Consider the following 144,179-nt stretch of genomic DNA (forward strand, 5'->3'; position numbering starts at 1 on the left):
ATTTAACAACTGTCTGAACTCTCTGGCTGGCAGAATACTCAGTGATGAAAGGCACAAGAAAAGGCACTTGTTCAACTGTTGTTACTGTTTCATTCTCTTGCTTTCTTCCATGTACCTACTGAGAAAGACTGAGTGATGCACTGAGTGAGGCTAAGGGAAAAATAGGGTGTCTTTTGTTATTTTTATGCATTCAGAGGCATGTATTTGTTGTTTGGAATAATGACCAACAATAATAATTACTGAATCTCACATGTCATGTTGATGGGCTTCTTGGTTAGGGGATCTTTCCCTTCCATTGATTTAATGAGCTCCTGCATGACTGTCTTAGTTTTCTAGTGCTGCTGTAACAAAGCACAGCAAACTGGTCACTTAAAACAACACTAGTTTACTGTCTCATAGTGAGGAATAGGTGTTAGCAGGGTGATGCTCCCTCTAAAACCTATAGGGGAGATTCTTTCATTGACTCTTCTGCTTATGGAGTTTGTTAGCTATCCTTGGAGTCCCTAGTTTACAAGGGCACCCCTCAATCTCTACATTTGTCCTCCAGTGGCTGTCTTCTCCCTGTGTGTTTCTGTTTCTATGTCTGTTCTCATAAAAACAGCAGTTAAACTGGGCAAGGGTCATCCTGCTCCAGCATAACCTTGTCTCAGCTAACTACATCTGCAATAATCTCATTTCCTAATATGGTCACATCCTGAGATTCAGGAAAATCTAAAAGTTGGGAAGACACTACTCCACACAGTAGCATGTCCATAAGCAGTTTCCTCAAAGGCTGTCTCCTTTGTGGAGTACATGTGTGTTTGTGTGTTTTCAATCAGCAGTCTGGACAGTCTTTCATCATCACACTTAGGTAGTTATAAGCTGCTGTTTTACTCTCTTGTTCTTTTACTTACTAGGCTAAGACTCTAAAGGAGAGGAAACATTTCTATTCATATTTGTCTTAACCATCTGTAACATGTGTGTTTTAATGTTTGTGAAATGAAATGAATGGATTAAATTTTACCTACATTCTCAGAACTGTACAGAAATAAACACAAATGGAGACATCTTCCCTCAAACTCCAGCTGAAGAAAAGAAGGATAGGATATTAGAACACAAAGCTTTCAACAAAGAACGGGCTGAAGAACTCTTGAAAATCATATAAATAAAGTGAAACTTTATTTATCTGTTACTAAATTTGCAAAAAAGCAACATAATAGAGCCCCACCAGATTCAAACATTAAGTTTTAGAGTGCCTACCTTACAACATGACTTTGACAACATAAGAAACATCTGCTTTGTGAAGCTCTGGGAAATGCTTTCCATAGGTTGTCAGGCATCCTTCCCAGCAGGAAAAGCTGATGTATCCTGAGAGGCGGTGACTAACTAGGAGAAGCATTCCATACGTTAATGGGACACTGTTGTACAGAAAAACAGTGGTTCCAAATATGAATTCAGTTGTGCAGGGGATCTGCTTCTTATCTGGGCAGTTCATAGAATGTCTTTTAGGATGAAAGAGACAGATATTTAATTACTGAAGCAGTTTAGGAGCATCTGGTTGATTCACTTAACTGGTGAAAGATGGCTGGATCAGATAGGTGTTCTAGACATCATTTAGACCAACTTCAGAAAAACATAAAATATCCAGTGAAAAGAAATAATAGCAGATATAAATATGGATGGTGAATGTCTAATTTACATTTTCAGAAATGTCTTATTTCCTATAAATATATATGAACTTTCTCTGGTTGTTCCCAGTGCTAGGCTTCCTAAGCTAGTTTGCTTATTTTCTCCTTACCTTCCCATCCCTTTGATCCCAACCCAAAACTGAAGGCACTTCCTGGGAACCCTAGTTTTCCATGAAGTCGGTAAAGTTTTAAAGTAATTGGGGTAAATATTAAATAATAAATAATTTCCCTCCAAAATCCAGCAACTATAGTACCAATTGAATTAGACTTACATAATCTTTTTCTATAGCTTGACTACTTCCTTTAACTTAAATATATTATAATGAAATTTTACATCACTATTATTGATCTATTGATTGAATTACCCATGTCACTTACTATAAAAGTAAATTCAATAGAAAAATGTAAACAAAAAACACTAGCTGAATGTCCTCATCTGCTGATGGCTGTAAGACTGAGGACTGCTTTTTCTTTGCTGAGAAGTGCCACACAAACATGACTTCCAACTGGAGTCATTTTTATTAACATAACTAGATGAACATAAAGAAGTCAAAACAGAAATACTATCTCATAATTTGATTTATCCTTGTTTAATACCTATATATACCACCTACCACTAGCAGAACCCATAAAGTATTTTAGAATTGAATGACATAGAAATTCTAGGGGAACTATGAGTGATAGGGTAGAATATTTAAGTTGGACATATATAATGCACATTCTAAGTATAGGCAATGTTAAATAAAGGTAGACTTTCACAGATTCTCCTAGAGAATTTATTTCTGGCCATTATTTCAACAACTATTTTGGAGAAAACACAATCATTAGTGGGAAGAAAACTCTCAGTCAAAAGACAAAATAGAGAGTTTTGTAATGTATTTTAAAATATAAAAGCTTTTATAATTTGTTTTCCTTTTGAAATCCTTTTTGAGCACTTTACCAGACTATTTAGATAACAGGGACATAATAAGACTCTCAACTTAGGGAGGCACGGAACTCGGAAGCGCTCGCCCGAAGCGCGGGCTCTGCGCGAGGAAAGGAGGACCTCGGGTTTCCTTCTGCTGGGAGCTCAGGGGCTGGGCAGTCGGGCTTGGGGCCCCCTGGTGAAGGGCAGCGGGGCTTCTCTGAGACTGAGGAGGAGGCAGCGTCCAATAATCACCAGAATGGGAGTGAATGACTTGTGGTAAATTTTGGAGCCTGTGAAGCAACATGTCCACCTCCGGAGTCTTAGTGGGAAAACCATTGTGGTTGACCTGAGTATCTGGGTGTGTGAGGCGCAGTCTGTTAGAAAAATGGTGGGGACTGTTACGAAGCCCCACCTCAGGAACTTATTTTTTCATGTCTCCCATTTAATGCAAATGGATATAAGACTGGTGTTTGTTATGGAGGGGGAACCAGCAAAGCTGAAAGCTGGTGTCATGAGCAAGAGGAATCAGATGCGGTACGGGCCTTCTGGGAAAACATGGTCTCAGAGAATAGGAAGGTCACGTTTTAAGTTGGTCTTATGAGAGTGCCTTGAAATGCTGGAGTGCTTAGGCGTGCCCTGGGTGCAAGCAGCAGGGGAAGCTGAGGCCATGTGTGCTCACCTCAGTTTCGCTGGCCATTTTGACCGCTGCCTCGCGAATGACGGAGATGCTTTCCTCTATGGGGCCCAGACAGTGTATAGGAATTTCACCATGAATGCAAAGGACCCACATGTTGACTGTTATACCATGTCATCTATCAAGAATAAACTAGGCTTGGACAGAGATGCTCTGGTTGGATTAGCCATACTTCTTGGATGTGATTACCTTCCAAAGGTGTTCTGGCTTGTATCTAGATGTCCCCCAAGTGTGTAATGCTGGGATTAAGGATGCCCCACCCTGGGTGTGTGTGGCTCAATCAATAGGCCTATAGCCTGGATGGAGTATAGAGGGACAGAAAAAAGGTGTTTCTGCTGCTTCTTCGCTGCTGCCTGCTACTCCCTGCTTGCTGCTTTGCTGCCTTCTGCCCACTATAAACTGTTTCTCCTCTGCCATGCTGACTATGGAATGAGACTTTTACAAACTGAGCTGAAGTAAACTTTTCATTTTTACCTTTGGGTGTCAGGTATTTTATCTCAGCAATGAGAAAAGTAACTAAGAAAAAATTTGATACAGAAATGAGGTTGCTGTAAGTGTACCTGACCACGTGGTTCAGGAGCCTTTGGAATTGGCTTGTGGGAAGAATTTGGAAAGGTTTGGAGATACCACCTGAAGAAACAGCCCTAGAATGCTTTAAACTGTACTTGATGAGAGATTCTAGTCAGCTCAGAAGACCAGAATGCTGAGAGATATGCTGCCAATAAAGACCAATCTTAGAAGGTTTCTGCTGGGAATGAGGACTGCATTGGCTGTTGGACTCCACATCATGTATGTCATGCTTTGGCAGAAAATTCGTCTGCATTTTGCTCATGTCCAGAGACTTTGCCTGGAACTGAGACTAAAGCCAGCAGACTAGTTAATCTGCCAGAAGAAATTTCAAGGCAGTCTAATGTTGAGGTGGTGGCATGGCCACTACTGGGGGCTTTTAATCAGATTTATGTTGAGAATCAAGAGCAAAGAGCCCAGCAGAATGATTTAAGATGTTGTGAGTTTTGCCAGAAAGGAAGTTCTGGTAAAGCTGCAGATTGCAAAGATGGAGAAGAGAAGAACTTGATTGCTGAGAAGGAATGGGAATAGAAAGGGTAGCCTGAAGACATCACAAGAACCAGCAGGACTCTGGCTTTTGCAACCTCAAAATTACAAATGTGAAAGACTTTGCTTTGAGAAGAAAGCCCCAGAGCACCATGTTCCAGAATGGCAGTGGCCTAGGGAAGTTCTTTCTCAGGATTTGGTTCCTAGTGCTCAGTAATCCAAGCACTCATTTCTACAGCCAAGAAAGAAGGAAACTTGGCTACTGCTTCAGCTGGCAGGAGACTTTGGCATCGACCACTTGGTGCTGCTTTTAGGTGCATGCAGAATGTAAGAGTTGTGGGATGAGGTAGGCTTCCCCTCAGATTTCAGAAGAAGACCTTGGAGGCCGGTGTGTGAAACTGAGTGTGAAGCTGAAGGTATAGTGGAAACTTCAACAGGTGGGAGAAGCCAGAGACATAGATCATTGAGGAAATCTGTAAGGAATGAGCAAAGCTGGCCAAAGAGACTAGTCATGGTAGCTACAACCACCAGAAGGGCTGTAGGGGGCGGAGCCACTCAAGCCCTTCGGAGTTCACAACTTCCCACAGATTGCATGGGATACTGGACAATGGAACTACAGGATTTAAGGTTTGCTGGATTAATCCTTGCTGGATTTTGGTCTTGCTTTGTTCCCATTCCTTTTTATCCCCCTCTTTGTACCTTTTGGAATAGAAATGTCTATCCTGCGCCATTGTATGTTGAAGTGTTAACTTTCTTTTCATTTATGTGGGGTGTGCAGCTAAGAGTTTGCCTTCACGACCTCGGGACCCTGTCTGCAGACCTGCCTGTCTGCAGTGGGCTGATTCAGTGTTTTCAGCGTGACTCAAGTTGACTTTCTTTGACTTGGTTGTCTTTCTTATCATTCCATAACATATTTATGAAATAGGAAGAAAAGGCCTAAAGGAGTAGGGGAAGTGGGAGGGGTAGGGGAAAGGAAAGAAGGGAAAAGAAAAAAATATGAGAAAAGAAAAAAATGGAAACAAGGTCTTTGCAAATATTAAAGGGTGGAGGGGGTGAAGGGAGGGCAGGGGAAGGGGAAAAATAAGAACCAAGATACATCATGTACAGGTACAAGATCCCAATGATGAATGTAACTGTATTGTATACCTAAAATGTACCAATAAACTTAATGGGGAAAAAAAAGAGTTTGCCTTCAATCTCAGAGGAGACTTTGGACTTGGACTTTTCAGCAATGCTGAAACCATTAGGACTTGGGCAACTCTTGGAGATGGACTAAAGGCCTTTTGCATAAAGGATGTGCATGCATCTTTGGGGAGCCAGGGGCAGAATGTTATGGCTGTGTCTAGATGTCCCCCAGAGCCTCATGCAGCCATCAGTGGGGCTTTTCAGAGGTAGCTGGATCGAGGGTGCATGAGGGGATTAAAGGTCCCCCACCCTAGGTGTGGGTGGCTCAGTCAATAGGGTTACAGCCTGGATGAAATATAAAGGGAAAAAAGAAGGCTTCTGCTGCTCACTGCTTGCTGCTTTGCTGCCTGCTATGGACTGTTTCTCCTCTGCAAGGGCTGTCTGTCATGCCACCCTGCCTTGGAGCCATCAAACTATGGACTGAAACCTCTACAAACTGAGCTGTACCTTTCCCCCTTTAACTTTAGTGTTGGGTATTTTGTCTGTGCAACAAGAAAAGTAATCAAGACACTTAGGCCTAGGAAAAAGGGAAAAAATAGCAGGATAGTAAAATTAATAGCCCTGTTTTCTAATATATGTCTAGTGGCAAAATATAGAAATCAATAATTTTTTAAACTGTTAAGAAAAAGAAAGTGGGAGGAAAGAAAACTTTAAATATCACAAACTATTATTTTATTGTAATTCTCCTTGTGAAATAAAAGACTTTATTTCCCATATGTAAAAAAAAAAAAAGACTCAACTTCATTAGTCATTAAGAAAACACAAATTAAACTTCAGTGAGCTAACACATTCATTACAATAGCTAAATTCAAAAAGTGACCATACCAAGTATCAACAATGATACAGCTCTCTTACAATGCTGTTGAGAGTATAAAATGATACAACCACTTTGGAAAATAGTCTGGCAGTTTGTCAAAAGATTGAACATTACTTTCCTATGGTCTAGCCATTGTACTCCTATTTACTCAGGAGAAATGGTAGCATATGCTGATGTAAGTATTGGAATGCAGATATTCACAGCTGCTTTATCTGTAATAGTTCCAAACTGAAAACTCAACAAATATCCATCAACAGGTGGGTAATAAACAAATTATGGGGCACTCATACAATGAAAAGCTACTTAATGGTAAAAAGAATGAACTGTTACTACTATGAGGATGAATATCAAAATTATACTGAGTGAAAAAATCCAGGCCTCAAAAAATATATACATATGTTATGTGATTGCAGCTTTGTAAAATGCTAGCAAATACAAACTAATGTATAGTGGCAGACAGAAGAGTAGGGAAGGACAAGACGGAGAGATCGCTAAGTGGGCAGGAGGTTCTTTTGCAAGGTGATGGATAAATTTGTTACCTGTTTTTGTTTTTTTGTGTGTGGGCTTTTGGGGGGGGTGTTCTAGGAATCACTCACCTATGTTTCCAGTTCTTTTTGCTTTGAGATAGGATTTCACTAACTTCCCCAGGTAACTAAAATGTGTGATCCTCCTGCTTCACCCTTCCTCAGTGCTCTGATTATAGGTGTGTACCACCATGCTTGACTAAATTTATCTTAGGATAATTTTTATGGGTATATACATATGTCAAAATTTATCAAATGGTACACTTGACTGCAGTTTTGTACATCATCTGTACATTAATAAAGCTGTAAAAGCCAAAGTACCCCTCCCAAATGACTTGGATAGTATAGGGTGGTCTGACACAATGTCATTGGTGTTATTAATCAGTTATACTTCCATTCAACTAGAATCATTTGGTAAATTTGGTTTAGTGTGAGTGAAATTTCACAACACAATTTTGAATTAGTAGGGAGTTATTAAAAGTTTTTGAACATTTGAGTAAGTGACAGAATCTGAATTTCTGTCTGAGACAATCCACTAGGAGGTAAAGCGAACCATGACTCTAGACAAGGAAAAGATGACATAGTGCTTGTAAGAAATAGACGTTAGTATAACCATTCAGGAAAAAAAGGGAATAGAGTTCATTATGAGAATGAGTAGAAACAATCCAGGAAGAAAGGGTGGAAAAAGAAATGAAAGAAGAGATTGCTTTGTTTATAGACAAATGGAGGGAAAAGAGAAAAGAACAGTGTTAGCATATTTTTATGAGAAGCTGAGAGAACTGAAAGTTCAAGAATATATGTATTATAGATCAAGAAAAGTACAGGGTTAGAAATAACAGAGGAAGTTGCAGAATGCTTTCAGTAAGATGGGTAAGAGAATTGCTGAGTGGGACAAGAAAAGTTAGGAAAGGTTTGGCCAAGCCTAGAACAAGGCTGAGCCCACAGCTGATGGATTTGGAGGGGTGAAGAGCATCCCAGTAATTGGTGAGTAGCAAACTGATCTGTTTTTCTTTGAAAAATCTCAAATAATATTAATCATTTCCTGCTGTGAAATTGTCCCTTAGTCATTTATTTGTGATATTACAAGGGGAAATTGTACTTTATGGAGAAATCTTTTTTAAAATTTTTATTAATTCCTACTTCAAAGAGTTACTGGAGAAATTAATATAACTTGAGTTTCTCAGCAGAATTAAACTCATTGAGTTTCAGGTGGATAAAAGGTATTACCATCAGACTAACAGACTAGGAATAGAGTTCACTACCTTCTGCTATTTTACTACCCTGGTATTTAGTCAGTTGAACCAGAGTATGAGTGAACCTATCCCTTATTTTTGTGGTATCCATCAAGTTTAGCAGAAAGGCCTTCCTGAGAACCACCTCCCTTCCCAATTCCATAAAAAGCAGGAAATGGGAATGGGGGAGCAGGAACAGATTGTTTTCTCTTAGGACTGTCATTCCTGCTGTACCAATAGTCATTAGATGTCACAGGTGGACAAAGGGAACAGACAGAAACCCTTCTCCCATATCACAGTTAATTTGATAGGGGCAGAAACAAGACAACTCACACTGTCTAATATTTTTGTAGCTGTGTTTTGATTATATACAATTATGGACTAATCAAGTGGATCCTATTAATATTTTCTTTAATTTTGGGGGTCTGCTTAGTTTTTAAATTTACAGATATATTAATATGTATTGAATACATTTGCAAAATAACATCACTATACTTGAAAAGACTATATTTGAATAGACTTTACTTTAGAAGGTGTCTTGTACAATAAGCAATTATTTTTCTTAATGTTTCACATTCAGATGTTTTAAATATTACATAAAAATATGGACAGCCCTCAATACCCTTAGGTTCCACACTCATGGATTCAATGAACTGAGTATTAAATACACTTAAAAGAGTAAGAATAAAAACACTATAGCAATAAAGAATGATACAAATAAAATACAATGTAACAACTATTTACATATAATTTACATTGTATTTGTTGTTATAAGTAAATTAGAGATGATTTAAAGTATGCAGAGAAGGGCTGGGGATTTAGCTCAGTGGTTCCACCACCTGCCTTGCAAGGGCAAGGTCCCGAATTTGATCCCTAGTACCAAAAACAAAACAAAAACAAAAAGTATGCAAAGAATTGTGCATATGTTTTATGCAAATATTATGTCATTTTATATAGGGGATTTGTGCATCCTTAGATTTGGTATGTGCTGGGAGAGCTGGAACAAATTCCTGTGGATACCGAGGGACAAGTGAATACACCAGAAGCCACTAGGAACATACTCCTGTATGTACAAATTAGGTTGACCTTTTAAGGGTGTTTGTTCTACCAGGTCTTAAACAATGAAGTTAAACGCAATAATCTGAACCAATAAGAATGCTGGCTGCAAGAATGATTGCCTGATGGAAGGGATTAAAAATGACAAAATCAATGATAGGCTTCCCCTGTACAAAAGTTTTGGTATGACATAAAGCATACAAACGTTAGCCCTGAATCCAGATATTTCTACTTCACTTGGCACTTTCCCTGGAAAGTTATGTATCCAAGAAGCTGAAAATTAATTAAATATAGAATATGATTATTTCAAGGTAAGATATAAGCTTTCCAACTCAAGGATTTCTTAGAAGCCACACTGCTTGTCCTAATTATGCCTCTTTGCAATCAGCACAAAGTCAGAAAGAACCCGAAATTTAAAGGTTAACCATGCCAAAACTATACAGCTCTTTCCCATGGCAAAAATCTAGGTGTTTGTGTTCTTCTTTTGGGTGCTATTCTGTAATATTCAACTCCTTGTTCTTACCTCCAGAGTCAGGGCCCCAGACACTCACAGGAAATGTGCCAGAGGGGTCTAATGGGAGTAAATCAGATGCACATGTGCCTTGGTATGTGGCGCTGGCTAGACCAAGGACTGCAATTCAGCCCTCCCTCTGGGCTAGAATTGGTTCCAGGTTTGCAAATGCCATGGGTCCACACAAGTTGCACTGTGAAATCACCTTCTTTCCTCTTTCTCTACACATTTCTAGTTAGAGGAGTTTGAGTGTGTTGCCGGGATGAGTCAGTCAGCTTGGGGACCTGAGGGGTGATGTGTTTCTATAATGGAACTTAGTCATGTCCCCCTGTGAGGGGAAAATTTAGCCTGTCCCGTAGGAACTTTCCTGTCTGGTAGTATCAGAGCACATGGAAAAGTTTACCCAGAGAACAAGCTCAATTCCGTTTTTTTTGCAATTTAATTTTCAGTCACTTAGTTCTGGTCAATTGAAAAGCAAACCTGTGAGTGACTGTTTTCAAAATAATCATTTGGTGATTATTGGTTAGTTTTTCTTGAATGGTACTTATGATATTTTAGAGTCTGTTTGTTCCATCATCACAGTTAATTATTGCACTTGGTATATAGCAAATATTTGTATGTTTTCTCAGATTATTAGAAATTTCAAACCTCCGTTACTATATTTTATCATATGACAGAAATACTACAATGTCAAAAAAAGTCCAACATCTTATCCATACCTTCACTATTACCTTCACCAAATATTCCCTATCTTAGTTAAATGACAGAATTACCCAGTCACTCAAAACTGTAGGAATATTTCTAGATTCTTTTTCTTTATCCACAACATAAAAATCATAAAATACTGTAAATTCAACCCCAAAAATTTCTTTTCTACTTGTTTTAGATGACTTGTTTTTAAACAGCTTTCGTAAGAATTATTGTACTAGCTTTCTAACAGATTTCCTCACCTCCAAACTTTCCCCCTTCATCTGTTCTTCCTATTCCCATCAATGGAACATAGGCATTTGGAAGACTAGTTCTGACATTTTGCTCCTTTGGAAAAAATTCTAGCATGGCTTTCAGATGCATGAAATAAATGTAAGCACAAACAAATGCCTTCATGGTCTGTACTGCATTTCAGCCTTCTCTCAAGAAACTGCTTCCCATTTCTCCTCTCTCCTCATACATTCTATATTAAAATAAAACTTTCTGTTCAGTAGTTTGCTTCAAGTCATCAAAATATTTTTCTCTATGCTGTACAGTATTCAAAATGCAGAAAGTTCTTGCTATCTTCTGTTTTGATAGAGATGCCCTTACAATGTCCTTTATCTGGCAAATTCCTACTCATTCTTTAAATCGAATAACTAGTGTGGTATCTGATGAAGCATTCTTATTAACCCAATAAGAAGTTTCCCTGGTGTGTATTTCAAGTGAACTTTACATGTAACTTAGTGATGAATATTAGCATATTCTGTAGTAAATGCTGTTTTGCATTTCTCTTCCCCATTAAACTATGGATTCCTTGATTACATAATCATTATATGTTTCATTTTATTTGCATCTAAAATAATAGGAATAGGATTTACTTGCTTTTTCATATAACACTCTTTTTCTGAGTGTTACCCTTATTAATTTATTTAGCTGTAGTTGGTTATTTTGTATTCTGTAGGTATCCTGTTTTATGAATGTATTACATTTTATTCTTTATTCCATCAATGGATGTTTATGTTTATAGTTATTAAAAATTACTGTAGGCAGTGTTGTTATGAAGTCTTGAGCATATCTCCAGGGGCATGTTTTTTTTTTCTAGTGTGCATACTCAAAGGTAGAATTGTTGGTCTGTAAGTTGAGTGCTTCTTCTGCATTTCTAGATAATGTGAATGTTTCCCAAAATTGTTTGCTGAAATGTAGTTTTTGTCTTTGGTGCTAAGCATTGGCCTAAGTACTTTCACCTGCTAAGCACATTTCCTACAAATGAAGTATACCTCAACCTGTTTTACATATAGTTCTGTCTCTTTTAAAATTTTCAAAATTTTTAATTTTTTAAAATAAAGTTTTGCTTATTGCACTGAAATCTATAATTTGTGTCTAAATTTTTTGTGTGGTGTAGGAATATCTTTTCTATCTGCAGGCTCAGCCCTGTTTAAAGAATTTTAAATCCTTTTCTAAGAGGTGCTTATTTATTGTGCCAGATTGTCAGAAATAACAAACTTTTTTGCAACAACAACAAAAAATTGATCTGTAATACCAACTCTTCATATATGAAGTAAAGCTCCAAAGTGAAGGCCTCAGGAACAGCCTAAGGAGCAAATTTTCTCTGCCTTTCTATCTCTTACTCATCACTCTTTCTTGAGGCAAGCCATACAAACTGGAATTCCTCTTCCCTCCAGCCAGCCAGAGGGGTATGAAGAGTTCAATTCCACCTTGTTGTAAAAAAGTCTTACCCCATGGCAAGGCACTGTGGGAAGGAACGAATGCTATATTTGAGGAGCCAAAGACAGTCTGAACTGACTAAACTTACTGGGTGTAGGTTTGTTCACATCGTCCATTAGTTATCAGATCACATCTTTTTATTCAGTCATATTCTTCAAGACTGTCCACGAATCATCAAAATTAGGCATAAAAATAACTGCAGATCTTTGGATGTACATTCTAAAGAATCTCACATCAGGTAAAACTATGATCAAGTAAATTTGTTATGCTTTTTTGTCTACCTCTCCTTTATGGTAGATATGTCTACCATGACCCTTTTCAAAGGATGGGAAAAAAATCAACCTCTTTTCTACATCTATCCAAGTTTTCTTGAGGGCTTGGATCTACTTTTTGAATCTCTAAAATGTTTCATTGATCTATTTTCCCTGAACCAATTATATGTTAGTCATTGCTGAATTACTATTAATATTACTTTATATATCTTCTTACCTTGTAGGTTAGATCCATTCTGCCTTCTCCCCCCATCAACCCAAGGGTTATTCTGGCTATAATTTTCTCTTTATTTATTTATAAATACTTTATAACTCACCATATTTTTAAAAATTCTATTGAGCATTTTATTGATATAAAATTTATAGATAAATTTGAAGAGAATGTATATTTTTATTATATTGTTACTTCTGTTACATTGAATATTCAATTCTAGGCATCTGATTTGTCCCTCAATTGCCTGGTCTTCAGTATTTTTCAGAGAAGGCTTACTACTTGTAGATCTTTTTGGGGATTTATTTCTGGAAAAAATATCTGTATTTATATTCTGGAAAATATCTATATTTCTGGAAATATCTATATTTATATTAAAATAGCTATATTTATATTTTTTATATAATTATCTATACATATATTTGTTACTGTGGATGGGTATTTTTAAGATTACATTTTCTAATATTTACTGTTATGTAAAAATATTACCATAATGTAGATTTTTTTTCATAGTGTAGATTTTTAATCAAAAAATCATATTACTCTTATAAATATGAATAATTTAGGGGCCAGGGATGTAGCTCCATGGCACTGCACCTGCCTGGCAAGCACAAGGTCCTGAGTTTGATTCCTAGTACAGGAAAAGAAAATATGAATAATTTTGTGCATATTGCTTTAGTTTTTGAGTATTAGTGATCATACTACAGTGGATCCTCAAGTTATGACCAGCCTCACATATGAACTTCTTGGGTTAATTAGGTTAGTGGAAGATTCATCTGCCTCTTGTTATATATAGCATGTGCCCAGATAAACATCCAGATCTCAGCTGTACTGACTTAGTTACAATCGGCCCTCCAGAACTGATTGAGTTCTTAAGTCAAGGGCCTACTGTAATTTTAGACAATGACAGCTTGTCATTTATTTAGTATTCATTCTTTTTATTCTCCTCCCTTCATCATTACCTCTATCTCTTTCTTTTCTAACTGCAACATCTAGGCCCTCTAATACAAAACCTAGTGTAAATCAATTTATATTTCTAGGGTGTGTTTCAGTCCATTTTAACGTACTTTTACATTCATTTATTCTCTTAGGGTTTATTCTGTTCTTTTTATTGCTTAAGTTAGAAACTCATTTCAATAAATTCCAGGTTTTTTCTCCAAAGTAAAATCATTTAAATCTACAAACTTTTGTAGACACATCAATTGACATTTATTGATATGTAGTATTTTCATTGATGTTCAGTTATAAGATTTTTAAACTTCTGTTGTGATTTTAGCTTTGATTTGTAGGTTATTTTGAGTTATTTATGTGTATTCTTTAACAATTTCTAAGTGTACATTGGTTTTAAATTGTCTTTCTTAAGTTGTATTAAGGTCCAAGAATGTGTTATTTATAATGAAAGTCTTAGAAATTCAGTTGGTGCCCCATAGTTTAACATATAATCAATGTTTATAAATAGTCCTGGGATACCTGAAAAAAAAAAAAGTGTATTCTCCAATTCTTGGATGAAATCTTCTATAGATTTCCATAGACAATCTTTTGATATTGTTATTCAGATCTTCTATACCATTAGTGATTTTTGCACTTGATTTATCAAACACCAAAAAATAAGACAAATTGAAATCACCAATCAGCATATTGAACTATCAATTTCCCCTATTTAGTTCTTATGTCATTTTTGAAGTACATACCTAAAATTTTGCTACTGGGTGTAATCAAATTTAAAATTGTACAACCCTGATGAATTGTTTCAGGGAAGCAAAATTTTAGTCTATTTCATCTTATTGTAATATTGCTACACCAATAGTTCTTTGGTTATATATATATATATATTTTCATCATTTAGCCTTGTTTTTAAGTTCTGTTTCTTTTAAACAGAGATAACTAATTATTTTTGTTTATTACAGTCTTTGTCTTCTAAGTGGAAAGTTTGACCCAATTATATTTATTGTGATTAATATTTTGATTTTTCATACCATTTTGTTTTGTACTTTCTACATTTCCTTTCTTAAAATATTATTTTTCTCTTTATCTTCTTTTTGATTTTTATTTAATTATAGTATTTTTATTTCTGCAAGATTTGTCCTTATGAATTCTATTTTTATGCTTTTAGTGGTTACATTAGTAATCTTTACTTATGTAACTAATTTTAGTAAAACCTAGGACCTAAAATTAGTGTTATTATTTTCCTTTCTAACAAATAAGGACTATAGAGTGCTATAATTTTAATTAAAAATTTCCAAATTTACACACTGTCACTCTGCAGTATGTTACTCAGTCTTTATCACCATACTTTTTCTTGGTCAGTGTTCACTTAGATTTACAGTATTTATGATGTATAATAAAAATATATAGTGAATGTTTAAATAAAACAATTTATTTCAATAAAAGACACATTGCCATTAACTCTCCTCAGAATGCTTTCCCTTACTTCAAACACACTTATTTCAGTGTTCTTGCCACTTTTTGAAGTTGTTCTAGAAGTCCTCTTTTATGACTGTCATTTCATGTTTGCCATGAAATCAATTAAAACATCTTACAGCAATTTCTAAATAAAAACATTATGGTGTGTCCTCATCCATCTTATTAACCAGATCTGGCACCATGGGAGTTTTTGCTCGTCCCCAAATCAAAAGGCACATGAAAGGTAAATGTTTTTAATCTATTCAAAATATAGAGGCAACCAGGACAGTGCAACTAAAAACACTCACTAAAGGAAACTTCCAGAACCGCTTCAGAAAGTAGCAAGAATGATGATACAAATGTATGAGAAGTGAGGAGGAGTATTTTAAGGGGGATTGATGGCAATACATCTTTTACTCTTATAATTTTTAATATTTAAACACTGTATTTTTCAGTCATATTGTTATTATATTGTTTGCCATTCTTTTTTTTTTTTTTGGTACCGGGGATCGAACTCCAGACCTTGTGCTTGCAAGGCAGGCACAGCACCACTGAGCTAAATCCCTGGCCCCTGCCATTCTTTTTTGCATATCAAATTTTTCATCAATTATTATTTTGTTTCATCGATTTATTCTCAAGAAGTCCCTTTAATAAGTTTCTGTGGTAATTCTATTTTCATTTGATACAGTCTAGCTAGGATTACTTTACTATAAATTTTAACTGGCAAACATTCAGGCTACACAATTAGTTTAAATTCTACCCCTACATTTATCTGATATCTGAGCTGATAGAGTTTTCACAGAAAATATTAGTTGTAAATTTACTAGCATGAATCAAGCCCCCCCCCCAAGGAAAAGTATAGTTTTGACTAAAAAAACAAACAAACAACACAAACCTATGCTTTGGCAACCATTTTGGAAAATGTTTACATTCTCTAGGAATATTAAAGCATGTAGCTTAACCCAACAATTCTACTCCTAGTTAAAGAGTGAAGGGCATAGTAGGAATGGGATTTGAATAGTATTATTTTGGATTGCCTTTGACTGAAAATATTTCTTTTCCATGTCCCAGTTTTATGTAAGATTCTCTGAACTGATTTTCCACCTTTCACTGATCTATATTTCATCTGAAGTCCCTGAGACTTACAAGCCTTGTGAAATTGAAGCATCGTGTCACTTATGTTTGGTGTGGCATCTTAGGAAGAACCATTTTCAGCAGTTGCACACCTTTTTCTTGATTCTTGGTTATCTTTGTGTTTGGCTATTGAAGTTTTCCTTTACTTTCTTACTAGCTAATTTAAAATTTCAAAAGTTGCTTATCAAGCATTTGTGAGTGTTATACACAGGGACAGTTTTGAAGGCTCTATTCAAACTGTGGCCAGAACCAAGGCATTTTATTACTAGTAAGTTATGCGAGGGCACCAGAAATTTTACCTTCTCATTCCTATAACTGACCAAACTGAGTGATCTTGGAAAAACCTCAGTAAGCCTCAGTTTTCTGATTTTACTGACTAGAAGCACATGAGGACTCTTTATCAGACCCCTTTAAAGACAAATTATCTCGAAGTTGCATAACCTCCTTAAGGAAAAGATTTAGCCTTCTTGATAAAACCTTTGTACCTCTAATGAACTTTAGTGAGATTAAGACTTGTAAACAAGAGAGTTATCCACTCATACTATTCACTATCAGCCGAAAGTCAAAATCTAAAAATAACTTTAGGCTTTTTTCTTTTGATGTACACTCTAAATTTTCCTATAACTGGCCCCACCAAGATTTTCTTCTTCTTGAAACAAGGCTGAAATAAAACTACCATGTATGTTCATAACTAATTTGAAAAGTTTTGTTAATGACTCTTTTAATAAAAAAGAAAGCATTACATTTCCAATGTTCTGATACAAATTTATCACAGAAATAAATGAGACCTTCTGATGATATTTCTGAGTGCTGGGGGTAGAGTTCAGTGGCAGAGCAAATGCTTAGCCTGCTTGAGATCCTGGGTTTGAGCCCAGCACAAAAAGAAAAAAAAAAAAAAGTATTACTAAAGTGCTATGCTATACTATTATGTTTCAAAGGAACTTTTATCTGTTTAATACTTTTGTGCAAATTAGAAAACAGAATTTAACTTAAAAAGTTCAAATAAGAAGGATAAGACCAGGGATATGATCTCAATTTGTATTTCCAGTTCCTTTAGAAATTTTTAGATTATTCTGTTTAAGCCACCTCCTCCACCAAAATTCATTATTATGTTAATCAGAGATACATTCAACTTTTAGTGCACATGACTCCAATGAAGAAACTATATCAAAAGAAGAAACAATTATTTATTTATTTATTTATTTATTTATTTGTTGGTACCGGGGATCAAACTCGGGACCTTGTGCTTGTGTGGTAGGCAGCGGAACCACTAAGCTAAATCCCTGGCCCCAAGAAAAGGTTTTTTAAATCATTTCACTTCATTGTTGATTATATAAAACTAAGTAACATTTTGGTAACTTAACGGAAAAGTAATAAAAATTAAGTACCGCAGTGTTAGAAGATCTAGATTTCTGACCAAATAAATTTGAGTGACTCACTTTTCTATGCATCATTACACTGTAAAATGAGAATTTTAGTAACTCAGCACTTGAGTACAAATGAACTGGGTTCAAGTCCCTGTTGAGACGCTTCAAAGGGTTTTAGCCAAGTTCCATATGCTTATGTGAAGAAATTACATCCATATTTTGGCTTGCTGTGCGGACTAAGCAGTGTCTGCAACATGCCCAGAGACAGAGTGCAACACAGATGTTAATCATCTAAAGACTGGTTAACTTTTTCCTGAAATGTCTTTTCATTGTATTTTACCTTTTCATTAGCATATATTACCTTTTCTTAGGAAAAAGACATAAAATTTGTTAGTATGAGGGACTCCTCTAAAGCAGTAAGTCATTTTGATGTTAAAAGATAATTTCAACTTCAGGAAAACCCAGTTTTAGAGTATTGATTCCCTAGGGTGCACGAGTGTGAGGGGTGTGTGTTTGCAATCTGTGATTCAAAGGAGAAGAGGGGTCAGTGTTAGAGCTACTTATGTATTGAGCATTGGATAACTGAATTGAAAGATCCTGAGGGAAAAAAGCAAAAATAGGGGAAATTCAGTTCTACTAAGCTGCTTGACAATTATAGTTCCAGAAGGCAGTGTTTTGTGCAAAAATATATACATTTTCTTGGGCTTTTTTCACTCCTTAAGAATCTCAGTGTCTTAAGTCAAAATAGTGTGCCGCTTGGCTGCATGGACAGTACCAAGGGTCCAGCCACTGTATAACTAATTTTTAATCACGTTTTAGTTGATTTTGCTTGTTCTCCCTTGCTCCCCATCCTCTCCTCCCCAACACACACACACACACACACACACACACACACACACACACACACACGCACTGTACTCATAAGAGTCCCTAGAGTCAGGAGATCAGTTTCACTACAGATCTTCACATCATATTGCTCTGACCAAGAAGAAAGGAAACAATGAAAAAGTAAAGAGGAAAATGAAAGAGGGAGACAAAAAGGAAACGGAGGAAATGAAAAAAAGGAGAAGGGCAAGAAAAGAACAATAAAGGAGAAAAGAAAAAAATTAATAATTGAGAAAGGAAGGAAGCTTGGATGCAGGAGGAAAGAAGCGAGAAGAGGCGAAGAAAGTGTGAGAGAGAAGCGTTATTGTAGAGGTCCGCTAGGGCGACAGACAGAATCTTTACTAACCCGCGCGACCGAATCCCGAGGATATAATGCAGTTTTCTGGAAACCCCAGCAGCTAAGCAATTCCAAGAATGTTTGGCAAAGCCCTTTTGGGAATGTTGAGGTGGGGGACTGGGAGGGGGACTTTCTCGCCGCCCCCTCACATGATGTGACAGGATTGGGAGACCTAGAGGAAGCCTTCAGGTCACCCGGGGAACTGCTCCTCGCAGGTCCTGCGGCGGCGAGGGGTGGGGGAGCGCGAGGCGCGGGGCGCGGAGATGTGCAAGTGGCGAGGCCGGACCGAGCGCAGGCGGGAGCACCCGCCCAAGTCCCCGCGCGGGATCTGCTGAGAGGCCACGGTGAGTCTCTCCGGTGAGGGTCCGAGGGATGCCCCGCTTCCCCGGTGCCCTCCCGCCCGGGCCGAGGCGGGCCGGGAAGCTCCCAGAGTCCGGCGGGCTCCGTCTGGAGCGCGCGCTGCTTGGGGCTCGCCTTGGGGACGCACAGCCCGCGGGCGCTCGGCGAGGCCCCCTGGCCGCCCTCCAGCCTGCCGCCATCGGCCCCGCGCGCTCATTGGTCGGGAAGTGTTTGCTCCGCAGCCTCCAACTTCTCCCGAATCCCACTGGTGAGTCCCGGGCGAGCAAGCCGGCACCTGGGAGCTGGGGCGCTCGGGTCTAAAGGGCGCAGGGAGCACGCAGGACGCGCGGGGCAGGGTCCGAGGGTCGGGTCCGGAGCGGCGCCGGCGCCCAGCCTCGCGGCCACGGGCGAAGGAGGCGTGCCCGGGGCGGGAGCCGCCCAGCGACCCAGGGAGTGCGGGTTGGGCTGGGGCCGCGGGGCGACTTGGAGGAGGGCTCTGCTGGTGAGGTCGGGTCGCCTCTCGTGGCTCATTTCCATAGCTCCCTGAAGCCTCAGCCTCCGGGAGTTATGCTCGGTTATCAAGATCTGCGCTACCAAATTGCACCGGGGTTGATTTGGGGGCTGGGAATTTGCCATTCCGCTGTACAGACACTGGGTGCTTTTAAAGCAAGGTTTGTTTTCATTTTGATTTCTGTCTGGGTTTTTTTTTTCCTCGTTTAACTCACTTTTCTATTTTTACTTTTCTTAACCCGAAGACCTTTTCATGATCCTGCCTCTTCCTTGTGCTTTGAACCTTGATTTCCTATTATATAATTTATGCTGAAATCGCACTAGGGTTGGTTGGCGCGGGTTGGAGGTGTTCTTGTGTAAATGGAAGTTTTTTTGTGTGTGTGCTTTTAAAAACCCTTTCCTTGCTTAACCGGTGTCAGTCTATTTGTACAATTTAAAAAGAAGGGCACTTGCACCTGAGCATCCCTCTCCAGCCTCGCGATCAAATCTATTCCTCTTCCATGAATGATTCAAATGGCAATTTTAGTAAACGGAAAACTAGTACCTGACTTGCAGCGTCAGCGTTTGGAAGCTGCTAATCGGCAAATAGGCTCTGAGGGAGTGTGTGTAGCTTCACTCCCCTGCATTTTTGCTGGATTCTAGCTCTTAGAAAAATTATTCGGGAGTTTCCTGGACTCAGCTGGGACTCTGTGGCCAGAGCTCCATACTTCCTTCAGGCCGGGGAAACATGTACAAAGTAAGGTCCAGGAAACAAGAGGATTTCTCCTGAGTCCCTTCCTCCCCAGTTTTTGCAGATACAATCTCATAGGTAGCCTGCTTTGCCTTCCTGTGCCTCAGTTTCCATTATGCACACTGTAATTACATAGCACAGTCTGATAGACTTGTACAAATAACTTCATGTTGTAATATGCTGAGAAGATGAAAAATGCTTAGGCTCAAATTTCCCTGTAACAAATCATGTACCCTTCTGGTTTCATGATTTGACAATCTGATACAGTGATAAAGTTTATGCTCAACTGATAGAAGAATTGCTGCTTCACGTGACTTTTAAATTCAGCTTATACTCAAACAAGATAATAATTTAATCTTCTGATGATGTTGGCAAGTTGAAGTTCACAGAGGTTTTGTTAAATTAGGCCCCCTAATTCTTCCTTTCTGTGGTGGTATCTACTTTTTGGAATAAGCTTTTTAACATATCCCCAGTTGAGGTTGAGGTTAACTATTTTAAGAATGTGGGGATGTTTTTCAATATACTGCTTTATGTGAAACTTAAAAGTATGAACCTTAAATTTTTTTGTATTCTTTATTCTATTGTTTTCTTGTCCCCTTCTTCTCCTGCCCCCTCCTAAAGCTGGATGTGTGTGGTTAAATTGGATATGTAAGTAACAGGGTGAGTGAGAGCTATGTTCCATCTTCAAGTTCAATATTCTGACCCCTCCGTTCTCCTTTTCTTTTCTTCCTTCCCTCCTTCCTTCTGCTTCCTCCCTCCTCTTCTCTTTCCTTCTCCTTTCCCTTTCCCTTCCCCTCCCTCCCTCCTCTCTCCCTCACTTTCTTTCTCCTCTCTCTCTCTCTCTCTCTCTCTCTCTCTCTCTCCCTCCCTCCCCTCTCTCCCTCTCTCAAGATGGGGTCCAGGCCAGTACCTTGAACTCACTGGGTAGCCCAGACTGGCCTTGAACACCTAGTGATCCTCTTGCCTCAGCCTCCCAAGTGCTGGAATTACAGGGCTGTACCACTAATCCAGGCTTTCTGACCCCTTAAAAGAAAATGAGTCATCTACGATTAACTGTAAATGAATGACAAAGTTAACTAGGAAGTTAAACTTGTAGCATTTCTACTTTTTTACACTATTGAAAAGTGGTACTTAAGGGGCCAAAGTACTTCTCTGGAAAATTTGAAAAGCATTTAGAAGACCAGAAGATGGAGAAAAACTTTGCAGGTACAATGGACCCTTGACTTATGAACTCAGTCCATTCCCAAGGGCTGTTTGTAACTCAAGTTGGTTTTAAGTCAGTACAGCTGAGATCTGGATGTTTACCTGGGTACACACTATAGATATCAAGAGGCAGATGAATCTTCCATTAACCTAATTAAATCAAGTTGTTCTTATGTTAGGCCTGTTGTAACTTGAGGATCCACTGTAATTTGAAGATGATATTGTTTTGCTGCAAGTAAAAGAACTAAGCAGTTTTAGCCATTGCCTTAATTTTTTCACAACTATTTATGCAGCTGCCTCACCTCTTTCCTCTCAAGAATAAGGAAGGGAAGCCAGGAAATAGTACTCAGAAGAAAAAAAGAAATGCTCACTTACTGGCTTAAAGCAGTGCCACAGAGCACCGCTACTTCACTCTTATAGCTGCCCTCCCCCAATCCTAAGTTTTACTTTATACACACTGGTTGACATTTCCAAGAAAGAACTTTGAAAAAGAAGAAGTGGATTTTTATGCCAGTAAAACATTTCTCTGGATTATTCCCTGAAATTATTGGAGCAGGGGAAGACATTTTTAGGGGAAATACTCAAGCAAATCTAATTAATATTTTATGTTTTTAAAGATCAGTCTCAAAATCTAAGGGGACTGAGAAAATTATTCTTTTTATTGTTTATTTCTCTGTAAGGTGTCCAGAATATTAAATTTGTTATTATCTGTCCTTTACTCAACCACCAACTCTATTTAAAAAAGAATACAATAAATGCAATTGTATATCATAACCCAAGGGGCTGTGAGACTAAGTCACCATGAGTTACATGACCATTATTTAAGGGATTTTAGCAATCATGTACATCACATTCCACTTTCATGAGTAGATACAGTTTTCATTGTCCAATTAAATGTTTTTATTTGATAGTCTGTCCTTGTTTGTAGGATTATACAATCAAGAGGCCATCATGCTTAAGACTTTGTCTCTAGTACCTTAAAGTCCAGTTGTGGTTGACTTATTAATAACTCACTGGAAAGAACAAGTGCCTAGTTATCTGCTGGATATCCCAGATCACACTGCAAGCATAGAGTCAGTTCTACTTTCTCTGGTGGCTCAGTTTCCACAAAACACATTTTCAGGGAATTATGTGCATTCAACAATGATTTTTTAGCGATAAGAGCATTTCTGAGCAGTCTCTTTATCTAAAAACCAAATTCTATGATTAATTTGTATTGAGTCATAAAGAACTAATCTGTTTTTTTAGTTGAGATCTTTTGTACAGTCCTACAGAAAAACTGAAGTGCTTTTTACGTTTTTGGGTTTTTTTTAACCTTTGGTAAGTGTATTACATAGAATCACTAGGCCTTAAAAGAAGTGATGAAATTTAATATTTTGGCTGTGTCCCTTTGATTTTCTATCCTAAATTTCTGTAATAAAATATAAAATTGCTTTTAATGCATGATAATATAGTTACATTTGTATGTTTGTGTAGGCTTGGGCCAATTACCTGGTTTCTCTGTTCCCCAATTTCTACAGTATAGAAATGGAATCTTACTATCTGCTAAGAAATATTAGATGAATTAGCATATGTAGATCATTAAGGGCTGTGACTGGCACATGGAGAGAGCTCAGTAAATGTTAGCTATGATAATACAAGTAACAATTGACACCTTGACCTGATAGTTTTTTTTCTAATCAAAATTGTTTTTCCTCTTTAAATTGCACAAACATTGATGCAATTAATATTCTCACTGCAGGGTGTAAACCAGTGACTTTTGATTCAGTGAATGATCATTTTCAGACTGTTGTCTAACCAGTTAATAGATACTCACATCAGCAGGAATAATCATCTTGAGCTTTAGAACTAAATGTTTTTACAACTCAAATAAACTACCTCAAATATTTATTCTTTTTGGGTTTTATTTGTAGTTATATTTCAGATTATTGCTTAGTCAAACCCTCAATGTATTAGTCATTGATTTTTGAGCTTATAAACCACTGAAGCAATGTGCAAAATAAACCTTCGACATCAGTCCAAAGTTCAGAAGGGTGAGTTTAAAACTTTCTTAATGATAATACAGCAAGTACTTGCTAATGAACTTCTGAAGTAACACTATGTGAGTGTCTAAGCAAGTCTTTTATTTAATTTTGTGGGGCTCTTCAAGGATATATCAAAAAAAAAGAAAAGTTGTGACTGAGACCTGTGTCATTCTTATGGCTCTGTACTTTTTGCTTTCAGTGTCAAAATTTTGACTTTTCAGCATAAAACTTTTATTTTTAATTTAAAATAATTAACTTCTTATTTTGATCCAGCACATTTGTAAAATTATGTACAGATTTTCTTTTTATGCATTTATTTATTGTTATTTGTATTTTTATTTTTGGCAGATTTTAGGTGATGGGAAGATCTGAAAGTCAGATGGATATAACTGATATCAACACTCCAAAGCCAAAGAAGAAACAGCGATGGACTCCTTTGGAGATCAGTCTCTCAGTCCTTGTCCTGCTCCTTACTATCATAGCTGTGACCATGATAGCTCTCTATGCAACGTACGATGGTGAGTTCCTCCCACTCCTGTGTAGTCAGCAATGCGAAGGAGAAGGAAATCTTCATCTCATCCTTCTGCTGCCCAGCTAGCAAATGTATTAAGGATAGACACACAGGAATGACACAAAGATTCATTTATAAAATGTAAAAGTATGTCAAAGCAGTGAGCTTTGAAAGTTCAGTGTCTTTTATGTTTGTGCTACGTTATTAATTGCCAAGTATATTTAGTGCACTTGTATTTATTTTATGAGGATTCTCATGTGTAATTTTATTTGATTAAAATATACACAGTTTTATAGCCAACTTCAGTAATAGTCATCAGGCAATTTTTGTGTGTCATTGAAATTCTAAGAAGCTTCACAGGAATTTAAGAAGTCTAATTGCAGTCTTAGAAGTTTTCACAATAGGGATTAGTATAGATTGGCTCTTTAATAGGAAACAATGATTACTGAATGATGGCTGAAACAAGTGATTATTTCAATTTAATAGGCCTGGGGCCCATTTTGTAAAGATGATAGCAATAGTTTCATAATCAAAGTCAAATCTAAGGTTTGCCTATTTTATTCCTCTGTATTATTTTCTAACTACTGATAATTATATATAATATTTAAGCAACTTCTTACTATAAGAAGTTGTGTATTTGGTAGTTTTTAAAGAAAAAAGATAAAAAGAAATTAGAAAACCTGTATTGCAAATATTTATACATTTACCCTTGTTTTTCTAGATGGTATCTGCAAGTCATCAGATTGCATAAAATCAGGTAAAAAACTGTTTTTGAATTTAGTAGTTTTATAATTAAAATGTAACGTTTAAAAATCAAATGTTAATAGATCTCTACATGTGCTGTTTTTATACTCCTACTCATTGCAGATTATTCATGTTCTCACTTTATGGTAAAGGAAATTATATATATATATATATATATTCATTGTTTGTTTGTTTGTTTCGGGTTTTTTGTTTTTTGGGACAAGGTTTTGCTATATAGTTCAGGGTAGCTTTGAGCTCACTATGTAGCCCAGGCTCACCTCAAACTCAAGGTGATTCTCCTACCTAAGCCTCCTCAGTGCTGTGATTATAGGCATGCGCCACCATGCTGAGCTCAAAATATGTTTAAGCAATAGATTAGTTTCCATATTCTGTTTGCCCTGGGATATATGGTAAGGAGGTAAAGAAATATACTTTTATTTATATGGAGCCATGTAGTTAGAGAAAGAAAATGAACGTATTATGGTGAGTATATCATTAAGTACTAAATCATTAAAGAGGTGGAAATTAAGGGAGTAACATATAGTCATGAAAGGCTGGTAGAGAAGTTGAGATTTGGAGCAAGCCTTGAAGTGGGATAAAATTTGGAAGGACAAATGCAGAAGAGGGAATTCTGATCAAGGAGAAAAAGCAATGGGGATAAATCATGCTATGGAGAAGCAGTAAAAGTATAAGCTTGATAGATATGGGCACATTATAGAAAGCCTTGAAAATCCATGTATAACCTTAATGTAATAAAGTAGAAAGAGCTTTTACTTTTTTTTTTCAAACAGAGAAATGATCAAGCAAAAGTTGAGAGATGATTGTGGGAATGCAAGACTGGATGGACTGAGAGAGAAGCAGGAAGTGTGGGAGGGCAGGAAGTGGGAGCTGCCACTGTGGGGCAGGATTCAGCCAAGGAGCCCTGCTGACTGTGCAAGGAGAGCACTGCTGAGACAACAGGCAGGGAGAACCCGATGACTCAGGAAAATGACTTGCTACATGAAATGAAGGGTGTGAGTGAGTAGAAAATGATGTCACATTTTAAAAATCCAAGGGATTGAGGAGGACAGTGGCAGCCTATCAAAAAAACAAAGAAGTCCTGCCATCTGCCTCGCAAGTGCAAGATCCCGAGAGTTCGATCCTGATCCCCAATACCAACAACAAAACCAAAAAACAAAGAAGGTAGGAGGTGAATTTGCATGTGTTTAGTCCAAGCTTGGAATAACATCCAAGAAGGCTAGACAGCAGAAAAGTAGAGGTGAGGTATAGAAAGCTGGAATTGGAATTGGGATCTGTCAACTTGTGGGTGATTAGTGGAAGCCATGGGAATCTCTGAGCTCTCAAAAGGAGAGGAGAATTACAAGCACTGAATTTATGATGACATCAATAAATTATTTGGGTACAAGGAAAATAAAAGAAAGGGAAACTGAAAAGTGTGTGGAGCTATATAAGTCATATCAATTAGAGTGTGGTGACAAAAATGACACACACAATTGTTCTTCAAGGAGAGGAAAGGTGGTAACTGAGTTCAGCATCCTGGAATGTAAATACATTCTTTATGCCCATTTACCATTTTTTATTGGCTATTCTTATCTGGGTTTCTATCATTCGCTAGACTTTGCAAGATAATGATTGGAAAATACCCAGGAGTCCTAGGTTATAGTCTAATGTCCTGAATGTGTACCGTTTGCCTTTCTCTGTTGCCTTTCTGCTGAGAGTTTGCTCTGGGTCCTATGCCGATTTGCCCAGTGGTCTGGCAGGTCCCTTTAGTAGTACCTACATTAAGGAGCAAGGTGACATTTGAAGCCTCAATCCTTAGTTGGTAAATAATGTGTAGAAATGTGGTTTTAATGGTATTTGGCTCATGAAAATGTATTTACCCTGCCTCCTTTAATTGTAGCTTAAAAATCATACCAAGCATAAAACACCTTGCAGAACTGTACCTTGGCAGAGAAATGTATACAGTAGAAATCAGTGGTTAACAAAGTTGTAGCATAGCTGTGTGTCTGTTCTATTAGCTTACAAGTTTTAGAATACTTTTGTATTCATAGTTATATTATTTTTCCTGGAGAAAAGAAATGAAGCGTTCTCCTCCCCTATACCCATATACACATCAACTTTGGCTGGTTAGAAATCTTTTCACCACAGAAAATACAAATATTACTTTTATAAGTTTCTGCAAATTAGGAAAACGCTAAGAAGAAATCTTAGACAGAAACAAGAATAAAGAATAGAGTAAATGGAAAGGAAAATAAATATGGAAAGAAATATGTTTTAAACAACATAAACTATCCTACTAGCAATTCTACAATCATGATAAAAGGTTGGGAGAGTTCTACCCTGAGCACAAAAATTCTTGAGGATTTTGCAAAAGTAAGTGTTGATACCCAAGGTGCTTAGCTGAGGTGAAAGGTAGTTCCAACTTGAATCTTTCTGCTAGAGGAAGTACATGTGCCTAAAGTCATGGCACATGTACTTTTCTCTCTGATCCTTTGAAGTCAAGAAATAGAAGTCAAGTCATGCCAAGGCAAAAACAAAATGCTACAGAAAGCTGTGGATTATCTTGAAATCTTTTAGGTGTTATGTATTTACAATCCGAGCATGTGTGATTTAAGTATTCATAAAATGCCTACAATCATTTTAATAACACATATTTTGACTTGCTTATATAGGAAATACATCAGATTGACCAGACCTAGAATAGAGCAAACAGTACTTAACAAATAACAACTTAAATCAAGGTTCGAAGCTCTACTATTAGTTTCATTACTTGCCATTTATGATTGTCAAAAATTTGGAGTTGCAGAGCTTGTATGTGATTTTTCAGACTTTTCTATGTAAGTCTAAGTCCTGAAACTGACTTCTATTGCATTATACGTTCGTAACTCAGAAAATTTCAAGAAATCTTATACTTTAAATAAATCTTATGCTTTCAAATAAACAGCAGACATTTTAGGCTGGATAATTCTTTCTTGTGGGTGCTGACACTATAGGATATTTAGCAGTATCCCTGGTCTGTACCCATCAGTATGCAGTCACATCCCTTCTGGTTGTGACAACCAAAAAATGTCTCTGGACATTACCAAATATCCCTGAAGAGCAGCAAAATAACCAGTGGCTGTGCCCCACTTGTCTAAATGATGTGAAGAGGTCATCAATGCTTTTTTGTAGTAAGCACACAATAGCCTTACAAAGATGTCCATGTCCAATTCCTAGAACTTGTGTACTATATGACAAAAGAGCCTTTAAACAGGGGACTGCCAGAGACCCCTACAGTAAGTCTCTAATCCCTACTTGCCCAGTCTGTGATGCAGACCTGAGAAAAAAATACACTAAGAGACAGAACTAAAAGAGAAAAAGCCAGGTGCCAGGTCGACCAATGCCAGTGCAACCGACAAAGGCCCTAGTCAGTCCCAAGCACTTTTATTGACAATCAGTTGGGTTAAAGGCGAACTATGAGAGGTTTTTATAGAAATTAATGTAAACAAGGCTCATAAAGGACAAGACAAAGCATTCTCAAATTCGGAACAGAACAGGAAACATATATGGTTGTAGTTAGAACATTGTCCTTCTGGTCTGAAGGTTTTAGTTGTGGGAACGGAATTTGGGTGCGAGTTACTCTGACCTCAGCGGGTAAGCTTCGGCCAGACTCACTTCTATAAACAAGCCATTTGTGGGGTTAACGCTTCACAGCCTGCCTTGGGCATAATCAGTGTTATGGTCCTCTGCAGGGGACTAAGGATTTTGGAACAGGAAGATTACCTGAATGACTTTGGTGGCCTTGCACAATCACAAGGATCCTTATAAGTGGAAGGGAAAGTTGAGTGTTGTAGTGCCCAGCATTCCAGCACTATGGGAAGCAGGAAAATCACGAGTCCATGCCCAGCCTGGACAACTTAGTGACTTCAGTAGGACCCTGTTTCAAAAACAAACAGGTAAAAAAATAAAAATAAAACAATTGGGAATGTAGCTCAGTGTGGCAGGCCTGGCATTCAATGGCTACTATCAAAAATAGATAAGATAGATACATGATAGATAGATAGATAGATAGACAGATAGATGGATGAATGATAGGAGGAAGGGAACAGAGTGTCAGAATCATAGAAGGAAATGTAGCAACAGAAGCAGGGATTGCAGTGATGCAGTTACAACCCAGGGAATGTATGCTGCCTCTACAAGCTGGAAAGTAGAATGAACGGTTGTCTCTAGAGCATCCAGAACAAACAATGCTCTGCTGACCCTTTCATTTTGACCCCAGAACTAGAAGATAATAGATTAGTCTTGTTTTAGGCCACTGAACTTGTGGTGACTTATGATGACAGCAATAGGGAACTAACGTGCCTTTCCATAATTCTTTTTTTTTTTTAATTTTTTAATTTTTTTGCTGCCTCTCTGTGCCAACTATTTTCTGGTTTCTTTTTTTAAACAATGTTATTTTATTGGTACATTTTAGGAGTGCAATATAATGACATTCATCATTGGAAATTTGCATCTTTACATAATCTCTCTTGGTTCTTATTCTTCCCCATTCCCCTGCCCTCCCTTCAACCCATCCATACCTTCCTATTTACAAAGACTTTGTTTCCTTTTTTTCATTTTCTCATATTAATTTCATTCCCTTCTTTTCTTTCCCCTACCCATCTCACTTCTCCTTCCCCTTTGCCCCTTTTCTTCCTATTTCACATTGTCTATTATACATTTTAGTCCTTATTTACACTTTCAGTTTCTCACACTAGAGAAACTATTGGGTATTTACACGTGTGTGTCCTGTTTATTTCACTTAAGAGTATCACCTCAATGTGCATTCATTTAGCTATATATGTCTCTAATTTCTCATTTTTTATGGGTGAGTAGCACTGCATTTTATTAAAACCTCCCACATTTTCTTTATCTAGTCTCCAGTTGATGGGCATTTGGGCTGTTTCCAAGTTTTAGCTATTAAAAATTGTGCTGCTATGAACATGGGTACACATATATCAGTGTGGTATGATTCTTTTAATTCTTTTGCCAAGATGCCCAGCAGGGGAATAGCTTGGTCAAATGGGACTTCCAGTCCTAGTTCTTTGAAGCATCTCCATACTGATTTCCACACTGGTTGCACCAGTCTACACTCCCACCAGCAGTGGAGCAGGGTTCCTCTTTCCCCACAGCCCTGTCAGCATTTGTTATTGGTTGATTTCATGATAGCAGCCATTCTTTCTGGAGTGAAGTGGAATCTCAGTGTTGTTTTCATTTGCATCTCTCGAATGACCAGTGATGTTGAACATTTTTTCATGTATTTATTTGCTATTTCTACTTCTTTGTCTGAGAAATGTCTGTTCGTTTCAGATGCCCATTTTTGGATTGGGTCTTTAAATTTGGGAGGTCTGATCTTTTTAAGTTCTTTATAGATTCAAGATAGTAGACCTTTGTCTGAGGAAGAGCAGGTGAAGATTTTTTCCCACATTGTGGGTTGTCTCGTCACACTGCTGGTGGTTTCTCTTGCTGTGCAGAAGCTTTTTAATAAGAAGAGATCCCACTTGTTAATTGTTTGTGCTAGGTCATGGGCAACTGAGGTTTTGTTCATAAAATCTTTTCTTACACCAATGTCTTCAAGAGTTCTACCTAACCTCTGTTCCAGGCAATTTAGCATTTCTATTTTAATATTTAGATCCTTAATCCATCTCAATTTTAGTTTAGTGCATGGTAAGAGATATAGGTCTAGTTTTAATCTTTGGCAAGTTAAAACCCAATTTTTCTAGCACCATTTATTAAAGAGGCTGTCTTTCCTCCAGTGAGGGTGTTTGGCTCCTTTATCGAAGATGAGATGGCTGAGTGTGTCTGGCATTGTTTCTGCATCTTCTAATCTGTTCCACTGGTCCTCAGGTCTGTTTCTTTGCCAGTACCATGCTGTTTTCATCACAGTGGCTTTGTAGTAGAGTTGCAGGTTGGGGACTGTGATACCCCCTGCCATATCCCTGTTACCTAGAATTACTTTTGCTATTCTGGGTCTCTTCTTGTTCCAAATGAATTTTTGGATTGTTTTCTCAAGGTCCGTGAAGTATGCTGCTGGGATTTCAATTGGGATTGCATGAATCTATATAGCAGTTTTGGAAGTATGGCCATTTTCACTATATTAATCCTTCCTACCCAGGAGCAGGGGATGTCTTTCCATTTTCTGATATCATCTTTAATCTCTCTTTTCAGAGTGCTATAGTTTCAGAAAAGAGGTCTTTGATTTCTTTTGTTAGGTTGATTCCTAGGTATTTCAGTTTTTTGGATCCCACTGTGAAAGGAATTGTTTGCTATATTTCTCTCTCAGTGAGTCTGTTATTTGTGCAGAGGAAAGCTATAGATTTTTGTGTGTTGACCTTGTATCCAGCTACTTGAGTGAATTTGGTTAAGTCTAGAAGACTTTTGGTGGAGTTCTTGGGTTCTTCTATATAGAGTATCATGTCATCTGCAAATAATGACAGTTTGACTTCTTCATTTCCTGTCTTTATTCCTTTTCTTTCTTTCTCATCTAATTGCCACGGCTAATGTTTCCAAAACTTTATTGAACTGGAGTGGTGATAGTGGACATCCTTGTCTTGTTCCTGATTTTAGTGTGAAGGATTTCAATTTTTGACCATTTAGTATGATACTGGCTGTTGGTTTTTCACAGATGGCTTTTATCAGATTGAGGTAGAGACCATCTATTCCATAATTCTATAATTCTTTTATTTTAAGACAATTTTGGAAGAGTTAAAACATGCAGACATACATACATCAGTGTTTGCTGTTAAACTGCTTTTTTTTTTTTTTTTTTTTACTAAATTGAGGTTTATAATATATAAGAATAGGGAGGAGTGTTGAATGGGTCTCTAGAGGATTGCTACAGTTTGAATGTATCATCTCCAAATTTCAGATGTTGCCAGTGTGGTGTATTAAGAGGTGGAGTAGGCAAGTGATTAGGCCATGAGGGCTCCTCCTTTATGAATAGAATTGGAGGGCCTGGAATTTAGCTCAGTGGTTCTCCTGCCTGCCTCGCAAGTGCAAGGACCCGAGTTCAATCTCTGGTACTGAAAAACAAAACAAAACAAACAAACAAACAAATAAAAGAATCGGGTACCCTAATAAAGGAACTTGACAGAGGGAATTGAGTCTCTTAGCCTTCCCACCTGCTGCTTTGTAAGCAATCAACTGGAGGTCCCTCAGCAGATGCCAGTACTGTGATCTTAGACTTCCCAGCCTCCAGAACTGTGAGGAAGCAAAGTTCTGTTCTTTATACGTTATCCAGTCTTGAGCAATTTTTTTTTTTGTACCAGGGATCGAACTACTTGAGCAATTTTTTACAGCAGCGCAAAACAGACTAAGACATGAAGTGAGTGTAATAATACATTACAGAAAGATAATAATAGGCTAATAAAATATAATAAAATTAGAGTAGAATAATACTAGATAACATTTATTGAATGTTGATGTGTCTGGTACCATTTTTAGTCTTTACGTGTATTAGCACATTTGAGCTTCATAAGGTACCTATGAGATTGGTGTCATTATTATTATCTCCTCATTATCATCATCCTCTTCCTCCTCCTTCTTTGCCTCCTTCTTTTTTTTCATATCTCCCCCTCAACTATCAGCTCAGGCTGGTTGCCACCTCTTGGGCTCAAGTAGTACTCCTGGCTCAGCCTCTTGAGTAGCTGGGACTACAGGCATGTGCTACAACACTTTATTTACATTTTCTGATGGTGGACAGACTTGGCTGGGATTCCAGTGTGGGCAGTGTGGCCCCAGAACCTGTGCTTGACCACTTCTCTGTTTTGCCTCCAAGGGGACCAGGAGTCTTTTAAACTTTTGACGTTCTATGCCCGTGTGCACAATTAGAGAGGGCATTGCTCTCCTCCCACCAGAAAGTACAGCTAAGAGACACAAGAGAGCTCTGAGAGTTAGAATACTAAAATCCCGGTGAAGAACATATCTCTTAGGCCCCCCAAACCATCTGCTTTACTAAGAACAGTAAGAAAATTTAGTACCCTAAAATACAGTAGGAATTGAAGGGTCTACATTAGTCTCTTTTACTTCGCTATAATGGAATATCTGAGGCTGAGTAACTCTATAAAGATTATTTAGCTCACAGTTGTGGAGGGACCTCTGAAAGGACAGCAGGGTGACACTTTATAAAAAATATATTTAGTATATGCTTGCAATACATAATAAATACATTCATCATGAGGGGTTGGTACATATACATATTGTATCTTTATCCTTTTTACTTCCCCTTCCCTTCCTCTCTTTTCTTTTTTTTCCTTCCTCTTCTTTGCATCTCCCAATCTCTACAAAGTCTGTCTTTCTCTTTTCTATCATCTTTATTTTATTTTGATCTTTAAATTGTTTATATTTTGGGTTTTCATTTAAGAGAAACCATGTGATATTTAACTTTCTGTGTCTGACTTATTTCATTTAGAAGTATGGGCTCAAAGTGCATTATTTTTCTAACAAATGAACCAAGTTTATCCTTCTTTGATTGATAGATAAACATCCTAGATAAACATATCTTTATAGATAAAGATATAAACATAACTTCGTAGATAGATAGATAAACATCTATCTAAACATAGATAGATAGATAGATAGATAGATAGATAGATAGATAGATAGATAGACAGATAGATGAACATTGATGGGCATACAGGCTGCTTCCATAATGTAACTATTACAAATTGTGCTGCTATAAACATGGGTATGCATGTATCACTATGATATAATGTTTTTTAACTCTTCCAAGAAGATACCCAGAAAAGGTATAGCTGAGCCAAATGGAATTTCTACATTTAGTGTTTTTGGGAATGCAGGGTGACTTTTGGGGGGTGGCAGCTCTGTTGCTAGCTTTCAGAGTAGAAGATGGGGCTATTTCATTATGTAATTAAGTTTGAAAAAACCCTTTAGGCAATAACACTGCAGGGATCTTAGTGAGAAGACCACTGAGGCACATCTTTGTTAATTTAAATATGGCATGTGCCAGTTTGGTTTGGGTGGCTTTACTGAGACAGTTCTCAAGATAATCCTGTAGCATGCTTGCCTTAAAATAATTTCCACTCCAAAATTAACATCTGTCAATCAAACTCTGTCCAAGAATGGGAGTTGATTCTATGATTCTATGATATATATTTATATATATGATATATATGTGATTATATAATATATTTATACACATTTTTTACCTTCTGGAGAATTTATCCTCAGTCATGCAGTTTTAAACATATATTCAAGGAACAGAAAAGAAGTAAATTGAATTAAGCCCTAAAGGGGGGAACCCAAATGCCTGGTATGGTTACTGGAAGTTCAAAGGTTTGTTTTACAGCTATAAAATTACCTGTTTGTAAACAGGCTGGATATGAATTCTAGTTCAGGCTGGCACAAAGACCCTGGTTTCATACTTAATGTTTTGGAGTGAGAGATGTGGAAAGATTCCTCTGCTCAGCAGCGGGGTGGCAGCATGGCTTTTGGTTTGTTATAAAATTCAAAATGATAAAAATTAATAAATTAAGAGAAAATGAAAAATAAAAAAATAAAAGACCATAAGAGGAAAGTTGCACAAGCCCTTAAGTCCTGAAATTGTCATTAAAATCATTCAGAAAAGGGGATAGGGAGGGTGGTGGTTTCTTATTTTGATCCTATTTCTGTATAAAGCATCCTCAACCCACACCCTCTGGCAAGGTGTATTAGTCAGGGTTCTCCAGAGAAGCAGAACCAATAAACCATAGACATGTAAATATATGAAGAGAACTGGCTCGTGAGATTCTGAAAGCCAAAATGTCTTCAAGCTGGAGAACAAGGAGAGCGGGTGGTGTGATTTTCAGTTGTGTCCCAAAGCTGAGAACCAGGAAAACCAATGTTGTAAGTTCCAGAGCCTGAAACTCCATATAGAAGGGCAGGAAGAAATGGATGTTTCAGCTCCATTGTCTGGGAACTCAGTGGATTAAATGATGCACACATTGGTGAGGGCAGTCTTCTTAGTCCACTGATTCAACTGTCTCTTCCAGAAGCACATCCAGAAATAATGCCTTATCAAATGTTTGGATATCCCTTAACACATTCAAGCTAGTTAATTAGTTTATCGTAAAATAAATTACCAAGGGCTCTAATAAAAATAATAGACTTACCAAGTATTAGTGAGGGTATGGAGAAATACATTGCTGGCAGGAATGTAAATTTCAGTACACCCCAGCTCTAAAAGTAAGAACCATTTTGGAAAAAAATTTGCCAAGTTTTGTGAGAAATTAAACATATAGCTTCTATACAACTCTACTCTTCCATACTTAAGTATTACCTAAGAGAAATGAAAACATATCCTCATAAGAACTTTTATGTGATTGTTCATTACAACATTATTTATAATAGCCACTACATAGAAACAACCCAAATGCTTATCAACAAGTGAATAAACAAAATGAGATATAGGTATAAAATAAAATTCTACACAGTAATAAAAAGAAACAAAATACCCGTACATACAGTGGTATGGATGAACTACAAAAGCATTATGCTAACTGAAATATACCAGAATGGGAAGACTACATATTTTATAATTCCATGTATATTAAATTTCTAGAAAAGACAAAACCATAATTATAGAGATGGAAAGCAGAATAGTGGCTGCCTGATTCTGGGGTGAAGCACAAATTGGTTGTTAATTAGTGCAAGGGAACTTTTTGTGGTGATGGGAGGATTCTAAAATTAAATTTCCACAACTGTATAAATTTAGCAGAAATCATTTGAAGATTTAATCTTCAAATTAATATCTCAAAGCTATTAAAACTAAACCAATCTCCCACATGCTTTTTCCAGTCTCAATACCCATGTTTAATTATCTTTTACTTCTATGATGTTTACTATTAAATGTTGAGTTTATTAAGTTTCATTTTCACTATTAATATCCTTATATGTAGTTTTCAATGTTACCAAACTTTCACTTAAAAATCAACTCAAACTTCTCAGTTTGTGGGATCTCCTATTATTCAACCATACAGTCATGTGCTGCATAATAATATTTCCATCAGTGATGGTCCACAATTACAAGATATACACATCTATGTCCTATAAGATTATATCACCTAATGGCATCATGGCCATCACTAGGTGTCTTAGTTTGTGCAAGTACACTTTATGATGTTCATAGAAATCACCTAGATATTTATTAGAATGTGTCCTACTTTTTAAGCTATGCATGACTGTTTTTAGGATTAGATTCATGAACAATCTATAGAAATAGTAAATCAAATAGTAAGTTAACATTATTTCAGGATTATGTACTGGAAGCATTTTTGGCACCACTGAGATTTCACTTACACAAGACGTCAGAGATCTACGTGGCCAGGTGTGTCAGAGAACTGAATCAACACCCGGACCACTGGGTCTACCACAGAGCAGCTACCATGGATAACCCTACTTTGGAAATATGTGTTAGTTTTTTGTATGCAGGCTGTGAAATGTTTTATTTTTCTACTTCACAGATAGAAATCAAGAACCAAGTTTGTTTTTAATCTGTAATTATGGTACCTCTTTGTATAAGCTCGATTCATTAGCATTTCTCTTGTCCCCTTTTTTCTTTCTCACTTTTTGTGCATCCTTATAATGCCACTTTGATTTCTTGTTCATATATTTAGATACAATATAGATTAATAATTAGATGATTGTAATAGAGATAACTTTGAGCAAAAGAAATCTTTCCAGAAAAGAAAAGATAACTTTCAGTGTAAGAGGACTGTTACATTGTAAAGTTTGTTTCAAAGAGATACAAGTGTTATGAATGATTAAGGCACAATCTTATGAAAGCTTACTGCTTCTTTTTTCCATGAAGTAACTTTTAGGATGTAAGTTTTGGCCACATCCTGTGTTACTGTTATGTGATCTTAATGAAGTCATTTTAGCTGTCTGCATTTCATTTTGCTTATCTACAAAATTGGAATTAAAATTGTTTAATTTTACAGAGAAATAGCAAAGACTAAAGACAGCCCATTTCACCTTCCTTGTCCTTCAAGGAGAGGTACCGTGGATACAGTACACAGATATATTTCATTTAATATTTTATTTCATGAAAACTAAAAAATTCAGTTTAAAGCTTTTTATTGAAAATCAAAAGGCAAATGCACCTTTTAAAGGAGGAAGGTGTGGAGAGAGAAGATAGAGAATGTAGAACATTTTAGATAATATTAGATTAAAAATGTGCCATTCTTTTTTTTTTCATTCAGTTTATTGGTACATTTTAGATATACAATACAGTTACATTCATCATTGGGAACTTACATGATATATCTTGTTTCTTATTTTTTCCTCCTTCCCCTGCCCTCCCTTCACCGCCTCCATCCTTTCCTATTTACAAAGACTTTGTTTCCATTTTTTCCTTTTCTCATATTTTTTCCCCTTCTTTCCTTTCCCCTACCCCTCCCACTTCTCCTACCCCTTTAGACCTTTTCTTCCTATTTCACATTATCAATTATACATTTTGATCCTTATTTTTAAAATGTGCCATTCCTTATTAACATTTTCTTTGATGGCTCTGCTGTATCTTAGTATAAGGGATGAAAGTTGAGGCTTTGAAGCAGTCAGACTGAGCACAGTCTGTGTTTCCTGCAAAGCAAAACATAAGACACACCTTGATTTGAAAACCTCCCTACTCTGCTCACATGTGACAGCACTTGACAGCAGCCCTAACCTCACTGCTGACTGAATTCCAAAAGTGGCTAAACCAGAAGCTTACAGCAAGAGGAGCATGACCAGATTCTTGCTATGTAAAATTTGATCCATGGACCAGTTGCATCAACATCACCTGGGAACTTGCAAAAGTGCATATTCTGAGGCCCCATGTCAGACCTACTGAATCCACAGCTGCTTTTTAAGCTAAGACCCCAGGAGATTGGTCTACATAATAAAGTCTAAGAAACACTGAGGAATTGTGATTTTCAGCTATGTCCACTTATTACAATAATTTGGGAAGATTTAAAAGTACTCCCATATTGCCAGACCTGTGTCCTTCCTAGACACACAAAATTCCTATCTTTTCAGTAGAAGGCTCTTTGTTTATGTTAGGAAGTAAAGCAGTATTTAGGTATATAGGAGTTGCCTGTGCATCTGTGTTTTTAAAAGAAGGTATATGTTAACCTACTGTTTGCTTTAAAAGATGCAATTTGAGACTGTGTCCAGTGAAGACTTTAAGTTAGAGATGAGGGAGACACTAGGCCTGTTTCTCTTCTAATCAGAGAGAAGCTGAACCTGGAATACGCCTCTGGATTTCTCCAGTGTGATGTGGGCACCAATGTTTCCATAGAGACCTCAGAACAACTAATTTATTTCTTCATTCATCTACTCATTTGTTTATTTGCTTTTCCAAAAACATTAATCAAGCCCTTTCTAAATGTTGAGCCCTTTTCTAAACATTGGAAATGTGAACTAAGAAGTCTTCTGCCCCCAGAAAAATGATAGTCTGGTCAGTACAATAAAATGGAACCATATGCTTTGGTGAATGCTGTGGGAGAGGTGAACAGAGTGCACTACCAGCACTCAGAGGGAGGAGCATCTACACCAAGAGCAGACTGCAGTGGGCAACTAGAGTGATGGTGATGAAATCAGGAAAACATTCCCAAGAGCAAACATCACCCACTGAGGTCTGAGGGATCCTGGGGGAATTGCCAGACCTGTGCAGCAAGTAAATAGGCTGAATGCAAGACAGAAGGAAGAGGTGAGTGACTTCAGGACCTGCAAGTGGCTCATGACTGCTGGAATATAGCATAGGATGCACCATGTCTAGCAAGATGTGGTGAAGTAAATGGGGACCAGGTCATGAAGGATATTCCAGCCCATACTGAGAAGGTACTAATTCCTCCCCAAGTCTATAGAAAATAAATAAAATAGATGTTACAAGAAATGTAAAGTCCTTTGGCATGAATATGGCACTCTGAAGCTTACCTGATATCAAGCTCAGGTGTGATGGGAAGGCTTAGCAAGATTAAGGAATTGAAAGAATATCTGTGGGGCTATCTAGTTACAGGGGGTATGTATGAAAATGTGCAAATGGGGGCAAGAAGGGGAAGTGTTGGCAAAAGAGATAAGCAGGACTTGAATCTTGTAGTCCCTGTTGAAGTATTTGATCCTCTTATCAATAGCTGTAGGAAATCATGTAAGTGAAAATTTTAAATTAAGTATGACCTCAAGTCTGAGGTCAGAGTTGTTGAAGGATCACTGACTATAACTGGAAAGGCTGTGGCGAGGAAATGAGGCTGCTGCATACATCTGGATGTGGGTTCTGTTTGCTCAGATACAACAGTAACGTGGGGTGGAGAGCAAAGCATTTGGGAAATGTTTCATAGATGGTAGAAATCATAAGGCATAGTGTTTATGTAGATAGGTGAGGTGATGAAAAGTACTGAGGAAAAGATATCTCAACTTTCTGGCTTAGAAAAGAGGGTCGGGCCAGGGATTTAGCTCAGTGGTTTCGCAGCCTGCTGCGCAAGTGCAGGACCCAAGTTCAATCCCTGGTACCAAAAAAAAAGAAAGAAAGAGGGTAGTAAGTGTGGGCAGTTCACCAAGCCAGAGAACACAGGAGTGTTTGCGGGGTAATTGGTGAGGAGTCCAACCTGGCACAGTTTAAATTTGAGGTTCTGCTAAGTCTTCTATTTGGTGGGTTCAGAGAAGTTGGGGTTGAGATAAAGATTCAGTATTTATCAGTATATGGAAGGTATGGTTGAGATTTCTAGGAGAGAAATGGAGAAGAAAACCCAAAATGGCATTGAACAAATCAACACTTAAAAATTAAAAGAGGAAAAAACTCCAAAAGAGGCTCAGAAGGAGTGATCAGGAAGATGGAAGGAAAATCGTCAAAGTGTGAAGTCACCAAAGAAAATAGAAAAGATGTAAAAACTCAGAGTGATCATTGGAGTTCAACACAACTGAGAGGTATGGTGAGATAAGTATTGAAAATAGAGAGGAAGAGGTTGAAGATTCAGGTGGAAGATGAGAAAATTGATGGATGTTGTCTGTGGCGAGAGAAAAAAGGCTAATTGCTTTTAGGTAGAGGTGGGCCCTCAGGGCTTGAAGCTGTATACATTTGGATCTGGGAAGGATGCAGAGCTGAGTGGGCCATCAGCTCTTTCCTTCAGTTTGCTAAATGAAGAAATAAAATCTGCCCTGGGAGTGAGCTGGGATAGAAAGCAAGTAAGGAGAGTTTGAGGACCACGAATTGTTAGGAGTAGGCCATGTGCACAGAATTGATGGCTGTGGGGAAGCTAAAGATCACAGTTTGCAAAGATAGGAACCAGGCTGGATGGAGTCCCCAACATCGCTGGTAATGTCTTCCACAGATGTTTATCACTGAGCACTGTCTTAAGTGCTAAGGATCTACAAGGGAGCATGGCACAGTCTCTGCTCATAAGAGCTTACAATAAATAGCTTACAGACTAGAGACAAATTGATAAATATGTGAAATACACTATTAAATATCTTAGGTCAAGTTGAGAAGAAAAGGGAAGGTAGCTGAGTCGATTTGCATAGGTTCATTTTCAAGGGCTAGGGAATTAATATTGTGAGAATGATTCAGTGATGGAAGCACAGAATATAGGCTAGGTTGAAAATACAAGAAAGGTAAACTTAAAATGGAGTGGGCACAGGGTAAAAGCTCTCAATGAAGTTGAGAGGAGGTATAGAGGGAGTGAAGAAATTAAAGAAACTAAATTAGGAGGTCATGGAGGGAGTTAGTTGAGTTGCAGATTTCAGAGGTAAAACTGTTCTGGGCAATGACAATGTCAAATTTCTCATGAAAAATCAGGATGCTGTGAAAACACATATATCAATGTGGAAAGGAAGTAAGGGTCAAGAGAGTTGAGAAGTTCAGGAAATTGTTTATGCTAGATTGTAGCAGAAGTTGTCCACTTATCCCCAGGAAGACCCACTTCTATGAAAGGGCAGGCTGTGAGGGAGCTGTCAGAGCCTTGAGTAAGCAGGGTAAATGCATGTGGAGTCAGTATGTGCCACAGATGAAGTGAGGATAGGCTGATCAACTGGCCGAAGCCAAAATACACACAGCAGAGGAATGATTTAGATTCTCCACAGAGTGATAATATAGGCTCCTGGGGAAGGGATTTCAGTTAAACCAGAGAGCTGGAGAGAGCCTTTGGTGAGGAGGCATAGGACTTCATATACTCATGCTTTCTTTCCAAAGCTGATGCCAAAAATGCTCTCCCAGCCCTGTGTCCTCTCACAGTGCAGACCCTTCTCTTTCCTTTCTAGCAATGAGTTTACCAGACATACTTTTCTGAATGGAGGTAAATGTTTGCTAAGCAAGAGCCCAGAATCATAGGATGTGTCACCTGGTCTAGAGATGAGTTCATTATAAGGCTCAGGGTTTCAGTTCAAGTGTTGCCTCGTGTAATTATATCACTCAGGTGGATAAACAGCACCCAGTGAGAGGAGATTCGGGAGGGTCACTTGGCCAGCATATTATTATAGGGCTCTATGTTGTTGTTATAGCGTTAGAATTACTAAGGATTCATTTTTATTTATCTTTCCACTAGCCTAGGTAAAAATTCAAAATGAATCAAAGAGTTCTTATCTTACAACAAAATGTTTTGTTTAAACATTTCTCAGAGGTACAATCTTCCTTCAAAAAAAACCCCTCAGAATTGTCCTGTTTTAGAAGTCAGATTGTCTTCTTTTTTTCCTATTTCTTTTTATTCCCAAAGAGCTCCAATTAAATTAACAGTGCATGTCCTTATTGATGGCATGCTTGAATCAAGGAAATAAGATATATATTCAAAGACTGAAGTTAGCAAAGAAAAGCTTGATTACTAAAGCTGTGGCTCCAAATATTCTAGTGAGCTGGCTGAATTCCAATGAAAATATCTTTAAAAAATATTTTCCATTTTTAAAAAAATCATTTCATTCAATACAGAGGAGTCTAAATACACTTTAGCTAAAAAAACTAATGGAAAGGGGGTTAAATCCATTGCTAGACTACATGATTGGGAAGCCAAATTGAAGTTAAATAGCAGGAAACAATAACCAGCAGTTTCTCTGTACTTGATGCTTAAGCAAAAGTAAGCCAAATATAAGATGGTGAATAGGTCATATTTTTAAAGCAGCTTTGTTGGGTGGTGGTAGTTTTTGTTCATAATCAAAACTTCCCTGAACTTCATAGAAATTCTTAAAGAATTCTCAAATTGCTACATTTATAAGATATACTTAAGGATCAAGTAGTTACTTACAAATAGCAAGCCCCAAGTTTTTGTTAAATTATTTAACTTAGTTTTCTGGTACAACAAATTAGCCAGATGAAATTAACATGTTTCGATACACCTGCCAGTGTAAAGCTCAAACGAATCCATTATACCAAAATCATGTATGTTTTGCAATTAATAATTTCACTTAGAAGACAAGCAGCAAAATCGTAATAAAGGCATTTGTGACAAATTATTTTAATCCTATTTGTGTGAATCAAATAAAGATACAATGTACACAGTCATTAACTCAAATGTGATTTCTGAAAATACTGCACATAGTATTCTATAGCAAGTGTCTGACATTATTTTGAGAAGAACATTATTTTGAGAAGTGAAACTGAAAGATGCCTGGAACATACTCATATCCATGCCAATATGAATCTTTAAAAAGATAGCAGTAGCTGCTGTGAATCTTTGTACCACACATGCCACGTAAGGTCATACCATGAAACAGCAAAAAGGAGGGGGAAGATTTGCAAAGTTGACAAACTATGGTTGAATTCCATGTGGGCATGAGGTGTCAGGATCAGTCCCAGTCCAGGCCTGCCACTTACTGGGGATAAGGTCAGTGGCCCAGGGTCCCCACATCCAGTCAGCCCTGGGCTTGGTGATCTAATTGTGACCTCAGCTCTAGAAGCCAGGTTTCTGTTTATCCCTTGGGGACTTCACTTCTGGCTTATTTCCCAATTTTGGAAACAATTTCTTCTTTTCTTTCCTGTCTTCTGGGACTAACTTTGGCTTGGCTTCTCACCTCATAATCTTTGGCCAGAAGCTGAAGAACTGCAGCCTCTTGAGTCTCCACACAGGGTGGGCTGGGTACAGCAACTCCCTCACAGCTGTCTGCAGATCCCTGCTTGTCCAGCCACTTCCCATTGCTTTGATTTGAGAACTTCCCCATTGCTGATCAGAATAGGATTCAGCCCCATTGAACAGGTCACACCCCCTATGCTTACCTACTTAACACAGAAGGGAAATGTCTCTTCATTTACTGAGGAAGGGAGAGCTTTGCTAATTACATGCCCCAACACAGAGAGCCAAGGATCCTGTCTATTCCTCTGTTTTTCACTGTATCTATTAATTTTAAAAACCTAGAGGAGAGAAAAATCATTTTTTACCTTGCTTTATTTAATAAAATAAAATCCATGTGTAGAAGTTTCAAAAATTTTCAGATACTTGCCTAAGTGACTTTAAATGAGCAGTAATTTTTTTTAAATTTTAAGTTTGGTAATAACAGGAAAAAGGAACCAATATCAAAATATTGTAAGGTTTTTACACAATGCATGGTGGATTTTAGTTTATAAATAGCAAACGATGAAAATTTACTATAAATGAAAGTTTAATTGAGAATGAAGGATTCTTTTAGAGTGTCCGTTACAGGGCCAGTTATTGCATTAAGTGTAGGGATTTAAATTCTCATCCTGGATTGGGAGTTTGCTTACAATTATCATTGCTTTTCTGTTCTATGGATCACCTTAAAATATATTTTGAGTTATTTTCAGAAATTATGCATCCCATACTGATCTGATAACACTGTATGGTTGACGGTCCTATGCTTCATCCCTTCTAACCGTGTGTTCATGCACACAGGGCATGATACATGAACCTAGGAAAGAAGTCATTTGGCAGCTGAATATCTACGGGCAACGAGCATTCTGTCTGGATTTGTGGAGTGAATTTGCCCAAGCTTGGATTATGACAGCATTAGTTGACGTGGTATAGCATGTATAAAAGAGATGACTTGGAGCTTTATGACTAGCCATAAAGACAGTTTGGAATAAAAGAATGCCCGTATTACATGAACTTCTAGGACAGGGCTGACTAGCTCCTTCAGCATCAGCAAGTGAGTTCTTCTGTGATCAGACATTTCCTCTTTTTTTTTTTGGGTGGAGTGATAAAGGCCAGCTCTACTTCCACCAGTCGAAAGCAGCAGGGCTCCTGGAGAGCTGAGCCCTTTACCCCTCGCTGTAGATGAAGGCCTACCTCTCCCCTTTTACAGAGACCCACCTTACGTGCCACTCTTGTTTTGCTTACCTCTTTTGTCACAGTTGTCACTCACTTTCTCTGCTTGGAACATGGCTCAGTACCTGAGTGGAGTGTTTGTTGACTGGCTAAAGGAATGAATGAATCAAGGAGTCAAATGTTCTGCCCTGTGCCTTTGACTAGTATCTTTTCCTTCACTCCCAAAGCACCCTCCACACCTCCCTCATAAATCATCTTTCACTTGGGTTTTCTAAATTTTTTGCTAATGCATATTAGTTATCCAAGGTAGCAAGTTTTGTTTTGGCACATTCATATATTACTTGTTATTAATTTTCCAATGTCTACTTTGTGCCGAGACATTGTAAATGTTTGCTATTTCTTTTTCATCATTCTATTTCCAGCGACCAGCAAGGTTCATGGCAAGTTATTAGTAAGGTAAGTTATGAGTAAGAACTGGTTGAGTAAGTAAATATATTCTCAGGTTTATTATCTTGAAATCACAAAATCTTTGTTGCTTATGTTAGGTCATTTATCAGAGCAAGTAATATGCAAATACAGTGGCAAATAAATGCTTTCAGTCTGGCTTTGACTTGGTTATGTAAGTCAGATTTCTCAGTTCTACATTTTTCTGTCAAGACTCCTAGATTTAGAGCCTTTCTCTCTGATCCATCTCCTTTGCTAGGAGTAAAGTCAATTACTTTCCTTCTTACTGTCTAATTTACCTTACTAATTCTACTCTCGTAAGGTAGAAGTAGGTCAACAAAGAAAAAAATTTCTATACACGTTTCTCTTTTTCCACTGTTTTCCTATCTTGGGGAGAGTTTTCATGTAATTTCCTACTTGAGTAAGAATTTCCAACTCTCTATAAGTCTGATTTCTTTTTGAAATCCGCTTCTCTCTGAATTTCTCCCTTCTCAATGTCATTTCTACTCTCCTTTAATTAATCTTCTGTGTTCCTCTTCCCTTGGCCACAATTATTTAGCTAAGTGTTTCTATTTACAACAGCTATTATCTTCTAAGGCTCCTCTCCTTGGTTGTCTCATTCATGAAATGCCAATTGAAATTCCTGATCAGCTGACACATAGAAGCCTTTAAATCAGTTATGGAAGTATTAGCAAGTGACCCGTTACCTTTGGGTTACTATAGAATGGAAGCTTTCCTGGTCACGTGAATGTTGGGTAAGCTTTAGAATTGAAAATGAGACCGGAGACTAACAAAGGACGCATTGTAGCTAGATATACTTTATAGGAATTCACCTGCATTTCAAAGGAATTAGTCTTGTTGAAGATGAAAACTTGCATGCTTTTGTGAGCACAGTTGTGTCTGTTTTTTCACTAGGGTATATTCAGTTACGAGTAGTGTGGGCTACATAGAGGTACTCAAATATATATGTCAAAATAAAATGAAAAAGTTCCAGTCTTTTCATGCCTCACAAGGAGAAAAATCTTTTGGAGAAGGCAAATGACTTAACATAACCCTCTGGGTCTTCTGTAATGGAAAAAAGCTATTTACTCAGTAAAAAACATAAACATGTGAAGCCAAAAACTGTCTGTGTCACCTAAGTGCATAGCTTATTAATAGGTATCACATTTAGTAGTGCTTAACTAGGCACTTCTGACTTCATTTTAGGCCGCATTGTACAAACACCACTGACCTAGCTTGTCCTCTTTTTGTGGCACTCCCTAACCAAAATTGAAGCAAAGGCGGAATGCTTTGAGTTGCTCCCAGTAATTACATATCATGGAATCCTGTTGGTCTTTCTTGACCAATAATAGAGTCCAAAATAACCCGTTGAAACAGGAAGAACATAGGTATGTAATCTCAGTTCTTCCTCTTTAGAGACATCCACCTGCACCCAGGGACCTTTGGATCTACCCAAAGAATATTACTAAGGGAACAGTGTAACCTTTTCATGACTTCTATATCTTAATTTAAGAAAAAATACTGTTATTCATTAAGATTACTGATAACTTACATTAAGTGATATATTTAAATTACAGTATAATCCTTAAATAGCTTTTGCTAGCACAATCTTTTAGAATTCAAAATGCAAATTGAACCTGAAAAAGAAATATTATTTTTAGACTTATGCACTTTAACTTAACTATAACACTGCTACTGTGTTTTCATGTATTAACAGAATATGGTTTTGTGGTGAATTTTGGAGGAATTCCTCCTGGAAAACTATTGCCAGTCCTGTCTTGGCTATGAGCCATTCATTGAAATGGGCTAGGAGATAAGACTGAAGAATTTCACTGCTTTGAAGAGCCAACTAAAGATTATTATTATGAGTCCAATAGGCTTGAGAATTCTAAAATCCAGGGCCAAATGAGGTGAAAAAATTTACATAAATCCACACATGTTATTGAGCAATTAAAATCTTAATTGGCTGTCAGTAAAAACAGTGGTTGGACTATAACTTAACTTGGATTCTCTTCCTTTCTCTGTAAAGCTTCAAATTTTTCAGTGTTATTTGAATGTAGAACAGTATGACAGTATAGAAAATGCATCAGTTTAAAATTAGAACCAAGTCAATCTAAATTCATACTGATGACCTTGGTCATGTAACTACTCTGTGTCTAGATTTTCTTAAAATTGAGGTAATATTTTCTACTTTATAGAGCAATTTTAGGGAAGAAAACCAATTAAATCTAAATAGACAGTTTTACATGGTAGTTAAGAGCCCAGTCTGGCTATTAGGCTATTTGAATTCAAACCCACCTTTGCCACTTACCAATTGTATAACCTTGGATTTATGTTTTTATTCTCAGATTTCTTGATTTCAAAAATAGTAACAAGCCAGGTATGGTGGTGCACATCTGCAGTCTCATCACGCTTGGAGACTGAACCAGAATTGCAAGTTTGAGTCCAGCTTGACCAGCTTAGAGACTTAAATGAGACCTTGTCTCAAAAGAAAAGGCCTAGGATATAGCTCCTTGTGAAGGGCCTGGGTTTACTCCCCAGTACCACATACACATGCATATTCTCTCCCTCTCTCTCTCTCTTTCATATTGTATAGTTATATACATAGATCATATGCTTAAATGAAAACAAGTATTAAACTTTTCATTTACAAAAGTGTCCTACTTGAATGCAGTATTTAGTGAATTCTTCATACACACTGACTTCATCTATTATTATTATGACTATTATTATTATTACATTTAAGCATCTTTGTCTAAACCCACATGAAAATCCTATACTCTACATTCTATCTGTAGCAAATGGATTTCAGGTTTACTATAGTTTGTGCCTGTATATTTTTATTGTCTATATGGGGCTTATATATTTAAGATAAATTAGTCACATGTGTACAGATGGTCCTCAGCTTATGATAGTTCAACTTAAGAATTTTCAACTTCATAATGATGCAAAAGCAATAGCATTCATTAGAAACTATACTTCAAATTTTGAATTTTGATCAAGCTGTCAAAAGCCTGAATAACACACTCAAGATGCTGAGCTGAAGCAGCCATAGAGCCCAGTTGGCCACTCTGTAACAACCAATATTCTACAGTGCACAGTGTTGTTAAGCTATGATACTCAGTAAGTCAGGTCTTTTAAATGCATTTGTGACTTAGGAAATTTTCAATTTTTGATGAGTTTAACAAGATGCAAACTATTGTAAGTAAAGGAGCATCTGTATATGAAATATAGTTATAAACTAATTACTCTTCAAACTACAACACCAAAATAGATCTCTTTACTTGAGAGCACAGCTGTACAGAGTAAATTTATTATGCTTGGAAACTTCTTCCACATTACTCATGTAAATCCACAGGCAGCTTTGGAACAGTTGTGAAATGAGGGATTTTCTTGGTCTTGATGAACTATGTGGTTGGTGTAAGACTTGGTTGTCTCTTACCTGGAACTTGGGCAGTGTTTGACATGGAGTAGGTAATATTTGAACTAAGTGATATGTCAGCAGTCCAGATTGCATTCAGCATCCCGTATCTTCCTTTCTCCTCATTTCTTTAACCAGAGCACAGGAAAAGTAATTTGGGGCAGGGATTTTCATTTTAAAATGAAGAGGGAATTGCAGAAAAATGCAGGTTGTTTGTAATGAAAGCTCTTTGGTTTTTATTAGCACTAGAGTCCATGTGCTTGCTAATTTTCAGTCATTTTCTCTTCAGGAATGGTCCCCCAGATTCTATCTTCACATCACTGTCTTTTGAATGGAATCCTCTGTGACCTGTTGTGATTGCATGGCATTTTCTGTGTGTTTTTTCCAAAATGTTTTGACTTTGCCTTAGCTTTGGTTGGGATGGTGGGAGGAGGATGGCGGTAGGGGAATGAGATCAGCAGTACTTTCAGGGTGCCATCAGAGAGTTTTAAACTGTCAAAAGTTGCCTAGCAAGTAACAGCAAGCTTAGTTTCTATTAATACCACATACATCTATGACAGAAGGTTCAGTAAGAATGGGTGTACTGAGGTCTTCATATGACAGCATTTGCTGCTGAGTGCCCCAACCCTCTCTGACCTCTTCCAGGCACTTCCAGAATGGTCCTAAGTCAGGCTGATCATAATTATTTTTAGATACTGAAATCAAAATATTGTGTGTTTAGGGTCAGGTAGCCAAGGGCTTAGACCAATTTAGAGAGAAGTAGCTGAAAACATCTTTGTTCGTGTACCATTTCCCAAGCCTTAGCGGCACGCAGAATAAAAATAATCAATGGAGAAATCTTACTATGGTCTTATGTTGTAATAGATGCCCAACCTATTTTAAATGTGTCTAATACATAATGACAAAAAGGTTTAAAGGAGAGTATTAATTGAGAAAGGAATTCTGTGCGTCTCATTTGCACTTAATTTTGTTGCCTGTTTTGTACATTTTTTTCTAGATGTTTCAAAAAGCCTCAAAGAAAAGAATTCCATATTTGCTAATTTGCTTGCTCACTAAAATTTATTTGTATCCCAACATATCCCCAGTCCTGCCTCTTCCTAAGGTAGGCATGTGGCAGAATTGCAGTAACTGAAATCCGCCCATGTCTAATCATGTCTGGCAGATGGGTGGGATGGGGTGCCTCAGGTCTCTTCTGAGAGGTCAGGGAGCCTCCTGAGATTTCACAAAAATGTTTCTCAGCCCTTAGAGAAAAGAAGTGATTCTTTAGAGAAAAGAAGTTCGTGCTTTATAACCTGTCCAAAACCAGGCCTGCTGGTGCTTGTGGTTCCTGGGGTAGAGGGCCATGAAAGTACAGGAAGCCTCTGGAAAATGAAAGATAGAGGAGGCAGGCATTTTTCCTGCAGACAGTGCCAGCATGCAGAGGGAACTGGATCCTGGATGGGGTCTGGGCAGAAGGTTATAGAGACTAAAGCCAGTGGAGCAGTGGAAGCCTGGGCGAGAGGGATTGTATCCCTGACATGGATGTGAAGTTCCCAGGCCTCAGAGGGGACTGAAGTCACTGCAGAAATGTGCTGCCTTGATGTAAGCCCACTTGAACTTGCAGATGACAAGGCAAGGGAAAATATTTGTTTCATGTAAGTGTGGACCCATCTTTACTATCTGAGAGCAGATCTTCTAGTCCTTGTTTCCATGTTTGTCTGTTGTCTAACCTGTTGTTTCCCCTGGTTGTACATCAGAACTATTCAGGAAGCCTTTAGAAAATGCCCAGACCTACCCCAAAGATTCTGGTGTAATTAATCAAGAGAGGATCCTAGGCTTCTCAGAATGATTCATGTTTTTAGCCAGGATTGAAAAGTGCTGCCTCCAAAACATATTCCTGAGATTTTTCACTCTCCTTAATCCAGTGAGCTCCAAAAATAGGTCAGGCAAGAGCCCTTCTGCGGCTGACCTCTAGAAGGTGCCCTCCTTGATGTACAAGTGGACTCCATGCCACTCTCTGTTGGCTTGGCCCGCTGTGAGGAGTTCACCTGGACACTCCGAGTCATAATGGTGTCTCGTGCCTTTGGCCAGCATGAGCTTCTGGTGGTAAGGCTGACTTTAGGGAATTAGGGAAGCTGTGGTTACAGTGTGGCAGAGGAGGAGGTGAAGAAGAGGACAGGGTGAGGGAACAATGAAGGGTCACTGGAAAGGAGTAGACATGAGGGCTGCAAAAGGCTCTGCTTTTCACCTGCCCCATACTGCTCAGAGCCACACACAGCCAAGTGCAAGTTCTGGGCCTCCATCATTTACTAGCTGTTCGTCATGATAAAATTACTTGACCTTGTGAAAGTGGAGTAACTCTGGGATTCAAAACAGGTCTGTCTGAAGAATCTAAATGTTTTCCCAGCTTATATAGCATCTCCTAATTTATATCCACACAGTATATGCTCAGTAATGAATATAGTAATTAATAACTTCCCAGATAGTGGCTGAGCTTGCTTTTAAATTCTTATAGTCAAATAAGTTGGGACAATGTTACAAGAAGATTAGTTAGAAAAAAATGGCATGTCATTTATTATCAGCCCGGAACATTCAGAATTCTTACTTGTAAAAAATAAGCTCATTATTAATAGAAGATTAGTTTTCTTGTCTCTGTGTGACTATTTTCTGAAATTAAAAATAGACATTTTCTTTATTGCAAAAGCAATGTATGTTTATCTAATGCAAATTAGAAAATAAAGATAAGCAAATATACAAAATTAAACATCTCCATACTCTTCTACCTGGATATAACTGCTGTAAATACCTTAGTATATCCCTCTAGACTTTCTGTGCTTCTGTATAGCATTTTAAAAGCTAGCATACTTTCTTTCACTTTATAACCCTGCTCAACAACATTCCACGTCAATACATTTGCCCTTACTACATTATTTTTTTATGTTGACTTATTAAGGTAAATAATTTTGTTTGATTTTTAAACCACATTTGTTTACACAGAAGTCAGTAACCCACAGATAAGGAAACATCTGAAGAACCCAGGTGTGACTGTGTAGAGAGGTTGAGTAATTCAAAACAAAGTGCAAAACAGAAAAACAATCACAACCAGTTTGACAGTTGTGTGTCTGTTTCCTATGGCCCTTCTACCTACAAGCCTGTTGCTGACTTCAAAGAAAAGTCAGCACAGAGGAGGTCCGGAGGATAAGGTGCAAAAGGAGAATCAAACCCACGATAAGAGATTAAAGGGAGGTTGATCAAAGACCTAGCATAAAAGTGCTAGCCAGAGACTTTCCTTGGCCCATGGCCCCAAAATGTTCATCAGAACAGAGCTCTCTTTGAAGTGATTGGAAGCACCATACTCAGATGAGCTCTGTGGTCCAAGAGAACTTACAGAGTGCCAGGAGAAGGAGTTAGCAAGGTTGGCTCTTCCCAGCGCTGCTCAGCACAGGGCCCCAATACTGCTGCTTGGGCATGTTGGGCAAATGCAGGGAGTTTTGACTCCACTGGGGATCAGGGAAGGAAACTGACTAAGAGGGGAAACATAATCCTTTGTCCTTCTGGGGTATGGGCTGTACAGTTGCATTCACATGATGGTGGCTTTGTACTAGGAGAAAGAACTGCATCCGCCTCCATCCTTTTTACTCAGTGTTTAAAGGGCGTGTGACATCTCCACATAGGCAGTAAGATGCACTGATTACTCTCCATGTTCCTTCTTGTTCATTACCTGTTCACTGGTCTCCTGGATAGGACTTTATGGAGCTCTGTGGTGTTGTGCCATAAACTATCCCCTTCCCCAGAGAGGAGAAGAAAATAAAGTGCTTCCCAAATGGCACTAGCCTTTACAGCATTCATTTTAAATTTTTTAAAGAGAGGAGTTGTATAAAATTACTAAAGATGCGTTCTTAGAAGATCTTTGGTTAGCATACCTTTTCAGGCTCCAATTTTTTAGGGTTTTTATACTTTACATGACAATATTCTGTGTATTTAGGATCTTCATTTTTACTTTTCAAGGAACTTTTTTTCTCCCAGTTTCCTATTTTTACCCGAGGTGCTAGAGTTTTCCCTGAAAGGTCTTGATTAAGGCCAGTGTTAGGCTCTGTGAAAAAACTAGCAATGTGTTCCCTACCTTAATGGAGCCACAGCCCAGAAGAGAAAATAGTGAATTTATACCCAGAAAATGAATAGAATATAAGCTCACATGGAATTTTGAGAGAAGAGAAATTTGAAAGAAGACAGTTTAACTCGAGTTTTTAAAATGCCTGAAGTTTGCCTGTAATTCCATTACTCTGGGAGGCTAAGGCAGGAGGACTGCAAGTTCAAAACCAGCCTGAGAAAATTAGCATTGTGGTGATACCCAATCTCAAAATAAAAAATAAAAGGCTGGGGATATAGCTCAGTGCTGAGACTTTGGGTTCAATCTCAGCCCTGGGAAAAAATAAGACCTTAAATTTCAAAAGGTGAAAACACATAAAATGATGCAGTAGCAGGGGCTGAAGCAACAGTCAAAGTTACAGGAGTGGAAAACTAGAAGGAATTTCTGAGCAGAAAGTGAATACGCTAATTTAATTGAGATAGATGGCTTCATGTGGGAAAGCAGAGGACAGCTTTGTTAAATACACCAGGGTTAGAGCATGCTATGAAATCAGGATTTTGTTATGAATGTGGAAGGAAGGTATTGAAACCCTTGGAGTGGAACAACATACCGAAATGCTTTGTGGACATTAATCTGGCTATAAAGTGCAGGGTGGATGTGTAGGAGGAGGCCTAGGGCCACAGCGTGGGTGCAGGAGCACAGATACAATGCCTGAGACAGAAAAAAGCAGTGAGAATGGGACAGATGGGACGGACTCTGGTGATGGCAAAACAAGAACTGATCTGATCTGTGGAAGCAGGGGAGGGGGCTGTGGAAGAGGAGGAATAAGAGGATCCTCTCAGGGATGATTCAGTTGCACAGAAACATAATTGCACCTTATTACCAGGGTGCTACGTGATGGGCATACAGCAAGATTAATGACATCAACAGAATGGTTAAGTACACAGGGCAGGTGTCCACAATGAAAACACAAAGTAGACTTAAAGACTGAGGCGTTGAGCTTTGAGAAGTTCAGAAAGATGAAATAGAACTTAGAAGGTTAAGGGACGAGATGGGCAGGAGCTGAACCTTGAGTGATGAGTAGACTGTGGAAAGAATGGGAGAAGAGGTCCAAGCTGTGAGGTCAGGAGGGCAGAAGCAAAGGCGTGGGGAAAGCACAAGAGTGTGTGAGGTGCATGGAGTGTGTCTGCCTGGCGGGAACAGAAAGTTTGAATTAAAATGCAGAGAAGGAAAAAGGAAAGGTAGAGACATGTGATTGGTCTGGCCAAGGTTTTGAGGTCAAGTTAAAGAGTTTGTATTTTAACAGGGGAAATGACAATCCACTGATGTTTTTGAACAAATCTGTGTGTGGCCAGTGCAAAAGGTCTTTGGGAAATGGAAGTTTAATCTGTGAAGGGACAACAGGATATATAAAAGGATGAGGATAGTACTGTCAAGATGAGTAGTTGGGTGACTTTTAATCAAAGAGGATGAAGATGTAAACTCCATTAACAGTGATCATGGAAAGGCAAGTTACAGAAAAGAGATGAAGGAATTATCAATATGCCAAGGGAAAGAGAGAAATTTAGAGTTTTACTCAAGATTTCAAAACCAGAAAGCTGTGGTAACAGTTTTGCTGTACACCAAAGCGTAAAAGTTGAAAGAGGACTGGTTTAGAGGCAACTCAAAGTTTAACATTAATATTGAGCAGATGGATCTTGAGGTTTTCATAAGCAAGTATGTCCAAAAGCTGGTTAGAAGTGAAGGCTTGCATCCCAGCTAGAGAACAGATCGAGTATACCATGTTGGGGAAAAAAAAAAACCCCGCACAGCTCAGCAGTTGTTTGAAGTTTTTTAATTAATTGATTGATTTAGAAAGTAAAGTTCTTTCAAAAGCTCCTTTGAGAACTTATACTCTCTTGACACAGATGAATTCTCAGTTACTCTTTTGTTTCCACTGCAAAACATTTCAACTTTGTATGAGAAAGAGAGTGAGGAGGACTGTAGCAGGATTTTCTGTTTTAAATGTAGACTTTGTGGGCATCAGGCTGTATTCTGGTCTTCAACAGTCATAATTCAAATATTACACATCTTTCTATCAATGCAGCAGCTATCAGAGTCAGTGTCTTGCACCTTATGCATAATCATTGTTGGTTGATTTGCATTTTCATTATAGTTCTCAAAAATAAAAGACTAGACTAAGAAAAACTAACAAGCTTACAGCCAATTTTATAAAGACAAACTCTATATAAACAAATGCAAATCGGATGTAAATTTGAATTGCAAAAATTTTCATTAACAAGATCCAAGGCATAATAACTGACTTCAGATCCTTACTAAAATGATAAAAATTCACTAACAATCCTTTATCTTTTGGAGTCTCAGAAATATTTCAAAAATCACAGCATCTTGAAGAGTAAAATTGACAACTAAAAGTTAGCAGTGTGACGAATGTCATTATGTTAATCCCAGGCCCAGGATGACCAAAGCAAAATGGACATGTATTGTTTTCTCTTCTGAAGTAGTTACTAGCAAGAAGCTCAGTTAATTGGGGGTATATGGTCCTAGAGACTTATTTGGGTGAAGTGGGGCCGAGAGACTTAGAATGAGAGGACCAAGACCTAAAATAAAATGAGCCAACTATAGTAGAGAAAAGGATGAAACACAGATAATAATCATCATGCCACCAGAACTGACAATTATATAGGTAAGAAAAAGTAACATCAGTACAGAAGACATGATCATAAAAGGAAGCAATGTACCTTCCTTTCCCCCTTGTAAACTCTTTGAGAAATATACTCTTTGTTTTATCTAATGCTTTCTCTGGTTTTACAGCTGCTCGACTGATCCAGAACATGGATGCAACTATTGAGCCTTGTGCAGACTTTTTCAAATATGCCTGTGGAGGCTGGCTGAAACGCAATGTCATTCCTGAGACCAGTTCCCGTTACAGTAATTTTGACATTTTAAGAGATGAGCTAGAAGTTATTTTGAAAGGTTAGTGGTGATTGTGTTTGGGCATCAAGTATTTCTCTCTTTACCCATCTATTTTTTAAGATGCAACTGATTAGCCATTGCAGGGAACATTGCAGAAGATTAAGATGGATAGTTTCTACAGGATTGGTGGACCACCACTGACTCACTGAGAGTGGTAAACTCTAAAATGGGTGTGTTGGCATCTCAGCATTTGTGTTTTCATTTGTAGGTACACACAAGACAAAGATCTTTCATGCCCAGTGTTGGTATCTTTATGCCATTTTCAGAAGAAAAACATTAAATGACTTCTACTAAAAACTACTCCCCAGGTTTCCTACCCTATCCCTGTGTTAAAATTGCTGAAACAAATTACTCTGGTTTGTTTTCCCTGGGAAGCTGAGAATATCTGCTCTAGTCCCTACTATCTCTGTCCTCTGTTCTTTTCTATTCTAGAAGTTACTTTGTAGAAAAAATATTTTTGCTATTTTTAAACATCCAATCATGTAGAACAATTCATTTAATTCATTTGTAGTATGAACAGCAGAATCACACAAAGTTCATTATTTTCCCACATTGAAAATACTATCCATATTAAATCCTAAGTTCCTCTGAATTATTATGTATTTTCTTTTCAATCTCAATTTCAAAAGAAAAGTAATTGTAGGCCCCCGGGATTTAGCTCAGTGGTTCCGCCGCCTGCCTTGAAAGTGGAAGGAACCCCAAGTTCGATCTCTGGTACCAAAAAAAAAAAGAAAAGTAATTGTTATCTATGGCAGAACAGTACATATCACTACACACACACACACACACACACACACACACACACACACACAAAGATAACCTAGACAAAAAGATTTTCATCTAACTTGGGTAATGAAGCTAACTAGTTTGGTGTTAGAAATGTTGATCTGTCGGGTGAGGAATTTGGTATTTTTGATGGAGTTTTGGAATAAGGAGGGAGAAAAGCAAGTTTTTTACTGAACCTATGTTTAAAATGTGAATTTCAACCACAATTATATTGATGCATTTTACAAAATCCCTTTTTTCAGATGTCCTCGAGGAACCCAAAACTGAAGATATTGTAGCAGTGCAAAAAGCAAAAACATTGTACAGATCCTGTATAAATGAATGTAAGTGCTCTTCATTTTGATTGTATTAGGAATGTATATATATTGGAACTAAAATGTGCATAGACTTCATATTGAATTCATTTTCATTGCTTTCAAAGCTGTCATTGATAGTAGACGTGGACAACCTCTACTCAAACTGTTGCCAGATATATATGGGTGGCCAGTGGCCACAGAAAACTGGGAACAAATATATGGTAAGGGGATTCTCCTCTTGTTTAAACAAATAATTTCCATATGAAATCTATTATAGTATCATTAATGAACCAAAGCTTCTAAAGAAACCAAAGCTTTTTACCTTTTTTTTGCTTTAGGTACTTCTTGGACAGCTGAAAAATCTATGGCTCAATTGAGTTCTAAATATGGAAAAAAAGTTTTAATTAATTTTTTTGTTGGCACTGATGATAAGAACTCTACCTACCATATAATTCATGTAAGTTTGTGTCAGATGGCCAAATTTATCTTAAATTGTGGTAAAGTGTCCATGCACATTGTTGTCATTGATATTTAGAAGTAATACATATTTTCATTTTAAGTACATAGGCAAAGGGGTAATAACGTCACGATCTATCTCTCTAATACCCAGGGTCTCAATTTTGAAAATATTTTCATGATGCTGTATTTTAGACATTTGCCTCTTACTTCTACTATCTCCATTTTAGGTATCTCTTCCTGAGATAAATAAATGATGAGAGGCTCCCAGCCCTTGCTATTGAGAAAAAGTCCCTGGTTTCTTTGTATGTTTCACGAAGGAAATCATGCTTTGGTTTACATAATTATGTAGGTCCATAAGCTAAAAATCTCTTATTGCTTTGAAAAGAATTAAAAAGGGGATTTTGAACACAATTTTTGTTCTCACTAAAGAATATTTGTACATTCTCAATTAAGGTAAATAAAATGCCATTCTTTTAAATAGCTTTATTTAGATTTAAACCATTATTTTGGGATCATCTAAGATGATTAAAGAATGTTTTTGGAATCAACTAAATATTCTATAGTTTTTCTATGTAGTCTTCTGTGCAAGAAAGTGCACTAAAAATTGCAGGTCACAGAATCATATTTATGTCACTATTGAATGCATCTTTATGAAATAAAAGGAACCGTACACACAACTCTCCTGCAATGGAATCCTTTTCTGTGTTCCAAACAATTTCCTTGGGTTCTCAGATGCCAGAATCCTGCTGCATGATTGCCTTGAGGGTCCGGAAGTTGTGGAAGGGGACGAGCACTTGATGTGGAGATGCCATTTGGCTCTTTCCGCAATGTCCTTTGGGTTGTTTCCTGTATATTGGTCTGAGCTCCCCAGAGGAGTTGCTGGGATCCTCGCTTTAACTCATAAAAGCTTTGGCTTGCCCTTGCACCCAATTTGCCGTGCCATGCATAGGAAGCAGTCTCACAAAGATTGAGTGTGCTCAGCCTGCTCTCCCGTAGGTATTTTCGATGGAGCAGACACACTAGAGAAGCGGTGAGTCTCCTCTTCCAGCTGCTGTCTGAACTTGCTTAAGTCCTTCCAGGCAGTGATTCTGAAGAGAGCTGAAGAGGCATATTCCCCATTCATTTGTGGTAGAGGATCTCAGTAAACTTTCTAGTAGTAATATTTAAACTAACTAAAAGTCCTAGAGTTACCATAGAAGTTTTCTATACTGTCCCCAGGACCTATCTAAATAAACTTGAAGGATATGATCTGTTCCAACTTGAAGGATATGACCTACTCCAACCAGTAATAATGAGTCCCGACTAATGACAGTAAATCAAAATATTCCCCAGGAGGACATATTAGAATGTCGTGAAGCTGGCAAGTCCTGCAAATGTGCAGTTTAGAAACTCCCTAATACTAATACTAATACTAAACTCCCTAATACTAAATTCTAATGTACCTTTATTCACCTGAACCTTCTGCTCTGCATTTAAAAGTCTTCTTAATGTATATTTTGTTAAATCTCTCCAATTTCCCTCAGTGTGCACAGCACAAGCCCCCCAGATTATTTAAATGCTTATGAGTTTGACACTTGTAAGTAGTGTAGAAAAATCATTTTTGAATTATGTACTTAGTGTCTGATTGTTACCCCTATAAATATCAAGAAGACCGGGCCTTTGTGCATTCACAGACAGGAATGCTTGTATTTTGTCCAACTGTTTTATGTGTGCTGAATGGTTTATTTCTTTGATGTTTATTTTTCACAGTTTGACCAACCTCGACTTGGCCTCCCTTCCAGAGACTACTATGAATGCACTGGAATATATGCAGAGGTAAATGAAAGAAAGAAGAAAAGAGAAATAACCAAAAAACAAACTATAGAACTATATGGTGTTCTATAAATAATCAAAAAGACTAGAGACAAATTTTTAAAACTTTCTCATGTTCATTTCTCAGGACAATTAAAATCACACATAATAGTAAGCTACTCTTAATAATGAACATTCTTGGGCCGGGGATTTAGCTCAGTGGTTCCAGTGCCTGCTACACAAGCGCAAGGTCCCAAGTTTGATCTCTGGTACCAAAAAAAAAAAAAAAAATCTACTAAATAATGAACATTCTTCATAGACTAGTAGATAAAGAAGGAAACTTGAAATTCTTTGTGTCTTGCTTCTTAGTGTTTAAATCACGTGACCCATTTTGAAAAGTCAACTTTAAGTGTTTTAATTCACCTGCAAATTGGATCATTTAAAATAATTTGATTTATCATAATATAGAGTGGTAGCAGTGAGGATCAGGGATTGACAGGCCCAGCAAAAAAAAAAAAACCTTCCAGAACTTTCTGATTTCACTATCTGAGGACTATGCAGACAGGGCCATTCACCTTCTGATTCTCTATTGGTCAGTGACACCATGGGTGTCATGCCCCACAGGACTGTATCTTATAGTGTTCACAATTGTCCCACCCTCAGGCTGTTAATGATGTGCTCTTGATTACTGGTGACAAAACTAGAATGTTGTATATTATTAGATACTGAGGTAAGGTGTTGGCTCCACAGATGCTTTTCTCATGATTATTTTATAGTTCAGAAATAAGTTAAGTTTACCTTTGATAATCTTAATGGGTCACAGTGTGGTGGTATGACTGAAATTACTTCTTAACGCTATTAGCTAAATGTGTTTTGCTAGCATTTACTTTGCCTAATTATTAAGTTCAGATAACATGGAATAATAAGCTGTCTTTCTGAATGGCCACACAACACTGAAATGAAGAAAATTATGCCATATATTTTCAAATTTATCACAGATAATCAAACATGCGTGGGATGTTTCAGTTATCTCGTTACTGTGTGGGAGTTATTGGCTTTAAAAGATGTCCAGCTGTTTTCTGTTTCAGATTTGAAAGTGATTGAGAAATTTTGGCTTATTATACTTATTATACTGTATTATCTTTATCATAAATGGGGATGCTTTCATATTTAGGATTGTGTTCTTAAATGTGAATTTTTTTCCAACTTTTACTCAATATCTTTCACAGTTTTATGTTTCTTATATCAAGGTATAGCTAGCAATCAATGTTTAATTTTGTGAAATGATTGTTCTACATCTATTGAGATGATCGATGGGTTTTTGTCCTTCATTTTATAATATGGTGTGCCTCTTTTATTGATTTATGTTTTACTGAATCATGCTTGGAGCCCTGGGATAAATCCCACTTGATTATGATGAGTGAGCTTTTTAATGTGCTGTTAAATTTGCTTTGCTAGTATTTTATTGAGAATTTTGCATTTGTATTCATCAGGGATATTAGCCTACAGTTTTCTTTTCTTGTAGTGTCATCTGCCTTTGGTGTCAGAACTGGTCTCATAAAATGAGTTTGGAAATATCCCCTCTTCTTCAATTTTTTGGGAGAATTTGAGAAAGACTAATAATAGTTCTTCTTTACATGTTCAGTAGAATTCAGCAATGAAAGTTACCAAAACTAACATACTTCACCTTATTTTTCCTGAGTACCCTAAAGTTGCAGGTAGATCTTCTAATAGTACAGATGTGCAAATTTGTTTTTTGATGAGGCAGATATGTAATATTAGCCACTTTTCCTCTGGACTTGGAGGGAAGTTACAGAATGCACAGAACAATTACAAGAAAAAAACACTAATTCACTCATTGCTCCTTTGGTCCCTTTGTGAAGAGAATGCTCGGATACTTGCCTAGGGCTAAAGTGCAACACAAGACAGTAACTATTCAATAAAAGAATAGTATAAGTCTTGATCCATGTTTATATCTTTGTGAATAATCTTTTACCCTCTTGTCCAGCTTGAATTCATTGGACCCTATACTGCCTAGCATTCTAATGAATATACCATCATTCCCAGTAGTCTCAACCTCCAAAAGTCTAGAAGAGCATGTTTTTGTTGGTATTTAGTGATCTCTGAACAGCCCTATAGGAGTACTTTGATGATAAGAAGAGGTATATCCAACCACAAAATCATTGTGATTATGCACTGCATTCTCTGTTTAGAAATAAGGATACATATTGAATCCAAACAAATTATAGTATCTATTGGTGACTACCATAGTCAACACAGAAAGGACAGGTGATACAGAATAGGCTCTTCACCCCACAAAGGGACACATATTCACCATGTCTGCTCTTGATGACGGTAAAATGAGTTCATTAAGAAATCTCTTATACTGAATCTCTCATTAAAGACAGAGCTCTATGGTATTCTGATTATCTGAAAGATAATTTAATGACACACTACTTTCCAAAAGACAAAAGTATTGAGATTCAAAACAAAAGTATACATATCTATGCTAGGAAAACACTATGAAAGATATACATTGCCCCTAAAAGATAATCATTGTCATTCTTGGAATTTTAAAATGCAGCCAATCAACCATCACACATAAGAAAGTTCTTATGAGAGGAACAATGACCCTAATTTTTAAAAAATATCATTCATCTTCAGAAGAGCTTTTGAACTCTGTATTGGCAATCAATTGGAACTGATCTCAAAGATTGCTTTCTTTGCCTTCTAAGCTCCTCAAGGCTAATTGTTACTCTGTCTTCCTGTGGAAGGAAATCTATAGGTTAGAAATCCAAAATATATGAGCATGATTATAGATATAGATAGAGTACAGATATGTTTATTCTCTGTGCTGATGTCTGTCTGTAAAGGCAGAATAGGAGAGGGCAGTTTTGAAACTTGGACCACTTTGTATGTGCCAATGACCGGCCTTCCTGCAGTCACCACACATATATACACACTTCAAGAAGAGCTTCACTTTTTTTACTTGTTTATTTGTACACTGACAAAATATATACTTGAATAGAGCATTTCATGGCTAAAACAAAAGTGAGAAAACTATGGGGTTAGAAGATGGGGGCAACATAGGAGTTGGAGATTAGAATCTATGAGATATAAAAAAAAACCTATGAGATATAATATTGCAGTCTGTGACACAGGAGGAGAAAGCCGGAGTTATGGATTAATTTAGAGCTCTTTCAAAATCTGTGGGTTCTTAAAACAGGAAGATGCTTTAGTGATATACCTAGAGAAGAGTGTAAGCTGAGACTGGCAGTCCTTTAGATGAGTAACTGCAAACTGGAACTGAGATCAAACCTTAGACAGGATTTTGTTTTTTCTGTTCACCCAAAATACAAGCTGAAAGAAATAGCTCAGGCCTGGAGTTGAGAAGCACAGATGAAAAGGGAAGTGAGTGAAAAACACTTAATATACTTGAAATTTAAGAGTATTATTTGCTATTCATTGAGATTCCACCATGTGACAGTTTTCTAGGCATTAAGTATTCCAAGGAAACAAGATCCTTGCTCTCATGGCACTCATGTTCTAAGGGGAGGAGATAGACAAGAAAGAAGCAAGTAAATAAGGAAGTAGGCTAAATTGAGATTGTGTTGTGTTAGAAATGAAATAAAATGCTTGTATGGTAACTAATGACAGGAGTAGGAGTGGGTGGGTATCTGGCTGCTCTTTGTAGGATGCACTGTAATCAGAGGAGGCCATGTGGTAATTTAGGTGAAAAATTATGGTGGACTCAGATGGCAGCAAATGAGATACAGAAATGTGAAAAGGCCTAAGATAGCTTTTATAGGTGTCTCTCTCATTATAGAGAAATTGTGTACTTTAAACTACCGAGCCAGCATGTCTTAGGGTGATGAATGAGTAGACTAAACTTCACTGTTTGAAACAGCTATGACTTGGGCCAAGGATTTAGCTCAGTGGTTCCACTGCCTGCCTTGCAAGTGCAAGGTCCCAAGTTCGATCCCCAGTACAAAAAAAAAAAACACAAAAAAACAAACAAAACAGCTGTGACGTGGTAAGTCATACCCCACAAGAGAAACTAGTGGCCTCATTTTCTCCTTTCTGAATACCAGGTGGTCAATAACTCAGAAACTTTTACCCAGCCCAGGTATCTGTATTTAACAAAACATACAGGGCCATTTTAACTTGGGACCTAGGGAACATGACAAGAAAATTTGGGGAGATTGATCAAACCCAGTTTGTGAAAAGATCTAAATGAAGCTTCTAAAATCTGTGGGTTCATAAAACACAAAGATGTTTTAGTGATTTACCTAGAAAAGAGTTTATGCAATAAATGTATGCAATAAACCTTAGAAGTTCTTGTACGAGTCTCCAGGGTCTATCTATTTTAAAGGGCTCAGTCTTCATGCTAGTCCAAGGTAAATTCTTTTGAGTCTTGTATTCTTCCTGCCCTATAGTTGTGCTTGGGTTCAGGCTGTTTCTCATTTATAGTCCCCAGGAATATTGTGTGACTATATTTTTGTGGCCCTTCTGTGGGGAACAAGTCTTTTTCTGCTGGCAGCTGCATGTTATTTGACATGCTGCTTAAACTAGGAAAAGTTCTCAAGCCTTTTTGATAGGAAGTATTTTTCCTGCTTGGTGTCCCTGTATGTTCCCCCAGAAAACTTCCTGTGTAACACTTTACATATCCTCCAAGGTCAGGGGCTGAAAATAACATAGTTCTGTGACTTCTCAGTTACTTTCCTGCTGTACATTATGTAGGGTTTCTTTCGAGGAAGAAGAAGACAGAAAAATGGTAAAAGCTGGGTGTCTGGAAATGAAATCCCTGATCCATAGGTAGCTGGCCCACTAAGGTACTCAGATATCATCAGTCTGACTGGAAAGCCTTCATCTTTTCTCTGGGTCTTGCTGTCATTCATTACTGATGACACTGAAGTTTGAAAAATAATAGTCAAATGTCATTGCTCTCTTCTTTGATAGTTCTAACAAACATCAGCTTTTATCTAGGTAGGAGGATTCCAAATTCTAAAGACCCAAGTTATGACTATCAGTGCCTGGTCCTGCAAAGTGAAGGTAGTTCTAGTGAAAGTAATAGCCCATGCTGCTGGAAATCATAAATATTATCTTATTAATAGTATGTGATTTAACACCTCATGAAATTGCTACTTTATGGATTGTACTCAAATGTCTAAAATCATCCCTTTGAAACTGCTTTATAAGTGGTAGAACTTACATTTTAAAGAAAGGATGTTCTGTACATAGATGCTTGGGGGGAATTGGTTCTTTCACACACAAAGGATCACTGATTTACTCTATCATAAAAGAAGCTGACTTATGATTGTCAAAACAACAACTGAACCTGGCACTGTGCTAACAAGTGAGTGCTCTCTCAGTCACAAAAAACAAAAATTAAAGATCAGTTTTAAAAGTATCCTGGACAATGTACTATTTAAATGTCAAAATATAAGTTACTTCCTTTTGCTCCAAATAATGACAATTAGATTCATTTAGCATTTTACATATCTGAAAGTGTCTAAAGAGAGAAAATTAAAACCTTAAGGTAGAATCATGTCTAGTAAAATGGATTTACCTGCAACAGTAAACTTGGATTTTGACAACTATCTGATACATTTGGAAGCTGCAGTCACAATAGGGTAGTTACCAGGCTGGAGCACATTAAAGGAAATAGTGTATTCCTTGCAACTATATTGAATATTCAGCACATCAGAAGCTAATGCTATCACATGCTACCAGTTCCCCAAGAAATATTACCAGTGTTGCAAGATCAGGCTAGAAGCATCATCCAAAGTTCTTGGGCTTGCCTTACACCAAAGTTCTGTAGTTTTAAATGCAACTATAAGGACAAAAATGTTGAAATAGAACCAGTTTGCAGAGTCAACAAAGTACCACAGAAGGATTCTTGTTATTATTTTCTTGCCTCATTAACAATAAAGTGTCTCATAGAGTAAAGAAAAACCTCAGTAGATTGATATTGGAAAATTCAAATTACCATCTCCTTCATAGTCAGTAGTAAATCCCTGCTGAAGCCGGGTAGATTTATATGCCTTGAAATACAGTTAATTCAAAATGCTGCATGTTAATACTTTGGAATAGTTCATCTCAGGAGGTATGAACTCAGATGTACTTGTTTACTTCAAAGTAAAACAAGAATTCTGATTACCTTTTAATACTAAAAATGTAATTGGTGAGAATATACATGAAATTATCTTATTACTATTACTTTAGTGATTACGTTTTTAATACAGATTCAGAGCTGAAAAAGTTTATCCTATTCAGTAGCAGATCCATGAATAGACATATACCAAGTCCTAGCTTTACAGGTGTTCATGAAAAGAGAGAGCTTTTCTCTTCAGGGAACTGTCTGATAGCATTTAATAAAGGCCACAGAGTGGCAGTATGTAAACCTCTAGACTTTCAAATTGGCAATTGAGACATTTTGCTTAGGTTCTTGCTTGATAACATATTTCATTTCCTTATCAGTTTAGGTTTGATAACAAGCCTCAGTAAATTCAGATGTGTCTTTGCACTCAATGTTAAATATAAAGCTGCCCCTATGCTTAGGGTTATCAGATACCCTGGTACCAATCTTGAAACCACATATTTCCAAGTTATGTGGCCTATTTTTCTTGATCATAATTTCTTGCTTTACCAGTGGTAAAGTTGGTGCCAGAACCTTCAATTTTGCGTAAATTTAAACGAGATGAGATTATTTTAATTAGTGATGGATAATAATAGCTAATAAGTAGCAGTGGTTGAGACTTAACAAAAGTGAGATGTGATTTGCTCGTTTAGTGTCACTGAACTTAAGACATTTTTATATTCATAAAAGGTTGGTAATACAACTAGTTTATAGTTTATTTTTATATGCTAAAATGTTTATGAAGTTAAAATATAAAGAAATTGAGTTCTCGAAGAAATCTGAAAACTAAACCTATCATGTAGTACAATTCAACAGTAATGAGATCATCGAGGAATTAACTAAAACCCACAGGCATGTGCTGGAACATCTCCCAAGAGCAATCTCATAAAAAAAATTACTGCTTAACCTGAAGAGACAGATATGAAGATATCCTAATCATATTATATGAATCTGTGGCTATCTCTTCATAACTAGTTGAAAAAATAATTATATATGAGCATAGAGAACCTAGAAAAACAGATTCAGTAAAGGAATATATTATTGCTTAAGGAAAAAAATTATAATTACTTATCAAGTGTTTTGCAACTGCATTCTAATAAAGGAAAACAACTTGATTGCAAATTGAAAATTACATAATCTCTGCAACCAAATGGTTGTAAATTACTTAGTACTTTCAAAGTACTTTCCTGCTCTGCTTTAAGCTCTAATTAAAATATACATTGACTTTCTGAGAATCTGTGCAGGTCATTTCTTTTAGTACTTAGGAAAATATTTCTATTTGACTGTGCTTTCTTTGCTACCAAAAATTAATACTGAATTGAAAAAATATTTTAACTTAAAGTGCCATCATGAATATTTAGAAGGTTATCCAACAATTTATTATTTATTTCTTACAGGCTTGTAATGCATATGTGGATTTTATGATTTCTGTGGCCAAATTGATTCGTCAAGAAGAAGGATTGCCTATTGATGAAAACCAACTCTCTTTGGAAATGAAGAAAGTTATGGAATTGGAAAAAGAAATTGCCAATGTAAAACACGTTTTTTTCTGATACACTGAATAATGTCAACTGCTTTTTTTTCTTTGCACTTCTATTATATTTTAAGGGTAAAAGTGTAACTCTAACCAAGAGATAAAAAATGCATAGCATGGTAATGGATCATTGACTTCAAGAGAATCTTTGAAATTATAGAATTTTATAGTAAATTAGATTCCACCATCCAAGGGACACACTAAATTTGACAAATATTAAATGATATACTTAATTGCCTATTATAAGTGGATTACATCAAACTTTTACCATTTACTGTCACATTGCTGTTGGATAACCTTGAGACTCATGACACAAAGCTGTTTCAGTTTTTCTGAACAAGTTTATTTGTAAAATTTAAAGTGATTACAAAGATTATCTCTATCCCTGTGCTAAAAAGTATTACCCCCCTGAACATGATCCCAAGGGCAGTGTGATAGCACTGAATTCAGACTGCCAACTGCCGAGCTCAGGGAAAATCAGATGGGAAGAACTTAACAAGAAAGCCCAGGGTATGCTTCTGCATCCCTGCTGGTTCCACACAAACCTTTGGAATCTGTGTGGCACTTTCTTCTCTCATGGTTCTTTGATAGGAACCTGCACTCCCAAGCAAGCAAATTCTAGGTGAAATCCAGGTTACACCAATAGAACTCATGCCCAGATTCAATCTACAACCCACAGAGTTTTCTGAAATTCCAAACAATAACAGCCACCCCTAGATGCACGTCTGCTCACTAATACTATCTAGCCTCATCAGAGACTTGAAGAGTGAAGATCTTGGAGGGCAATTCTAGTTTTCCTGGGGCCACAGGGAACCAAAACTCCTTAATCATAGCCAGCCTGCTTGGAGCTGCATCTGCATGAATAGCAGTTTGATGGTCTACATGTGGCTCTGTGTTAGGAACAGAACTGCTAAAGAACAGTTCCCTGCTTGGATCTCACCACTCCTATTTTCCCAGGTTGTGTCCCCCTTTGACCAGCATTGGCTCTATAGTGGTAGTTTCATTTTACCTCAAAAATATTTGATTATAGTTTTTCCCCTAGCTTAGACTCTGAGATTGGCATGAGGTTTTAGTCATCTCTGAATCATCTGTGTATCTCTAACAGGGTCCACCATTTTATTATATGCAGGAAATGTTCTCTAGTAATTGTTTTGTTTTCAGTAAGTAAACAGATACATTACCTAAAGGGGATATTAAATATTGGCATCAAGTAATAATACCTATTTTTAAACCTTAACCTTTTGTCCCTTCTCATTTAAATTTGTTTTTACTCATTTCTATCACTAGATAGAAATTTTCTATTTTCTTTTTGTTTTCTTTTTTAGATTCAGTGTAAAGCATAAAATTGGATTTTGTTGAGTACAAAACATGAAACTAGTTAAGAAGAATGGAAGGACAGTCATGAAAGTAGAAAGCATTACCATTCTTCTCAGTTAACCTGCAACTTGATTGTTCTATATACTAGGAATTTTCTGTGTTATTTGCCATATATTATTGTGCAAACTATTACAGCTGAATTTTAACTAGGACACTGAATGATAAGGTGGGTGTGGGAGACAGAAAATATTTGAGAGATGAGATAGAAGTGACTATGTCCAAAAAGGTTATAATATGAAATAGCTAGAGAAACTACTGAGCTGCCCATCAGCCACAGCCCACAATATTGCTTATGTGGCTTGGCAGATATCAAAATATGAAAAGAATGTGTGTGTGTGTGTGTGTGTGTGTGTGTGTGTATGTGTGTGTGGTACTGGGAGTTGAACCTAGGGCTTTTGCACTGAGCTACATCACCAGACCTTTTTAGTTTTTATTTTGAGACAGGGTCTTGTAAAGTTTCTAAGTTGCACAGGCTTGGCTCAAACTCTCAGTCCTCCTGCCTTGGGCTCCTAGAGTGCTGGGTTTAGAGACATGTGCCATCACGCCCAACCTGAAAAGACTTTTGAAGAATTTTAAATTTTACATGAAGCCAAATCTCCATGACTGTTACTGAATATACATAGGACGATCAAGATATATAGTGAATTAAAAAAAATTTTTTTAAATGATTATAGTAAAAGATACATTGCCCCAAGGACTTCAAACACATTATGCCATTGTTCTTGTCACTTTCTGAAGAGGTTGTGCAGGTCCTTTTTGAATGACATTACAAGCTATGAGCAAAAATGTAGTGAATGCTGCTGCCAATACCATCCAACTGAAAGACAAGCTCTTAAAACATTACAATATGTCCTCATCCATCTTATTCACCAGTTCTGGCACAATAGAACTCCTCACTCTTCCTCAATCTCAAAATAACCATGAAAGATAAACTTTCTAAATAGATTCAGGACATCAAGGCCACCATGACAATGCAGCTAAAGACACAAAAGAGGAATTCCAAGACTGCTTCAGAAAGTAGCCAAAATGATGAGATAAGTGTGTTCAAATCCAGGGGGAGTTATTTGAAGGGAATTATGGGCAATGTGTCTTTTACTGTAATAAATTTTTAATTTAAACCTTTACCATATTTTTTATCATACTGCATACATTAAATCTCTTAAACTTCACTTCTTTTGATATGCTAAAATAAATTACAAAACAAATACAGAATAGAACCTAAGTCAAATCATATTATACATATCCTATATTTCTTTTTAACTCACATAAACTTATATTTTTCTTAGTTTTAAATTAATGATCAAAAATTATATCCATAGGCTACAACTAAATCTGAAGATCGAAATGACCCAATGCTTCTTTACAACAAAATGACTTTGGCTCAGCTCCAAAATAATTTTTCATTGGAGATCAATGGAAAGGTAAGTATGAGAAAAGAAAAAAATGGAAAAAAAAAGTCTTTGTAAATAGAGAAGGTGGAGGGGCTGAAGGGAAGACTGGGGAATGGGGAAAAAATAAGAACCAAGATATATCATGTAAAGGTATGAGATCCCAGTGATGAATGTAACTGTATTGTATACCTAAAAATGTACCAATAAGCTTAATGGGGAACAAGAAAAAGAGGGCCAGGGATTTAGTTCAGTGGTGCTGCCGCCTGCCTTGCAAGCCCAGAGACCCGAGTTCAACCCCCAGAACCAAAAAAAGAGAAAGTTTCATGTCGCTTCTTACTCTGCCATTTCCTAAAACTATGACATTGAAATACTGTTTTTAGGGGCGGGGATTTACTTTAGTGGTTCTGCTGCCTGCCTCACAAGCGCAAGGTCCCGAGTTCGATCCCTGGTACCAAGAAAAAAAAAATACTGTTTTTAAAAGTCGTTATTCATTTACTGAAATAAATTGAATTCCAAAATGAATTTAAATGGCATCAGACATTTGTGTGTGTGGTGGGCAGGGGGGAGCTATTTAAAAACGTGTATTTATTTAGAATGATTGGTAAAATTGTTTTCAAGGCAGGTGTAAAATAATATCAGAACTTGTTGTGGAAAAGGGTTTGTAAAAAGTGAAAATTTTTCTGAACTCATTATAGAGTCATTTGAATTGGGCTGTCAAATAATAAAATACTAAATTTCTTTTTAACTCCTGAAACAGGATAATTTATTCATAGAACTTTCCATATTCTCATCAAGGATGTCTACAGTGTTCAGAACAATAATAAAAAGTAGAATACAAAAATAAGAAGAAACTGTTTCATAGATTCTATTTAAAGACTGAAATTGACTTCTTTTTGCTTAGCTAGTCTCTACTAATCTCTTTTGGGGTCTCTGAATTTATTCTTGTATTTTAGTTAATGCACAGAGTTGGAAGAAGAGGCAATATTCATAGAAAATGTACGAACTATCAAAGTCAGTGATAGAATTTTTCTTGGCACTAATTCTGGGAAATATGAACTTTTTAAAAAGTTGTAGCTCATTGAATTAGACATTTCTTACTTTGAACTTTCTAATATACTGTGTGTTTAATAAATATGTTTTGAAAGACTGGTCTAGACCATCAAAAGAAGTCAAGGGTATAGCATTGCATCTCCTACTTAGTAAAAAATCTCTGTGTGTGTACCTAGACAGATGAGTCTAAGATATTGATCATTTTAAATGCTCATAATTCTCATTTAAGGAGTAGTAGACTAGATTCTGTCTGTTCTCAACTGTAAACTTAGCTTCTGAAGTATAAAAACTGGATGTTTATAGGACAACAGTAATTATTTAAAGAGTGTTCTTTCATTTGCTTCATAACACTGCATCTTCTATAATACTATGCTTGCATTTGTGGCAGGAGCCCCATTGCGGGGTATTGCTGTATTTGAGTTGTTTATTAACATCTACTTATAAAAGTCAAACACTTGATACACATTTACATTTTTGCATAAACAAAGGAAACTTTATTTTTAAAGCTAAGTATATTTTTCTTCTTTTTGAAATATTTAGAATAAGAATGTATTGAGCCTAATTTCTAATTTGTATGTCTCAAAGCTTCAAGTGTTTTTGCTCTTGGATGGTTGATATAATTCTGCTGCCTAAATAACATATTGAAGAACTAATTTTTCTTCAAAAACTGATTGAAAAACTTGAAACAATCCCAAACAAGTAAAAAATTGACCATTGGTATAATTATTTAGTGATGTAGCTGACACCCTTCAATGTATGACTTTCTCACCATAATGAAATCATAGAATCAAGAAAATAAATCCATAACTGCTTAATGTTTTATCCCTGCTCTTTTCCAGCCATTCAGTTGGTCAAATTTCACAAATGAAATCATGTCAACTGTGAATATTAATATTCCAAATGAGGAAGAGGTGGTTGTGTATGCTCCAGAATATTTAATCAAACTTAAACCCATTCTTACCAAATATTCTGCCAGGTAGGTATGTCAGAGTGCCCATGTCATCAAAGTTTACATTTCATATCGCTCTTTAGAAGCTTTGCAGCCTCATCTTTTCTGTTGCTGGGTGGTGGGTTTTTTTATACAGAGATCTTCAAAATTTAATGTCCTGGAGGTTCATAATGGATCTTGTAAGCAGCCTCAGCCGAACCTACAAGGAGTCCAGAAATGCTTTCCGCAAGGTGAAGAAAAAATCTCTCTTTTTTTAAGAATTAAAGCATAAAGAGATACATGGTTATGAAGGCTTGCCATGTATTCTGCTAGAATGTGGTGAACTTTGCAAAAGATACAATGCCAAATTTGGTTATTTTGCACATATTTAGGGTATATGTTACCTAGGAAGGAGGTCAGTCATCATGGCTTTGCCATCCAATGGTGATTACCTGTGACATCATGATCACAAAGCCAGTAAAGAGTAACCATTGGTTAAATGACCATTTCATGAAAAAATGCTGCATTGATTTATTGTTGTTGTTTTTGTTATTGCTGTGTTTGAAGCCATTGCAGGGGTGTCTTTCTCAATTAACTTGATTTTCAGATGCTCATAGCACACTGTACCTACACACAGATGGACTACACTGATGTGGACAATCCATTGAGAGAACACTCACCTGGAGATATAAACTTAAAGCCTTTACTTAGGCAGTTCTTATGTTATTTAAGCAGTCAGCATTTTAATCTCATTATAAGGGGAGTGGGCAGTAGGGATTGAGGAAGGAGAAATTCTAACAAACTTACTGATTGGTGTCCTGGAAAGAAAATAACTGTGAGTGGTGAACAATTCCCATTTTTAAACCTTAAAAAGAATATGTAGACATATTTTTAAAGTTAAAAAATATAAAAATGTTACCATGCTAAATTTCCCTTACCTAGGTTAATTCCCTTGTTTATACTTAAATTTATGCAATTTAGTTTTTGTAAAGTATTTGAAATTCAGTTAAAACATTAAAAAGCAGAAATGTGTTTTCTTGTGTGTAAGATATCCCCCTGTTACATTTATTGAATATTACTTCACATTTATGTTTATGCAGTGGGTACAATGTTGTATTTTTTTTCTAAAGCTTTCTAGAAAGATATTAACTTGTAATAGCCAAAAGCTCTACTGGGAAATGCCTCTGAAAATATATCTTATTTTCAGATCATTTTTAAGTATCAGGTTGCATTTTTATCATAAGCTAGGGACACCTGCTTTGTGAGAAGAAGTGATGAGTAGTGCAAGGATTTAAATGAGACATAAAGAATAGAGTCATGTGAAATTTGTACTCCTGCCCTCTACTCCTGGCCATTTTCTTTTTTCTCTTATAGGCCCTTTATGGCACAACATCAGAAACAGCAACTTGGAGACGTTGTGCAAACTATGTCAATGGGAATATGGAAAATGCTGTGGGAAGGCTTTATGTGGAAGCAGCATTTGCTGGAGAGAGTAAACATGTGGTAAAGTTTTCAACACAATACATTATTAACTCTGCAATGCACTCTTAATTTGTTTTCATTGATGGGCAATTATAGTTGTCCATAATTTGGCTGAAGTTTTAATTAATTAGGTAGAGGACCTCCAAATAATAATATGTAATTGTTTACTAACAAATCTCACGGTTGCTCTACCCATCGAGAGTTTAATTACAGTTTTGGTTTCTCATGTTGTTTAATTTAAAACCAACTATGCATTCTCCAGACGCAGTGTAGAGTACCCAGTCACATGTTCTACTCAATAGTCATTTATATATAAACTCTTCTGTTATTCAAATTGGTCAAAAATTAATGTTGTCTTAAATACCTAAAAAGTCAATCAGGGTTTGAAGTGTAAGAAATGTACTCCATTTTTCATTGTTACTGAAACAAAGACAGTAGAACTTAATGACATGGTGAAGAATTTATTGAAATGCTACTTCATGCTTAACTAAACCACTAATGGTAATGACAGTTTAATACTATGTTAGTTCTAATAATGACAGTGGGGACCATTATGTTCTGAAGATAAATTTTTCAAATGTATATATTTAAGAACTATTTAATTAGAAACATTGATAGTAGCAATATTGTTTTAAAATATAATGACCCCATGCGTTCATTGGTCTGCATCTCAGTTTGTCTCTAATTGAATATTTGTTAACATATTACATCATATAAATGTAGCATGTAGCTCTGCTTTCTAACATCTTTGTTACAAGGACTTAATGGATAGCCTAATTTGGCTTCTATACTTTGGATTTGAGGTTGAGGATTTGATTGCGCAGATCCGGGAAGTTTTTATTCAGACTTTAGATGAACTCACCTGGATGGATGCTGAAACAAAAAAGAAAGCTGAAGAAAAGGTAAGGACCATGCAGGTGTATTAAAGTACAATTTTTAGAAAAAATTTAACTTTAAAAACATTTAGGAAAAATGTAATCCTAGCTTGTGTATAAAAACTTCTAGCTCCTTCAAGCCATAATGTTTCCAGGAACAATTTCATGGATAAAGAAATTTTCTATTGATGTTCATCTTTTTTCGCTGCAGTAAGCACCATTTATATTTAATTTAAAGCTTTTAAAGTATTACCCTTTTCCTTTTTTTAAAGGACAACTTTATAAAATTAGAGAAATCCTATATGAATTAATAAAGAACTAATATATCAGTGGTTCATACAGTTTATTCTTCTACAAAAAGTAACCTAAAAGATCACTACCAGTGGCTCAAAATTATGTCCCTTTAATTTGTAATGTAAAAGTCCACTTAAACTTTATAAGGATTAAAATGAATAATTGGTAATTTGAAATAGGAAGAAAAGGTCCAAAAGGGTAAGGGAAGTGGGAGGGGAAGGGGAAAGGAAAGAAGGGAAAGGAAAAATTATGAGAAAAGGAAAGAATGGAAGCAAAGTCTTTGTAAATAGGGAAGGGTGGAGAGGGTGAAGGGTGCACAGGTAATGGGGAAAAAATAAGCACCAGGATACATCATGTACAGGTACAAACACCCAATGATAAATGTAAATGTACTGTATACCTAAAATGTACCAATAAAAGAATTTAAGCAAAAGAAAAATGCCCTATTTAGTTTTTGGATGTTGGATGACCAAAGGAGAAAAAAGTATTAAATTTCTGTTCAAGCAAATATAAGGTGGTGCATCATTTGTGTGTTATAAGATCTGTGGTTAAAGGGATACTTTCTATAGTTATTTCTATCTACATTTAATGAGCAGCTTTTATTGAAACTTATTATCTTGTATATGAATAAAACTAAGATTTCTAAGGAAATATTAGGTTTACAGTTACTATGCCTATTCATCTTTTAAATTATGTAAAATCTTTGGGAAACATGTTCTGTGAAAGCTGTGAACCTGCTTTTGAGCACAACATCCATTCTGACCATTCTCCTGTAGTTAGGGTAAAAGAAAGAACAAGCCATTCTTTGGACTAATACTGGAGTCCATAATAAGCCCTATTATAATCAATTTCTGGTCTAGTTCTCCTTCAGCATTAAACCAAATGAAAATGCTGTCCTTTCTTCAGCTTTCAAAAGAGCTCTCAAAAGGAGCGTGGGTTAGGACTAGAATTTAGGCCCAGAGGTCTGGCTGTCTTTCCATCATACTTGTCAATTCCTCAGACATTCAGGCTGCATTGCTTCTTTAGTGTCTTAGCCGTCTGTAACACAGCTGTGTTTGACTTGAACAATTGGATTTTTCTAGCTCTGCATTTCCAAAATGTGTCACAAAATACTGAACCTGCAAGTTGTTCCACAGAAGAGTGCCACAGTCAAAAGAGTTTAGGAAACACTTCTTATAGAAAGCTTGTCTGATCCCACCCTGAGCTATGTAATATGCTTCTAAGGGAACGATCATATGGCACCAGACCTAAAATATATTTATATTTATGTCACTGCCCACCATGGCTCTTTTCAGCAAGATATGTGGGGGCAGAAAATTTTGCCTAGCATTGTGTCCTCAGTCCTTGACAGAGTACCTGACTCTTGCAGGGTACTTGGACGTATATTGAATGAATACATTGATAAATTCATTCCTATTCTTGGACACTTAGACAAAATTTAGATACTAACCTTAGAGTCTAACTATTTTCAAATTTGAAAAAGTCTGGAAATAAGGGAAGGTGCTTTTTTCCTGCAGTATTTACCCAGAGTATTTGACAACAACCCTTTTTACGTAGTACCTTTTACTTTCTGTAGAATTTGTGTCCCTGAGAACCCTCTAAAGAAAAATGTCTTCTAGGAAATAAAGCAGCACTGAGAAAGGGCTAATGTGTAAGGAGTGGATAGTGTGGAAACTTACAGGAAATTAGGCTTGGCCTAAGTAACACATTTACTGCCTGATCCTTGGAGAAGTCCTGGGCTTATACAACATATTTGTAACAAAACCATAGCCACTTGATGACAAACCAGATAACTCAGAGATACATGCTTCATTCTCCTTGAAAATCTTCAATTAATTAGATCATTTAAGAGCAACAGGATACAATAAATCAAAAGTGAAACATATGTGACCAAAATAAGAGATAAATGAAAAAAATGGAACTAGCAAGTAGTAAACAAATAATAATAATGAAAGGATAAAAATAAGTAAAATAATTTTAAAATAATGAAAATAAAATTTAGAAATGGTAATGGAAAGGGATAAGTGTGAGCCAGGGTAAAAAGAAAAAGAAAGGAAAAGTGTTTTCTGCTTCTTTAAAATGTCATTCATTTACCTTGTAGCTATGTACACTGATTTGGAGGGGGGAGAGAGAGAGAGAGAGAGAGAGAGAGAGAGAGAGAGAGAGAACATAAAAACTCCAGAAGCTCCAGGAACCAATATTCAGAAAGAGTTCTAGCACTAAACCTGTGAAAGTAAACCTGTAAAAGCCCTGATCTGTTTTCTCCACCAAATCGGTGAAGTGGAAAGATAATTATATCTTCCAAGAATGGAAGCTCCAAATATTATCTCCTCTATAAAATTAAAGAGAAAAATCCTTCAGAGAAAAATTTCATAAAAATACAATATATGTGAAACAATGACTTTTGTCAGTTTTCATTTTGGTTTTCTTGGGAAAGCTGCAGCTTGTAACAGGACGGTATACCTGTTTTGTTTTTTAATCCAAGGAAAAATCCATTGCAAGGAACTCTGGTTGAGTGTTGTCAGATATTCCTTTTGTGCACAGTGTAGAGTGTGTTATTCAGTTGCGCATCTGGGCAGATTATATTGTTTGTGTTTGAAACTTATATAATTATCCTCACCTTCAATATTATAATTTTCACAGGCCTTAGCAATTAAAGAAAGGATAGGCTATCCTGATGACATTGTTTCAAATGATAACAAACTGAATAATGAATATGTCGAGGTAAGTTTCTACAAAGGCTCTGGCTAATGATACCTAGGGCTGGTGGCAATGTCATTTCTAGCTGCAGGATGCTCCTAATTGGGTAAACTAGCCTAAAACTGTAGGTCTTATTACATAACACCTTAACACAGATGCTAAAGTTATATTTGTTATTTAGCCTTCTGTTTCATTAGACTGGACTGTGTTTCATTACACTGGTTTTATTACTTTGGTTTCCATATACTCCATATGAAGAATAGTAAGGAAAACCAGGTGTCCTTTAAAGTGCACAGGGGAGTAGATGACATCAAGGTGATGTACAACAAGCAGCACCAAGGCTCTTTATCACCACTTTATACAGGTCTGAAAGTCCAAGCATCCAGTTTTCTTCCACTTTCCAATTATTCTTCCCATTATATAAACCAGGTCATGCCTCCTATATTTAAAAAACAAAAGTAAATCTGACATTAGAGAGCCAGAAACTCTTTTATTCTCCCCAATAATGTAACAATTAAGAGAAAAGAGTTGGTCAAAGTCACTATAACGCTGGTTTCAGATCCAGCTAAAAATCCTGCTGCTAATTTTGGGGCCACCACCACTACTTGATAACCTGAAGATAACAAGATGATCATTGCCCAAATCCAGGGATGACAGTGGTTCGTAATCCATTGTTTATAATGCCTAATGTGGAGGTTTCCAAGTTGAAGTGCTCTATCCTTTTTCCATGAGCAGAAAAACTTAATTTCTCTTTTACATGAGCTGTCTAGACCTCGAATGTTCCAAGGGGCCCTTATGATAGGGATGCAGTGGCTAAGAGCACAGACTCAAAGCCAAATTTCAGTTCCACCATTCATATAAACTTGGGCAAGCCAAGCAACTAAGCAGTTTCTTCAGCTTTAAAATGATGACTTCAGGCCTTCATTTGTAGGATTATAGTAAGGATTACACAAGCATATTTAAAATGCTGAGAACAGTGCTAGGCCTGCACTTGGTTCTAAACAGGAATGTACTGTTATACTCATCGGTTATGTGAGGATCAGTACAGTATCATGAGAGGCTGGTTTGACATTTGGTTTCATTTGGTTGATTGAAAAAATAGACTGAAGTTATAATTCAGCTAGAATAGTACTAAACTGGAGCTGGGGATTTAGCTCAGTGGTTCTGCCGCCTACCTCGCAAGCGCAAGGACCTGAGTTCGATCCCAGGTACCAAAAAAAAAAAAAGAATAGTACTAACCTATAATACAGAATGGGGGTAATTAGAACTAAGTCCATCTTTGGTGTGTTTTAAATAGTCTCTTAATTTTATTAACTGATAAAATTTAAGAAGATGTGTTGTTTGGCAAAAATTTTGAAGATGCTGGCTTTAATATTTTCCCCCAAAATCTTTTATGTAATATAGCTAAACTACAAAGAAGATGAATACTTTGAGAATATAATTCAAAATTTGAAATTCAGCCAAAGTAAGCAACTAAAGAAGCTCCGAGAAAAGGTGGACAAGAATGAGTATGTATATTACATTTTCTGATATGTTCTTTCAGAAGAGGGCTCCCAGAAAAATGTCAAAAAATGCAGTGTCCTCTTTTGATTAAGAACCTTTAAAAGCATCTAATTATATTATCCTGAAAACATGGGTCAGGAAATTAAAGAAATTTAATTGCTTTTCATTACGGTGTTCTTCAACGTACCTATTTCTTTAGTTCCTTCTTATTTCATTCTCCCCTCCAACTTGTTTGTGGACAGTGTTCTTAAAAACACCTTATCTCAAGTAACCCACAGCTTCTTCCCGCCTACTTTCTGTCTTACTTTTTATCCAAGATTTTCTTCTGCTTCAGCCCCATCTTTTTCTGTTAGTTGAGCATCCCATTCATTTTCTAAACTAGTGCATATAACACTTTCTTAACCCTGCAGTTGCCAAATAGGAGATCCTAGAAATCGCTCTCACAAGTGCCTTTAAATGCTCTTAATCTTTGCTTATGAGTGACATTTGTATTTAACATTAACTATTAGTTTATTTATCAATTATATGGATGCATCTAACACATTAATCAGCATGTATGGTGTGCACTTAAATCTACAGAACTGCTGATGTTCTCCTTTCCCCCTGATTCTTCCAGCCCCTGGAGAACAGGTGTTATTCCTTTTACATAAAATTCTCAATCCCCAATACATAGAAAGTTCTCAGTTAAAATTGAATAAATGAAGGAAAGAATGAATGAACAAGTGAATACCAGATATACTAACTTGATTTTGGAGTTGACACAATAAATTGCCAAAGAGATGCTGAAATTTTTCATGCACTCCTTTATTCTTTCATTCATCCATTTGTTTTTTTCACTAATTCATTTATTTAATTTCTATTCTGGAATACTAAGTCCAGATGTTTTTAAGCCCTCGGAAAATCAGAAGTGAACAATAGCAGAAAGTAGACAAGACGTGATGTAGTAAACTATACACCAAGGAGGAAAATGTACCAAGAAAGCTAAAAAGTACAACATACAATGGGGTTGTTTAATAATAAGACTATTCTGTTCTAATAAACCAAGTACAGGTTGGACAAAATTACTAATGTAATTGTCAGTACATTCCAGTCCTTACTCAACTTCCAGAACTCCTGCAGCAGTGACGTGTCCTTCAAACACAGGCTGGCTCTTTCTGGTTTTTGGATTTATGTTTAGTAAATGTTGCACTGTCTAGGACAGCAAATATCAGTGCATGTTTACTGTCTGGGCAAGAACACATATACAATTCTCATATGATATGGTATGATCAATTATTAAATCTTGTCTCTAGAAAGCCACAAGAAGTTATCAAGAATATGCTGGGTAAATTTATCATCTGAGATATTTCTTATAAATCTGAATGTTTTATATATATATATCACATACATATGAATAATTGGTAGCCCTGTAAAACATCTACAGACAGATATGGCTAAATAGTTTTTCTGAAATGACTAAAATGACCTACACTTGTAAGATACAGAAAAAAATTTTATTTTATTCTTTTTTGCTACCGGGGATTGAACTCGGGTCCTTGAGCTTGCAAGGCAGGCACCAGAACCACTGAGCTAAATCCCTGGCCCCTAAAATTTTATTTTAAAAGTAGCTGTTGAGCTATTGCTTGGTGTTCTCTTCTGAAATTAATACAGTCTCAGTTTTATAATCATATTATAGTCTAGTTTACATTATTCATTCCTTGTCCTTATATGTGTTGATTTTTTTCTGAGTCTTCTCTTTAGGATAGATAATCAAAAGCCAAAATGTGTACATTTTAATGAAGGTTTGGTCAATGACATGAATACTTTAGTAGTACATTTTCAGTCCTTTCCATGACCTTCTGAAAGGCACAAGTATATAATAACTTCTCAGGTCTTTCTACAGTACAGTGCTAACTTTTCTTCTTTCTTCACACTCTGGCTCTGTACTGAATGCAAAGGTTAAAAAAGCTAGCTGCATATTGGAATCACTTGGGGAACAATAAAAAAAATAAAACTAATGCCCCACCTCAGCCACCCTAGATTATGATATATTTCCTCTAAGTACATACCACTCTCCAATTAGGAATCCCAGAATTTGTGTTAGTTCCTTTTAATATCATTTGGTTCATTATTTATTTTATGGAACTTTGCACAAGATAATGCCTTTTACCAGAGTAGTCAGAAAGACTTTGACTGTGATTGCATCAAATAGTTAGGCCTGAGCTTATAGAATATAGTGTAATACAGTTCTCTTATTTGATTGTACTTTCTTGCACTGAATGTTTCTGACTTATTTTGCATCTGCTTAATAGTAACAAAGTCCCTATGTTGTTTGTTTTTCCCTTTTTTTTACATAGCATCATGTTTAAGTTCTCACTCTGTATATTCAAACAAACAATACCTATTGCTTCTAATATGTTCCCATAGCCTGCAGTTACACCTCAGAGAATCAGATTTTTTAATTCTCAAGATCTTTAGTCCTAAGGTCTTGTTGGAAAAATACATGTTCCATACCCAAAATTGAAGGGACAGAGTTGAGACTATTGACTCCTATAGGGTTGTATTGTAGGGTACTTCAGAGAAATGATAATAAACTAAATTTTCAAGATACAATTCAGTTAGCCACACAGTAAGCTTCTAGACATTTTCTTTTCCCACTACATATATTCTCACTGGACAAACTTATAGCTTCTTGACACCTCCTACCATTGTTATCACAACTAAATATTTATATCTGGCCTATTCATCTGCTGAGTTCTAGAACTAAATGTCTAGCTGATTTTTAGTACTGTATGTCTCCGTGATCCTACACAGTATTTGTCACTTAAGCAAAAGTTAACAATATTTTCTCCCTATGTCTGCCTCTTTCCTAAAAACCTCATCTTATTACTGCCAAGACAAAAACCAGGGAATCATTTTAATTATCCTCCACTGACCTCTTTCATCTACATTAATACATAATTCAAATCTCCATCCACAGCAAAGGTCTGCATTTACTAGCTTCTGGTTAAACAGTTCATAGCAATGGAGGGAATTGTCCCCATCTCATCTTCCCCAGCATTGCTTCCTTTGTTGAAACATTTCTCGTTGATCACCAGTTACTCTCACATTTACAGTTTATCATCACAATACTGTCCCAGAGATATTTTCAAAAGCATAGATTGGGTCATGTTATTTCCTGATGAAAACTCAGTGGATCCCTGTGGTCTGTGCTTTTTTTTTTTTTTTTTTTGTAGCTCATGAAGAGCAAACCTTTGATAAAAGAAGTCCTGGTCTCTATCCTTCCCACTAGCTCTCCAGAGTTCCTTCAGATGTACCCTACCTGCCACCATTGTCCGGAGCTCCAGCCATCTGAATTACCTCCCAATCATTCCTGTTCTTCCCCTTCTTTCTCTCTTTCTAACCGTAGACCATCCTTTCTCCCCTTGTTTAAATAACAGAAAGCTCCACATTTTCCCTCAATTTAAATTTAACTTTACCTCTTTACTCATGGACCCCTGTATGTGTGTCTCTTCACCTATGACTGAATTACATCTCACACATTTTAGTCAAAGCGCAAGTGTTTTTTAATAATGGGTAAATCCTTGTTGAAAGAAGAAACTGTGTATTTCTGACATTAGAGGTTGAACACTGGTGAGCAGAATATAGACCCTTCATAAATGTTCCTGGAGGAAACAATGATAAAATAGTCAGTTTGTAATAATGCTGGTAGTTAACTCAGCTGCTGCAGTAAAGGTGGTTATCTTTGCTGCTTTCTCTTTAACAAATTAAAAAAAAATGAAATCAGGAAACCTACATGTGATACATCCAAGTTAATTATTTGGCTAAAAGAGTCTGCTTTCCTTTCATCTTGTGAGCAGCTGGTACAAAGGACAGAGATTTAAATTTTAAAAATTTATATGGTTTCTGAGTTCTTAGTGTATTTTTCTAAAGTTATCTCAAATATTATATTTTCTAGGGATTTGATGCCAGTTGGTAAAGAATTTCAAACATGTCATGTTTTCACATAAAAATAGTGCTGTTTTAGTAATATAATAAAATCACTGGCAAAATTATTTAGGGATATATCTTAAAATTATTTACTTATAGTAACATGATTATTCTCTTAGAATTTATGGAGTAAATATTAACCTCTATCAAAAAGAATATGTTCAAGAACAAAACAAATGAATCCTTTTTGTTATTTTTGGACCTGGTTTTGTATTAATTTCTCAGGAAAATCTTCCTGTGATAAAATGGTGACTGGTAGTGCCAGTATTTGTAAATCTTGACTGTTGAGCGTGGAGTACTTTTCCTGAACTACAAAAACTTTTCTCACTGCTGCACCTTTCTTACTGTTATGCATCCAAATAAAAACACATTGCTGAGATGGAATACAACTGAGTAAATATTTATTGAATGGCTACCATGTGCAAAGTGTTGTGCTAAACACAGTAGAGTATAAAAAGGTGATTAGGATGATGCCACTCAATTAGGCACCTACAATCTACTAAAAGAGGCAAGTGACTAAAACTTAAATCCAAGGAGCCAAAAAAACACAGGTTTGTTGAGTGTTATTAGAAGGAAACAAAATGATAGCACAGTACTTTCTTTTAAAAACCACTTAATCCTTTATTTATTAGTAAAACATTCTCTGGAAACAATATGTCAGCATTTAATTTGATATTGAGGTGCCAGGCATAATGTTGCACTCAGGAGGCTGAGGCAGGAAGGTCACCATAAATTTGAGGGCAGCCTGGGCTACATAGTGAGTTTAAGTCCAGTCTGAACTACATAGCAAAACCCTGTCTAAAATTTTTAAAAATTGAGATGAACAGAGAATTCTCTAAAAACAAACAAAAATAGTTGACTCATGTTTTCTTAGTTGCTTCAAGTCTAATATGTTTTCTAATATGGGATACCTGGTGAAAAAGCCCAGAAATCAGCGGGACCCTGATGCTGGAACTCAAGAGCTGTGGCTCTGAGTGTCTTCTGGAAAGGTCAGCACCACCAAAAATGGCAAGGAGATTGGCACCCTAAGGACTGAAACCATAGCTTTGCCCATGTGATGAGTCACCAGTACTCTTTTAGTGTCCGTGTGCCACCTGTTACCACCTCTAGCCTTTCTAAACTGTGTGGTTTCCTTAGTAACAAAAGGCACAGGCTGCCCTACACTATAATGTGTCGAAGGTTATTTCCAGCCCTAAATTCTGTGGCCCTTGCTGTGAAGTTTTGAAAACACCTTGGCTTCTTCACACCCAGTGACCCAAGAAGAAAAGGGTAGATTCCTGAGAGAAAGGCAAGTGCCTCTCTTCTTTCTAAACTGTCCTTTCTGTTTTGTCCTTTTCACCGATGTTTGTATAACCAGACTTCCTATTGAAGTCCTGCATCGTTCAACTTGGATAAATGAAAAATAGTTATGCAGAACTTGGGGAAAATGATGCCACAGAGTTAGAGAATGTATAGAATCTGTCCAGGGTGGGTGTGCAGAGTTCTGGAGACTTGAGACAGAAATCAGTCTCCACAAATGTAAAGCGGAAAGACATATTTAAAAGATTAACTCAGACTCAGCCAGAAAAACTGACTAAAAGATAGCTAGACTACATTGGACAAATCACCCATTTCCCATAGCAGTATCAGCCATGGCCTGCTCGTGTTCCTCATATGCTGTCATAGATTGAAAGTTTAGATTTGCACCTTTTATTCTCCCTTTAAGCCAACAAAGTTTTGAAGTGTGTTTTGGGGATGTAGCAAAACATTGTATGTGCAGAAACAGTTCTACTTTGTAATTAGTACCCAGGAAAGAGTTTTGTTTTGTTCTCAGTGTGGATAGACAATACAGAGAGGGAAGCTGAATAACTTAAGGGCTAAAGTTTTAGATAGTGTTTTTTATTATTTGTAAGGCCTTTAAAGGCACAAACAACATAATCGAAAGGTCCTAACATTCCATTTAAGCTAGGAGGACTTTTCACAAGAATTCTGGTGGTCCTAATTCCAGTTAATCTCTTGGGTGAACCATGCTCAGGTGACTCGCAGTTCCAGTTGCCACCGCCCTCTACAGTCAACTGAATAGCAGTGCCCTCCACCTTCCCAGGGTTCCAGATGAGCTAGGTCAGCCCTCAAGGACATGGAGAACCCATTGATATGCCATGACCCAGATATTTGTTCAGTGCCTACCATGTTCCCAAATGTCCTAAACCTTAGGGATTCAATTAAGAACAAACCATGGAACACCACTGCCTTCATGGGGTTATCACATAAGAAGATAGACAATAGCCTCTTGACAAGTTAAGTGTTATGGATTATAGGGGCTGGAAGACATTTTAATTCTTTCTTACAAGTTTTCAGGATTACTTTATGTCAAGAAAAGAAGTCACCAAAAGAAAATTCTGACAGAAATGATCAATCCCCCACGTATCCGAAATTGAAAGTTTCCCTGAATTTGGCTTCCCATTTATGTGTGTGTACACATATATAAAGTTCTCAAAAACTAAAATGATTGTGCCTTATTTTCTGACTTTGAATTGTGCAAAAATAGCTAATAGTGTCTAGGAAGAAAGTCTGGCTAGGGAATTTCTATTACCCTTCATTAAAAGAGACATAGATTATTTTCACTTCTATCAGAATGAGGGCCTTGGTCTCAGACAGGTACAGGGGGTCACTGGGAATGTTTCACTTATGCTCAGAATGATTATGCAGGGATAATGAAGAGTTTAATAAAGTCTTTGAATGTATTATGTTTTCTCCTTTAAATAACACATTTACCTCATGAAACAGTGAAAAGAGCCTGTGGTGTGGAATCAGGGTATGATAATGGAGGCAGTCAGCAGTTGGGGGAATGAGGAGACAGAAGTAGGATTCCTGCTTTGCCATTTATTAAGACCTAAGATTTTTTTCTTTGTATATGTGAGTTTATTGACTTTTGCATGGTTGTTGTACTGTGTGCTGTATAATGTGCCTGGTACATAACTTAGGTGCCCATTAAGCTGTTGTTTTCATCATCTGGTCATGATGGATCTTCTCATATGACTTCTGGGTAGTGTAAAACCCAGTATCCAAAACTTGTTAGGGTAATGGAGATACTATGTGTGAAAAAGTAGTAAAAAATTATTATCCTTATTTTAAAGAGATTTGCAAGAAAAATGGTATTAATCATTGTAATAAAATTTTATGCATGGTGCATATCAAGTTTAATAATGGGGAATTTCACAGGAAGATGAGCAAATTACTTAGTTACTTTCTCCTTGCTGGAACAAAATACCAGATAACCACAAGTTAAAAGAAGGATGATTTATTTCACCTCACCGTTTGTAGAGTTTTCAGTCTGTAGTTGGCTGGCTCCAAGGCAGGTGTTATAACATAAGCCATGGCAGAGAAGCAGTCCATGGTGTGGCAGATGGGAAGCAGCAAGCCTACTTTTCCTTTTATTTATTCCATTCAGGCTTATTGTTTGGTGCCACCCATACCCAAGGTGGGCCTTTCCATTATCCACACCCAGAACTCCGATAAACCAATCAGGGGACTAATTCAGTTATCACACCCATGATCCAGTCACCTCCCAAAAGCCCCACCTATGAGTGCATGAAGCTTTGGGGGGACACCTAGATACAAGCCCCTTATATCTAGGTCCCCTTGGTCTCTAGTTTATTCTTTCTCCAGGTATCTCACTGTGTTTATATCTCTTAGTTTAGAAACCATAAAGTGCCTCTGTTTTTATAACTGCAAATGGGATTACCATCTACATTATAAAGATGATTAGAAAGATGCATGAAAACCTATAGCAAACACTGAAGTATTGATGACTGAACATCAATGAATGGAAAGTGCTACAGTGATTATTGTGACTACAAGATGAGAATTCTCCTTTCCATCCAGGGATATCTGAAGAAGCTACAGAAAAGCTATTATACTCCTGATTTCAAAAGAGTTGCTTAGAGACTACTAAATGCTAAGAAATTGAACTAGCAGGGAAAAGGCATTAACTTTTTTTTAAGTTTCAAAGTTACACAGGAGTGAAAGAGACATTTTATTCCAACTGCTTTTGCAATCCAATGGGTTTATTATATCCAAAAGACTATGGGACCTATTTCTGCTTTTCTTCTCTGCTATAAAAATGATGTCCATGTGCTTTTATTTCATCACCATTCAGCTTCTTTAGAGTAATGAGATAGAAAAGAAACACCTGATCCCTCTCCTAAGTGTATTTGAGTTATAATTCCACCCTACATTTTTAGTTTGTCTTTGAAGGCCATGTAGCTTACAGTGGTCCTTCTGTGTTCTACTATAAAATAACCCCAAACATGAACAAGCTTGACAAAATTACATCTCAGAAATTAAAAATAGAGTTTCTTACGTCCAGAGGTCCTATGTTTCACCACCACCTGCCCCCTTGCATCCCCCACCCCAACTCACACTCACACACACACACACACACACACGTATCCTTGGCCACAGGAGGAGAAATGGGATGACAGAGTATTTTTGCTTCTTCTCTGGGGAGGCTTTAGGCTTCTGGCCTTTGTACTTTAAGGATGTCTTCTGGTAATCTATACTATCAGTTATTTCTGGAGCATATCAGCACCATTTGATTTTCTCTCCTTCATGCTTATTTTCTTTTCTCTGTACTACCTTCAGGGCCAAATTTGTTTTTATTTCATAAATGAAGAAGAATGTAAATCAAGAGAACTTAAAGAGTTTTCTTGACATCATCATTTTCTTTGCTATTAATTTAGCTTTTATATGAACATAGTGAGATACTTCATGATTGACTACAAATATTAGACACTGAGTCTGTAGCTATTATCTTTCACTTTTTAAAGATACAATGATTTAATCACAGTGTTTCCAGTTCTGCTCATTGCCAGGAAAAACTGACATGTACTTTTGAATCTGGATAATTCCCCATTGTGGTCTGAGGATACATCATGAAAGATCTCAAGGAAGTAAATGCAGAGACTATCCACTAGTGCTGTGTAAATGGAACACCATAATTCTAGGAGTGTTCTATGCTCATAAATAGTTACCTGAAAGTATAGTTTTCCTGAAGGTATAATTCACAGTTGACAGTTTAATATGTAAAATTCACTCCGCTGGAAAGTTACAAACATTAATCAAAATGCAATCTTAAGCTTCTAGATGTAACATAACAGAAGAGCAGAAAAGCCCTAAAATAAAAGGTATGACATTTATTTTTACAAAAGCAATAAACACACGATGGGTAATATAAAAACTTCATTCATCTATATCTTAGTTTTGAGGTCAGTTCTTGCTTAAAGGAATTAGTTTCATGTATAGTGGTGCCTCAGTTCACAAAAGCTTTTGTTTGCAAACAATTTGGTTAACAAACTGATACATCTGGCAGAATTCTGTTTTTGTTTGCAAACTCTGCATTGGATTACAAATAGGACCATGGCCATCTTTCCCACACAAACACAAATGTGGACGTCTTTTCCAAAATTATAGAACAAATCAAGTTTGTGAACCGAGGTATCACTGTATCTGGTTCCTCCCCTCTATAATAACATTTAATTCAAAAACAATTTGACTTGGCATTTTTTCTATTTCATTATCAAAAATTTTCACCAATTCAGTGCCAAACAATTTGCAAGTATTGTCATTACCCATAAAAGTTCATGCAGAGTTCACTGACACTAAATCAGTAGTTCATAATTGATAAACTGAGCCCTAAAATTCACTGAGACCTGAAAAAATGTTAAATGAATTTTTATAATGATTACAACTTTAATAAATATAAGCTGTTCATATATAATTTTGCAGCTATATTTGCTATCAGAGTGTTGAGGACACATCAGGAATACCGCTTCCGTTCACATAAGCAACAATATTTCCTCTAGGTAGTTTAAGTACATTTTCCATTTTGATTCTTTTGCCACATTCTTGGGATCATATTGGACCTGTGTCACAGTACCTGGTGACATCTAATCATGATTTTTATATAAACACTTTTCTTTATATTATGTGTTAGTCACAAAAATGAAATCCTCTTACTCTTTATAATTTCTGATCTCCCAATTTAGTCTAACATCCCTGGATTTACAAAAACAGTACATGTTTTCTTTGTTAGTCACCACTGATATATAAACCACTGATATATAATTCATCCCATCCTGTTTAAAAATGCTTTTCTATACTTAAAACAACAGTGGTAAAGGAGAAATACACAGATCAACCATTCTTCCTCTCCAAGCTTTTTATCTTCCTAAAGAAATGTTCACAGAGTTGCTAACTGTATTTAAAAGAATTCCACATCCACCATTTAAAAACTTCCAATCATGTTATTGGAGACAAAACCCATAGTTAGAGTTTATGGAGCAGTTGCTAAATCTATGGCCTCTGGCAGTTGTTTTTAACAGATCAAAATAGTGCTTACATCTGCCATTCACAATAGTTGCTGACATTGTCACTAAAGTGATGATTTGGATAGCTGACTTTGTGGTCCTCACCTGGCAAAACAGTTTCAAGAAACAGTCTTCATTTGTACTCTTTGTACTTATTAGTTTAGCCTTCTGTGAGAAGGATAATTGTCTCTCTAATTCATGCCCTGAAAGTTGAATAACTATAATGAAAACATTAGGTAATATATTATTGTCTTCAGTGTATACATATGTGCTGACATTTCAGACATTTGTCTGAAGTCAAGAAGTGTCCTTTCTCAATAAATATATGTTATAGTCTATTAAGATAAGAATATTTTTCCTGTTGCACAAAAGTGCCTAACGTATTATTATAGAGATGCATCTTTCATAACATCTGAGCACAAAAGTATAAGAAAATTAGCTCCTATCCTTCAGTGCTCCTATTGCCATTTAGTTATTTTTTCATTTTTGTCATATACATCTTTGTCATCTCTTCAAATAAACTAGAATCTTGCAGTCAGGTACTGTAATTTACAAAACCTCTAAATTCGATACAGAGCCAAAGTCATTGTGTAAACAGAGAAAATGATGTCTCTTTAAGACTACCTGGGTTTCACTTTAGAGTCATACAAAATATACCTCTCTTCAATTAGTTAGGATGTTGCATTTTTTAAAAATAATTTTAAAGAGCAACAATCAAAGGTTTTTTGCTCTAAGATTTCTTAGTTCCCCAAAAAAGACTTTGTAAACTAGAAATTACAAAATTTTTAAAGATACTTGAATCTGAAGTTTTAATGACCTGTTTTTTAATTTTTTGTCAACTGCTCCAGAATTATTGGGATAGTTATTCAGTATAAAAAACATAAACCTAACATATTTTAATATAATCCTAACCCACTGCAGTTCCTGAAGAGATACACTAGTATAAGTTTTACACTGAGAGATGCCTCCATAAAAATTTATGCAAATGAAATAACAAATTCTAGACCATTGTATATGTGATTTTTCAAGAAACAATTTCAAATGAGCTTTCATCTAATAAGCTAATTTTAATTTGATAAATATATTTCAAATGGAAAGTTAAAATTCATCTAGGAGTAGTAATACTTTTATTGTGGGTGAGTGCATTGAGTCAAACAATGAAGTATCTCTTTAAAAATGTTCTTATGTTTTCCATAGGTGGATAAGCGGAGCAGCCGTAGTCAATGCATTTTATTCTTCAGGCAGAAATCAGATAGGTAAGGTATATTTCTAAATAATTCTTTAATATTTTTCAATTGTTCCCAACTCATAATGTATAGTGTGACCAGTTTATAATATAAAACAAAACTTCAGCTGAGGCTGAGTTATTGATTTATTAAATATATTTCATGTACATGTTTTCACTATAATGGAAAAATTTAAATTAGCACAAATCATATTAAATAGTTTTGTTTCTTTTACAATATTCTCATTTATAGCTAAAATGGTTTCTCTTATTTCTAAGTAGTTTATTTCTAATTACTTTTAAAAGTCCTTCATATATTTCTATAAAATAATATTGACTTTCAGACTTAACTAAGCATCAGCATTTTAAAATAGTTCAAGCTTCTAAGAGCAAAATTTTTGTAGACCTGAGTCTCCTGGTAATTATGTGTGCTGACTGGTAAAGATGGCCCCATTCTATAGCATCTTCATTCCAAAACCCACCAAAGAGTTCAGAAATTTGAAAACTCAATTGTATTAAATTGAATCATGTAAAGTTATGGATTAAAAAAGTAAAAATGTGGATGTTCACTGATAGTGACATCTCAGAAATATGCATAAAATCAATACATGAATGAGTGATACAAGGAATAACTGAATTACTTCATATAACAAAGATTTATATTCTTTTCCTCTGGATTAGGCTTGGATATCTTTAAACTCTCCGTTGTTACAAACCTCTTCTTTCAAAAGGAATGTATAACAATATCCCACTGATTCAGTACTGTGAGAGATATATTAAATATACAGTAGACTCTGACTTCTCCAGGGTTACTCAGACTCCCCTTTTATTTCTAAGTGTGGTCCAGAATCAGGAGGGATAGTAATTCCACTATTGTTATAAACTACTCATTTTATATCTCAGGGTCTCATCTTTTTGGAATTCTCTCATGAATTTGATTATTAATTATGAAATTTTTTCAAAATATTCATCATTGATTAAAAAACAAACTTATATATCTTTTTTATTTTAAAGCTTGATTACACCTTTCTTTTTTGCTTTTAGTCAGGAAGAGATGATTAAGAAGTTGTTTACATTTTCTTCTAGTATTTTTATGTTTTCCATTTTTGGAGTATATTTTCATTAGTCCAGAATTTATTTTGATACATGATATGAAAATAAATTATACAGTCAAAAATGTTATCTTTATATCACAAAAATAAGATGTGTGCACCTAAGTTAAAATCAGTTAGCTCGAAGTCTAAACTAATATGTTTTCCAGACAAGAAAATAGCTTTCTAAACCTAGATGAAACCTGCTTATGATCAACTTTTCAGAACCCAGGCAATCAGTCCTGTGTAATATATTTCTAGAAAACAGTCACAAGCTTTTTTCTTAGAAATACCTTTATGTTTGGAATATCTCTCTTTTTAAAATTAAATATGATTCTGGGGCTTGAACCCAGTGACAGATGCATGCTAACCACACACTCTACCTCTGAGACATAACCCCAGCCCTTGGAGACCTCTAATATTCAGTAATTCTGTTGTTATAAGATTCAGTTCATTCTATCCAGAAACCCAGTCATCTTAACTAAACTTAGTGCAATCCCAAAGTAAAGTAGGCAATTAGACCCATATTTTTGCATCAGGGCAGACTGAGGAATATACCTTCATTTCAGTCCACCTCAGGGAGGTCCCTGGATCCTATCAGACAAGTGCTGATTCATCCTCGAGGGAAGGGGCCAGGAAGATCTTCCATTATAACATGTTCATAACTTCAGCCCTTCTCCAGGGCCTGTTAAACAGGAACTAGCATCCCAGCCTGTTGGTACATACCTGTAATTACGGCATTTTGTGAGACTGAGGCAAGAGAATTGCAAGTTCATGTCCTACCTGGGCAACTAGCAAGACACTGTCACAAAAGTTATAGATAGATAGATAGATAGATAGATAGATAGATAGATAGACAGACAGACGAGGGATGTAGCTCAGTGGTAAGGCTTCTCTGGGTTTGATCTTCAGTAAAACACACAGACACACACACATGTGCCCATACACACACACACATACACACACTTTCATGACTTTCATGATTCTTAATTTAACAAGTCCTTGGAATCTCAAAATTGGTTCAAATAAGAAATTTTCTGATCAGAGAAGAGCTAGAAATATCCTCATTTGAATTTAAGCATACAGAAAAAAGTAAAAGTGGTCTACCATTTCACAAAATGAACAGTTACCCTCTGAATCAAGAATTGACTATAAAGCACATTCTTAATATTTAAGAAACACCTTTTTAAAATTTTTTCAAGATAAACTCAACTGATGGAAATATGAAATAAAAAGCTTGTTGACCTCATCATATGTTTGTCTGTTGATAACAGCAGTTCAGATGAGGGGAAATGTTATGCAAGACAAGTTTTTGAAATGTGTACTTTGTTTCTTTAACTATTTAAGTCTTCACAGTGGGGATTATCTTATCTAAAACTAACCAAATGTTCAGATCATCTTTCTCCTTGATAGAAATATGTTTATATAAATACACCCATATACATAAACAACACTGTCTTCATGGGTTTTGTATGAGGCCCATTACAAAATTTGAGTTGATAGAGAAATATGTGCCACATAAATGAACTTTCATGACATAGATATATAAAATACCCCATATTTAATGGCATATAGTTTCTCATGAGGTTGGTCGTTTAGGTTGTTACATTAAAGAAGTAACTTACTGTGCTATAGCAAGTTACTCATGTTGATCATTTCTACTTTTAATTGAATCTCCACCATCTTTAGTCAGAAATCATGCATGTGGACTACATTCAAATTTGTGTGCACCCTCCACCTCTTCACATTGACAAAAAGTCAATTTTTTTTTTCAGGAAAAGAGGGCCCACTAAGTATTTCATTCAGTGTTCCTCCTCTTTGAACACTTATTTCATGGAAGCTTTCCATACCACATCTCTGGGAAACTCCACTAGAATATTTCTATCAGTTCCTGGCACTATTTGATCATCTTATTAAATTTAAAAATCTTCAGTCAAATGGAAAAAATCTTAATATTGCTGTGCTCTATTTTTTCATTAAAATTGCAGTAAAATTCTTTTAAATCAATTTTTTTTTAAATTTCAGACATGTCTAAGTTATTTAGTGTGTGCAACCTGTAGTCTGTGAATACCTTGAGATGATTAGATTTTCTCAAATGTTTTTTTTATTCTTAGGAGTTATGAGTGAGAAAGTCAATGACTGTTTCCAAACATTTTGCTATTCCACTTAATGCAAAAAGAATATTTAATTATTTTTCACTAAAAAAATTTCTCCCAATTATAAACTTGACTTTTATATGAAATATTCTAAAGTTGAATTGTATGCAATCTTAAAATATAAATTAGGGAAATTGCTGGATCAAGGCCAAGGAGGTAAAAGAAAAGGAAGAAGAAATCCAATCTTTTTTCATGGACTAATGATTTAGCTAATTAATTAACTTTTTAACAATTATGAACACAAAAAATGCACAATTAAGAGGTTAGTTAAAAGCAACAGTTGTGAAATTTACTTGTAACACCAATAAAGGTAATGGAGAAAATCTTCATTACAGAAATTTAGCTGACAATGTAAAGGGGAGAACATCATTTGTAAAGTTGAACTTGAAAACTAGTATTTAATGTAAGCCATAAAAATCTTATCACTTGCTTGAAGGATGGCATAGGTATAATTAAATCAGCAGGATCTTTATGGTTAATGTTTAGTCTTGATAGCACATTTATATAATGGGTGGATTTTAATCAAAGTACATAGTGTGGGAGATAGTGTTCACTTTAAAGTTAATAAAGTGGTGCACATAATTTTTATATTTTAAGCTAAAAATAATTTCTTGGCACTGTTTAGCTCAGGCAGGTACACGTGAGTTATAACTTATCACAGTTATCTAAGGACAAAAGTACTTTTTTATTATTTTGTCATTTAAATGTTATGGCAACTTTCCAATTTTTTTAAAGATCTGGGGAGCTATTAAATTGTTCAAAATGTTTTTCCTCTCAAACCCCTGTAAAGTTAGGTCACATTTAGTTTATCTAAAAGATAAATAAACAACATTTGTTTTTGTGTGTTAACTAGATCTTAAATTTCTTATAAACAGGGCCCTTCTCTTATATTCTTGATATTTCACAGCAATGGCCCAACTTCAGTTTTTGTTTTTTGTTGTTTTTTTCAATTACAGAACATAATGTCTCTGTTACTTGGTGGATACTAGAGTTTTAAAACATGAGACAAAATTACTAGAATATAACCATAATTTTAGTTAATTTCTAAAATTCAAAGATTAATCAGCTCTTAAGAACATTGTCCCAAAACAATGTTTACTTATTGAACAAGGGAAATATATTTCAAAGGAAGAGAATGAAGGCACTTTATTCATATATTTCAAGAACAGTGAAAGTGTTGTTGGACTGGAGTATTAATTGTAAGAGGATGATGGGAAGGGGCGGGAAATGGAAAGAAAGGAGAAACAGGACAGGACCATGGAGACAAAGGCCAGAAAGATATTGTATTTAGTTGGAGAGCAAGGATAAGCCATGTAGAGTTTCTCAGCAGGAGAGGAGTAGTGATCAGAGTTAAACTTTAACCTGGCTACAGAATAGATTAACGAGTTAGATATGATTTAGGATAAATTATATTTTGGAGAGACAAAAGGTGGGAAGAACAATTAGGAAATGAGATAATCCTTGAGATGAGGAATGAGTGTGAGGGAGTTAAATGAAGAATGCTGCTGGAAGGAAGGTGTGTCAGCCAAGCTTTTTCTCAGCAGACCACAAATGGCTATACATGAGAAAGGACATCTAAAATAAATAGAGTTCTCTATTGGTAATTGGGACCCTTAAAGTCCTATTAGCAGAAACACTAAAATCAAGAGAGTGATAACTTAGAGGGGAAAAAGTTGGATGTTTGATACATTAAAGTGTTTGTGAGGCATAAAAATGGAGAAAGTTGACAAACTAGTGCAGATGGTACTTACCAAACTTATTAAAGCACCTTAGTAAATTAAGATTACTATTAATTAATGTATCACTGATTATTTGTTAAATTCAGTTCCTGAACCCTGATTATGTTCCAAGCAATACTCTGGTTTTAGGTTCAGGAGATAATGAAATAAAAAACAAATAGATCAAAAAAACAAATAAACAAATGAATTTACAGACATACAAATCTCTACTATTAAAGAGCTAATATTTGAAGTGGTGGAAAAGGGAGTGGGGCAGTTAGGAAAAGGAAGGAATTCAATCATATATAAAGAAATAAACAGAATAAAAGGTGATTATATATGCTCAATGAAAATAAAATTATCTCATAAAGGGATGCCTTTGAATTAATGGCTCTTTATTTAAGATGCTATTGTAGATGGATAGAATTTTAGAAATGACATTGAAAGAAACTTTCTTCCAAGTTATTTGCATGGGGGAAAGGACCTTCTGAGTGTAGATTATAACTTTTCCTTGCCCTGAACTCCTTTCAGCAAAAAATAATCTTAAAAGATACTGCAAAGTGGACTGTGATGAATAAATTATATATTATGATGTCACTCCAAGATGATCTCTTTATTGTCTTGATCAATAATAAAATACTTTCATTTGTTTCTATCACAGAAGGTTTTTTGTGTAGACCTAAGTGAAACTATAGTAGAAACTATATTAGAAAACATTTTAGAAAATAAGAAGCCAACTCTAGTCCTTCTGTGATAGGATAATGCCACAAATAATCTGCAGCTGTCTTCTCTCCTTGCAGTCTTCCCAGCTGGCATTCTGCAGCCCCCCTTCTTTAGTGCCCAGCAGTCAAACTCATTGAATTATGGGGGCATTGGCATGGTCATAGGACATGAAATAACCCACGGCTTCGATGACAATGGTAAAGTGTCATTCATATTTTCCTTTGCTGTGTATCCTCACCAATTTGAAAAGAGGTATAACTTCACTTATTCACCAGTGTATTGTTGACCTAATTTTACTATACTTTGTGGTTCCTTTAAATTGTTGCTTTAGAAGAAAAGAAAATTTATAAGTATTTAAGTGATGTATACTTGCATTCTAAGAGAATAAAACAAATATTCACATTGAGAAAATTCTATTCTACTAAGCAGATTTTAAGTTTCAAAGAAAGCTGAGAGCAATAGAAGTAAAGACATGAGGTATGTAAAGAGGTGAGAGTTGAGGCTATAACAAAAGTTTGTTCACAAGTGAAGAAAATAAGGAAAAAAAGAGCAAGAAATAAACGTCAACTACAACCAATTTTAGAGAGCCAGAGAAATAAAAAGATACAGAAGGGTATAATTTTTTAAAAGATCTACTAAGTGCCTATTAAATCAATTAAATGATGCAACAATCTTAACAGGTGGGTACTAGTCATATTTCCATTTTTAAATTAAGACAAATATAGGTACATAAAATGTTTGTGCAAGGATACAAAGCTGGCAACTGGTGGGATCTGCACGTGAGTTCAAGCAGGCTCCCTAGCCCTTTTCTAGTCACTACATCATAGATAAATATTAAAAATAATCATAACACATGACATTCTCATGCAACTGGAGCTCAGAATGTGGGGGATAAATGTAGTTTATCAAGAAAGCTCCAGGAGGAAAAAAGATACTGTGTGTGTCTATGCATGCATGCGCCCGCTCCCGTGTGTGCATGTGTGGTGTGTGTGTGTGTGTGTGTGTTGGAAATAAAGAGAAACTGTGAACCAGTGTCTTATGAAGGGTCTGGGAATATAAAATGCATGCCAGAATAAAAATATTGATCATTTTCAAATCTCAGAATATCAAATTAATCAGACTTGATTCAGGTAAAACCATCCAACAGAACAAGGCATGATTTCGGGATTGTCTGATCTGACGGACTCATTGGAGATATTAAGAGCCAGGTGCAGATAATATCTAAGTCAATACCAAGGCACATCAGCAAAGAAGGCTCTGTCGGTCCAGGCTTTCCAAACTGTAAATGAAGAAGAATAACAGTTTCTTTCATCATCTATCCAATTTAATGTTCTCCCATGTAGCAGTATTGTAGTCCTTGCACTTTAATGAAAGATATCTGTAATTCTTGTTATGAGTTTCCATTTTACTTAAACAAATATATTACAGGCAGGAATTTTAACAAGGATGGAGACCTGGTTGACTGGTGGACTCAACAGTCTGCAAATAACTTCAAGGACCAATCCCAATGCATGGTTTACCAATACGGGAATTTCACCTGGGACCTAGCAGGTGGACAGCATGTATGTCACTGGCAGTTTCTGGAAAAGTTTTAGATGTGTTCAATTATAAGTTGATTGTTGATGTTTTTCTTAACAAGCTAATGAAAGGTCTCTTTCTAACAGCTCAATGGAATTAATACATTGGGAGAAAACATTGCCGATAATGGTGGTCTTGGCCAAGCATATAGAGTGAGTAATTTTCTTCCCATTTTAGTGATCAGAGTATTTATTTATCATATTTAATCATTTATTTAAAGACTTTTGAGAAAAGACTTATATGAAATAACCAATAAGTGGGAATAGAAAATGGAAAATATGTCAGGAGAAATTGGATTGTAAATATAGTAACCATAGGATTCAATATAGTAGATAGAGTTGAATACCATTCTCTCAAGTTTCAAAAGAAGCCAAGAAGAAGAAACACTGAATGTTATTTCAACAGAAAGGAGGATATATATATATATATATATATATATATATAGTCTTGTAGTATCTGCATGTAATCCCAGCACTTTGGAAAGCTGAAGTAGGAGAATCTAAATTTGAGCCAAGCTCAGCCTAGCAAGGGAATTTAGTGACTTAGTGAGACCTTGGAAGGGAGGACCAAGAAAGGGAAGGGAAAGAAAGAATCACTGAAATAAATTTCTTATCTTTGAAAAGATTCCCCACAAAAGGATTATTTCAGGGTTTTTAGTTAGTATAATGAGTAGGACCCTCAGTTTCCCCACAAGTGAGACAATTTGGTGGGGGGGGGGGACAGTCATCGGCGTAAACCACAAGCATAATATATTAAGCCATAGTTGTTCATAGTCACAGAGTTAGGGTCTGGAAGTGATGTGGCACCAGTGTGTGGCTTTATAATTGGCCTATTTAGTGCACTCGCAGAAGTGTTAATCAATGGCACATCATTTACAATCTTATTTACCCTTCCATTCATTCTTGCATTCAGTAAAATCTTTTGTGAGAGCTTTGCTATGAGTTTGGCTATTCTAAGTGTTGCAGATATAAGAACAAACCTTCCATTAAAGATGTAATCTTTTAATGATCTGAGTAAGAATTACTCACAAAACAGTATACACACAGTGGAGTGCTACTCTGCTATAAAGAAAGATAAACTTGAGTCGTTTGTAGGAAAATGGATACACTGTGAGAACATAATGTTAAGTGAAATTTACACACAAGCTTAAATATCACATGGTATCTTTTATATGAGAAACCCAAATTATAAAGAGCAAAATAAAAGATAGATTTAAGGAAGTAGGAAGATAGATCTTTCTTTCATTGGAAGGTGATCAAGAGATGGAGAGAGGGGGGTGGGAGGGGAGGAAAAGGGTATGAAAAAAGGAATTGAGATGAGTTATGTACATGTGCCAACTCCCCACAAGGAAGGTAAATATTGTGTACTGCAAACATGTATAGTACTAATAAAAATAAATAAATACCTAAAATGTCTAGTAAACACCATGTGCAAAGAGAAAATAAGGATTTCCATAAGAGTGGAGGAATGATTTTCTTGAAGCAACAAATAGTGGTGAAGATGAGATTGAGTTGCTTTTTTCAACCATGAAGTAGCTCACATCTGTGAGAGAATGACCACAATCTACTTGAGGTTATGAAGAAACAAGATGTTCCTAGGATAGAACCCGGTATCTCAAAGAACACTCATGGAGTGGAAGAGGATATGGGGTTATTTGTTCACCACAGAAATGTTGAATTAGAAGGAGAAAGGAGCACACTGGTGATTGTATCAGAGAAGAGGAAGGATCAGAACAGTATAGAGAGATGATAACAAATTGATCAGTTTGAGGCCTGGGAGATTACAGCAGCTGAAAGTTGCCAAAAGAATGAATCCCAACCCAATCCTAAGAGACGGTAGGCATATTGCTGCTTCTTTGAATGCTGAGGTGTTTTGATTTGGTTTGGTTTGCTTTGGATTTTTTTTACTAATGCTAGACATTTTGCATTTTACCTCTTTGTGTCCTGGATGGTTTTTGTTTTCCTGCAAATATTCTTGAGCTTTATTCTCAGTTAAATTCCTTAGACATCATTTGATTCTTTTGAGTCTTGGTTTTTACATCATGACAGGTAGGACTTGAATAGTCCTCAGAGTAGGGACCATTATTCCCCACTCCTGAGGCAAAACCTTAAGGTGTGAATCTTGAAGTTTTCCATTCTTGTCCTGTGTGAGTACAAGACCTGTTATCTCTGATCCTTTTGGGGAGTCTTTCCCTAGCCTTGGACACTTTACACACACCACTCCAGCCTATACAAGCTGAATACTTAGTATTCAGCTGTGATTTCTGAGGTTCTCTGTCTTTGAGAATTTCTCCTCTTTAGTACCCTGTCCCTGGTGTCCTTGCACCATCAGCTTCTCCTCAGAGTTCCCCAGGCTTCCACTGAGTTTCCCCTCCCTATATTTTGATCTGAAAACTTCAGAGGACCAGAATAGTTGCTTATCCTTACCATTACATTCATAGGTACTAGGACCGAACCCTAAGGGATCTCAAAAGAATCCCTTGACTTTTGGCAACAATCATTCAAACCAGGTCTTATGTGAGTCTGTTTGCTAAGAACAGTAAGTAAGCTAAATATAGCAATTGCAGATGGCTTCCTTGGCGATCTAGTTCTCCAGCTGGCTGGTCCTACCTGTCTATCTTTAGAAAAACATTTACATAAGCTTTTCATCACCTCTGTATGTCGTTCATTCATTCCCCTGACATTTATTGACCATTTGACATGTGCCAGACTCTTGTCACTCACTAATCAAAACTGTGTTCTTTTCAGAGCATTTATAAATATTATTTATCTTCCTAATCTAGGCAGTAGTTGTCAGTTGCCATTATCTGAATTATTATGGTGATTTTTATATAAAAGGTTAATTACTTGGTTAACATGGTCTTTTGCATAGGTTTATGTATAAATTTAGAAATTATAAACATCATATTTCTATTTTACTAATGTCCTAGGCCTATCAGAATTATATTAAAAAGAATGGTGAAGAAAAATTACTCCCTGGACTTGACCTAAATCACAAACAACTGTTCTTCTTGAACTTTGCCCAGGTACTACATCTTTCTTGATTGATAAATATGAAAATCATTTTGAGTTGTGATTTCACAGTAAGTGAGGTATTATACGCTGAGTTTCCTTGTTTTAATCAGTTGTGCCAGAACATTTGACTTGAGTGACTTTCATTGTTTATGAATGTCAGATCATATTCATAATAAATAATTATGTCCCTACTTGCCTTTCATTGAACATTATTTGAAGAACCAATGATTGAGGAATGCAGAACACCAATTTAATTCTGCTTTTCCCCCCATCCATCCCAAACAAATCTGTGATTAGAACTGAACACACTGCTTTGCTTTTCCTAAACTACCTCTAGGTGTGGTGTGGGACCTACAGGCCAGAGTATGCAGTCAACTCCATTAAAACAGATGTGCACAGTCCAGGCAATTTCAGGTATGTAGGTTTGAGCCAGGGTGCTTCAACATTAACTCCATTGCTCCCACATTTGGAATTTGGCCTTTTGTAATCTGATTCTATAACATTTGAGAATCTGATGCAACTTAACATGCTGTCTCAAAATGAAGAATAAAAAGGACTGGAAATGTAGCTCAGCACCGAGGCTCTGGGTTCAATCTCTAGTACCAGAACAAAACAAGCAAAATTATTCACTCTAAAACTGTTTATTGTATGCCTAATCTCTGCATAATGTAAGCTACATTTAGTTCTGCGAGTACGTATTAAAAATTTCTTTGTTTAAAATGCATTCCTTACCTTCTTGCCTTAATATGGTATCCTGAGTCATAACTAATTTTTTGATGAGATAGGCTATTGTTATGATCACTAATGAAGATTTTGGTATTTATTAATTTAGTGAAATCTTCTAAAGCTGTTGTATGTATAACTCTTTATTGGCATACCAGTGGTGATACTTTTTCATTTATTGTGGCTTTTTATTGGGTTTTCCTGTATGTTTGTTTTTGCCCTAATACTAGATATTACTTCATCTCTGTGCCTCAGTTTCTTGACATATAAAATGCTGGTTAAATTATTGTGAGAGCTGCTGGAGGATTAATGTTAATGCATGTGAAGTGCCTATTACAAATATGCATTTGAAAATAGTACTAGGATTATTTCTAGATTAGAGATTTGAACAGAATAAAAACCTTGTAGAAAAATTATTTCCATATCACCTAAGAGTCAAGTGCTTTATCTTGCTCATTTCTTATATTCAGCACAGTTCACGATATCAATAATTGATTAGTGGTTAAGTGATACACAAGTTAGTAGGTAACTGTTTTCTACCCCCCAAATTTGAACTGAACAACATTGATTATAAATATGTGAGTTATTTGTGTCTTTAATTTTTTTTGGCTCTGTTTCCAAAGATAACTCTCTGACTATTTTTCATTCATAATAACAGAAGTATGTGTGTGTGTTTTTAAGGGTAAATGAATGCCAATCTTTTGTCAAGGAAACTATTATTTTCCCTGGAGGTAAAAGGATTTCCTTGGCAAAAGATTGAGGTTACATTTAGTTTTGGAAACAGGCTGTTTCCTGGCTATACAAAGTAAAACAGTTTTTAAAGAACTTTAAAAACTAATAGACATTCAGAAAGCAAAAATTGTGCTTGGTGGTGGATATAAAAAATACTTCCAAAATAGAGAATTTGTAATTTTATGCTTAAATAACAATAATATTGAAAACAAAAGCCAAAATATTCTTGATGTAAAGATAAAATCTATAAAACTATAATTTTTATGTCTAATCTATGATTGTTTCACTCTTCCTAAAACCATATCTACTTTAATATAAACCTTTAAAACCTTCAAAAGTTAAAACACAAAACATTTCCCAATGAATATGCTAGAAATTAAATCCATGATTTAAACATTGCCTTCTTTTTGGAAACCTAGTTTTTAGTTGGCCATGATCACATAAGAACACTTCCTATATAATCAACAAATGTGTTTACATTATTTAGATATAATAATTCTACATTATATATGTAAGGGTCTCATGATTTTTTAAAGCATGTTAAAGTAAACAAAAATTATTTAAATACTTCTGTTGCCCAGTATTATCTCCCACACATGGAAAAAAAGCACCTGATAGAAACCCAAATATAAATTAAGAGCAAAATAAAAGATCAATAATAGGAAAAAAGAAGATAGATCCTTTGTAAAAGGGAAGGGGACCAAAAGATAGGGCAGGGGTGAGATGATGGAAAGAATTAAGATGTGTTATTTACGAGTTCCAGCTCCACAAGAGGAATGTAATCAATATGTACTGATAAAAAAAAAAAACCCTGAAAAAATAAAAGTAAGATCCAAGTTGCTCCATCAAAGAAAAAAAACTATCACCACTAACAAGTCAAGTAATGCCTTTCCCAGCTTAACTTCCAATGTTTTTAAAAGAATATTCTTTCTAGTATTTTATAAAGACATCTTCAACTAAATATACTCTTGTTTTTTTCTAATAATTTAGCATGCTTAAGCTAACCTCTCATGTTTTCTCTGCTTACTTTAAATATTAACACTGGTTCCTGATATTTTGGTGAGCTTTTTAGAATTCTTGTTAGCTTCTATTAGTATTTAGTACTTACTAAATATCTCTTCCACCTTTTTTTTCCTTTTTCATGGTGCTGAGCATTAAACATAGGGACTTCCACATACTAGCAAATGGTAGGCACATGCTCTGCCATTGAGCTATACCTCCCAGCCTCACTTGTTTTTTCCATTACTGGGGATTGAACCCAGGGCCTCAACATGCTAGGCAAGTGCCCTACACTGAGCTGTATCACCAGCCCTAATCTCTTCAGGACTATATAGTGGAATATACACTCATCATTGTGGCTTTGCTCTGAAAGAATCATACCAATTAGCTAATGATAAAGATGAGTAATTTATTTATGAATGAAGCCAGTTAAATTTGTACCCAAATAATTCACTTAAAAGAAGTAGTAATAGGTTTTCAATGGACCTATTAGTAGTAAAAACTTTATTCACTAATTTAAATATCCAGTTACTTGTAGGCAGAAGTAATCCAATATGTTGGAGATCAAAATATTCATTCTTGGTCACTGGATGTTCAATTCCATCTCTTAAATGTTTTTAATGCATTTTTCATTTTCCAAGGCAATAAACACGGCAGCACAACACATGATTTTGTGTAATGTAGTAAAAATTTCCAACAAGCCACCTTAAGAAATAATGAAAATATTTACATTTTGTTACTAAACATGCAAATGCAAGAGCTACAGAGCTTTAATATAGCTTGAAATTCATGTAGTACTGTATATATTAATGAAACATCTCACTTTTTGAGAAGGGATTCATTGTATAAATAATGTATCCACGTTCCAAATTTGTATTCATATCACCCATCCAAAGATTTAATGTTATTAACACCAAACATTAATTAGAAACCCATGTAAGTCTGTGAACCCCTAGTGTGTTGACCTAATTATTCAGAATCAAATTATTTGAGTGAAGTATTGGGTGGAAAAAGGAGATGGAATGGAGATGGGGAGCTGCATGTGTATCAGGCAGAGGGTTTCTGTGTCCATAATTTCCAGTGATGTTCTCCAAAAACTTTTTTGTCTATTTGTTTTGTTTCAAAATTAAGAGAAATATAAAATTACGTCATAGGTCTGGGCTTTTCTACCCAAGCATTTGTTTCCATATGACTAAATCAAAAACAATCCTTTGGGAAACTTTTAATAAACTAAAAGCAAAAACTGCAGTTTTCCAGTTCTTTCTCACACATACTCTGAAAAGCAGGGAGCTTGTTCCACAGCATGAGGAAGGTTCGGGCCCCTATGATTACTCTCTTGAGCCAGTTACTAGTGCTTCCTGAATTGGGCTGAGGATTGGAGTAAATGGATCAAAACTTCTCTCTGCTTTAGGCTCTTAGGTCTAGAACCTAAAAAATCTAAAGACCAATAAAAATTACTAATGCCTTTTGATTCTTATATATACAGTAATTTGGCTACATTTATAGGAGTAAAGTTGGTTTGTTTGCTTACTTGTTTCTTTGTTTCTTTGTTTGTTTGGCTCATGAACAACAGAAATGTATTTTTCATAGTTCTGGAGGTAGAAGTTCGAGATGAGGCACCAGCATAGGTTGTGATGAGTGCTGTCTTCCCAGTTGCAAAGCACAGATCTTCTCACTGTGTCTTCACATGATCAAAGGAATGAACTTGTTTGTGAACATGTCGGGTCTAAGAAATGGACACGATAAATCAAATTAAACCAGGCTCTATGCTCATAGCCTAAGATAGAAGGTAGAAAGTTAAATTTCAGTAGTTTCTCAGTATACTACAATACTTTCTAGGGTTATATAGGAGTCCTCCACCAAAACCTCATGTGTTTGGAAGGGGAGTAGATCATGGGCACACCATACTCATCAGTGGATTAACCCAATGATGATGAGTTCATAGCTGATTTGGTGTTAGGAGCTGAGACCTGGTCTGAAGGAGAAGTTAACTGGGCAGTGAGCTGGAGAAGTCTGTCTCCTTCACTCACTCCTCCTTTCTTGTCTCTGCTTCCTGGCCACCATGATGTCAGCAGCTTCCCTCCACCTAGGCCCTTCCACCTTGCTATTTCTGTCTTAGAACGGACTATGAACTGAAATCTTTAAAAAACCATGAGACAAGGGAAAAGAAAAAAATATGAGAAAATGAAAAAATAGAAACAAAGTCTCTGTAAATAGGGAAGGGTGGAGGGAGTGAAAGGAGGGCAGGAAAAAAATAAGAACTAAGATGCATCATGTAAAGGTACAAGATCCCAACAATGAATGTAACTGTATTTTATACCTAAAATGTACCAATAAATTAAAAAAACAAAACAAAAAAACATGAGGCAAAATAAGCCTCTCTTCTTTTACATTGGATCCTCACAGTCTGAGGAGTCCATCTGAATTCAGTGCCTGTTTCCTTCCAGTGGTCATAAGCCAGGGCATCCAGAGCCACACGTTCATGAACAGCCACATGCCATCCTCTCTGGGCCTGGCACTTGTCATTCACACAGGCTGCATAACTGCAGCCCAGAGCTATAGAAGCTAATTCACTCCCTCTCGAGTGAACTAACAGATAAATACTCTTGGCTTTGACCCCACTTCATCTCAAATGCCAAGTTGTACCCATGGTAGCATGTCTGCCACAGATGGAGATTCTGAAAATCAGAAGACTCCCAGCACATGCTTCTGTCTTCCATTACTCCAGTACACTTGACTCCAGGACCTTCATCCCAACCCATGCTGGGTGTGGTGCTGGTCCCAGCAAGAAGAGCAGGGAAAAGCTGGCTCACGCTTGGCATGATACATCACCTCTGGATCATTGTATTGACCTGTCTCTCCCCTCCAATGCTGCATCGTGCTGATAGTGAGTTACATGTTGTTGTTTTTGCCCACTAGGGTCAGAGATAAGAAGAAATGGGCATTTTTCCAGTCCTTTCCAGTTATTCAGGCTGAATCCAGTTTGTGACATTTAAGGAGTCATTTTGGGGGGAAAAAAAGGATTTCTGTAACTTCCCTACTAAAACAAATCTGTGTCTATTAAAAGCCAGTTATACTTAAGCTATTGTAGGAACTTTTTGAAGTGCAGTGAGAAATCATTTTATTCTTTACTCTTTTTATAAAAACTTCAACTCCCAATGTGAATTGTTCATTCATTTTGAAGACATATATAAAGTGTTTATAAATTATATTCTCTATTTTAAGATGCAGGCACTATTATTATATTTATTTTACAGATGAAGAAACTGAGGTACAGAGAAGCCTTATAATCAGCTTTCAAACCATGCAGTTTATCTCCAAAATCTGTGCTCTCAACTGCTATACTTTGTTACCTGTCCATTTTAAAGTTCTATGAATGAGAAAGAATTAGCTCATTATTCCAGCTTTTTTTCCTCCTTTTAAATTTTAAATTCACTTGTCCTGCACTGAGAAATTTTACAGGGCTTCAACATAGTTTGGACATAAACATCAAATGCTTATGGTGACTTTTTTTGTTTGTTTGTTTGTTTCAAAGGATTATTGGGACTTTGCAGAATTCTGCTGAGTTTTCAGAAGCCTTTAATTGCCGAAAGAATTCATATATGAATCCAGAGAAGAAGTGTCGGGTTTGGTGATCTTCGCAGGAGGCAGTGCATCCCCTGGCTCAACGTGCCAACACCACAGAAATGGGGAACTCTAGCGGGAGAGAGTGGGCTCCGGAGGTCACTGCAACTACTTGGGCTAATTAAGGAAAGCATCATAATACAAATGAAATTAGGATTTTCTGGGAAAATTATGGAAGGAAGAGGGGGTCTAAGGTCTGTCAAATCAGTCACTTCTCAAGTGTAAATAATGATTAATTCCAATAGACATTATTACAATTCATTTCTATTTCTCATATTTCTGTCACTTTGATGTTTTCCCTAGAAAATAGTGTTAATCACTTGCAGCTGACCAGGATTTCTATTCAAGGAGTGAAAGAAGATGTTGTATTTATGCAGTTGGACACCAAAATCACAGTGGTTATATGATCATTTTAAACATATGGCCTAAATACTTGTTTTTACTTTTTTTGCAATATTTATACTCCTCCAAAACTCTTCCAAAGAACTCTTATACATAATGGGGCCTTAGAGCTTACATAGCTTTAAACTCATTTGCCATACATTAGTTTATTGTCATTATTTTATTTTAAGTACTGTTAGTGCAAAAATGAAAGTCTAAAACTTGTGTTGTACCTGCTTTACTGATATTAAGTCCCCTACAATTTTCTAACAATTCTTGCTCTCTCTGTCTCTCAAAACTTGGTCTTTTTAAACGATTTGTAGTAATGTATAAATAATAATTTTTATATTTAATTGTTAACTACACTTAAAACTAAGTAACTGTTATTATAGGTGTTCATTAAATATTGAAGTTTCAGACCAAGATAAACTGTTATGAACCAAGATCTGTAAAGTGATGTACAGATGAAAATTTGAGACTTTTTTAAACTTATAAATCATATTGATGAAAAGCTTTGAGCACTAACTTTGGAGTAAAAATTGTCATTGAACAGTTGTCTAAAGATATAATCTTATGGTTTACAAACAGGATTTTTTAAAATTAAACCTGTCCCTAAGAGTGGCTATGATAAAAGGGCAAAATTGCATTTACATAGCTCTGTGACCCTTTATCTTTTTAGGTTTGTCATGGAAAAAATATTTTGATAATAAATTGAAGTTATGACCCCATTATTTACTAAGCCTTTGTGTGAGCCGTCCAGCTTTAGAAAGTGCATTTATTTCTAAATAGGAATGGGAGGCCTCCAGTAGACCTACTTCTGGAATTCTAAGTCATGTAGATTTCTGGGCGGGGAGTATGTCTAGTCCCTAACAAGAATTCATCTCTTGAGCTTTTATGTTCCTCTCCTTCCCTATCCTGTTGGCTAGTTTAGCTCATTTCATTACTTGATGAAGACTTTACAAACAAGGTACAGTTCCATAACCTTTAATTTTTCTAACAAAATGTAAAAACAGAGAATTTTTATCCAAAATTTAGGTATTAGTTTTCCTTCCCTTGAAAAATTCCCATTTGCCTTTAAAATGTTATTGAAATATAACAATACTCTTATATACATAAAAATTGCATATAGCATAAGTGTAGAGGCCACTGAAATCACTCTCTCGGAACATCCAAAACTTATAGCCAAAACCTGTAAAAAACAAAAGGTTGCCTTAGAAGCCTGCTTTTGTCATTTCAGTCCTCTACTATCCAGATCCCTCATAGCATACACTACATTTGCCTGTATTGTCTTTTAGATAAATGTAGAATCAGTCAGCATACATTCTTTAGTGTGTTTTCTTTCTTTCAGCCTTACATTTGTGAGCATCAACTATGTTGTTACGTTGACTATGGATCTTTAATTCTCATGGCTGAATAATATTCTATTGTGTTATCACACTACAATTCATTCATCCATCCTATGGTTAATTGGATCTTGATACACTTCTTGTTTCTGGCTATTAGAAATAATGTAACTATGAGTTATAAACTGTGTCTGCATATTAATGTTTTTACTTGAATCTTTAGTGGACTCATCTCCCCAAATCTTTGCAAAACTTATTATAAATATTGATAATATAATTTCAGCTAACCATGAATATTTTTATGCTTTCCCCTTTAACACAATCACTATTATCATGGATAATTCAAAGTATATTTTATGTCTATATTTCTTTAAAATAAATATACTTAAGTGATATTTGTAGTTGAAATAATAGGAGCACGTAGTGCTTAATAAAACAGCTGTCTCTGAGTTATTTTACTCTCATCTTCTCAAAACTACTGAAAAGGCAGAAGTGGAGAGTAATACAGATTATAAAAGGCCATTAGTGTCCTCACTGCTAGCTCTTGAAAACATTAGACACCCACCCCTGTGGAGCAACAACTCCAGTACCTGGATCCCTGCTCTCTATATAAGTAAGGTTTGGGGCCAGTATGTAGCTGAATGGTGCTATGCCTGCCTGGCAAGCACAAGGTCCTGAGTTCAATCCCCGTATTGGTGGGGGGGTGGGGGGGTGGAGAAGAAGTCAAAATAGCAATTTCTTTTCCTCCGACATCTGGAAATCATTAACTGTACATGGTGCTCTTGAGTCGTATGGAACCTTATGATCTCTCTCAACCACTCGTAACCATTTGGAATTGCCACATTAAATAATGCATATATATAATCTTAAATGTAAATCTATTTCCACAATGCCTGAGTTCTAGTCAAGAAAAGAGTTTGGCAGCCGAAACGCCAACTATGGAATGAAGATGGGAGCTCAGGAATGAAGATAGGAAGAAACTCTTGGTAACACATGTTAGTAAGGAGTTTACCTCCATGCTTTACTGTCTGTGTGGATTCTAAGTGCAGGTGGAAAGGATGTTACCCTGGAATATGTCTTTGTTCTAGTCCTATTCTACTACTACTGGCAAGATGACCTTGAGCATTTGTATGTTCTTTGGGGCCTCTGTTTCTGCCACCCAAATAAAAAAGGATTAGATTCTACTGGTTTTGACCAAAAAAGGAATATGTGTCCATTGCTTCCTTGACCTTTAGTCTGTGCTCCTGTTAAGAATCACTGGGCAGGGTGGGGATTTAGCTTAGTGGTACTGGCGCCTGCCTGGCAAGTGCAAGGTCCTGAGTTCAATCCCTGGTACTGAGGGAAAAAAAAATACTGGGCACCATAATCTCAAATCCCTCACTTAAATGCCTAAGCCCCATTAGACCACGTTAGCCCAAAGAACAAGGACCAAAGTTTTTTTTCAAGTTTTGGTCTGTGCTCCTGTTAATATTAGGCATTTAGATAAGGCAAAAGCTTGCTAATTTTCTGAAAAGCTTTATCTTTCCTATTGCCAGGGCTAGCTCTTGAAGTAGAAAACATCTGCTATTTTAGAAAGAACATAAGATTCCACCCTGTCAAAGAAGGATAATCAGAATTTTTTAAATCAGGTTCAAGTCTCAGGAATACAGAATAACAACAGCCATTTTTTCCATTAAGTTTATTATACATTTTAGGTATACAATACAGTTACATTCATCATTGGGATCTAACAACAGTCATTTTTGATAACTGTTGTTTTTATATGTCGTTCACTCTACTTAAAATTCCCATTCCCCATCTAACCTACCCCACATATTTCTTGAAATATATTAAGACTAAATGGAGCTTTTATCTCTATATAGTCTTACATTTTCTGCTTACTTCAAAATGAATTTCTTACAAATGAATGGCATAAACTATTTTACCAATATTTTCATGTTTTCACCACTCTTACTTCCAAAGATAACCATAGTTTACTGATGAGATTTGTTTTCAAAAACTTAAGTGAAATGGTTACTGGATGTCATAGGGAAACACAGGAATAATCAGATAACTTATGCAGAAGGCACTGCAGTGCCCTTAGGCTGAAGAACTTGACCAGCTGGTTCATCAGGAAGAGAGGAGCTGTATCTTAATACTCTCGATGGTACATTTATTTCTTTCTAATTGCTTTTTAAACAATATTTGCTTAGTTGCAGCTCCTTTGTGCTTTGTAATTTCTCTAAAATACTAAGGAATACTCTTGTCATTTTCAACCTCATAGGCAAAATGCTGTGCTTATATTTTGACAAAACAGATCTGAGTGATACAAGAGAAGCCTGGCAGAAAAGTAAGCATTTGGCTCTTGCCAGAAATAATCATAAGCTCTCAGCTGGGAAGAGTAGAAAGACTAGAAAGCCTAGTATATCTATTTAATCTTTATACTTCAGGATCCTCCTTTCTACCCAAAAACTAAAAATTCTCCAGGTATCAGGCATATTAACATCTTACTGTATTGCTATAAGTGCACTTGATATCATCTCATATCTGATCATCTCAAGTTATAATACATTCTAGAAATTTACTCCATATTCAGGAAGACTCAAACCAGTCAAGTATGTGGATTATCATTTACCTTTGTGTAAATCCTTCACATGTGCTATGAATGCTCTATGTCCTGCTGAAATGCAGCATCTGAGATGTGATGTTAGAAAGTTTGTGGCAGTTTTATGGTGTCAAAGAAATAGGGATCTCAAAAAGCTAAATATCAGAAAATGTTTAGATTTGTTAAATGAAACTACAAAAATGACACAATGCTAAATATGTTTTATCATTTCAATTTCATTAAAATATCGTTGCACAGAAAAACAATTGAAACAGTATATGCCAAAAATTAATCACAATTAGGTCCAGGTGGTAGTATGGTTAAGTGATTCTCATTTTCTTTATTTTGTTTTATTTCTTTTTTTTAAGGGCATGTATTTTAAGCTTTTCTGTGATGGGAAAATGTCAGTGTTGAAGATAATTTTTCACAATTTTACTTGAAAGAAAGAAAGAAGCAATAATAAAGGGATGAAATGAGAAAAAACATTGACCAAAGGAAAAAAATATGATTTCCCTAAATTTGCATTTGTTAATTTATGTAAGAAGGTATTCTGTTTGGTATTTCAGGCAATTTAGACAAGGTGCAGTGGATTTGGGCCAGGGGGGCCCTGCCCTGGAGACAGAGCAGCTCTCACAGGATCAAGTCAGGCACCACCTATGTGTGACACACTGTACCATACCCATTAGAAGATAAAAATAAACAAAAATGGCTTCCTTTTTTACATAGTAAAGGCACTGAAAGTGTACACAAACATGTCAAAACATGTACAGAAAACTAAATTTGAGAATTCAAGGGAGTTTCCTTCATGCTAAAGACATCCTGAAGGAAATTGTACTTAAATTCTGTTTGTTTATATGGATAGGATTTTGACCATTAAAGGAAGTGAGGGAATATTTTGGTTTAAAATTAGATAACAAAAGAGTAAGAATTCACAAGCACTGTCTCGCTGCTGGCTTCAGAAGAGCAGAGCAGAAAGGGCTTGCACACCTTGAACACAGTTACTCATTATTCGCAGTTGGCATGTCTTATAACAACAAACGCTATCCTTATTTATTCACTAAGTATCTTATACTATTCTCAAAGTCTATTTGTTATCTTTCTACTTTGAGAGATGTCTTGTGATTTCTTGCATTTGCAAGCAGTTGTGTGATAAAGATAACATTTTGTCCTATTCCTGGGAACTTAGAACTGTGCTCTATTTTAGATCCTCTCACTAACTTACTGCACTAAGAAAATAACTAATTTCTCTGAATTTTTATTGTCTCAGAATTAAAATCAGAGTTAGGATCATGGCTTTTTCAAAAAACAGAAGGCAGACCGATGGAATGTTTCAGCAAACTCCTTAAAAAGGACAAAAGCTATCACTTTTTTTTTGGAGAGGGCATAAAGTCATAGAAATATCTGTATCTACGACCCAGGGACATCCAGAGTCAAAGCAGAGAGCAGCCAAATGTCTAAATGGTGAGCATTTGGCTCATCTAAGCCTCTGCTTCCTCCTCTGCACATGCACATCTTGGACGGATACTGGACCAGTTGCCAACAAATTGTATTTTCACCTGCATTGAAACTTAATATCCTTTACTTTCCCTGGCACTAGTTAAATTGTATGAATCTTTAAAAACATGAGGATGTTTGGCTAAAAAAGTAAATTTTTTTTTACCATATTGTCTTTCCTTTCGTGTTGCTGTTAGTCGCTTACCTGATCCCTCTTGAATCATGTTTCAAATTTTCAATATACATTCTTGAAAAAGAAAAGACAAAAAGTGCAATCCTGTAAATAGTAAAGGATTTTTTTTTCAGAGGTAAAAAGCAAAAATGAGAACACACTCAAAACAGAATTGAATTTTGAGAAAAGCAATGATTTGTGGGAAACAGTTTATAGTTCATTGCGCAAATATCTTCACTTCTCTCAGAAAATGTCACTGGCACCAGAGATGTTGGCAAAACTATTTACCTCCTTTGAAACTTAGTTTCTGCAGACATGAAGTGTACTGACGTTTTTGTTAAGCCGAATAATTCCCCTCCTACAACCATGTCCACATGCTAATTCCCGAAACCTATGAAAATGTTAGGATTCATGGCAAAGTGAATTAAAGGTTACAGATGAAATTAAATTTTCCCATCAGCTTTTAAGAAAGGAAAATTATCTGAGGTTATCCAAGTGGACCCAATACAACCATACAGGTTCCTAAAAGTGGAAGAGAGGCAGAAGAGTAGCTCAGTGAAGTGATGTAAGAAGGACTAGACCCGTTCTTGCTGACTTTGAAGATGGAGGCAGGTAGATGGTCATAAGCCAAGAAATGTAGCAGCCTCTAGAAACTGGATGGAGAAGATAAGAAAATGGGTTCTTCCTAGAGTACCCAAAAGGAGTAGATCCCTGCCAGTACCTTGACTTTGGCTCAGACACGTCATATTTCTGATCTAGAGAACTATGACATAACAAATCTGTGTTGTTTCAAGCCACTGTTTATGGTAATTTGTTATAGAAGCTATAGAAAATATATAGCATAAGTAAATACTCAGTAGATAATACTTTGGGGTTATTTAAACCTTTTGAAAATTATGCTAATTTCACATTATCTTCACACAACTATAAAAATTCAGCCCAAAATATTTACTATTCTTCATTTATCTGTTATTACATAATAAGTATATGGAAGAAACATCAATTTGAGATAACTGAGTATGAGTTGGTCTATTCTAAACTAAAAAAAAAAGTCATAAGTGACTCACTTATGCAGGGACAAACACTGGCCTTTATAAAATAAACATAATTCATCATACAGAGGTTAAGTATTTGGTAATTAAGCCTTGCCTATCACCCACCTTTCATCTTTATATACAAACTAAGCATCAAGAAGGTGTTCCTTGGATAAGCACTAATGTGTCAAAAATATTTATGACATTATCCTCTAAAGTAGCTAAAATATAAATTGTTTAAGCAAAGCTTTAAGAAAATAGAAACCATAGACCATGGAGCCTTGAGATTTTTCTGCACTTGGCACATTGGATTTCCCTGAAAGTTTATTTATAGGTGTTATGTTTACCTAAAAATTAATTGTTATATTCTCAGGAACTTTTGGACTTCTGCTTTAAGGAGTATGTGATAAAAAAGACATATTACCCAAATGCTTAGATATTAAAAATAAAGAAGAGACGATCACACTGGAAAATGTGTGCTGTCCTTGGTAGCAACACAAAGAACCTTGCTCGGATTTTTAATGTACAACACCCCTAAGTTACATATTTACATTGCTCACAGCTTTTTCAACATTTATTGTGTTCTGTAGATAGCAAAATGAATAAACAGAACCCAGCCCTTGGTGTGCTGAAACCAGTTCACAGCAGCTCATTAGAGCTGACTGTCAAATTTTCAGGAATTTCGTGATATCATATTGGTAGCTTTGAATTGCCCAACATTACAAATCGGAGTTGGCTGGTTTATTTTTTTCTCAGAGAAGCTGCTGTTCAGCCTTTACTACCACAGCACTAGCCCTGAGCTAGAGCAACTCACAATCCAGAAACTGAAACCAGGGTCACCATTCTAAAGTTATACACAATCTAAGGAGGGCTTCTTAAATATCTTAGATATAGTAGCTTTACATATTTGTAACGTCTCCTGAAGATAGCTGTTTCTTTCCTATTCCAATAGAATCAGTACATTACAATTTTCCAGAAGGTGAAAGCAAAGTATCTGGAGGGAGAGATACTTTTTCCTCCTTCACACAGTAGCAACATGTAAACTAATACAAATTGGGGGTGGGGTGGTTAAACTAAGTCAGTGCTACAAAACAGATGCTTTTGCCCCCATCACATCCATATGTTGAAACTTAATGATGAAGGATATAGTATTAAATGGGAACTTTCAGAGGTGATTAAGTCCTGAGGATGGCGCCTTCGTGATTGGGTTGAGTTCTCATAAAAAAAGAGACCTCAGAGAGTTCCCTGGGTCCTTCTGTTGTATGAAGGCACAATGGGAAGATAGCCAACTGTGAACCAGGAAATAGGGTCTCACCAGACACTGAGTCTGCTTGTGATTTTGGACTTCCCAGCCTCCACTGCTGAAAAAAAAAAAATGCTGTTGTTTGTATACCACCCAGTCTATGACATTCTATAGTAGCAGACTGCACTGACTCTCAAGGTCAGACTAACTACAGTATGATACAGATCTAATGATTCTGCAAGTGACAAAGGCATTCAAATGAAGAAGTTATCTTCATCTGTTTATATTAACAAAAGCTTTAGCAGATGCATCAGTGAGACTGGTTTTAAAGATGGACAGAATGTTTTCAAAAGGAAAATAGTAGAATGAAAATTCTAAGAGAAATGTTTATTCTAAAGTAACTGGTAGTTGGGACAGTTCTTCATAGAGCCAATTGGGTTGCCTCAAATTAACCAGAAGAAAAACATTACTTCTCATGGTAGTTTGAAGCTAAATTATAAGAGTTCAGAATTCTAAACTGAGAAGTTTCAATTTTGAAATTGTAAAGCCTGATTTTCAGTCAAAAAGAGGGTTGTGCTAATAAGAAATTAGAGGCCTAGTAAACAATCAAGAGACCAGAGTTCATATCTGTTTTCTTCAGCATTGTACCTCTAGCGCTTTATTTATTCCCCTTAAGACCCTAGGAGCTAAATTTATGCAACTGTCCTTGATTCTTTTATCACAAAATATACCTGTTAAAATATTTCAATACATGGCAACTAACCCAACCCCCGAGGCACTCCCAGTCACTTCATATAATAACTTTTATATTCTTTCATATGATATGATATCTTGCCAGACTAAAATGTTAAGAGGCAAGATTAATGACAAACAGAATGTGAATAGAATACGAAATTCGTTTTTCTACCTATTAACAAAAGACTAGAGCAAGAGAGACTTGCTTAAGTGTGTACTTCCCATTCTGTCTTAGGGCCTTGAATATAATGCAGCGAATGGTACTCAAAGTGAAGTCAAGTCAGTACAGTACAATAGAAAGAATAGAGCTGAGTGAAATTGAGGGATATCATATTACAGAGTGTCATCCAACCTCAGGCTTCCCTGTTCCCGATTAGAAAATGTGCTACACTAGAGCCTTTCCTTCTTCTGGAAATACTGGAGAATCAATGCCAGTCCAAGGCTGGTGGGTCAGTGAGCATAACTAGCTTGGAGCCCTAACAATATGGCTGCAAGTAGTAGATGAAACAAATGAAGAACATTAACTGTGTTCATAAAACAAGCAACAAGATACAAGAGGCAGAAAGAAATAGTGGAGAAAATACTGCAATAAATGTCATCAAACTTCCATTTGTCGTATAGACACAAGTCCCAGAGTCTCTCAACTTCCTACCATAGTTTTTAGTCCATATCAACCCATGTCTAGAGCCTTTTACTACTAAAGAATTCCTTCTGCTCTGGCTCCAGCTTTTGCAAAGGTTTTTCCTGTTCACTCCAGTCCCTAATGCAACAGACTGAGGCTGCTACTAATAATCCTCACCAAAGAGACAGACCCTCCTACCTCTCCTTAGTGACACATTTCTGAGTGTGATGATTCCAGGAATTGAGGGCACTGTCATCTGACCCAAGGACGCTGTCTATTGTTACTGCCAGGATTCCAAGCATAGATATTTTTCCATTGCATCAACTACTACTTTATTGAAATCTTTTGTTCTCACATCCCACAGAGATACATATGCAGGAAGGAGGCATATCTCTATCAGTTGTATTTATTTGCCTTACTGCAGACCCCTTGAACTAGGACTCAAAGTGTAACTCACAGTGATATTTTAAGTGACAGAATATGCACAGAACTTAGAATCTCCCTTCTCCCCTCAAAAAAACTTTTGAATCTCAGGCTTCCCTTAGGATAATTATTTCTCATGAGACTGCTCACTTCAGTCTGAAACTCCTGTTGTGCATGCCAGACCCCTAAGGACTGATACTTACCCAGTCTGTGTGCCTATGTGGTTGTGCCATGTGTTTACAGCTAGCATCCATCCTGATTGGAGTCCACTGTCTCCAAGCCACCCTCATCCTAGGGGAAACATAGTGGAGGCTCTATGAATGGCAGTGTAAAAAATCACGGGAAAGTATCACAAGAGAGGATATTTTCCATGCCTTAGTTCCTGAATAATAGTAAAAATATAAAATGCTACATCATTATGAAGGTGTTTGTCATTTGAGGAGGTATCAATGTTTCTCATTTACAAGTAAATATATTATAGTACAGAATACAACAAAATATCTTTTCTGATACAAAACTGTGATCAAAAAGTCTCAATGTGGTTCTTTGGATAAAAACAGGTAAGCACTACCCATTTTCCTACTCCTTCTCTTTCTTTCTTTGTAACAGAATTCTCAAGTGTTGTCTGAGCACATGATCACCTAGCTACATACTACATTTTTGAGGCAGGAGTAAACATGTGATTGTGTTTCAGTTGACAGAATGAGAAAAGAAGCTGTATATACAGCTGTGAGTCCCCTCAAATAGAAATGAGATTGTTCGCACTCCAAGATGCAGACCAGAATTTCCAAACATAGGGTGAGCAAGCCTCAAATTGGTGTGGGAAGTAACAACATGCAAAGACCTCAGTTCCTCATCAATCTCACTCTGGGCTATTAAATGAGAGAGAAATAAATTCCCACTTTGTTTGAGTTCAAGATTGTTTTGTTTGGGGGGATCTCTGTTATAGCAGTTTAGTCTAGGTGCTAACAAATACAAGAAAACCATTGTAATGCTTTCAGTCTCTGGAAGGAAGAAGCAAAGATTTAAATATGCATATGTGTATGACTAGAGAAATACACGATAGAACCTCAGGGACTGCATAATCAATGTGGAATATCTATTGGGAAGAAAAACTGTGGAGTTTAAGTTTATATGTTATGCATTACAAGCTACATGGCAGGCTGAAAATGAACCCATTCAAGATTCAATAAGGCATAAGAGAAAGCAATTTCCTGATAATTCTCTTTGCCGCTACTGCTCTTGTATGAATTCCTAGCCCACCATAATAAAATGAATACATGAATAAAACTTTTAAAGTTGTTGGATGTGTCAAGGTAATTAATGCTTGGGGTTATTATACCCATGAGAATTGGTGCCAGGACCCAGTGCAGACCAAAACCAAAGGATGCTCAAGTCTTTTATATAAAATTGGACAGTATTTGCATATAACTAAGTCACAGCCTCCAGTCTACTTTAAATCATCTCTAGATCACTTATAATTATATTATAATATAATAGATTGATTATAATACACAAAGTAATGTAAACACCGTCAACTGTATTGTATTCTTTTGTTTTTGTTTTTTTAATCTTTTTTTGAAGCAAAACATTTATTGGTACATTTTAGATACACATAATGATAATATTCATCATAGAGAATTTGTACCTGTATATGATATATCTTGCTTCTTTTTTCCCATTCCCCCTCCTTGACCCCTCTTCCCTTTCCTTATATACAAAAGCTTTGTTTTCATTTTTTCCTTGTTCCTTCTTTCCTTTCCCCTCCCCCCTCCCTTGTTCTCCTTTTCATTTGAACAGCTATTGATTTTTGTGAGTTGACCTTGTGTCCAGCTATTCTACTAAATTTGGTTATTAAGTCTAGAAAACTCATGGTAGTGCTTGCTTCAGCAGCACATATACTAAAAAACTTTTGTTGGAGTTCTTGGAGTCTTCTATAAAGAGTATCATGTCATCTGCAAATAATGACAATTTAACTGCTTCATTTCCAATCTTTATTCCTTTTATTTATTTCTCTTGTTTAATTGCTGTGGCTTTTTCCAGAACTATATTGAACGGGAGTGGTGAGACTGGACATCCTTGTCTTGTTCTTGATTTTAACATGAAGGATTTCACTTTTTTATTAGGTTGAGATAAAGACAATGTTTTCCAATTTTCTGTAGGGTTTTTATCATGAGTGAGTGTTGGATTTTGTTGAATGCTTTTTCTACATCTTTTGAGATGATCATAAGATTTTTGTCCTTGGCTGTTAATATAGTGTATTACATTTATTGATTTGCATATACTGAACCATCCCTGCTTCCCTGGGATGAATCCCACTTGGTCAGGGTATATGATCTTCTTGATGATCTTCTGCGTCCTATTTGCCCATAGCTTATTAAAAATTTTGGCGTCTATGTTCATTAGGGAGATTGGTCTATAGTACTCTTTCTCATTTGGGTCTTTCTCTGCTTCTGGGATCGAGGTGATGCTTGCTTCCAGGAATGAATTTGGGAATCTTGCTTCCCTTTCAATTTCATTGAAGAGTTTAAACAGTAGCGGCAATAGTTCTTCTCTAACTGTATTGTAGAATTCAGCAGTGAAGCCATCAAGACCTGGGCTTTTCTTAGTTGGCAAGTTTTTAATTATGTTTTTCAATTTCATTGATTGATACTGGCTTGTTTAGAATTTTTAGGTCTTCTTCATTCAAATTTGTTTATTCATGTGTATCTAGGAATCTGTCCATTTCTTCTGTGTTTTCCATCTTATTGACATATACATTCTCAAAGTAGGTATTCATGATCCTCTGGATTTCTGCTGCATCTGTGGTAATTTCACCCTTTTCATTCTTAATTGCATGGTTTGGAGCCTTTTCTTGCCTTTTTTTTGGATAAAATTGGCTAAGGGTTTGTCAATCTTGTTTATTCTTTTGAAGAACCAACTCTTGGCTTCATTGATTTTTTTTGTATCATTCTCTTAGTCTCCATTGCATTGATTTCTGCTCTGAGCTTTATAATTTCCTCCCTTGTATGAGCTTTGGGTTTATCTTGCTCTTCTTTTTTCAAAAATTGAGATTCAGAATCAGGTTAATTGGCTCACTCTGTTTTCCTAATATGAGTATTCACTGCTATGAATTTCCCTCGTAAGACTTATTTTATTGTGTCCCATAGATATTGATATGTTGTATTGACATTATCATTTAATTGTAGAAACTGATTTCTTCTTTAATTTGCTCTGTGACCCATTGGTTATTCAGAAGTGTGTTGATCAATTTCCATGTGTTTATGAAATTCTTGCGGTTTCTTTTGCTGTTGATCTCCAATTTCACACACTATGGTCTAATAATATACAGGGAATAACTTCAATTCCTTTGCACCTACTTAAACATGATCTATGAGCGAGTATGTGGTCTCTTTTGGAGAATGACCAAAGAATGTGTATTTTGATTTTGTGGGGTGGAACACTATGTAAATATCTGTTACATTCCTTTTTTGAGTTCTAGTATTTCATTGTTTATTTTCTGTCTAGTTGATCCATTTGTGACCATTGGGTATTGAGATCCCCCAATACTGTTGTATTACTGCTTATTTGATTTTTCATTTCTGTTAATATTTTTTGTATATAGCTTGGTGCACTAGTATTTGGTGCGCGCGCGCGCACACACACACACACACACACACACATATATATGTATATTTAAGATTGTCATCTCTTCCTCTTGGGTTTTTCCCTTTATAAGGATGTAGTGTCCTTCTTTGTGCCTTTAAATCAGTGTTGGTTTGAAATCCATTTGATCTGCAAATAGGATAACTACTCCTGCTTATTAGGTTTCCTGTCACATGGAGTACTGTTTTCCACCCTTTAAATTTCATTCTATGAATTTCTTTTTAAATTAAGTGTGTTTCTTGAGTGCAGCATATTGTTGGATCTTGCTTCTTAATCCATTCTGCCATTCTATTTCTTTTGATTGGTGAATTAAGACCATTAACATTGATGGTTATAACTCATATGTATTGACTTATCCTTGTCATGATCTTTTCCTGTTGTTGAACCAACCCCCCCCCCCTTGCATTTAATTTGTTGTCTTGCCTCATGGATTCAATGTGTTTGGCTTTGTGGAGATGTGACCCTCATTGTCTTTTCCTAGGATGTTGCTTAAAATTTTTTGGAGTGCTGGTTTGGTATTCAGGAAGTTCTTTGTTACTCTTTGTCATGAAAGTATCTTTTCTTTATCAATTTTGAAAGATAGTTTTGCAGGATACATCAACCTGGGTTGGAGGTTTTTTCTTTAGGGCTTGAAATACTTCACTCCAGCCTCTTCTTGATTTGAAGGTTTGTGTTGAGAAGTCTACTGTGATTCTGATGGACTTTCCCTTGTATGTGATTTGTTTCTTTTCTCTAACTGCTTGTAATATTTTTTCTTCTGTTGGGTTTCTCCAATCTTGACTATTATATGCCTAGGTGTAGTTTTTTTTTTTATCATGGTTAGTTGGAGTCCTATATGCTTTACTTATCTGTATGTCAAGTTCTTTTCCCCTTCTTGGGAAGTTTTCTGCCATTACTTCTGTGAATAGATTTTTATGTTATTTGCACTGTCTCTTGTATCTTTATTGACTACAACAAGTCTTATGTTATTCTTCTTTGCATCATCTAGAAGCTCCTGAATTGATTTCTCATGGCCCCTTGCTATTTTTAAAAAATCTTTCCTTTCCCAGTCAATAACCACAGTCCTGTCTTCTTTATCTGATATTCTGTCCTCACATTGGCTCATTTTTCTGTGTAAACTTTCAGTGGAGTTTTTAATCTCCTGAATATCTGTATGAATCTCTTTTATGGATTCCATTTCTTTCCTATGATGGGATTCTATTATGTTCCTGAGCTCCTCTATTTTTTTTATCTGTGTCTTCTCTAGACTTAGTAATCATGTTTTTCATTATGTTCACAATCTCTCTTGTTATCTGAGAAATTATTCCTCATTTCATTTTGTCCAGATCCTTTTTCATTGCCAATTCAGGGATTCCAGGTGTTTGAGTTTTAGATTGTTCCATTTCACCCCCTAGATTTCCCTTTGATGATTTGAAAGTCTGAGTTTGCATCTTGTTTAAGTGTCTTCTCATTTCTATTTTTTGTTATTATTGAAGTGTTTGGTTTAATGTGCTACTTGTAAATTGCTTATTGCAAGTATCTTTATTACTAGTATTTAGAGCTCTTAGGGAATTGGTACTTCTTGGATTGTCTTCCTGATATAGTTGGCCTTTGAGTTTTGAGTCTGTAATAGCCTTTAGATCTCAGTCTTGGTATACCAGTAAAGACAACTGACTAGAGCAATCATGTCACCTTGGCCAAAGTAATATAAGCAGCAACAACAAGAGCATCAAACACAGCTAAAAAATGACAAACTATGGTAGCTATTATTCTGACACCTTTGACTGCATAAACTAGACTTATGGTTATATATCAAAATCAAGGCCCAACCAGAAATACATTTACAGGTAGTAAGCCCTTCAATATAGTGGCTTTGCTCTCCAGGAAGAAGACTTGGAAGGAGTTGGAGTTGGGGGGTGGGGGGCCGTGGTTAGAGAAATAGGAGAGATTAAAAGTCGGGCTAGAGGACACAAGAGGATCACACAAACTTTGGGAAACTGGTGAAGACAGGAGGAAAAGAGAGAAGGGAGAACAGAACAAACTAACAACAACAGGAAAACTAGAAACTGTAGTCACACTCTTAATAATAAGAACAATCAAGAAAATAACAGAATAGGACAAAACAGGAACAAGAAAGAAGGGAAATGAAGAAGAAGAAAAGAGAAGAGAAAAGAAAAAAGAAGAAAGAGAGAAAGAGAAAGGAAAAAAAACAAGGCCCCCTTCGAGGTATGATTCTGCTATTGTTAGTATACAACATGGGCAGCAGTGTGTAGAATCAATGAGATTAATCTCAGTGAACCAGCTGTAGTCCAGTGAGATTCAGGCTGGTTTCTCTCTGTGAGGCCAGAATTGAGCTCCCTGACCTCCTATGGGTTACAACTCTACAAGGTTTGAGCCCCCTTTCCCCTATAGCAGGTTCAGGTTCTGTAGGAGGTGCTGGTCTTAGTAACTCACAAATCACTATAGTCCATTCTGTCTTTACTCTCCTAATGGGCTTCAGTTTTCAACAACAAGACTCTTGGAGAGGCCCTCTCTCACTGCTTCTCACCACTGTGCCATCTTCCTGAGCTCATAGCAATGGCTCTCTGGCCCCAGGTTCCTCTGCTGCATAGATCTGGATCTGAGAGATGCCCTGGTGGTGGGCACAGGTAGATACACTTGTGGGTGTGGGGAGGCTGCACATCTCCTGGGGTCCAGGAATGGGCATGATTTATTTCATGATAGCAGCCATTCTTTCTGGAGTGAGATAGAATCTTAGCATTGTTTTAATTTGCATCTCTCAAATGACCAGTTATGTTGAACATTTTTTCATGTATTTATTTGCTGTTTCTCCTCCCATCTGAGACATGTCTATTCATTTCAGATGCCCATTTTTGGATTGGGTTTATAAATTTGGGAGGCCTGATTTTTTTTGAGGTTTTTATGTATTCTTGATATTAGTCCTTTGTTTGAGGAACAGCTGGAAAAAATTTTTTTCCCACACTGTGGGTTTTCTCTTCACTCTGTGGTGGTTTCTCTTGCTGTGCAAAAGCTATTTAATAAGATGAGATCCCAGGGGCTGGGGATTTAGCTCAATGGTTCCGACACTTATCTCACAAGCTCACAGTCCTGAGTTTGATCCCTGGTAACCCCCACACACACACACACACACAAAAAAACTCCTAAAGGTCTTAAAGATGAGATCCCAGTTGCTGATTCTTTCAGATAGTTCCTGTGTGATTGGGGTTTTCTTCATAAAGTCTTTGCCTACACCAGTGTCTCAAAGAGTTCTACCTATTCTGTCTTCCAGCAGATATAGCCTTCCTATACATGAATAACAAACTCACTGAGAGAGAAATTAGGGAAAGCACCTTTCACAATAGCATCCAAAGAATAAATGAAATACCTAAGACTCAATCTAATGAAGGAAGTAAAAGACCTCTACTTTGAAAACTACAGTACTCTGAAAAAGAAGATCAAAGAGGGTATCAAAAAATGGAAAGATATCCCTTGTTGTTGGGTAAGAATAACCAATATAAGAAAATGGCCATACTTCCAAAATTGTTACACAGATTTAATGCAATTCTGATCAAAAGTCCAACAGCATATCTCACAGATTTAGAGAAAACAATCCAAAAATTCATTTGGAACCAAAAGAGACCCAGAATAGCAAAGGCAATCCTGGACAACACAGACAAGGCAGGGAGCATTGTGATTCTCTGACTTGAAATTATACTACAAAGCTACTGTGATTTAAAAAGAAAAAGCATGGTATTGGCAAAAAAAAAAAAGCATTGGTATTGGATCAATGGAACAGATTAGAATATGCAGAAACAACTCCAGACATACTCAACCAACTTATCTTTGACAAAAGAGCCAAACACCTTCCCAGGAAGAAAGACAGCCTCTGTAATAAATGGTATCAAAAAACTGGCTTTCCACATGCTGAAAATTAGAATTGGCCCATATCTTTCACCATGCACTAAACTAAAATTGAAATGGATCAACGATTGTACTGTATTTTTTAGGAAATGGTAAGAAAAAAATCTATTCATGTTTAGTATAGGCCCAGCAATCATAGACATAATTGCATAGTATACATCAGCAACAACATAAAATTTCTTTCTGGGTATTTTAATCTGTGTTTGGTTGACCTGTTGATGTCTAACCTGTGGTTACAGAAGTCTCACTTACTAACCATTGTACCAAGCACCCAAATATTTTGAAATGCAGCATGAGTTTTGTTCTTCCTCACACAAAATCTGATGCAGACTAGTCAGAACTCCTGGGCAGTTATTTTCTCATCTATGTCTTCAATACATGGGCTTTTACTAATATTTTTATACCACTTCTGAGCTCTTTCTTCCCACGATGTGGAAGAGGGGCAGGTAAATAGGGGGTCTGGGGAGGTGCACAGTATATATTGTCATCTAAGGCCTAGAAGAAAGAGTCAAAATTTTCACTCACATTTCTTTGATCAGAACTAGTCACATGAAAGCCTGGGAAAAGTCTATTTCATAGCAGCCATTTTAACAGCTCTGGAAAGCAATATCTCTAAATATATTGTTTATAATTTATTGTTCCTTTAACTCCTGATCCTTTGCATAAAGTGTAATCTATAGCACACCAGAGTTAAGAAGTATTTAAAATAGTCCTCACTCTACAACACCAAACCTAATTTTATGGGGTTTGAGAGGTTAAAATTTACTTTTTTATTTTATTTGATATCCTCTGTGAAATGCTAAAACTACATCCTAATCTATTTTCAACCCAGAATTTAGTTTTCCTGTTTGAGATATACCCATAAAATATTGTGTTCAAGGATGAACCACCTTCAAAACAATCTGGGCCAGTAGACAGAAGACAAGCTCTCAGGAAGGCCCTATCCTCCACTGGCTGAGTGGATTTGGGAGAGTCAACTCTCTAGGGTCTATCTCTTCCTCTCAAAGTAAGCAAGCAAACAAAACACTAAATACTGGAAATGCAGGAACAGAACTACGTGGTATTTCTAATTTAGAATTTGATGACTTCAGTAATGTTGATATTCTTAGATACCAGGCCACATTAAGAGCTTCCTTGACCTTGTGATTTCTTACATTTAGAAGCTCTAACATATTTCACCCTAAGCATTTTAAAATATAATCAGATTCCACTTGAAATATAATTTATATGCAACTATGCAAAGTTTTTATATTTTAAAATCAACTTTAAAAATAATCTAAACCATTTATTGATCTTAACACTGTGCCTATAGGCCTCAATGCTACATTGGTTCTCCAAAGAACCACTTTCCAGATTCTCACAAAGTGGCTTTTAGTATGCCTTAGCAGGTTTTAATATCTAGAGTACCTACAAAATGGAACATATATTGAAACACTTTATTCTTAAACAATAGAGCCCACATAAGTTGCTACATTCACCTGGAAAACCAAAGGAACTGTAATGTAGATTGACTGAAGGGCAGCCTCATGATACAGAAGCCCAGAACTATTCAAGCTTTGGTGGCTCTTATGTGCTCAAACATAATTGTGGAAATAAGCTGGGTGTATCGTGCATAAAAGGGTCTAAAGATTTGAAAGGGAGTTTGATTTATGTGAAAGCATTATTTATAGTAGTTGTGCTGCAAGAGAATGGGAAATAAACACCTTAAAATATAGGCTATTAGACTATAGTCTCTGATATGAAGAAATTCGATGGGTTGAAGCTTCTCTGCAAAAAAGTTAGGCAGCTTATTCAATCAATACTCTACATTATCTACCCTCCTTTAGCTCCCCAGAGAGAACTGTTGCTAACATGTAGATCTGCCATATTACCCAGGAAAGCCTCCAGCTAGAGACACTATTGAGGGACTTGTGAAAGAAGTAAGACAGAGGAATTTCTCCTCAGGCATCACCTAACCCTGAGCAGAGAGCAGGAAAACCACAGCTGGTAAATCCAAACTGAGTTAGGCAAGCACCCACTTCTACTCACGTCTTCAGACTCCAGCTCTTCTTTGATAAGTCATTTTGGCATCAGTGCAGATAATCTGAACTGGTTAAGACTTAGGCAACCCAAAGAATTCTTGTTAAAAGGTTTGTTGATGTACCATGTAACAATCAAAGTAAAACATTTGTGACAATGTAAGCTTCCAAAATGTCTGTCACCACTAGTTGACCTGGTGACTGATAAGCTCATTTATCGATCAGGTCTTCCAATGGTAAATAGAGACTGCTTCTTTCTGTAAACTAATAAAACTGTTTTCTTAAGGCAATAAATGCCTCCAAAATACCAGCTTTCTTAAAAAATACAAAACCAACATAATAATCCTTTTGTTTAAATGCTGGTAGTTTATGAACCATAAAGAACAAACAGAATTTCTTGACATTTTTCAGCCCTGAATTTTATGACATAGCTATTTTTTAACCCAAGATTTTAAATAAAGTTGTCATGTAAGGCCAGTATTAAAAATTAGTGAAACATATTTTAAAAACCATGGCCTATTCTGAAATCAACTGGATTTGGCAAGCATATAACCAATTACAAACCTATTTTGTAATTTGGAATTAGGCCAAGCCATTAAGATAGCCTACACAAAACAGTCCAGGCTAATAAAGGAAGAACTCAAAAATTAGAATGAACCCAAAATGAGGATACCAGCTGCCTAACACCTGGTAGTTAATAAAAACCAAAATCAAATGGTAAGAATAGCTGGAGGAATGGCTGAAGCACAGAGTGATAAACTGTGTCAAGATGACTATTTACAGAAAAAGAAGGAACTCTGCAGAGAAGGAAAGAACTCAAATTTCCCAAACCAATAAATTCTAATTCAAACAATCCAAGTTTACATCAGAGAATTTCAGCACCAATATTTAACTTGAGTTTTATAGTGGAAGACAAAATAAAAAAAATCTAAGTCCTATCTAGGAGTATATAGACAGAAATTGACAACTAAAACCTTAAATGATTTTATTGCTGTTTCTTATTAAAACTCCAAAATAAAGTAAGGAAAACCTGCCCTGAGAGGCTCTCATCTTGAGCAAGTTTCTTAATCTCTTTGGTCTTCAATTTCTCATCTAAGTTGACTTAGACTAGAAGATGTCTAAAATCTGTTCCAGCTCCAACATTGCATTTTCACTAAAACACTTTTCAGCATGACTAAATCAAGGGAATGGTATGTTACTGTGAACAATAAGAACAAGAGTCAATGCTTGTTCTAGTTTTTAAAATCATTAAATTAACTCATAGGGCCTAAATTTACAGTTCATTCCTAATTTCCTTATTAGGACATTGTTTTTTGTGCCTAGTGAACAATATGGCCGACTGCAAGACATTGTGCAAAAGTCCCTAGTAATTTCTCAATGTACCAATGTACTCTGCTTTGAGGTGGATTTTTTTATTTTTTGAGGTGGATTCTTAACAGTACAGCCACAATAACAACAAATTTTTACCCTTACTCTATCACTGTAATTACTGTGCAAGGAGCAGACTTGTTTTGTTTTCTTTTTGTTTTGTGTTGTGCTGTTTTCAGGACAAGTTCTTAAATATAAGGGAAGTGAATTCTTGAAGCCACACCCATATTTTAGCAGCTTGCTTCCCTCAGGACCTTCCTTCTGATTTCATCCAGCCCTATATATAGGAACGTGCCTGGGGAGACAGCTCCCCATGCATGCAGCACAGTCTTCCCTGGGAGGAAGAGGCAAGCTTTTCAAAGGAAGACCCCCTGTACCAATTACAATGCCTGGCACAGAGAAGGAGCTTAACAAATTCTAGGTGGAAGACTCCAAGCATTTTAGGCCTAATAAAACTAAACTCATCACAGGACTGCAGGACTTTCCTGACTCACCCAATAAATAACCTTTCCCAAAAGCCACTAGGTGCTTTTGTGTTCATATGACAGTATCCCAGATCAAAGGAAGGCATTTGAGAAGGAACTACTAAGTCCAAATGTTTTGGCTCTAAGTTCTAGAACTCAGAATAAGAATCAGAAGGGAATCTCAGGCTCTTTCAGTTTTTACAATACATACGCATCCTCACCCTTCAATAACTTATCTTTAAAAATTACATTATGATGCCATAGATTTTTCACTTAAAGTCATTAGTATAGTTTAAGACTTACTGAATAGAACAAACAAGACTGGAAAGGGAGATAGAGAAAAGGGAATTACTATTTTTTTTAGCTCTGTTAAATTACATGTACAGTTCTGGGTACTTTACATGGAGCGTCTCATTGAAGCCACAAGCTGTTAGTTTCCATTTCTAGACAAGAAAAGCATGGTTTGCAGAAGTCAGTTTGCTTATGCATAATTACTTAGCTGGAAAAATTACAAAGCTGGGACTAAAATCCAGATTTTTTTTTGCTATTTATCTCTTTCAAAAAGCCTTTCCATTTATGTTTGACTCATTTAAACAACAATCAAAGGAATCACAGTAAATCTGTATTCACTTGCTTCATAAAGTATTTGGCTTTTCTCTACCAGATCTTGTATTCTGCCTCTTTAAGGCCCAGATCAACACTCCTAAGAAATTTCTATTTATTATTTACCTCACTTTACACCATTTCTTGACAAAAATATGGCACCATTAAGAATGAATCGTATCCTCCCAAAAGATGTTGATTTCCTAAACCCCCAGTACCTACAAATGAAATCTTTTTTTTTTTTTTTTTTGCAGGGGTGGGGTACCAGGGATCGAACTCGGTCCTTTGCACTTGAGTAGCAGGCGGCGAAACGACTGAGCTAAATCTCTGGCCCTGAAATCTTATTTTGAAATAAGATATTTTCATATGTTCAAGTTAAGATGAGGTCATTAGGGTGGCCCTGATTCCAGTATGATTGGTGCTCTTGTAACAGAGGAAAGCTGGACAAAGAAACATAATGTACCCAGGGAGAATGATTCTTCTGCCAGCCAAGGCATGCCAAAGATGTCAGCAAACCCTAGAAGAAGCTAGGTGAAAGGTATGAAATGTCCTCCCTCACAACTTCAAGAATCTTGCAGACACCTTGTGATTGAACTTCTGGCTTCCAAAAATGTGACACAATAGTTTTCTAATATTTAATCTGCTCAGTTTGTGGAAACTAAGACAACCACCATTTGATAAACACTATAATACATATAGCCATAAAAAAACAGCTAAAAATTATACGACACAGAACTATTCAGAAAATCAAATAAAAATTCAGAAAGTTAAAATAATCTAATATCTTATCAATATATATTTATTTTACTCTAATCACTACCATATTCAGAAAATGAGGCCATTGGATGTAACCAAGTATTTTAATTACATGAATTGGTCACAATATAAAACCTTATAGTCTAATAAGTAATTTTCATACCTCCTAGAGCTGTATACTCCAAGATTTATGCACATGATATTGACAAGTATATTTTTAATTCTCAGATGAAATTGATATTATCCAGAAACTGAAGGATATTTAGCTAATAAAAATCAGTCATAAATTTCAGCCGTGTGAAAATTGATTGTTAACACTGACAATCAAGGGGATAAAGAGGGATAGGCTTCATAAGTAACTTTTCCAAAACCGTTAGTAGTAGTTTCCAACTACTCAACTTAGAGACACTCATGGTAATGGATATGAAAGTATCCATTACCAGTTTCATTAAAAGCACAAAAGAAAAAATTCAAAAACATAAGATTGCATTTTAAACAACTCAATTCAACTTGTTCGGAAATAATGAAATTCATTTGTAAATTAGCTGGAAAATCACCAGAGAGTTGAGATAATCATGCTTCCACTGTACATCATAGATTAGCTGGCACCAAGAAAAGAAAAATAGATCATGATAATAGGTTACATAGATCCACACATTTTATATTTCTCTGTATCTATTTCTCATTAGTCACCAACCAGCACTTCTTCTAGCTGCAGCTTATTGAAATGCATTATTGAAGAAACTATTTAAAAATTTACTAAGCATCTATTAATTTTTTTATTCATTTGACAAATATTTATTTTGCTTCTAGTGGGGGCCAGATGCTGTCCTAGGATGCAGTGGTAAACAATAGGTATAACTTCTGTCCTCACAAAACTACCTTTGAACTCATAGGTAAGCTTGTGTTTGGTGCAAAAGGAGTGCTTAGAAATTTAACATTTCCGCATGAAGTTTATGCTGTAAGGTAATGGCCAGATCTATACAAAATGTCTCAAATCACAAAATAATACACAACAAAGGGTTGAGTCCAATGGTGATCTTAACAATTATGTCTGAGTTAAGCAATGAACACTGTCAGCCTCAGATACCCATTGCTTCTCTGCCTAGAACCCCTTTTTTCCATGAATTGTCCCAGTCTCCGTTTCATATCCATGGCCATAGCAGATGCAGCTATTTTCAAGTGACCCGACCTCCAAGAGCAGGCATATTATATATGATCATTTAAAATCCAACATAAATTATAATAACTGTTCTACTTTAAGCAAATCCCGCATAGCAGCTAAGGATTTGCTCTCCCTTCAAATCTAGAAAAGGTTGACATAAACCCCTGTTTTTTGTCCTGTGTCTCATAAACACCTTCAGCCTCAATTTCCTTCCCTGCTAACTGATTGTTTACTCTGTGCCTTTTTAGCATACCTTTACTTCATTTTCAAACCAAATAAGACTCTCAAAAATACATAAAATGACCTCACTTTTATGAGGCTTTTAAATGTTTGGCATAGTTCATTGAAAGCTTCAGAAATACCAGCTGGATGTATATCATAATGATACAACATGCTCAAATTGAACATCAGTATCTCTATTCTAAGTCTCAAGTTCAGTCTGCCACATCACTCAGCTATTTTCCCCCACCTTTCTCTCTTTTCTCTGCACTTGTCAATTCCTATCCATTTCTCATGCACAACAATGGGACTTTTCATTTTATTACCAGAACTTTTGCTATGCTAGTACCAGTTTTCAAGATTATAAGATCTTTTCTTAAACAAAGACAATTTCTTCCTTAAGAAGCCTCTGTTACCTGTTGATAAAGCTTTTTTTTCACCCACAAAAAGACTACTAGTCAAGAACTTTGGAACAGTATAAAAAGGAAATAGTCATGTTAAGGAGACTTAAGTGAGTAGGTAATATTTGGTTGACTTTTTAAAGGTTAGCACATTTCCTTGGGTTCATTCTGACAATCACATGAATGCCATTTTTACTGGAAAATTTGCATAAGAAAACATGGAGCTATATAATAATACAAGTTAGAGTTAGGACCTAAAAGTGACATTCCAAGCATATACCCCAAGTAGAATTCCAGGTCAAACTGAAAAGGAATGTTGTGGTAAATGACAGAGAGGGTCTTGAAATATGGTGCATGGAAGTAAAAACATATTATTAATCCTCAAATATTTTTACTCTTTATGAGATAACTAGTCTGAAATTTAAGATATCAACTCAGAATTTGTGCCAGTTCAACACACAGTAGGTACTTAGTATCTGATAGGCACACTGCTAAGAACCAATGATGTATGATAAATAAGTGCTCACAGTGTTAATATTTTGGGAAGAGTCTAGAGTAAGGCTTTCTTCCCAGGGTACAAGGACAGGCATACCATCTGCACCTGTAGGTTCATCAAGATATTGATGTCTTCTCTCTTTAGGACAATGAGGAGGGGCTGCAGTGGCCAGAACCTCAGCCTATGTGCCCCAAACCACAGCAAACTTGTTCACTGACATCCATGTGTAACATGAATATTGTGACCCAAGTAGGGTGATGGTAAAAACACATGGACCTGGGAACTATTTATAGTGTATAATCAAATAGATGTTAGTAATTGAGTTCTTGTGGGAGGTTAGGATGAAAGAAAGTACAGTGCATTCAGAATAAGAAATATTTAGAAGGAAATAACTTCTACAATAAGCTACCTATTAAGGAAGAGTAAAAGAAAGTTTGGAGAATTGAAAACAGGTGAACATGGTTCTTGGGGGAGACATTTTACAGCTAAGAACTTCCGAGAAGTTGTGAATTGCAATTATGTGTTTTTTGCTAAATCTCTAAACTTTCCCTTGTTGATCTTCCTCAGAATATGAACTTCAGACTCTTAGCAGGGTTTCAGATGGGGAAGTCAGAATTGCAATATTTACAGGGATTTCAGTTCTGGGCTCAAGTAACTTTGTGTAGGGATCTTTCAAAGTGGCAGGAAGGTTGAGATTCAGCAAACTTTATCAGATAATATTTAGAGATTGGTAGGCTCAGAAAAGTAAGTAGTGAAGCAAGGCTTTATATGTAAGCAGTTTGAGAAGCAAGACTTAAGTAAGTCTTGAAGCAAGGCTTGATATGTAAGCAGTTTGAGAAGCAAGACTTTGCAAAGGTGAGCAGACTGCTGCTCCAATTACTTAATTTGTAGGAATTCCCTTTACTATTTAGAAATAAATAATAAAGTCATCTTGCAATTTTTGTTCCCAAGACAAAGATTTTCTGGAACAAACAACAAAATTGTGCTGACTTAGGCTGTCTAGTAGCCTTCTTGACACAGATGACCTCAGTTATCACTTTCAACTTTCTTAAAAAAAAGTTTAAAAATTTTTAAAAATATGTTAAGTATATGTGCCAACTAGAATGAAACTTAGTTACATTTATAGTATTCCTGGAGCTTCCTCATCCATGTAAGACAGAAGTTCCCAAGCTTTTGGCCACAGGAATCAGTTTCATGGAAGATAGTATTTTCTACAGACATGGTGGGGAGGGGTGGAGAATAGTTTCAGGATGATTCAAGCTCTTTATGCTTACTGTGTACTTTTTTGTGTTATTGTTACATTGTAATATACAGTAAATCCCAGACTTATGAATGAGTTGGATTTGTTTGTAAGCCAGCAGTTGAGTTTTATAAGGCACACTTGTGAAAATTCATAATGAATGTTCATAAGTCGGGGACTTACTGTATAATGAAATAGTTATACAACTCACCGTAATGCAAAATTATTGGGAGCCCTGAGCATGTTTTTTTTTCAATTAGAATGTCTCATCTGGGTGCACTAGGAAATAGTGACATTTAAAGTATGTTGCTTATGTCCAGTCTACTCCATAATCTCATTTTGGTTGATGTCACTGCAGAATACTCTGCTTCACAAAGATAGGATACTAGAAATGGAAATAGGTTTTTCAGTGTTCTTGTGGTGATCTTGGGATATCCTGTTTTGACTTTAATATAGAATGTATAGAGATTTGAAGTTGTTTCAAATATACTTTTAAGGCTGCCATTATTTGTAATCTCAAATAGTTGATCCTTTTCTAGCATGGACAAAAGCCATTTATCTGACTAACTCACAAATGTCTTGTAGGTCCATTTCTTTCCAGTTCAAGGGTATTTTTTTCTTTTTTTTTCATTAAATTTATTGGTACATTTTAGGTATACAATACAGTTACATTCATCATTGGGAACTTTACATGATGTATCTTGGTTCTTATTTTTTCCCCATTCCCCTGCCCTCCCTTCAACCCCTCCACCCTTCCCTATTTACAAGGAATTTGTTTCCATTTTTTCCTTTCCTTTCCTTTCCTTTCCTTTCCTTTTCTTTCTTTCTTTCTTTCTTTCTTTCTTTCTTTCTTTCTTTCTTTTTCCTTCCTTCCTTCCTTCCTTCCTTCCTTCCTTCCTTCCTTCCTTCCTTTTTCTACAAGGGATCCAACTCAGGACCTTGCACTTGGGAGCCAGGTGGTGGCACCACTGAGCTAAATCCCTGGCTCCTCTCCCTTCATTCCTTTCCCCTACCCCTCCTACTTCCCCTACCCCTTTAGACCTTTTCTTCCTGTTTCACATTGTCAATTATGTATTTTGATCCTTATTTACACTTTTAGTTTCTCAAACCAGAGAAACTATTCAGTATTTACACGTGTGTCTTATTTATTTCACTTAAGAGTATGGCCTAAATGTGCATCCATTTAGCTACAAATGTCTCTAGTTTCTCAAACTTTAAGGCTGAGTAGTACTCCATTTTATTTTTTAAAAACCCCACATCTTCTTTTGTGGCTGGGAAGTAATGCTCAAACTCTTGAAAGCTGAGAAAGATGATCATGCACCAGGTAGAAGAAAGAAGGTCCTGGTTAAATCTCTTTCAAACTCTCTGCTAATGTTTGAAACATGTCAAAATCCCATGTTCATTTGCCTCTGTAGTTCCAATTTGGCTTTGAATGCAGCCACATTATCTGCTGACTTGAATGTACTTGTCACTCTCTGCTGAAGAGATAGGTTGAGTTTATTCAGCAAGTTGAATATGTCATGAGTAAACACATTTCGTGTCACTGAAATGTGCTGCTCATGATGACTTTTTCTAAAAAAAATCTCTGGAGTTGCTCTTATAATTCAAAAACTGGCCAGTGATCTACCTTTGGAAAGCCATCTCTTTTCTGCATATAAGAGAAGACATGTGTACTCTGTACCTATCTCCTCACATTTGTGTGAACATACATGGTTGATCATTTTTATCATATTCTGCAAAACATTAAGGTCAGGTGACATTTTTAGGCTAGTGAGCATTTCTCTATGGATAATACACTGTGTAAATTCATTTAGAAGTGAACCTCTTTGGCCTGAGTAGTGAAACCAGAAAGCTGTCCAGTCACGACTTCTGCTCCATGCACATACCAAAACAAAATGATCAATTTTATTTTCCTGATACATAATTATTCAAAGACTTGGACAGTTCTGCAGCTGTGATGTTAGCAACAAAAGTACACATACTATATCCTCATGCATATACTCCTGAAAACGATATGGCACAAAAACAAGTTTGTTACCTTGTCAACTTCAATAGATTCTTTAACCTGGATTGCATAGCATGATGAGTCATTAATCTTCTCTAACAATTATGCCTCCATATCCTGTACTATTTAATTAATTTGTCTAATTATGGTCCTAGCCAAAAGAAGAATAGATTTCACCTTTCAGACTGTGGCTTCTCCTAAAGGTCTAGTATAAATTTCCTTAGCAGCAGGCAAGATAAACTCTTCACCAATAGTAGAGCGCTTCTTAGCTTTAGCAATTTGATTATCCACTAAAAATGATGCTCTCATGCAGACACATTTGATGAAGAGGAGACCTTTGATAATTGCTTCTTTTCTGTGTGTTCACATTTTTTTCTTCCAAAAATCTAGAAAGATTTGTCTTTTACTGCAGGATGCTTAGTCTCCACATGGCAAAGCAGGTTTTTCAAACCAGGTTTAAAGGTTTTATGGCTTTGTTGGATAGCTATTCACATAATACATACTGTATTATCCAAACCAGACTTGGAGAATGAGAATCACCTGCATCACCTTGCAATGAATCCACAACGTAAGTAAGACTCATGATATTTTCTTTAAAATGCAGCTTTCTTTTTGTTAGCAGTCTTAGAGTCTTCTGCTGTTTCATCTTTGCGTTTTACTCCATTTTCAAAGATTCTTTACAGTGAGGTTTGTTTTTTATTTTCCCTAAAATTAGCTTGTGGGAATACCAAAACTGTGATTGAGACCACTTCACAAGGTGGGAAAGAGGCATAGATGGAAATGGTAAATAAAATAATGAGCAGGCCATGCATGAATTAAAATAGGTGTCAGATTTTGAATTAAAGCCTACCAGCAGAAGCAGCTGAACAATTAAAGTACATAAGCTCATTTCCCACTATAAACCCTACCACCAGATGCAGCTTAATCTTTACATCCCACTTATTGATAGGATTTTGATACGAGTCTATGAGCAACTAATTTAGTATGGTCTTGGTGCAGCCAAAGCTCTCTGCTAATGTTATCCTGTATTTGTAGTCACTTCCCCAGCACTAACATCACTACCTCCTCTTCACCTCAAATCATTAAGCATTATATTCTCATAAGGAGCTCACAACCTATATTCCTTTCATGCACAGTTCATGGTAGGGTTTGTGCCCCTGTGAGAATCTAACACTGCCACTGATCAGAAAGTAAGCATAGTTCACATGGTAATTCAAGCAATGCAATGTAGAGCAACTGGGAATACAGATAAAATTTCACTCACTTGCCAGCCACTAACCTCCTACTCTGCTACCCAGTTCCTAGTACCTAATGGAAAGATATCTATCCATGACCCAGAGTTAGGGACCCCTGATCTAAAACAAGAAATCCCTCAAGAAAGTCTAGATTAATCACATCAACTCTACTCCACACCTAATTCTGGAAGTGTATAGGAATTCGGAGGAAGGTAATGTATAGAAATGATAAGTACTTTGGAACTGGCATTGTGGGAAGTAGACACCAAAGGAGTTAAAAGACAGCAGGTTGTGGGAACTAAGATATTCAACAGGCTGCAAGGTTACTAGAGAAAATCATGTAACACAGACTACAAAAATCACCTGAGTCTTCAAAGCTACTTGGAATCTTTCTATATTTTATTAATAAGCTTTATTTCTCATTTCTCACAAAGGAAATGTCAAATGCTTTTCACTTTCTTCAAATCCCAAAGCCCACTATTCACTTTTACTCCCAGAAGAGAATCTTTGTTGCTATTTCAATTATTTTTAAAAGGACACAATAGATTTGGTCTACTTACAGTAGATGCAGTAGATTTAAGTCTACATACTGCCACCTAAGTTAATAAGTTACCTGTATCTGCATCTATTCTTTTCTCTCCTCCTATGAAAGTAGAGGATATGCTATCCTTTCTTTTCTATCCTAAGCTCACTTCTTTTCTCTTCAGGTCTATTAAATAGCCCATTTTCTCTCTTTTTCTTCTTAAATAGATCCTTCCTTCTTATAGATCTCTGTCTTTCAGTTTTCTTCTTGCCTATTGGCTATATCTTTCAGTTTTTCCTCAGTCATTGAATCATCTACTTCTTGAATACTAACGTTGCTCACAGTTCTCCCCAAGAGCATCATTTCTTCTTATTTCTTCTGTTCCATTTTCATATTTTCTATATTCATACCTCTCATCTAGGACTCTCAACTTTGCATCACCTGTACATTTCTCTCTCTAGACTCTAAACCTACAAATTTGAGAATACACCTTCACCTGTTCATTCTATTTTCACATGACACTCAATGTGTCCAAACTAAAGATCTTTTCCTTGGAACCTGTGCTCTTTGCATCTTTGACAATGATGCTATCGTTCCTAGTATTATACACAGCGCCTGTGTCTTTTGTACTCCTCCTTTGTCCTCAATGTCCGTATTTGTCCAATCAATAAATCCTTATTTCTATGGACATTATATTCTAGTATGTCCTCCATCTTCCTGAGTCTTACCATTCATTTTTATTCTACACAGAGCAGTTCTTGTGTATGATTTGTAATGTTTGTCTTTTTTACATTGGATAAAGTGCACAATTTATAAGACACTATTTGATTTACTCCTTCTGTCTTAGTTACTTTCTTGTTGCTGGGACACAATACCCAACACTCACAACTAAAAGGAGGAAAGCTTTATTTTGGCTCACAATTTGTAGAAGTTTCACTCCATAGTTGGCTTGCTCCAAGGCAAGGCAGAATGGCAGAGGAGCATAGCAGAAGAGAAACAGTTCAGAGCATGGCAGGTAGGAAGGAGAGAGAGAGAGAGAGAGAAAGAGAGAGAGGAAGTCAGGAATAAGAGAGATAGACCCTTCCAGACCACACTTCATGTGACCTACCTCCTCTGACCAGGCTTTACCTCCCAACATCACATTTAGCTGTACACTCATCATTGGGCTAACAGTTACAAATGGAGATAGCAAGGAATTGGAACAAAGCAAGACCAAAATTCATCAGGACAAACATTAAGTCCCACAGTTCCACTTCCAGCATCCCCAACAATCTATGGCAAGCTGTGGACTCCAAAGGGCTTGAGTGGCTCTGCCACCAAAACACTTCTGGTGGTTATAGTTCCTATGGCTTCTTTCTTTGGCTGGCTTTGGTCATTCCTTGCAACTTCCTTGTATGATCCACATTCCTGGCTTCTCCAAACTTCTGGGGTCTCCAGCGCACCTTTGGCTTCACACTCACAGATTCACACACTGCCCTCTCAGGGCCACACTTCCTGGCCTTCCAGGCCTTCTTCTGAAATCTGGGTGGAAGCTTTCTGACCCCACAACTCTTGCATTCTGCATGTGCCTAAAACTAGCTCCATGTGGGTGATGCCAAGGCCTGCTGTAGCCAGGCTTCCTTCTCTTTTGGCTGTACGGGTCCAGTGCCTATGAACCAAATCCTGAAGAACAACTTCCCTAGGCCACCATCATTCTGGAACATGGTGCTCTGGGGTGCTCTGTTCAAAGCAAAGTCTATCACGTTTTGCAATTTTGAGGCTGCAAAGGGTGGAGTCCTGTTGCTTTCTGTGATAACTTCAGGCTTTCTTTTCTATTCTGTTCCTTCTCAGCAATCAAGGTCTTCTCTACTCTATCTATGCAGTCCACAGCTTTACTGGAGCTTCCTCTCTAGCCAAACTAAAAACATTTTAAATCATTCTTCTGGCCTCTTTGCTCTTGATTCTTACATAGATCTGGCTAAAAGCTCCCAACAGCAGCCATACCATGGCCTTAACATTAGACTGCCTTGAAATTGCTTCTGCAAGACTAATTAGTCCATCACCCTTAATCTTAGTCTCAGGCAAAGTCTCTGGACATGAGCAAAATGCAGACAAACTTTCTGCCAAGGCATAATATATATTGTCTGGAGTCCAACAGCCAATGCAGTCCTTCTTCCCAGCAGAAACCTAGTGAGCTTGGTCTTTACTGGCAAGATTTCTATCAGCCTTCTGATCTCTGAACAGAATTTCCCATCAAGTACAGCCTAAGGCATTTCCAGCTCTGCTTTTTCAGCCAGAATCTCCAAACCTTTCCAAACTCTTCCCACAAGCCAGTCCCAAAGGCTCCTGAACCACAAAGTCAGGTATAGTCATAGCAACAGCCCCACTTCTCTGGTACAGAATTCCATCTTAGTTACTTTTCTCTTAATGCTGAGACAAAATACCCAACACCCAAAGATAAGGGGAAAGGTTTATTTAGCTCAGAGTTTGTGGAGGTTTCAGTCCATAATCAGCTAGCTCCAAGGCACAGTGACATCACAGAGGAGAAACAGTTCATAGTGGGCAGAAGGTAGTAAAGCCACAAGGGAAGATAATAGTTCTTTCTATCCTTTATCCAAGCTACTTAGGGTAGGTAGCACTCACACACTTAATCCTAGTGCCCTTGATCCTAGCATTGCACAATGATTCAATCCCAGTGTTACACACTCTAAATCCAGCCACCTCTGAAAAAGCTCCACCTGTGACTACATGGTGCTTTGGGGGACGTCAAAACATAAGCCATAACAGCATCTATAGGATGGATCTTCCTTTTGCCCTAGTATCCTAACATTTTTAATGATTGCCTTGTCGTAAGTCTATTTTTATCCGTCTTCTTGCATATTCACAGCATCTTTTAATCTTGTAAATTTATTATCTCTCTCCTATTTTACTCTAGAAATTGTACTTGAGATATTATATCTTCTTGACCATGCTATACCATCTTCCTTGCTATTATACTTTCCATTTCTGTTTTATGGTCCCTATTATGTATCTTCTAATTCTATGTCAATGTCTTAACTCCAATATCTCAGAATGAGATACTTACAGAGGTAAAAAAGAGTAAAACAAAGAAACTAGAGTGAATCCTTATCCAACATGTCTGCTGTTTTTATAAGAAGAAATTTAGAAACAAACACACATAAATGGGGAGGGCAAAATGTAACCATGAAGATAACCAGCAATAAACCAAGAAGCAAGCCTTCAGAAGACACCAACCCCATTGATATCCTCAGCTCAGACTTCCAACCTCCATGTCTGTACGAAAATAAATTTCTGTCACTGAAGCCGAGCAGTCAGTAATACTTTGCTCTGGAAGCCCTAGCAAGCTGACACAGTCTGTTTTATAGGAGCTTTTCTCAACTTTACTTTCCAACAATTATCTTACATTTTTCTCATATTTGCTATCACATTTTGTACTTTTAAGAGTCTTTTTTTAAATTTCTTGTGTTCCATTTATAATAGCATCTTTCTCAGGCTTCAAGGACACAATATTTTTTTCTTATCTCCCTAAGGATATTAATGGTAGTTTTCCTCTCTGTGTTTTCATATTTTCTGCATAGTTTTGGTTTCCTCCACATTTTGTCTGTTGTATGTGTTTGTTTTAGTCTCTATCTTTCTTTTTTTGTTGTTTTTTGTGTTTTGCTTTTGGTATCAGGGAGCGAACTCAGGACCTTGAGCTTGTGAGGCAGAAATGGTGCCACTGAGCTAAATTCCCAGCCCAGTCTATCTTTCATGTGAGAAATTCTCCCAAAGTATCTTATTGTCTGTTCATATTTAAGAGTAAAGCAACTTTAAAAAGCAGATTGAAGCTCTGAGTGGTGGATAGGGTTTGTCAACTGTGATCTCATGTCCTTTGATCTTTAACCCAAGGATTGAAAACTCCCAGCCCACAGGCTGAGTCTGAAGCAAATGTGTCTGTGTTTTGTTTGGTTTTTAAATTAGATTTGTATGCCTTTAACTGGGTATGTAACTTTTAAGTACCATAAAACCCCACCACTGCTTTTTCATTTAAGCTACTTTTAAGGTTGAAATTTTTCAGATGTCATTTCCACTGTGCCATATTCTCTAATACTCTCAGCCAGTGTTCAATTCTCCTTCCTCTAAGTCTCAAGTTTCCCATCAGAACATTTTCCAGTCTTCCTTGTTGCAGTAGATATTTGATATATGTGGGATACACCAGGAAACTTTACATCCTGTGGTTGCAAAGACTGCATATTGGGTGTGTTATTATCTCACATAGTAGCTTTAGTAAAACTTCAAGGAAAGGTCTCTTGAAAATTTCTGCACTCAATGTGCAGGGATTAAAGGAAGGACAGGAACACAGGAAACCCCAATTTGATCTAAAACTCAAATATTGAGAATTTTACTCTTTTTTTTTTTTTTTTTTTTTGGTACCGGGGATTGAACTCGGGTCCTTGCGCTTGCACAGCAAGCGACGAAACCACTAAGCTAAATCCCTGGCCCGAGAATTTTATTATTAAAATTATGAACAGTGGATTCTCAACCCCCTCAAAGTAAGCAACGTACTATGCCGAGCCACAGTATGGCTTTAATATACTTTTGCACGGTTACACAGAGGATAATCCATTTCACATGTTACATTTCTCAAAGTAAAGCAACAAAAATAAAAGGGAAAATAATGACATAGCTACAAATTGTGACCTATCTAAATGGAAGAGGAAATAATTCTGCATTTGAGGATGAATTTAGCTTCATCTGTGATTATGTCCTATTTAAGAAATCAAACTAGATAAACTAAATTTTTGCACATCTGCCAATGTGCCCATGAACAATAAGTCATGATTTATGGCAAATATTTTGAGCAGTTTCAGGTGTGTGAGGCCTTGGCATTTCCATTGCATTTGTTTCACCATGGCCTCAATTGTAAAGTATCCTTCATGCTCCTAATACACATGGATCATTGCCATGTTTCCCACCCATTTCCAAGTAAGGCTTCAGGGATACAATCTGAATTCGCACCCCTTTACCATCCAGTGTGCCACTAAACTCATCTTTTTCCTTTTTTTTTCAGCCTGTAATGCTGGCCCAATTAAACAAGATTAGCTAACTCTTTGTTCCTATTAATCTTTCCCTCTCAGGACAGTTTGAACATTGTGGTTTTTAAATTATTGAGATAGCCCTGGGGGTTACCAAATATAGACTCATTCATGTGAACAGTAAACAGAATATTTGGAGTTTCACAAATTTATGATATTGGAAAGACCTTGAAGAAGCAGCTGGATTTTAAGAACTGTATCTCCAAGTAGTTTTAAACTGGACATGGTTGTTAAGAAGTAGACTGACTGTGATCCATGTGGCCCAAGTTCTCATCTAGCCACTGGTCTGTACAAATAGGGGTGGGCAGGTTTCAGGAATCACGTAACTCTCCATAAGGCCCCATCTGTGAAATGGGCAAAACAGTTGCACTTACTTCTTATGTCTTTTGTGAAGAGTAGCTGAAATAATATGCTTGGCGACACTGCATAAATATTGGTTGACGATATAATTTTTAATTAATGAGCAACCAGGTTGAAACATGATGTCATAAGATTTATGAAACTGATTAGCCTCCATATCTGCCGAGTATAAATGCAAGTAAACTGGTTGAATTAAACTATAAATAGGATTTTATGTGAACAAATAATTGTAATACAACCCTTGCAAATAAGAATTAAAGGAATTAGAAACTTATGGCTTCCAATTTTTTATTATTATATTGACAACTTTAGAAGTAAGGCAATAAGCTGCCAGGTCAAAACCAGTTTTTCAAGAATCTTTAGTTTGAATTAAAAATCTAAATTTGATGAACTCAAAATTCAAATTCTGTCCCAATTGCAAGTGTGTCTGTCATGGTCTATATGCAAAACCAGGCTAGGTATGAAAAGCCGTGCCAGCAAATCCAGCCTTGGGGAGTCTGAGGCAGGAGGATCCCAAGTTCAAGCCTGGGCAACTTAGTGACTTAGTGAGACCTTGTCTCAAGATTAAAAAACATGAAAAGGGCTGAGGATGTAGCTGAGTGCAAAGGACGAGGCTTCAGATTCCAGTCCAGGTAGAATGAGGAGAGAGAGAGAGAGAGAGAGAGAGAGAGGAAGCAGAAATAAAGAAGAAACAATCCCTCACTTTAGGTAGAGACCAGCTGACAATGACAAAGGTTACTGGTGACCCAAAGTGAACAAAATCATAAACCTTTGTTTAACAGATAATTAGTTTAACCATTTGAATTTTTCTTTCTGGGTAAAAAAAAAAAGCAATATTTTTAAAGTGATAGTACTTTTAAAAATGTACTTTGCTTTCAATGAGTTCATTTTTCTTGTCAAGTCAGTGGTAAGTTGACATGTACAATATATAATAGTTATTATTGTTTTTAAGCAGTTGGGTAAATTGGTTGATTTAACATTAATCTAACTTAGCCTTTGCCTAATTGTCATCCACAGAAAATTGTTCCAGGAATGTTAATAAGTATGCCAGGAGAAATTGTAGGGCCACAAATATATTCGAAACAGGGATACTCATTATATATACTTGTTAGCTTGTCAACTGCATATTAGCATATAAAAGACTAAAATTTCCCGTAGAGAAGAAATCTATTTTGTTTTCCTTAATCTAGGATTTCCAAAATTACTTGAGCTTGGAATCCACTTTTTCCCAGCACCCCTTTTAGCTTCTTATGAAACATAATTTGTAAACTCACAGTTTGGGGACATATGGTTTGCATTTGGGAAGAGTCCATCATGCTTTGGAAAGGAATGTGCTTGAAAATTGTCAGGGTTGTGCATATTAATGAATGAGAATAATAATAGATACTACTTATGGACCACTTAGGAAAGATGATGCTTCCTCACTCCTTAATATATTTTCCTCTCTTGAGAAGGATTTCCTCTTAACACCCCAGCCTCTCATACCATTCTCTCCTCCTCCCCTTGTTCGAGCACTTTTGTTGGTTAAGAGCCATTGGTATTGTTGCTAACATATAGTGGAAGTAATATACAGTATCAAAGTGAAAGAGACCAGAGACACTAAGCCTTTTACTTCTCTCTGCATCTGGCCCAGGGTGGTTAGTAATGTGGGCTAAATGTCTGTTTCTCTGAAGCAAAGTTTCCCCCAGGCGAGTTATTCCAAGACTGACAATGAGAACAGGCAATTAGTGAGCCCATTTGTTCTGCTGCTCAAACTAAATTATGTCTAACAACCTGGCCTTTAGCATTGATAATGGTGAAATTTTAGTTCTCTATGGAATGACTTTAGTATATTGTAACTAGTTAAGAACTTGGGCACTGAGAAAGAGTGTTATTTTGGGTCCCCTGTAGAAGCTCAAAAACATATATAATTAATTCTGAATAATATTTTACATGTATTATCCAATTTAATGGTCACAATAACCTTTAGAGTATCTATTAATATATTCACATTTTACAGATGAAGAAGTTGAAACACAGAAAGTTTAAATAACTTATCAAGTAAGTTATTGTCATTAATGAATGTAACAACAGGCAATTACTTCATCCTACTATTATTACAAATACTAATACTTATAAGAGATGCTTATACTTGCACACCTTTATCATTTCTCTTTCCATTCTGCCTCTATTGTGTATATTGAGCTATAAGATCAACCTCAGTTGTATGGCATGGTGAACATAGGAAGCATAATCTGTCTGAGTAAGATACAGTGGAAAGCTGTAAGTCAGAAATTTCAAACTGACAGCCAGCCCACGTATATTTTTGCTTGCCTGAGAAAGTATTAAAGATTTGTGTTAATTTTGAACACAAAAATATAGATTTCCAGCTTCTCTTGAAAAATATGGAGATCTTCTTTGCCTCCATGTGGTCCTGTAATCATCTCAATTTGCAGCCATGGTGCCAGCTAGGAACCCTTCCATCATTCACCATTACCACTATCCTGGGGTCAGGACATCAACATCTGTGGTCAGATCAGCACATGAACAGGGAGTGCCTTGATATGAAACAGCCAAACCCTGCTGGGCAGCGCATCAGAAGGGATACTATTCAGTGCATGTGCTCATTTCCATACCTTAGGCAGAAGTGTCCAAGTTACACCTTGCAGAGACTTAGGAAGTATGAATAAAGCTGGACTATTAGGGGTCTGAGTCCACCACACACTCAGCCCAGTCTGCATCCACTTTGGGGATGAAGCATCTGTGTAAATACTCTTAAGTTATGGGGAGTTTTTTGGTGTTAAAAACATTTTTAAATGATTGCTCTGAGCCTCCCATATTCTTATCCCCAACAATGATCTTTCTTCTGAATCACAGTTCTTTTGTAGCAGCTGCTTAGTAAAAGTCTATAACTTGAGTAAATGAATAGACAGAGAAGGTGAATTTTAAGATGGATGACTGTCTTTCCTTAAGAAATGTATTTGAATGAACTATGAATACCCAACCAAGGCAGGCCTCCTTCTACCTTGTTTTAGATTCTGTTCCTATTTTTCATGCCACCTCACTTCCCATTACAGTTCCAGGAAAACCTGAATTCATAGAATTTGCTCTTGATGGAGTCGATAACTAGGGGGCACCCTGAAATCACTCAAGATACATATCCCACTTTGAAATCAGGTCTTATGGATCTGAATTTAAAAGAAAAAAAATGATAAGCTCAGAACTTCAATAAGCCATGACATATTGCAACATAAACAACTATAGACTTTCAATATGTTAACCGGAGTTGGAAGGAACATTAAAATAATTTCATCAAATGCAACAGTCTGTCATGGTGGATATGACACTGAAATGCCAC

General features: G+C 36.4%; 1 protein-coding gene across 5 annotated transcripts; it reads left to right on the forward strand.

Moving 5' to 3' along the window:
• Positions 1-18,398: 18,398 nt before the first annotated feature.
• On the forward strand, positions 18,399-108,268 carry Mme (membrane metalloendopeptidase). 5 transcript variants are annotated; one of them, XM_087186391.1, is made up of 23 exons: positions 18,399-19,014; positions 23,825-23,994; positions 24,709-24,744; positions 54,673-54,834; positions 55,863-55,943; positions 56,042-56,137; positions 56,255-56,373; positions 58,125-58,190; positions 65,703-65,837; positions 68,536-68,637; positions 70,497-70,633; positions 70,743-70,836; positions 71,960-72,088; positions 72,871-72,969; positions 75,880-75,960; positions 77,341-77,444; positions 88,953-89,011; positions 94,746-94,865; positions 96,097-96,230; positions 96,333-96,398; positions 99,176-99,271; positions 99,598-99,674; positions 105,250-108,268. In XM_087186391.1, exons 2-23 carry the CDS (start codon positions 23,835-23,837, stop codon positions 105,347-105,349), a joined length of 2,253 nt encoding a protein of 750 aa, XP_087042517.1. In that variant the 5' UTR covers positions 18,399-19,014; positions 23,825-23,834; the 3' UTR covers positions 105,350-108,268. The 5 variants fall into 5 exon arrangements, with proteins under 5 accessions (XP_087042517.1, XP_087042520.1, XP_087042516.1 ...); XM_087186394.1 differs by having other exon boundaries at positions 18,858-19,277; XM_087186390.1 differs by lacking the exon at positions 18,399-19,014 and adding an exon at positions 19,486-19,680.
• Positions 108,269-144,179: the final 35,911 nt, after the last annotated feature.

This window comes from Heterocephalus glaber, unplaced genomic scaffold (assembly GCF_053883595.1).
Source record: "Heterocephalus glaber isolate CG9 unplaced genomic scaffold, H.glaber_assembly_v1.0 deba00001504, whole genome shotgun sequence".
NCBI classification, from domain to species: Eukaryota; Metazoa; Chordata; class Mammalia; order Rodentia; family Bathyergidae; genus Heterocephalus; species Heterocephalus glaber.

Bases quoted from the DNA above. Each gene is read 5' to 3' on its own strand.
- Mme (XM_087186391.1), top strand. From the start codon at position 23,835: ATGGGAAGATCTGAAAGTCAGATGGATATAACTGATATCAACACTCCA. The intron at 24,745-54,672 runs GTAAAAAACTGT...CTGGTTTTACAG, and splicing joins ATCAGATTGCATAAAATCAG to CTGCTCGACTGATCCAGAAC. The intron at 70,837-71,959 runs GTGAAGAAAAAA...TTTCTCTTATAG, and splicing joins CCAGAAATGCTTTCCGCAAG to GCCCTTTATGGCACAACATC.